The 118,784-nt window shown below is 35.3% G+C and overlaps 7 protein-coding genes and 2 long non-coding RNA genes across 9 annotated transcripts; 5 read left to right on the forward strand and 4 right to left on the reverse strand.

The window, feature by feature from the left end:
- Positions 1-3,552: 3,552 nt before the first annotated feature.
- LOC127877026 (uncharacterized) lies at positions 3,553-12,131 on the reverse strand. The gene is made up of 4 exons (XM_052422608.1): positions 12,074-12,131; positions 9,927-10,017; positions 6,033-6,184; positions 3,553-4,796 (listed from the first exon to the last, which is right to left on the reverse strand). The coding sequence occupies exons 1-4, from the start codon at positions 12,129-12,131 to the stop codon at positions 4,018-4,020; spliced, it is 1,080 nt and encodes a 359-aa protein (XP_052278568.1). The 3' UTR covers positions 3,553-4,017.
- An 11,447-nt stretch (positions 12,132-23,578) lies between these two features.
- LOC127877027 (protein lin-31-like) lies at positions 23,579-25,134 on the reverse strand. Its single transcript, XM_052422609.1, is given in 3 exon segments — positions 23,579-23,695; positions 23,697-24,542; positions 25,048-25,134. Coding segments are annotated over 3 exon segments (1,050 nt in total).
- A 15,261-nt stretch (positions 25,135-40,395) lies between these two features.
- Positions 40,396-45,338, forward strand: LOC127876616 (uncharacterized). The gene is made up of 2 exons (XR_008047965.1): positions 40,396-40,775; positions 43,399-45,338. It is a non-coding gene; the product is annotated as an uncharacterized LOC127876616 (long non-coding RNA).
- An 8,317-nt stretch (positions 45,339-53,655) lies between these two features.
- On the forward strand, positions 53,656-54,585 carry LOC127876611 (forkhead box protein D5-C-like). The gene has a single exon (XM_052421961.1). The coding sequence runs from the start codon at positions 53,677-53,679 to the stop codon at positions 54,583-54,585; it is 909 nt and encodes a 302-aa protein (XP_052277921.1). The 5' UTR covers positions 53,656-53,676.
- Positions 54,586-68,798: 14,213 nt separating this feature from the next.
- Positions 68,799-74,807, reverse strand: LOC127876612 (caspase-3-like). Its single transcript, XM_052421962.1, has 3 exons — positions 72,872-74,807; positions 72,579-72,656; positions 68,799-70,828 (listed from the first exon to the last, which is right to left on the reverse strand). The coding sequence occupies exons 1-3, from the start codon at positions 73,038-73,040 to the stop codon at positions 70,299-70,301; spliced, it is 777 nt and encodes a 258-aa protein (XP_052277922.1). The 5' UTR covers positions 73,041-74,807; the 3' UTR covers positions 68,799-70,298.
- On the forward strand, positions 72,381-85,263 carry LOC127876618 (uncharacterized). The gene is made up of 3 exons (XR_008047967.1): positions 72,381-72,728; positions 79,893-80,030; positions 81,386-85,263. It is a non-coding gene; the product is annotated as an uncharacterized LOC127876618 (long non-coding RNA).
- Positions 85,264-89,765: 4,502 nt separating this feature from the next.
- On the forward strand, positions 89,766-90,788 carry LOC127877030 (uncharacterized). Its single transcript, XM_052422614.1, has one exon. The coding sequence runs from the start codon at positions 89,766-89,768 to the stop codon at positions 90,786-90,788; it is 1,023 nt and encodes a 340-aa protein (XP_052278574.1).
- A 6,171-nt stretch (positions 90,789-96,959) lies between these two features.
- LOC127877031 (forkhead box protein D1-like) lies at positions 96,960-98,397 on the forward strand. The gene is made up of 3 exons (XM_052422615.1): positions 96,960-97,178; positions 97,364-97,643; positions 97,925-98,397. Exons 1-3 carry the CDS (start codon positions 96,960-96,962, stop codon positions 98,395-98,397), a joined length of 972 nt encoding a protein of 323 aa, XP_052278575.1.
- Positions 98,398-98,490: 93 nt separating this feature from the next.
- LOC127877032 (forkhead box protein L1-like) lies at positions 98,491-104,468 on the reverse strand. The gene is given in 5 exon segments (XM_052422616.1): positions 98,491-98,527; positions 103,331-103,544; positions 103,822-104,023; positions 104,026-104,077; positions 104,305-104,468. Coding segments are annotated over 5 exon segments (669 nt in total).
- Positions 104,469-118,784: the final 14,316 nt, after the last annotated feature.

A 118,784-nucleotide genomic window follows, 5' to 3' on the forward strand; every position in this document is an offset into this window, starting at 1 on the left:
AGCGATGCGTTTCTATTTTAACATCTGATGAACACTCAATGCACAGCAGTGCATTTAAATTGTAACCATCTGACGAACACCTAATGCACAGCTATGCATTTCTAATTTAAACATCTGACGAACACCCAATGCACAGCTGTGCATTTCTTTTTTAATTATCTGATGAACACCCAATGCACAGCTGTGCATTTTTATTTTTAAGATCCGACGAACATCCAATGCACATCTGTACATTTCTATTTTAAACATCAGATTAACACCCAATGCACAGCTGTGCATTTCTAAACATCTGATTAACACCCTATGCATAGCTGTGCATTTCTATTTTAAACATATGACAAACACCTAATGCACAGCTATGCATTTATATATTAAAAATATGACGAACACACAATGCACAGCTATGTATTTTTATATATTCAACATCTGATGAACAACCAATGCACAGCTGTGCATTTAAATTGTGAACATCTGACGAACACCCAATGCACAGCTATGCATTTCTAATTTAAACATCTGACGAACACCCAATGCACACCTGTGCATTTCTTTTTTAAATATCTGATTAACACCCAATCCACAGCTGTGCATTTGTATTTTAAACATCCGACGAACATCCAATGCACAGCAGTACATTTCTATTTTAAACATCTGATTAAAACCCAATGCACAGCTGTGCATTTCTACTTTAAACTTCTGCCGTACACCCGATGTGCAGCTATGCATTTATATATTAAACATCTGATAAACACCCAATGCATAGCTGTGCATTAAAATTGTAAACATCTTAAGGACACCCAATGCACAGCTATGCATTTCTAATTTAAACATCTGACGAACACCCAATGCACAGCTGTGCATTTCTTTTTTAAACATCTGATGAACACCCAATGCACAGCTGTGCATTTGTATTTTAACATCTGACGAACATCCAATGCACAGCTGTGCATTTGTATTTTAACATCTGACGAACATCCAACGCACAGTTGTGCATTTCTATTTTAAACATCTGATTAACACCCAATGCACAGCTGTGCATTTCTATTTAAACATCTGCCGAATACCCGATGTGCAGCTTAAAATTTCTATTTTAAACATTTGATGAACACCCAATGCTAAGCTGTGAATTTTAATTTCAAACATATTACGAACATCTAATGCAGAGCGTTGCGTTTCTTTTTTAACATCTGACGGACACCCAATACACAGCTATGCATTTATATATTAAACATCTGATGAACACCCAATGCACAGCTGTGCATTTGTATTTTAAACATCTGATTAAAACCCAACGCACTGCTGTGCATTTCTATTTTAAACATCTGCCGAATACCCTATTGATAGCTGTGCATTTCTGTTTTAATCATCTGACGAACACCTAATGCACAGCTATGCATTTATATATTAAGCATCTGACGAACACCCAATGCACAGCTATGTATTTATATATTGAACATCTGATGAACACTCAATGCACAGCTGTACATTTAAATTGTAAACATCTGACGAACACCTTATGCACAACTATGCATTTCAAATTTAAACATCTGACGAACACCAAATGCACAGTTGTGCATTTCTTTTTTTAAACATCTGATGAACAGCCAATGCACAGCTGTGCATTTGTATTTTTTAAACATCTGACGAACATCCAATGCACAGCTGTGCATTTCAATTTTAACATCTGATTAACACCAATGTACAGCTGTGCATTTCTGATTTAAACATCTGATGAACACTCAATGCACAGCTGTGCATTTAAATTGTAAACATCTGACGAACACCCAATGCACAGCTATGCATTTCTATTTTAAACGTCTGACGAACACCCAATGCACAGCTGTGCATTTCTATTTTAAAAATCTGATTAACACCCAATGCACAGCTGTACATTTCAATTTAAAACTTCTGCCGAACACCCGATGCGCAGCTATGCATTTCTATTTTAAACATCTGATGAACACCCAAAGCACAGCTGTGTTTTTCTATTTTTAAAAACTGATTATCACCCAATGCACGGCTATGCGTTTCTATTTTAACAACTGACGAACACACAATGAACAGCTATGCATTTGTATTTCAAAAATCTTACGAACACCCAATGCACAGCTTTGCGTTTCTATTTTAACATCTGACGAACACCCAATGCACAGCTATGCATTTATTTATTAAACATCTGATGAACACCCAATGAACAGCTGTGCATTTAAATGGTAAACATCTGACGAACACCTTATGCTCAGCTATGCATTTCTATATATTAAACTTCTGCCGAACAACCGATGCGCAGCTATACATTTCTATTTTAAACATCTAAAGTACAAATGCACAGCTGTGCATATCTGTTTAAAACATCTGACGAACACCCAATGCACAGCTGTGCATTTAAATTTTAAACATCTGACGAACACCCAATGCACAACTTTGCGTTTCTATTTTAACATCTGACGGACACCCAATGCACAGCTATGTATTTCTGTTTTAAACATCTGATAAACACCCAATGAATAGCTATGCATTTATATATTAAACATCTGACGGACATCCAATGCACAGCTATTCATTTATATATTAAACCTCTGATGGACACCCAATGCAGAGCTGTGCAATTGTGTTTTGAACATCTGACGAACATCCAATGCACAGCTGTGCATTTGTATTTTAAACATCTGACGAACACCCAATGCACAGCTGTGCATTTCTATTTTAACATCTGATTAACACCCTATGCACCGCTGTGCATTTCTGTTTTAAACATCTGATAAACACCCAATGCACAGCTGTGCATTTGTATTTTAAACATATGACGAATACCCAATGCACAGCTTTGCGTTTCTATTTTAACATCTGACGAACACCCAATGCACAGCTATTCATTTATATATTAAACATCTGATGAACAACCAATGCACAGCTGTGCATTTAAATTGTAAACATCTGACGAACACCTAATGCACCGCTATGCATTTCTAATTTAAAAATCTGACGAACACCCAATGCGCAGCTGTGAATTTCTTTTTTAAATATCTGATGAACACCCAATGCACAGCGGTGCATTTGTATTTTAAACATCCGATGAACATTCAATGCACATCTGTACATTTCTATTTTAAACATCTGATTAACACCCAATGCACAGCTGTGCATTTCTGTTTTAAACATCTGATTAACACCCAATGCACAGCTGTGCATTTCTGTTTTAAACATCTGATGAACAGCTAACATCTAACAGCCAACTTCACATACCTCTTTCGAAGAACGAGGCCCATGCCATCTTTGTTTGGCGTACATCAGTTCAACTTAGAATACATGTATCCGAACATGCATAGATTATTGAGATGGTTACAATAGATACATTTATGCATATGCATATATATGGCACAATTATAAACGTAAATACATGTATTTATTGATAAATTGTATAAGCAATTAGTAATTTAAACAACCTAAGCAATAATTATTGCAATCGTTAAATGTTATGCTTCAACACATACAAAAAAAGAACAACAACGTAGCCACCATTTCCCAGCAATGGTGATAGGTTCAATCAAAGACTTATTGTTCACGAGCTTCCTTTTGTATTTTCATTTTGGAACAAAACAGACTGGAAATAATAAATATTCCTTCTTGCTTTGGCATTAGCCTCACGGCGAGATTGATAATTTCCAGACACACTGGACAAATGAGTCGCGTTCTGAGAAAACTGGGCATAATACTTGTGCGTAAAGTGTCGTCCCAGATAAGCCTGTGCAGTCTGCACAGGCTAATCAGGGACGACACTTTCTGCTTTTATGGTATATTCAGTTTAAAGAAAGTCCCTCCTTACCGAAAATCAAGTTTAGGCGGAAAGTATCGTCCCCGATTAGCCTGTGCGGACTGCTCAGGATAATCTGGGATGACACTTTACGCACATGCATTAAGCCCAGTTTTCTCAGAAGAAGTCTAAAATAAATAAGACACGCACGGGTTCTGAGATCAAACTTGCAATAAGAAATCATCTTAATTACATAGGCATGTTTAAACAATGTCCAGATGTTCGATGTCATCATCCTCTTCAATACTTCCGACACGTGCCAGGAGGAAGCCGGGTGGGCCCAGAGTGCGGCTCTGCCTGGACTCTGTACCCAAAGTACGTGATTGCGCAGTGGCATCTCTTCGATAATTCGCCGGGGGCATCCCTTCAATGCGCGTCGGAATGCGCGACGGTCGCAGTATCCTCAGCACAGTCTCCGCTCGAGATTCTACGCGTGGCTCGATTTCGTGCGTGCTCTCACTGCTCTGTGAATCACTGGGTGCTGTGGCAATGGCTGCAGCGTGGTCCTCGCGGGCACTTCCATGTCGGCCATTATTAATTACCATGTTAATGTCTGATAATGTTCCTTGATTCGTTTCGTTCCGGGATTCTTCGGATTCTTCGGCAGGCGGTGTTCTGATAAACCGCCGATGGTTTCGCCTATTCGACGGAATCTGGCCTAGCACAAACTCCGAATACGGCGGAGGCATGTCAACATTCGTTATTCCGGCGTTTCCATTGCGTCTGCTGCGGTGTTGTCTGGACTCGTATGAGCTTGGGTGTTGGCCGGACTGATATGTAATTGCTACCTCGCCGGGTACCATACCTTCATTATAGTCGGCCGCGCGGCTTGGGAATGGCGTAGCGCGGAAACGTCTATTGGCGGGAGCACGACCGGAAACGGTAGGTGGTCGGAAGTGAGATTCGGGCATTTCTTCGCTATACTCAGGGGGAGACAGTACGTACTCTGGTGGTTTAGGTGGTTCAAACACTCGACGGATGACTACAAAAAATAGTATGATGTCACAAATATCATCCATTTTGTAAGTCATTTTGCGAAAACGTACATTTAAAAAAAGTTTAAAGTCATGTTTCAATATAGTCACATATTATTATATCGGAAACAAAATAACCATGCTCTGTATAAATACTTATACATGAAATACATATGAGAATACTATGTGACGCCTCGTCTTCCGTTGACTATTGATATATTGGCTGTTTCATTTAAGTGATGTGGGTTGAAATCATATTATATGTGCTTATAATAGTATGTTTTGTGATTGTCATAGTATGCTGTGTGTTCGTTTAAGTATGCGTGTGTTTGTTGTACCATCCTGTGAGTTTATCTAACCTGATGTCCTTTTCCTTCGCATTGATGTAAGTTGGCGCTATTTTCATTCGGAACACTCGGTTCTTGTCAAAGGTCTGGTTACGTCATACGTATGGACCACCGTTCGTATATCCGTATTTCCGTGTGTCCGTGCGTCTGTCTGTGTGTCTTTATGTGTGTGTGCCTGGTTTGTTTGTCTGCCCGTCCGCCCATCACAAACGCACAGCATACCATGACAAACACACAGCATACCATCACAAACACACAGCAAACCATCACAAACACACAGCATACCATCACAAACACACAGCATGCCATCACAAACACACAACATGCCATCACTTACACACAGCATACTAAATCAAGCACACATAATACTATTTAAAGTACATATCCTCTGATTAAACCCACACCATTTTAATGAAACAGCCGGTATAACAATACCTGTACTAACTTAATATAACACAATCTTTCGCATTTGTTGACCGGTCCATTCGTAATGCAATGATATTTGGGACCGCTTTTAACTGGGAACTGTTTAAATTGGATCGGTTTCGAAAATGTACAATTTGAACTGGTTCTGCAAGTGGTTAAAACGGGCGCTGGTTTTACCTAGGAATTGTTTAAACTCACGCGATTAGACTCAGAACATTTGTGTCCAAAGGCTGGTTTAGGGGGTCATTTTTATGAAAACCTTTTTACGAGCCTCGTCCCGATAAAACTGGGCTAAATACCTGTCCAAACAGGCTAATCAGGGATGTCACTTTCCGCATAGGCTGGATTTCCGTTCAAAGAGTCTCATTTTAAACGAAAACTTCCGTAAAGCGGAATGTTTCGTCCCTGATGAGCTTGTACGGACTTTACGCACATGCATGAAGCCCACTTTTCACAGAACGCGACTTGTACCATTTTCTTGCTCCTGCAGTCTCAGCTGGCGCACTCTCGTCTGCTCCTTGTCCTTGCAGTGCTTGTAGATGCAGATCACGAGGGCAGCGATGACGGCGATTAGCACCAGCGCGCTTACAACGCACGCGACCACCAACACGCTCGTGGAGATTCTGAAAATACGTTCGGAATACACTAACATTACCCTCGTCGATTATTTGTATTTTTTATGTATATGAATCTTTTCCAATGTCGGAAACTCAAAAAGTGTCAACTTGAAACATGAAGTAAGGAGATCTCATTCGTGGAAGGGTCATGGCATAAGAATTATTACTTTAATAACATCACAGTAATTTGATCGAATAGAGATAACTAAAGAGGTATGATTTTGGAAAAGTCTTAGCTTCTGAATGCTGTGTCTTTGACATATTTTTTTCTAAATAGAATAGGCAGGTGTTGTAGATAACATGATTGCCTCCTCAAAATTATTTGCGAAAATTATTGACTTTAAGGTACTTGACCGTTTAGAGTCTGATCATTTTCCGGTGAACTGTCAAATAAACTTGGAACACATCAATAACCATCGCAAAGATATGAATAATCATAAAGAAGTAGCACGCGCAAATAAATATCAATCGTAACAACGATTTGCTTTCGCGTTCGTATAAATACGTTCTTCAATGAACATCCTTATATAGTTATGAATTTCATTTATACAAATAGAGTTGCTATTGACAAAATTAACGTTGTCAACTGCGAGGCAGGCAAAAATATGCTAGTATTACAACATTACAAACGATAATAACAGCAACTTTGGTCGGATTAACAATGTGATATTCTTAAAAAATACACATATGTACTTAAATTTCGAACTTCAAATTTATTATCTGATTTGAAGGAGTATAAGGATCGAATATATGAGTCGTGTTTTGAGAAAACTGGACATAATGCATGTGCGTAAAGTGTCGTCCCATATTAGCCTTTGCAGTCCGCACAGGCTTATCAGGGAAGACATTTTTCGCTTTTATGGTGTTTTTCGTTTAAAAAACGATAACACAGATACCATAAACGCTCATTTGCTTTCGTTAAATGCGCCTCTTACACTCGCAGAAGTCGAATTTCACTTTCGTACATTAAAAAATTATAAAAGCAATGGCATAGATGGAAAACCAGCAAAGTTTAAAATAAAAAAAAAATCTTTAAACAATATTAAACCTTTTTAGAATTAATTTTTAATCGATTTTTAATTTTGGTTATATTCATGAAACTTGGGTCCAATTTATAATTCTGGACCTATACATATTCTTGGAAACTATCTCTGTATCTCTTGTACTAATAAAATGTACAAAATAGTTATATGTATATTAAATAAACGATAACGTGAAGGGGCGGAATAAAAAAAATCAATTTGATGAATCCCCTGCAGGGATTTGGGCCGGCTATTCACCTACAGATATATGTGTTTTGCCTTCAGCCGATGGCTCAAAATATTTGTTAAGAAAGGCGGATAGATTATATTGCTTATATATTTATATGTAATGTTCCGAGCACTTCAAAGAAGGGGAACTAAAGGTAACTTAATTAACGTCCAAACAAAAAAATATGTACAGCTCATTCTATTCCTGTGTTTAAGTACATAGTACAGCTAATACTGCCGCGAAATATAGAAACACTTTTCAAATTACTGTACCTGAGGTTGTTGTTTTTTGTTGTTTTTGCCCTGTAAAATACGTACCCACCAGGTGGACAAGACCAGTTCTAATATATTTTCTCTATTTATAGATGTATTATCAGCAATGCTACGTGAAACGTGTGGATCTGGAAATTTTGTTTCAAATGAAATACCTTACATTGTATGCCTCATGTTTTCGGATGATATTCATGGCTGTGCTGAAACGGCCTTCAAAGTTCAACAACAATTAAACGTAAGTAATCAATTAAGCATTGATACGGTAGTAGATATTAATTCAGGTAAAATAAAACTTCAATAATTTTTTTTTAAACGGCGGACCTTTAATAAATTACGAGCTGTGGATATATCGTGGTACGAAAATTACACCAGATACACAGACATACAAACAGACAAACAGACAGACATATTCCTATTGGAGACTTTGGCGTGTGCGCCTAGCTACGGTGCAGAATGAAGCAGACATACTGTGAAATCCCCATCCCCCAAAAAAGATGTTTCATTCAGAGTTATATACCCCATACTTTCTTCTCACATCTTCCAATCATGGAACAGTTCACATACACAGAAGGGACAGCTACATGAACATTTATTACAAACATGAAACCATAGTTGTATTTGGGCAGGATCCGATAAGGATTCATTAACTACCCTAACACTATGTTAGACACAGCGGAATATATATATATATATATATATATATATGGGGTTTATTGTTTACACACAATTATCGTGGAACGCGGCGCACGATTAACTAAGCCCACACGCCCCAAAAAGCAATAATCTTAATCTATAGGTATAAAACGACTTTTTGAAACTTTCCTATTAAAGAGTTATCATAACAAATAGTGTGTACCGGCTCACAGGTATGGGGCTACGTATATGTAAATACATGTACCATTGAAACTGTCCAAAATAAATTTTATAAACGCCATTGCATGCTAGTAAAAATACAAATACAAATGTTGCCCGGCCGCCTGCCTTAATCTGTGATATATTTTGTAAATTCCATAACCTATTGGTGTAACCTGTTAATGATGCTTATAACTGATTAAACATACAATAATTGTTATGCAATGTGTTAATATCAATAGATAACCTGGGCGTTATTACTTGAAAACGAATGTAAAATACTTAATATTTATGTATGGTTTCGGGGTCGTTTGGATCTCCCAGGATGTTGACAACGTAGATTTATTTGCATACCACTTTCGTTTGCGTATAAATTGAATGAGTCACCCACAATTGGAACAATGACATAACAAATGTGTCTAGAGGTAACCATTATAAGAACTATCAGTCTCTACTTAACACCGAAAGGTATTTGTAGTTGGAAATTCCACTAAAATATTAGACAACCTTTGCCAAGTGTAGGTGCTCCAACCTCAAATTAAATATTGAAGTTGGTATGCAGTTGCATGTTGCATATAATTTGAGAATATGTAAATTTTGTTTTAACGAAAATAATACATATATTATTGATTGTGATTAACATGCATTCTTTCAATTTAGTTAATTGATGTTGACCTTAGGGAAGTTCTATATAACTGGTATATGGGTGGAAATACTGTACGTGACTTTGATAGTCTGATGAGCACAACAGATAATGGTTCACTATTGAAAGTATGTACGTAATTTCATCATCTTGAAAATAAACAATTTCACGTTTATATATTTTAAATTTAAGATGATGTGTTCGCAACTACAAACATATGTTATGTTTTGTTCAAAATGCTGTGTAATTTTGGCCAAAGGCATTTACTTACTTAATAAACTGAGTTGAGTTGAGTAATATTCCTTGTGATTAATGCTTAAAAGGTATGTCATGATTATAATATGCGGTACCAAGATGGCATTTGTATATATTTTTGAAACAAGCTCTTTAAATTGAACTACCAATGCCTTCTAACAAACTGGCATGATGGGCATTTCATGCACGAAAGTGAGGATTCTAGGTCATGCAGACTCAAGCTTTGGGTAACTAGAATGGCAAGTTTCAAACACAAATTTCACGATGATTGACGATTTAGTGGCAATATATAAAAATGGACTTTTTATCAACTTTTGGACAAGTGTGTGCATGTAAAAGAAAGGCAAAACTTAACATCGCGTGGTTAAAGAAAATAACACTTTTGCTTATGACATCAAAGTATGAAATTGTTGTGTCTCTTTTTGTATACCTCAAAATAAAACACTATTGAATGCGGTAGTAGCTGTATACTTACGCGCAGCAGTACGTGCCTAAGTCACTCCCGCAGCACCCATACTCGCACTGTATTGTCTGTAAACCCTTTGAACAAGTGGAACTCGTACATACTGAAAACAAAACACAAAAACACTGAGCAGTGTTCTGGGAAAAGCAGACTTCATTAATTAATCGGATATTCTCTAGGAAGAGACTTCCTTGAAACGATATATGCAATTAAAGCGGGAAGTAATATCCCTGATTAGCCAACAGTGTGCTCATTGTGTGGGATACACACGGAAAACAAACTACTTCATTCAGTGTGTTTTTGTTCGAAAAGGGAACTGTTACGTGAATCACTTTGGGATGCTGTCATTTACCAAAAGGGGTTTCAGTGTTTTATAAAATTAACACGAAAGACACCATTAGAACAAATCGTAACGTTGTTTGAAATGACGCTATCAACTACAGATGACAATCGCCTGAATAATCAATAAACAATCCTATTGCTGAGACTAGTTTGTTAGTTTGTGAGTGTGCTAATTATAAAATCGTCTCTCTATTGTTGTTTATATGCATGTACATATATTAATATACATATATTACTATCTATTGTATACATTAATGATGTAAATACTTGTTGTAAATGTGTTAAGCTCTCCATGAATGGAGGAAATAAAGAATCTATCTATCTGTGCGGACTTCAGAGCCTACGCTGGGACGACATTTTACGCAATTTGCATTAAGTCCCGTTGTTTTCAGAGCGCGGCTCAACAATACCTTTTAAAGTGAATCCGTTCTGGGCTTGATGAATTGTATAATGGTCTTCAAAAGTTTATTATGTCTTGACGAAACTCTATTGTATGAGTAATCAGACATGCGTTACAGCACTTTAAACGACCGATCATAAAGCACATACACTCTTAACTAGCATTGTTATATGCCGACAATGGCCCATTTAGGTAAGGCCGACACACATATTAGTTTGTAAATGATAGCCTTTGTGTACATGAGCTACTATACAATATAAACATTATGTCTTATTTTAACGGTGTTCCGTTAGGTCGATGCACTCGTTGTTTCGCATTATCGACCTCTGGATAACAAGGAACAGGACCGAAATCAAGATAAGATAACGAAAGTTCTATATACTTAAGATCGTAATAGTGAGCCTGATATAGCACTCTCGCATCCTAGTTTTTTACTTCCGAATAACAAGGGCGAGAACGCGACAACACTGTGCGAAGGCACGATATTGCCATGCGAGGTAAAATCAAGATGCGAGATTGCGAAACAACGAAGAGATATAACGAAATATATATTAAATTCTCACATCGTGTTATCGTGATCTCGCCGGAGCATAGGTCGGGTGCGGGGCATCGCGATATTAATTTTGCGATCCAGCCCTCCGGTTGTGCAGACGAGTCAGTTCAGATATGTCTATTTTATATAGCTATTATATTTTTATTATGTTAAGATCATACCATCCCTTATTTATATACATGATTTGTATGGGCTGCAACGGCCGTTACAAATACATGTAGACATAATGTCTTGTGCAGCCATTTCATAGAGCCACCCTTATCCGAGAAAAACAATGCATTTATTAAATTTAACAGCACATTAAATTTAACAGCGTTGAATGGCCTCGAACAATGTGAAACTATTGAGGATGTACGATGGAAATGAATTTCGAAAATGTTTTATACATTGTTGGCTCATCAATCTTTATGAAAACGAAATTATGCCGGCTAGTTACACTGCGGTCTATGCTGTAGTGACAACAGATAATGTACCTTCATTTCCGACGATGGGAACCACGACGCGATTTTAAAATCCTGATTAAGTATTGTTGTTTCTCACACCGCGAGGTTGCGAAATTATTGTGCGATATGGCGATATCACGATTCGAGCTTGCGATGATATCATTCGAGATTGCTATAGTAATACCGTTTTCTGAAATAGTGTCTTCGCAACTTTGAGCTTTGGAAAACAAGGGCGATTTCTTGAGATCGAGATGCGAAGACACGATATTACGATGCTTTATCGCGATCTCACATCGAGATATCGGGTTTTCGCATTGCGTCCTGGTGTTCTCGCATCGTGATTTGCTCCGCCGTATCGTTGCCTCGCGCTCTTGCCTCGTAATCAAAAGGGCGAAAATGCAGCCTTTATAGCGCCACTTACGGCACACCGTACTATTAGGAATAGTGAACTTGTTTCCCGTAAGTAGAGCGGGTGGCATTAATTGAACTGTTTTCTCTATGTCCTACCAAGATATATAAAGGAAGAAGTGTAACACTAAATTAAAACGTATAAATACATTTAATGTTCGTGTACAACAACTTTCCATTTGACCTGTGTATAAATGCATTGCATATATTTTATTTAGACACATATGACTGTTGTGGTAGAATCAATGTTTACACTCTATAAGTGTGATCATTAAAGTATCGCGCGGTCTAGAGTTATGGCGGAAAACTTGCTAAACAACTCTGGGGATGACCTTTTTATCGGGTTAGATGCCCAACAAAAATACAGACGTCGGGACATGGAATTGAATTGAATTTACCCGTTTGTAATCTGAGTGTTGATCATCGCTCTAGCCGGACATGCTATATGTTTCCAGACAATGACCTATAGGCACTAATGTATTGATTTTCATATTTAGCACACTTCAATCCATGAGTGAGAACCAGCCTAAAATACTAGCATGTTGTTTAAGTCTTATTTAAAGTTCCCTTTAACACATTTTATTAAAAGGAAAAATGGTATAATGTAAGCATTGGAAAACATTATTATAAAAAAAAAACATAATTTCTTTTATACGTAATAATAAAATATGACATTTATGCAGTGAAAAACAGCAGTGAAAATAAACAAATTGTTATTTTCACCGGTAAAAGTAACACATTTTCGGAATAACTTTTTCTATCTTCAGATTATCATGTAAAGATTTATTATGTATTTATATATATTTTTATAATCACGAGTGAATTAAAATCGGTATTCCACCGAATCCAACATTTTTTTAATGCTTTTTTTCACCGTTTATTTACATTGTAAAAGAGTTTAACTAGATAATTTCGCTGGAATAATGACGTCATTTTGTGTATTGAAATGAATTGAGGCACGCCACGGGAGAAAGGGTAACTTTTCAGCGAAAGGGAAACAGCTGCTAATTATTTTCTTGAAAAAGGGGCATAAAAGGAAAAGAAAGTTTGTTCATGTCAGTGTAAGATCCTTTGTTATTTCTCTCGTGATCATTGAAAAATAATATTGTCTATGATCACTCGTGAAATAACAAACGATATTACACTGACATGATAAAATATCCTCTATATATTTAAACTATTCATGCAAACAATGAAAAATGATAGCGACCCACTGATTATAAATACTTTTTAGCCTCGTCAGTGAAAACCGGGGTAATGCTTGTACGTAAAGTGTCGACCCAGCTTAGCCTGTGCAGTCTACACAGGCTAGCCAGGTCGACGCTTTCCTATTCCATGGTAGTTTTTCGTTTAATGGAGTTTCTTCTTAGCGAAAATCCAGTTTAAGCGGAAAGTGTCGCACCTGATTTACATGTGACTACTTGGAAGATAAATATGGTAAATACACTTAGCGCACATGCATTAAACCCCGTTTTCCAAAAGCGAGGCTCATATGTCATGTCGTTTATTATAGAATTCTTCGGTAATCTTGTAATAATAATTCATAAAACTTAATTGTGTGATGTCCATGAAACATTTAATGCTTTCTACACATTAAAAATAACACATTCATTGCATTCATTTATACTTAAAATATTCATTTTAAGCCACACATTGTAAAATAAAAATATTTACCTTTAAATAAAGGAAATAATATTACACATATATTGCAAATATATTTTAACTCCATCTCAATCAGATAGAATCCATTTAGTTATAACATTTATTTGCATAATTGTATCCTTCTTAATATTTTTGTTTATATTTTGACGCCATTTATAACAAGAGTTGGCTCATCAACGTTTTCTTATAACTTAATAATTGGCAGTGATTAACTTTGTTCTACGAGGTTTAAAATAACATTAAACGCATCAGTGGTTTTCTTAAATCTTTTGAACTAAAACAAAAGAAATGGTCGTCACAAAACAATTATATCGACATTTGATACTACTTTATGACGCGGAATGATATAAACGGGTTTGCATATATCGATTGACCGACCAACGATCCTTCAAAACAAACAAACAAATAATGCAACGGTCGATTATCGTTTCGGCCGATTTTGAGCACGGCAATAATAATTATTATGTCTGTTTTAAAGCAAAGCTTATTTTCACCCGTTTTTCTAAGTCGAAACTGACAATAACAGATATAAGTTGTTCAATGCATACCTTCAAGCACCGATCGACCAGGGACTTTTATTTGGCTTTAAAGGGACCGTCAACCAGATTGACGAAAAAAAGAAAAGTTCTAAGATACCGTATTTTTTTACAATTATTAGTTTATATTGATTAAAATATCACGACTGGTTTATGACATTACTTAAAAAAAGTTCTTATTTTCAGCATATTCGGTAATAAAATTTCGCGATGTGAAATCGAAAGTACATCGCGAAAATAGGTGATTTACCGATAAACACACTATAAATAACGCAAGTAGACTGATCATTATAATTATATATATATATATATATATATATATATATATATATATATATATATATATATATATATATAATATACAATTCATTACGCATGCACAATTTGCATTCCTAGGTTTACCACGTTAAGATGATGATCAATCTATTTGCGTTATTTATAGTTAACTGGTAGTTTCCTGGTACACATACCCAGTACAATTTTATTACCGAATACACTAAAAAATGAAAATTTAACAACTTGTTCAAATAACATAATATACCAGTTGTGATATTTTAATCAATATAAACTATGGTGGCACTAAGGTGACAGTACCTGTCTAAAAAAGACAAGAAAACAGAAATTGTGTTTTCCGTTCCGAAAAAAAGACAGAAAAACAGATATTGTGTTTTTTGCTCCAAAAATAAAAAAGACAGGAAAACAGATATTGTGTTTTTCGCTCAAAAAAAGACAGGAAAACAGAAATTGTGTTTTCCGTTCCCAAAAAAAAGCAGAAAACACAATTTCTGTTTTCCTGTCTTTTTATATAAATAAATAAAAAAATAATATATATATATATATATATATATATATATATATATATATATATATATATATATATATATATATATATATATATATATATTGTAGGGCCCAGCTCTATAGGGCTTGTAATTGTTATTTCATATCGTCAATATAAATGAAAAACAAGTCTGTTTGACGCTTTACTTTTTATTTCTCTGCCATTTAATGGCTTGTTATATAGCGTCAAAATTCAACTGTTACAGTTCTTGGCATAAAATGTTAACAAATAAACAGTGTGTCTTAACGATTTGAGTGTCCACGTCGTCTTTTAAAAAGGTTGCAGTCCACTAATAAATTAAGTGCAATGACACAGGCTTATTCAATATAAAATAGTAGCAAAAAGCGTAAAACAATTTACAATTAAATTAAATATGTTTCTTATTCTTACTCAGATTTATCAATAAAACGTACTTTAACAATGATCGTTTCCGTTACTTTAATATTTCGCTTAAGATGTTATGCGACAAGTGTTTAAAGTTATGAACATTTTAAGTGTGTATTGAAAAGTGAAAACCGCTCCTTTTATACCCATGGATGGGCAAAATCCCCAAACTGGACTAAGACCAAATTAAACCCACTTAAAACCCGTTTTTGTCCCATCCCCAAAATGCCCAAATAATGACGAACAAAAAGAACGCTCAGTCCCAAAAATAACCCATTTATGGAACGCGCTCCATGGATACCAGAAGGAAACGGGCAGAAACAGTCGCCATATTGGAAAATATTACACCTCAGAGATATTGGTCCTTCTATATCTTTATGACCGGTTTCAGTCTGTAAAATGCGATAGAGAAACCTAAGAGTATATGGACCGGTCACTATTTTTTGTATATGGACCGTTCGGGGTTACACACCACTAAATGTGCACTGTTTTACTGTAAAATGACGTCATTTTTTAACGAAATGACGTCATTATTCCTTCGAAATTCTTCAGTTTATCTCTTTTAAGGTAGCGCACCCCTAATGATTTCCCGCGATTTATTTTACGATCATTGCCGATCTTCAATGATCGGTTATTTCCGAGAGTTCGATATTTGCCCTATAGGGGTGCGCTACCTTAAACCATAAACAATCGTACAACACTGTACAATGGTAAAGGGGAAACTCTTCGGTGTTATATAAGAAATAGTAAACTCCACTTCGGTCCCAATGACATTATAGCCTACGGCTTCGGTCCATATACGGTTTGTGGCTGCCTGGCTGGTCACTATAATGCCATAGGGACCTCAGTGGGGTTTACTATTTCTTAATTGATAACAATCTATCAAAATTACTTAAACAATCAATATTTGACAGTGAAACCTACCGAATTCATAATAGAGAATGATCTTTTCATGTTTTCTCCGCAAGTTACAATAGACCAGACGATGCAAATAAGGTAGACTTTAACCTACGTCCCAGCATTCAAGACAAAATGGTGGAACACATGTTTGCAAACATGAAATTACGGACAATAACATTGGATTTAAAGGGTAAAATACAGTGCTTCACAATAAACACTGAGCAGTTATCTGTATAATTATTAGTTTTATGGAAAACTTGAGCGAATAGCGTCGTATATTTAAAACACACGAAGAATCTTTAACAAACAACAAGTGTAAAATAATATGAAACGACAAAATCATTGGCAGGGGTGGCGAAATCAAATGTCCGAGTTGCCCGAGTCGTACATTTGCTTGTCTGGGCAAGTGATTTTTTTTCAATTAAGTTGTCCGTGGACAACAAATTTATTTAAAAGTCGCGTCCAGGTATACAAACATACATTGTATTAAAGTCGTAATTAAGTTTTACAAAACCGGATGTTGACACTCGATTACATTGTCAGTGCTATTTGCGGAGCAATCAAGCTAAAATACGTGCACTTTCCTGAGCAGTGATCTCCCTTATTCTAAAAGAGACCGGGAGCATGCCGCATTTTCAACATTCGGCCCGACTGTTAGACAGTGTACAGACTGGTTTCTTTAGTTTTACAATCAAACGGAAATAAAAAGTAGCAATCTAAGATAATCAAAACACGGTCTTCCTTGTTATTTAAGATGACTTTAATGGTAAAGATGAAACTTTTTTTTAAATCTTCAACAACGGACCAGAAACCCGAAGCTTTGAGCAGCCCACCTCCCAAAAAACTAAGAAAGATTATGATAAAAAATATGATCTAAGTAAACGCACCAGAACTTTTAAAGAAACTTGGCTAACAGATTTTCAATGGTTACCAGTTAATATAATCAAATTGCTACCAGTAGCGGAGCCTCAGTCTGATAAGGTCCACATATTGGACTAGTTTAACTTGTTAAGATTACAATGTATAACACTAGCTTCGCAAGATTTAAAGTTTGAGAAAGTCTTTATATTGTTTATATTATACTGCTATAATGAATGTACCATTGAAATACAATTATAAACAAAACAAGCAAATCATACTCATTTTGATATATTCCACATTATTTAACATTAATCAATAAATGCGTTTATAATTTATATAAATATTAACGGACAAGTGTAGTTTAGCAACGGACAAGTTACATTTCCTAAGTGGTTGTCCGTGGACAAGTATAGATTTTTGAGATTTCGCCACCCCTGATTGGAAAAGTTAACACAATTCACTCTACATTTTGCCTAAATGATTGATTATACAATATGCTCATGAGGTAAAAATGTATTTGTGAGTTGTTACTATCAACAAAACAATGGAGCTGTGGACACTCAGATAAATTGGATAATGTGTAGCTCAGGAAATAAAGTAAACAGGTAAGTACATTAAACGAATAATGAATGTTACATGAAAATGATATACATATGGTAAACTTTTGAAGAACAACGATGTGCGGGGCACATCAATATATATATATATATATATATATATATATATATATATATATATATATATATATATATATATATAGAAATGGGCATCGAAAAGAAATGGGCACGGATTTCGCAAAAGAAACGCTCACAAACCGCACGAAGGCGTAAGTAAAATTTGAACATTTTGCCAAATTATAAATTTCATTTATCTATACTTAACATCAGATAAATGAGTTCCATAAAGATGGCTTGGTACTTGGATTTCGGCATTCGAACCACAGCGAATACAAGCCATGGACGTATAGCCATTACCTAGCCAACTTCATGGACCTTTTACTAGTGAAGACATACAAAGAATCAAGCGAGTTTTTCAGGTTATTTTACTCTAAAAATGCTGAAATAAGTAAGTGTAATTTAACCAGAATAAGGTTACTTCATGTTATTCCAATAAGGCGGACAATAACACATTCGTTTATGTGCCCCAATTTCGGGGGAATGCATTTAGCTATGCAGTTGTCCTTCCGTCCGACCTTCCCTGTTGCCGTGTTCCCGTCGGGTGTTTGTCTGGTTTGCATCCCCTTTCACAAATGCTTTGATATAGGCAAAGTTCCGGAGCAAGACCATGTGCAAATAAAAACCTCGGTAATATTATTTCTAAGTGGCGGTGCACCCAGAATCGATAATGATCTTTGAGTTGCCATCAAATCCCTTGAGATCTATCAAGATTGAATAACCTGGACTAAGATGTTACAAGATCGATTTTGGATGGCAGTGTACTTTCCTCTTGGTAAATACGCTTGATCGGTTTAACATTAACCTTGAGGTTTTACATCACAGCTTGAAAAATACCTAGGCGTTTGAAAACTTTATGAGTTAGAGTAATATTGTCTCATTATGTGTCATTCTGAATACCACGCAAGTCTTCTTTGTACAGGTGTTTTTATCAAGGCATGTAAGCCGCGTGTTCATAAGCGATATCATAATGGTTTGGATGTCCCAACATCATGATCCTAAGTAGAAACACCTAAGCTGTTGAATGTCAAGGGGATTAACTGCAACTGCATTATAGTTATTGACTTTGCGCTAACTTCCCTTTATCCTCAATAATTTAGGTCATACTACACTAATTCCGATCCCCATAGGGTCCCATTATAAAACTAGCAACTTTCAACCCATTTTTCTTGCATTTCAAATGCATTATTTTTCCGAACCTGGTATCATTTTAAAGATGGATCTGTTCTCTTCCAATAATTGCATCAAAAATATACCGGCTCGCAACTTCTAAAAAAGTAAATCGTTGTCGAATGCACTCACCGTAGAAAAACGTGTTTCAGAAGCCTAAATCGACAAAAGCCACACACAATAAAAAAAAAACTCCCAAAAGTTCATCTTTTAAGTTAGCTTTCAATCAATGCATCAAATTACTTCAGACACATACAAGATACCTAGTATTAGAAATAACCAGGAAAGACATGTCTCACATTCTTAAATGGCGTTTATTCAAAAAAGAAAGATAAGGAACTCTTTTAAAATATGCACCACGGAGGGATACACAATGATTTAGTGAAATGTAACCTTTACTTCAACAAAATAGTTTCTTTTATTCCAACCTACATAGATTTATAAACAAAAAAGGTTACAGCCGGCAAGGCTTTACGCATGCTGTGTCTTTAGAAAATGGAACACAAAATCTTGTTAAAAAAAAACACGGTTCTACTTTTATTTTTTTACATTCAAGTCTTTTATTGCAACTTGCAATATTCAAATTATTTTGTTCCGTGTTAAAATGGCCGTCAGTGTATGATTACGTTTTGCCTTATTGATAAATTATTTTTAAAATGAGATCGTCAAGAAATACACGTTTTTAAATCATTTTCAGGCAAATGATAATTAGATGGTTCCCTTCGACACTTCCCGCTTTTATGATATTTATCGTTTCATGAAAGTCTCTTCTTTGCAAAAACCAGTGTAGGCGGAAAGTGTCTTCCCTGATTAGCCTGTGCGCATTGCCGCGGATGTTATATATGAACACCGATTTGGTTAAACGGGCTTTAATGTTAATGGGCAGCGTATCGTCCCAGATAAGCCTGTGGTGTCCGTACCTGCTAATCAGGGACGACAACTTTCGCTTTCGTGGAATTGTTTGTAAATCGGAAATCTCCAGCTTATGCTATAAGTGTCGTGATTGATAGATACCATAAGTTGTCGTGATTGATAGATACCATAAGTTGTCGTGATTGATAGATATCATAAGTTTCATCTCGCCATCGGTTAATCGTTTAATGTTGTAATATGCAACAATTCAAAAATACTATTTGTCTAAAGAAGCCATGCATAACTCCGTCCATATTGAACTGAGCCTCTCTGCACAGTTAACTCAGGCTGATCAGGGACGACACTTGCCACAAAAATTTAATTTTCGCTTAGAAGAGACTTCATACAAACGAAAAATACCATAGACGGCGGAAAGAGTCATTCCTCATTTGTCTGCTTGGACTGCATGATGCCGTAATTAATTATCGTCCATGAAGTTGGCAAGGTAATAGATGGTCGCCTCTGGCTCTATATTCGTTGTAGTTAAACAAATACCAAGCTTCACACATTGGCTCGGTCTTGAAATCCCAATACCCTATTTTCCCACCGTGCAATCGACTAACGCATCGTCTGAGGTTCATCCATCGGCTGCGGTTCTGTATACATGTCGGCTAAAAGTATTTCCCTATTCTTTATATTTTACGTATGGAATTTAGCAGATTTGCGTGTGTTCTTTGAGAGCCTAAGTAAGAATGACTTTGTGAACGTAATCCTTACCTTCCTAGCTGCTTACTTTTAAAGAAATCCGTTTGAATGTAGTCAAAAAGCAAACAAAATTCACCACTCTCTCTGTCAAACTCTAATTACACAGGATTTAGACCAAAGATATATATGAACAACATTTTTTGGAAATAATGGAAATATTTAATAATTTCTCTTCGGTTATTCCAAATAACAGCATCCCACATGAACACACAACATTTTTATCAACATTTAAGTTCGAGTGGGGTTGCAAAAACGGCTCAATACAACAGCCGTGGTTACTGATTAGATGATCATGACATCGGCTGCGAAAATAAAATTATGCTCAAGCCATCGGCTGAGGCATACTGAGATGTGGACGTTACTCATTGACCATATTCGATAGAACTATCAGATATTTTGATCACAAAAACGGTTTTAAGATTTTCGTTCGTATTTTGAAATAAAATGGGATGGGTGAGTGGATTTCTTTTAAAATAATTAATACTTTGACATTATTGAAACAAGTCATTTACACGCAATTTACGAAACTACGACGATTGCTTATATAACGTATAAAATACTTAAACAGTGTATACCCGGCGGAATAGCCGGGAATGCTAATACGTTTTTATTTCAGACTAACTCCAGGACTCCGGGGGTCACTGGTTCAAGCCTTGGTACCGGCTACATTTTTTTCCTTTTTTAAATTTTATTCTTGATTTTTTACTGGAGCTTTTAAGATCCAATGTTTACATTTATCAATATAAAGCATTTAATGACAAACTTCAAAATATGCCAAAATCTGTGAAAAGGCCCCTTTAACAATCTGGAACTCCTGGGGTAAACTCGGGGGGTAGGGTCCCGGGGGGGGGCAGATTTATGATACTGCTGCCTGTGATTATAACAGCTCATCGAATCTTTGTAACTAAACAACCAGTTTCTTTACATCGTAAAACAAAACGGAATGATCGCTAAAATAGTTTAAACAATTGAGTCGTGTTCTGAGAAAACTGGGCATAATGCATGTGCGTAAAGTGTCGTCCCAGTGTTCTGAGAAAACTGGGCATAATGCATGTGCGTAAAGTGTCGTCCCAGATTAGCCTGTCCAGTCCGCACAGGCTAATCAGGGACGACACTTTCCGCCTTAACTGTATTTTTTTGTGTAGAAGAGACTCCCTTTAAACTAAAAATACCATTAAAGCGGAAACTGTCGTCCCTGATTAGCCTGTGCAGTCCTCTGGGACGACACTTTACGCACATGCATTATGCCTAGTTTTCTCAGAACGCGACTCAATTCATGTTGATACAGTGCACCCAAACTTTTCCTGGATGATTTTTACTTGAAGATTCGCATATTACACGAGGCTGTGGAATTTGGCTGTTTTCAAATAAATGCATAGCGTTTTAGCAGTTACATTTACACAGTACGTATTTCCATTATACAAAAACAAATACGGACCGCTGACGCATCCAGTGTCGTCGAGCGCTTGTTACCGTGACACCTACCTCGAGCAGCTACTTCGGTATGTGTCCTACCTGTGAACTTTTGGGATAATAATTATTTATTTATTATTCTCTGTTCACAGAACAACTATTTGTCCTTTAAAATAATATTTAACATATTAATTAATTTACAAAATAGCTCTTTCAATTGATTTATACAATATTAAACTGTACCTACTACTTTGCTCTTTATATGTATTGCAATAAAATCGTTTTCGATGTATACAAATAAATCAAAATACATATATTTGCTTTACTTTAACCAGTAAAATAAAGTCAATATTTTACTGTTGCTATTCATTTCATAAGTTGTTGATACAAACGAAATTATTCTGAACGTTTGTAAATATTTTCATTAAATTTGTGCCAAACTAACGTATTTTATTTATTTAAAAATATTCAACCGCATGCGAATCGCTTAAAGTTAAGCAACTAACACGGAAATGCGCCAATGTCAACTAAATACCAACGAACCAAAGACTCTAGATGTCAATATACGCTCCGTGAACGAACGAATGACGATCTTCTGTTTCCTTTACACTCTAGAAGATTAAATCTAGTGTTCGCTGGTGTTTTCATTTTTGTCACAAAGACATGACCACTCATTGGGAAATTAATCATTAACTATTTTGAACTTGTCCGGTGCGGGCTGTTTCGTCAAATACAACGCGGTTAAATAATCGATGATTTTTGTATTACTGAATAAGGATGATTTTATATCTTTAACATGTAGCAAATAAAAAAATGTATACATTCTTCACTTGTCACAAAGATATCGTACATAGTTACACAAGATAAGTAAGCTGTGTTTTGTTTTGGACAAGTGGTCATCCAACGAGAATTAAAAATATAATTAACTGGGGCTCATACAATAATACGACATAAACTTTTTTCTTTTATTCTTATTGCACTGGCATTGCCCGATTGCATTCAGACACAAATATTATGCAAATTGTAACAAGTTCATTTATGTAAACTACAATATTATTTGTACATATCTAAAAAATGATGTGCATAAAATACAAAAGAATGTAACACAATAAATTAGCACTAAACATGTACATATAAACACGACACATTTCTATTCAAGCGTTTTTATCTAACGGAATTTACATATTGTCAAAACGCCTTAGAAATTAATCAAAAAATATATTTATTCAAACAATCATAAAATGAAATTACTTAAGCCTCAAATTAAGTTTTCTAAAAATGTGTTGACATTCATGAAACAATTTTATATAAATATCTATATCAAACAAATGTTCATTCCTATTTACAAATTGCGTGGAAATGCACAGACGTGTTAACAAGACATCAAATACACAGAAACAAAAAAGGACAAACACTAAAATTGCGAGCTTATAAATATCACATATCACAGACGGCGGAAGTCACTGGGAATGTAGGGGTCGGGACAGATTGCCCGGGTACTGCGGCTGGTAGTAGGGGTTCTGTTGGAACGAGGGATAGGAGCTCAGCCCGCCGGAAGAGGTCGGCGGCAGAGACGGACGGGTTGGAAACCGGAAGATACGAGCCTCCGAGGGAGCTTCCTAAACCGGAGCCGAAGCTGTTACCAAATCCATTGCTTAAACTGTTCGTTAGGCTGTTGCTCAGACCGTTACTTAAACTGTTCGTGAGGCCGTTCGTCATCGATCCGCCAGTGTAATATGGAGAGTAGGACGATGTCGTCTGCGTCCCCCAGGGCTCCTGCTTCGGAAGGCTGTATTGTTGTGACTGACCGATACTCTGTGATGGGAAGGACGGGAGACCTAGCGGGTTTAGCGCCGGATATGGTTTGTAGCCTGGCGGTGGATAAAGACTGAAGTGTCCGTAAGAGTTCACATGCTGAACGTGGGCATCCGAGTGAAGTTTCTGTCTGTGTAACTTGAATCGCTTGGCTCTTCTCAAGAAACTCCCATTACCGAACATATCGCCACAGCCCGGATGCAGCGCCCAGTAGTTTCCCTTTCCGGGTCTGCCTGGTGCTCTCGGAACCTTTACGAAGCAGTCATTGAGCGACAGATTGTGCCTGATTGAGTTCTGCCAGCGTTGTTGGTTCTCCTTGAAGTACGGGAACCTGTTCATGATAAAGGCGTATATCTCATTCAATGTCATCATGCCGTTTGTAGAGCTTTCGATCGCCATGGTGATGAGTGCGATGTACGAGTATGGCGGTTTGACGTCAGCGAAACGGCGCTTTTGTTGGGAAAGCGTAGACGTTCCCGAGAACGTGCTTCCGGTGTCGTCGCCGTCGTCGTCCCCAATGATACCCGAGTCTGAATGGTCCTGGTCGTCGCCGTCACCGTAGTCATCGTCGGCGTCCGCATTGTGTGACGAAGAGGCGATGTTCATATCCTGGAGGGGAAATGCGTTATTTATTACTATGGTTGAATTGTTTTATTGAATGTAAAATAACGAAACAAAATCATAGGAATTTTTAATTATATTTTAATATAAATATTGAAATTATGAATATAATCAATTACAAATTATAGTTAAATAGTTTTTCGTTTACTTTAATAAAAAATAATAATAGTATTTAAGTATAGACTATTAATTATTATTTTTTTAAATTGATATGTTTTATTATAAATAAGATAAGATCTAATAGAGTATTGGTCCATTAAATTTGTTGATAGAAATTATAATTGTAATTACCCAAATACTCAATGTAAATAAATAAATTAACGTAAATTAATTTCATATAATGTAGTTAGATAGATGGGCAGTCTATTACATTTTATTACGAATACAATCTAATTTTAATAGCCACACAAGTTCATTCAAACATTATATGCGACCATTAAAACAAAACAAAACCAAATATAATATTTAATTAGATCTTTCTGCCATTGCCTACCTGGTGTTGCATCCCGTGGTGCATCATGCCGCCCGCTCCCATCAGGCAGGCGGGGTTGGTCTCGTGGTCAACATCCGGTGTCATCATGTTGGTTGCTTCACTCAAAATCATGCTACGATCCAGAATCCGAATTTGATTTACACTTTTTATGCTTTTTTTATTATTTACTCATCTAATAGATTTTCAACAAATTAAATAAAAGTTCGTTTTATATACCGTTGTTTTACGAACAGTGCTGTACAAATATATTTTTAAAAATATATATTAGAACACTTTATTTTCTGCAACTGCTACTTGAAATATGATACCGAAATTTGGTCAAGTGTTGCCTTTTATTGCCTTGTTAAAATTCGATCATGTTCGTAATTGGTCAATCAGAAAGCGATTCGGCAGTTGACACCTGTTGACAATACCTTATCATTACCATTTCAATTATCTACCTGATTGACAGCCATTCAGTCGACACCGTTAAGGGCGGGCGTAAAGTAACAAAGCTCCGCCTTCTATGCTAAACTTTGAAGGGGCGTGGCTAAAGACCTCGCACAGATTATCGATTGTTGGAAATTTAAAAAAAAACGCTTCCATTTTTTGATACAAAAATGTCGATGACCATTTGGTTTAAACTTTTAATCAAATATGTAAAAACCAGACCATATGTGTTGACAATGACTGTTGAACCCATGGTGAGAATTGAGTACCCAAATATAATGTATTTCAGAAGTACTTGAGAAAGAATTTAGCGGCCCCAAAAATCTGAAGTGACATTAAATCATATAAACAAATATAGGATTTGTTATTGTTGGGGTTATTTTCAGTTTAAAACATGATTTATATCATTCTCATTGGAATGTTGGCCAATAAAATAAACAAACACGTGCGCCTTTCAAAAACAAGAAATTATAAGAAATAGTGTTGGTAATAATCCTTCAAAGATGTTTTAATAAACTGCCAAACCCTTTCATCTAAATATATCAGTATTAAAAAAAATAAACCAATATTAAAATCGCGGAAAGCTTTACATCTCATAACATTCACAAAGAATAAACACATTTTCAATAAATTGTGCAACATTTCATTGAAAAATATAACACAATAACCAGAGTTAAACGAAAATATTATATAAATTGAAAAAAACACATTGCAAAATGTGTTTATTTTCAGATTTTAACAAATCATTGCACAAATACAATTCAAGAAATTGACAGACAAAAAAATAAGTTGCTGAGTGCCATACACCGGTTGGAACTCCAGCGCTATGTTTTACAACAATTTGATTTAATATACACATATATATGCAGACATCACATCAAGCTGAATAGACTTGATACATGATTACAAAATAATATTGTTCAAGCGAGTTCTACAAATCTATACACGATTTCTCATTCTAAACACCTTGTCTGGCTTATATTTCTTTTGAAAAGACACCATTTAACAAAATGATCGAAAAAGTAAGTATAATATAAATACTAATTCAATAATTGAATCCTATCGGGGAATGGAACGTCGCCATTTTCGGGATCAAGTGTTTTGATTTTAGAATGCAGTAATCCAATTGACGAACAATTGTGTTTTCATACTTTAAAACAAGATAAACGTAAATTAAAATAGAGTTTTAACAAGATTATAATTATCCCATTTCACGCATTGTCGGGTCAATTAGGGTCTCCTTTTGAACTTAATACACACCCATTAGTGATCCTTTCGGCGCCAATTATGTGGGTTTAAAGTGTTCCGTATGTCAATCGAATTTCAACGTTTCCCATAATACTATGGGGTACTTGGGGCCGACGAGCGACCGGCAATTATTGCTCAAAGGGGCCGAACATTAGCCGTGGATTCATTACTAAAAAGGGGGATAATTCCTAATGGAGACATTTTACACGTTTCGTAATCCGGGCACTAGATGTCTTTTGTGGGACCTTGTAAAAACATGGCACCTTAAAAATACTACTAGAGTAATACAACAATGGTCAAAAAGCGAACACGGGCCTTTGATGTGTGTTAAGTTGGATTTTGTCTTTACTGAAATAAAATCGGTCTAAATTTAAAAAAAGAAGAAATTTAACAAAATAGCTAACAAAGTTTCAATGAAATTTATCTGCAGGCCCAAACGTCGGATTGTCTGAACATCAATTGTAGGAATTAGAGTATTATATTATCTATGAGAACATAATTGCACCATTCTGTTTGTCTACAAGCGATGTGTGTAACACGGCTATTCTTAATTTTATATTGCTGTTGTAATTTTGCAGTGAATTTCAATTAACGCATTTGTTTTGGGCTTATGTTTCTCAACTTTAATATGACTGAACAGTGAAAATGAAATATATAATCGTAATGCAACCCATAAACTCAACGAGTACGTTAACAATATAAAATATGTAATTATTGTATGAGACGATAACTGTATCAACCAGCGACGCTGATTTCATAGGTAATACACAACTAATTGTGACCCGCCGATGACTTCTGATTAAAGGTGTCAAAAGCTGTAAAACTATATGGCACATTCCGATGGAGGTTGAAATTCCATCGATAGTGTATTAAAATCGGCTACAGATTTACAACGTTAAAAATAGATCCTTAACAGCTTCTCCCTGGCACGTGACACCAAAAGGTGGCGCAATTCGCGCAGTTCCTTCTTCTGCTGCGTAGTGTCACGCTGACAGGGTAGCAATTATTATAATTATCGGTAATTAGTTGTATGGAACTGCCCAAGGGCCAATTATAACCAATCATCACCGAAAAAATAACAGAGTTTCATAAAAGTGTACGTGTTAGTAGCAATTTTGCGCTAAATTTTTAAATAAAAAACATAAAAAAGTTATGATAAAAAAAGTAGACCAGTTTCAAGATGGCGATGCACATAACTTGAAAGAAAAACTGGTAGCTCGGATTGATGAAGCACATATTAAACTGCGTTTATACAGATTACACACTTATTTTGAAAGTTCAATGCCAAATTGCTTTTATATTAAGAATGTACATTTAAATGGACTGTTAAATAGTTTATGGCTTTCATGTCAGAAATCATTCTCGATATGTCGTACTTTAGAGGGGCCTTTTCACAGATTTTGGCGTGTTTTGAAGTTTGTCATTAAATGCTTTATATTGATAAAGGTAAACATTAAATTTTAAAAGCTCCAGTTAAAAATCAAAAATAAAATTTTAAAAAAGGAAAAAAAAGTAGCCCGCAGCAGGGCTCGAACCAGTGACCCCGGAATCCTGAAGTAAAAACGCATTAGCCAACTGAGCTATCCTGCCAAGCATACATAAGATGCGTATTTTATACCATATATAAGCAATCTTCGTAGTTTCACAAATTTCAACGAAAACAGAAAAACTCTCCAAATTATTCAATCGTTTCGCGTTGCAACGCTTTATAGTTTTTAGGTTTTTAAATCGTCAAAAGATGCATATAATGGCTATATTAGACCATTGCAAATGTTCAGTAATACTTTTTCCTCACAAATATCATAACTAAACCGAAAATTTGCGAATCTGAAACAACTTTTTTCAATTTTGTCAATTTACCAAACCGTGAAAAGATCCCTTTAACCGCCGATAGTAAATATAACGACTGTGAGTTCTGATGCACAGGCAGTAGACCACGAGGGCCTTCAAATACGCATGTTTATATTGTTCATAACATTATTTAAATTTCGGAAAACACATTTTTTGAACAGTGTTTAACCCTTGAAGATAGGTTATTTTGTTATGTTTACGAGAACGCGATTCCTCTCTGAAAGCCTACCATGTTTTTGACGTGTCCTGTGAAAACGGGCCTTTATGCATGTGAGTGAAGTGTCGCACTGGCTTATCAGGGATGACACTTTCCGCATTGTCTGGATTTTCGTTCAGGAGAGACATCCTTTAAACGGAAAATTTAATGAAAGCAGAAAGTGTCGCACTGTGCGTGTTAGCATATGCAGAGACTGCACAGGACCAATCTGGGACGACACTTAAAGCAAATGCATCAAGGGCCGTTTTCTCAGAGCACGTCTCATTTGTAGATTACTAAAATATAAGCCTATATAATATACAGTGATCTCTTAACAGTTCAAATGCAGCTTAATATTCACACATTACCATCTTATACTTTTTTGTTCTAAATATTTAGAAATATTATTTAAAAAAATAATTGCAATTACCATTTGGTATCGAAATGTTGCAATATTGAAGCACTGATCTTATCAAGTGAGCATCTTTTAATTGCTGATGGCATATCGTGTCGGGGCGTGTCGATGTGGTACATGATACTGGCCAATAAATATATCAGAGCAAATCTTGCTGGCAACAATAAATTAATTCTTTAAATTTCAGTCATTATCCTTGCCTTGATATACCATTTCAATTTGACGTAATACTTGTCGTTTCTTTAAACTTGTAGAAAAGGAACGTAACTCATGCGATATCAATTGCGATTTACAGCACTTGTTTATTCTTGATAGCAATTTCTTAAATAATTGCTATGATCACGAAGAAATGTTTTCGAGAGGCACCGTGTGTTGCCGGAAGCAATACTTAGTGACATTTTGCACCAGTAAGTCACAATTTCTACAATACTGTCTGTCAGAACAAATAAAAAAACCTTAGAATAATATTTGCATATTTGCATACGGGGTTTAGGGGCAGAATCAGATTACACGTCTCACAAAAATGACCGTTGACATTTGTCGCCGCGGCGTGAACAAACAATTGCGCAAATATGAAAACATTGCTTCAGTGGCACACAATACATAAAACATATTTATAAAACAAATAAAGAAAATCATCTTAGATAGATGTTGTCGAAACCCAATCTGTTGACATACCTTGTTAGGGAAAATATTTTATCAAAAGCTGTAGTCTTAATTAAAATATTTTCTTCGCGATAATTTTTCCTCTTAAAACGACTTAGATTAGGTAGAGAAATATTTTTGCCCGTGTATCAATAATTTCATTTTTGTTTTGAAAATATTAATATTTGCTAGCAATATATTTTTATACAATGTACATTGGGTATATTAATATTTTGACTGATTACAGTATCAATTGATTCATATTTACACTTATTTAGTCAATATTGGGCCCGCTTAACGTGAATGTTTATGTAAAAACGATTTGTTAATTATGCAAATTTATTTGTAAAAAGATAAATATTAGTTGAATTTGAACGATTAATTAAATCACAAATATAAATTAACATGAATAATAATAATAATAATAATAATAATAATAATAATAATAATAATAATAATGATAATAATAATGATAATAATGATTATAATAATAATAGTAGTAATTGTAGTAATAATAATAATAAGAATAATAATAATAAATAAAAAAAAATAATAATGATAATAGTAATAATAATAAGTAGTACTGGAAGTAGAAGTAGTAGTAGTAGTAGTAGCAGTAGTGATGGTGGTGGTGGTTGTTATAGTAGTAGTAGTAGTAGTAGTGGTGGTGGTGGTGGTGGTGGTGGTGGTGGTGGTGGTGGTGGTGGTGGTGGTGGTGGTGGTGGTGGTGGTGGTAGTAGTAGTATTAGTAGTAGTAATAGTAGTTATAGCAGTAGTAGTAGTAGAAATAGTAGTAGTAGTAGTAGTAGTAGTAGTAGTAGTAGTAGTAGTAGTAGTAGTAGTAGTAGTAGTAGTAGTAGTAGTAGTAGGAGTAGTGGTGGTAGTAGTAGTAGTAGTAGTCTTGTCATCGCCCGTTCCTTATTGTACGTTAATAGATTATGTGCTAACATTACAATAGCTCGTGGTCATCTCAGACACTCCCTATTCCACAGACAAATTGGCATCTTTATTGCAATTAAGCCCCCAATCTTCCAGTTCTTTCAATTGCTTAAACGTATTTATGAGAACTTCTACTCAAATCGCAGATTGGGGAAATAAAAATGACATTGCACATTCTTTGAGTAACTTGCGAAAATTCCATTAAAGCTAGCGATTGTTGAAACATTCGAATCGTACAATTGATTACTTAACAGGGGCAAAATCACAATCGCTTGATATTTGCTTAGTTTCCAATAAATCTGTCAGTCAAACACAACCGAAGCTCGAAGTGGACGATTGTGCCGTCCATGTATTTGCAAATCGCATTGGCAAACATATATTAACATCGCTAAAGAGCTAAATGGGTATTTGTAAGTAAGCCAGATGGGCAACTGGTCATCGGGGCGAGAAGGCCATTGTGGATCCGTTTGATAAGTGGTGATTTTAATTTTGGACAAATAATCGAGCCACCGTGTATCTTTTAATTGCCCACTTTAGGTCCGGCAATAGAAGAATTGAAGCGAATGTATCAGTCATTGTGCAAGTCTTTGCGACTTTGTCGGACCCTGTGTAATTGTGAATTATCAACTCGACCGATGACTTGAATTCCATATTTCAACGATGAGTCATGTAACGCACCTGTACGTATGACCAGCCTAAATAGCAACATCTATAAATAATTATATGAGTCTCGCTCTGTCAAAAACGCATGTGCGTCAAATGTCGCCCCATATAACGCTGTGCAGCCTGCATAGGCTAATCAGGGACAACACTTTCCGCCTTAACTGGATTTGCGTAAAAAACAGTCTGCCTTTAACCGAAAAATACAATTAAAGCGGAAAGTGCCGTCCATGATGCGGACTGCACATGTTATCTGAGACGACACTTTACGCACATGGATTAAACCCCCTATTCAAAAAGCGCTGCCAAAATATATCCAGTTTATAAAGCCACACACACATAACCATCGAATATAGCCATATTTATATAACCAGCCAATATAGCCAAATATACTTGAACCGCGCTCTGTAAAAAGTTTTTTGAGGCTAATCAGGAACGACACTTTCCACTTTTACGATATTTTTTATTTCAAGAAAGTCTCCCCTTAGCAAAAATCAAATAAAGGCGTAAAGTGTCGTCCCTGATAAGCCTGTGCGGACTTCACGGGCTAATCTGGGACGTCACTTTACGCACATGCATTCAATCCCCTTTTCACAGAGCACGGCTCGCTTGTCTTAAACAGTCTCATGCATATACGCAAAATATGCAGCACGGTTGTTGCATGTAATTTTATTTAATGCTTCAAAATTTGAAACAGATGTATTGATTACGTTAACACCAACTTTTGCAACAACATAAATTTGTAACGAGACAGAAATATGTATGCGCTTTTAGACCATGATTCGTAAATACAGTCAAAATGGTCTTATTTTCTATGTTTGTTTTGAAAATATCACAGCCTACTTATGCCAAAAGGTAGTCTGGAGATGAAAGTTTAAAGTCGCGCCCCACTTGAACTCGCCGTAAGTCGCGCCCCACTTTAACTCGCCGTCTGAAATCGCTGAAGACGTGAGCCTCGCCCTGGAAAAACAGTGCTTAATTCATGTGCGTAAAGTGTCGTCCCAGATTAGCCTGTGAGGTCCGCACAGGCTAATTAGGGCCAACACTTTACGCGTTTATTATCGAATGCATTAGTGCCGAATTATAAACTTATAAATAGCGCACATTTGATGCTTTTATCAAGGACTTTCATGTGTATATTGAAACCGTGGTATATTTATTTTTAACTAGACCTTCTAACAACAGCATTATCCCGTAATTGTAAGCGTATGTATGAAACAATAAACATATCAAATATAAAAAATAATGTAAGTTTATCTCAAATACAAAGCTTGTCTATTTACATATATACGTGAGTATATTTAAATTTACGGAAAACGTGAAGAAAACCCTATTTATTTATCTACTATGAAAAGTATAAAATAAAAGATCTTCAACTTATTTATTTTGTTAAAATAATAATAAAAACATCGAATCAAGATTATGATATCTATTTAAATAAATAGTTCACTCAAGATATGAAGTCCAATCAAATTCATCAGCATATTTGAGTAAACATCTATTTTTTGTATTTGAACGATTAAAATAACTATCTGACAGTCACACTCGCTTTCATTAGTACCATACATTTATTGAAAACTCTTCTTCGTTAGTCGGCTTGCAAAAGCGTCTTTAAGGGTTAATCAGATAATATCTTGGGAAATTGAATTTCGAATAAGGTCTTAATAAAAAAACTTATTCTAAAATATCCTTGTGAATATGTTAGAGACGTGTGTTTTGTGCTGATAAAACAATATAACATATCAAGAAAAGCTACATTAGACAATATGGAACCACACTTTGTCTTAATACATTTAATGAATATACAGTATACCATAACGCAAACCCTCACTAGTTTATTACTGATTTATTTATATAAATGTAATACTTATTAAGAAATATTCTTTTATTAAGAAATCGTCCCACTTGACATAGTTCCATTTTGTGGAACGGCGCTTTAATAAATGCAATATCACGAATAAAAATCGTCGTGACCATGTGAATACCTATAGGACGCCAAAATTACATTAACACTTTGGTATAAATCAATCAAACAACTCTCTGAATAAACATTCAGTCCTAAAAGAAAAGTGTCTTTATTACCGAACTATACTTCGCTACATTTCGACTCAAGTATTTGCGGCATTGTATGTTGCCTAAGCCATGTATATCCAATTATAACCCGCAAAGTAACTATTACCTTCTTCATTATTTTTGACGCTCTTTTCGCATTACTATAATCCCTTCGTTTTCATTCTGTCAAATCTCATTGCGCAACGTAATCTTTGCGGAATAATTGAACGTTTCAGCTATGCGGCCAAAGTGTGAACATCAAATTCAAAGCGACCAAGAGAACACTTGTTGTAAACTTAAAACTTGTAAAATTTGAGATGAAAGATCACATTGTTTATATAATAGAATTGTTAATAATGAGAAAAAATATATACGGAATCGCACTAAATCTTTCATGTATCGTGGTGTGTACTATGAGGCTAAAGTTTTTCTTCCTTCCAAAACAATGCCGGTATATGAGCCCTGCCACGTTTAACAAGGCCAGACCAGATAATCTCCGTCCAGCAGTGCGCCAATCATTTTCACACGAAGCGGCACATATACATGGCTTATATACATATATATATATTGAAAAAAGCAGCAACAACAATGCCAGAGCTTTGTTCTGTTTCAAAGATCTCTGCGTCTTGTTGAGGATACGACTGAGTTTTCTAGTTTAAATAAAGTTTATTACCAGAATAATCATAAAATAATCGATACTAATGATCCAAAATGAACAAATTAACCGAAATTAGTTAACCATCGATGTTGGTTCCCGACCTTTGAGCTTTGCCTCTGTTTGTGTTTAATATATATAATAATAATAATAATAATAATAATAATAATAATAATAGTAATAATAATAATAATAATAATAATAATAATAATAATAATAATAATAATAACTATATTTCATGAAGAATTCACATTAAGAAATAATTTCTTTTTTACAATGTGGTCTTCAGTAACAAACCATAAGTATACATATTGAAACATGCATACGAACATACATGGGAAAAAAGAAAATAAACTATACAGTTAAATGTTGTAATAACTTCCTTATCAATTCCGACGACGTCGACGACGACGGAGACGACGACGACTTTGATAATGATGACGATGATGATTATGATAATACAAAATATGCAAAATCTGATACAAAAATCAATCTTTCAAAAATCAATCTTTCAAAATAAATCACATCAGACACATCACAACAAAGTATTTACATAGAAAAATTAAAAAATGAGCATACATATATCTCAATGATTTGTTTGTAGGTATTCTTTAAATTCTATTTTGAATGTAGTATTCGAAGACACTTGTCGGATGGTTATTGGAATTGAATTCCATATGGTTCGTGACCGAAACGAAAACGTTCGTTTTTCATAATTTGTTTTAAACGGAATAGATGATATATCATTGTGTGTGATGGATCAAAGAGCGTACACATTGTTATTTGAAATATGAATAACATTATTGAAATAAGAAGGCATTGCGCCTATTACAAACTTATGAACAATAGATCCAATTATGAAAGTACATCTGTTATTGAATGTCAACCAACCAAGTTCTTTGAATAAGGGAGCTGAAGGAGTTGAATATGGTTTATTCAGTATTATTTTAGCAGCTCGTTTTTGTATTGAATGTATTTTACGTAAGTGTGACTGTGTTGCTGAACACCATAATGCGCAACAATAATCCATAGTCGTTAATATATATGAGTTGTAAAATAGTTTTTTTTTGTTTCATAGTTAATAAAATAGTTTATTTGTTTTAATAAGGCCAGTTTAAAGTGAAGTTTACGGCACACACTGTTTATGTATCAAATGTCACAATAAGGTCTTATATCGAAAACCACAATCACGTCTGAAATTGAAATTGTGTATACCTCTCAATTAATATTGCTATATATTTCCTTGTACGAGACGTTAAATAAATGACGTATTTATATATAATGCTATATGAGGTACCCCTATATACCTTAATTCGTGTTAATATCGGATAAATAATGGTATGGAGATACATGTATTTAAAGTGGGAACCCCATGACCTATTTCTAAATCAGAGACCCCGTAACTGGCGATATGTGTGAATATGTGAATATATATATATATGAATACATTTTATGATTATTCAGGTAATAAACATTATTTAAACTTGAAAACTCAGTCGTAACCTCAACAAGATACAAGGATCTTTGATAAAAGAGAACAAAGCTCTGGTGTTTTTGTTGCTGCTTTTGTGCACTCCATTTTCAGCATTATGAATTCGTGTCGTTGCTCGTCCGCATCCAGATAAGGTACATACATTATATGAGATGCGAGCTGGAAAAAACGGGCAAATGCAAGTGCGTGAAGTGTCGTCCCAGATAAAACTGTGCAGTCCGCGCAGGTTTATCAGGCACACTTTCCGCTTGTATGGAATTTTTCGTTTAAAGGAACTCTGTTCCAAACGAAAATTCAGTTTAGGCGTAAAGTGTCGTCCCTGATTAGCCTGTGCGGAATGCACAGGCTTATTTGCGATGACACTGAACGCACATACAATAAGCCCACTTTTCCCAGAACCAGACTCATATTTGTATGCTTTGACATATGTGCTCCAAACAAAGATTTGACGCCCACAGGTATAGATGATTCGAACATCAGTCAACGTTAAGATTTCCATATTATTGTGATGTTAAACTTCGAATTGGACAACTATAGTCATCTTTGACTAAGACTGTTTGTCGACCGGTCACATTTTTTGAGTGTTCATACCCTCTACTCAAGACGAAACGAGATGTTTTGATTTCGACAGTAGCAAATTCACAAATGTATACATTTAGATATATATTCTGGCTGTGGTTGTTTTTTCATGATGATGTTCAAAGCATTAACGAAAACATGTTCAAAGCATTAACGAATACAAAAGCATATCGCGCCCACGTGATTCGTTTTATGATTTTGAATGGTATTCTGAATTTCAAGATTCTATGGTATTTTGTTATGGATTTAGGGTATTTTAAGGAAAAGCGATACAGACAAATACACTTTGCATCAAAGAAATATACACGAATTTAGTACGCAAATATCTTGATTTTGGACAAAGCGATGGGAAAATATTTCTCGTAGACTAATACTGTAATGACCAGATGCAATTCTATTGACCGATTGGACCTCGCAGTAATGTTCGCAAAATATTTTCACCATAACGAAAGAACAACACACTCAATTCAATGAAATGTACAGTAAAGTGATTAGTCGATTGATAATGGTTGCCTTCCCATTTAAGAATTAGTCCTCTTTTCCAACAATAAATACATTAGCGTTGATAAAGATATACTATTGTGGTGAATTAGTAATTCTCCCATTTCGACTTCTGCATGAAAAGCACAAGTCGGGAGCTTAGGAAAATATTGATGCAGGGAATTTAAGTAACACTTTGTTGACATAACTAGTTACGTTTGCCCATAATGGTCTTGAAAAAACAAATTCTTCAGTCGAAGAATGGAAAGCTTTCAGTCGACTAATCCCGGTATGGTCTAAAACAAACACACCGTGGCATGGATGAGACTGCATACCGGAATTCGATCGGACAATCGAATGATTTTGTAATCGGACAACCATTGTTTGCTGAACTTATTCATTTTGAATTAAATAATAATTTCTGTTGATGTTCACTGTATCAATACCAGTGCTGTCTGTGGAAATATTGATACCAGTTTGTAACTCATACGACATTATCCAAGGAAAAATATATAAACTATCGTGTTGACAATAAAAACCATGTCCTTATATTGATTGCTTAAATAATTACAGAGATAGACATGTGTTAGTTTAACTTATTTGCAAATATTGCTGCAGAATATACAAATATTTTACATATATTTAAGAAATTAAGAAACTTATCTTAAATATTTACTCACAATTTGTTTGAATCTCTTTTAAGACTATATACATTTATTGAAATAATGTTGTTGTCGTGTATTTACCTATTCGGATGATTAACTATTTATATGACTTTACGCACACATAGTCCCGAAAAACGAGTATTATAGTCCGCATGCGTTACACGAGGTCTACAATTTTGAAAGCTTCTATGTACCAAAACGACCTATTTTTAACGGTGTATGCATGAAGGATACATAAGGATATAAAACCGAAAGGTAATAAACTTTAAATCGTATAAGTTTTACCAAGTAACACAAACGTCGCGGAACTATTCATGAAGCCATTAACCGAGTTAATCTTTAAAACAAAAAAATGCTTTTTGTGCACGATTTTACAAAATTGCAAATATACACGTTGGTTTAAGAAAACGCGTCATTGACACAACGTGCTTTGAAAATAACATTGTGTGAATTAAAGTTCGGTGTTTTTTCTCGTTTAAGTGATGAACCGAACTCTTTTTCTTTCAAAAAGGATTTGAGACTATTTTATATTTTGACACATACTTTTTTGCGGATTCCATTCAAATTGTTACTGTTTGTACGTAGTATACTCCTCAATATAATAATATTCATAAACAAGTTAGATGCTTTATTCTCCTACACTATAACACAAAGGTGGAAATAACAATTTCAGATTGACCGGCGATTTCGGATCTTTGATCAAGAACTGCGTAACGGTAAAACTACGGGCTTAAGACAGTTAGTGCGCTTGTATGTAGTTCCTGTGAAATAGTTGATATTTCTATGTGATAATAACTTCGCATCACACGAAGACGTAACGAACGAAATGATCACGTTGAGTCTTCCGCATGCGGTGGACTTTAGGGGTTTATTTCCGTCGTGATACTTGAAACATCCCTAAGTTTCAAACACATGCGTTTGTCTTACAATCTTGTACAGCAAGTTTATCTCAATGTGTCCCTGAGTATATCCCAGTTGGTCATTAAACGTTTGTGCTTGATATGAGATCTCAAAATTGTGCGTCGGTTCTGCGGTCTCCGTCAGGCGGTGTGGGTTTTGACCAAGCCTTACGGTCCAGTCGCTCGTCTCACGTAAGTTATTCGCCCGGTGCCCGCAAAAGCATTGTACCTCGTCTGCAATGACAATTTTCGGATGTAATTGTTTACCCCGCCACATTTCCAAGTGCGCAACGTGCGTTTACCATGATTTCGCGCAATATGTTTGCACAGTGCCCTTACGACGGCCTGCACAGTGCCCTTACGACGGCCGCACAGTGTCCTTACGACGGCCTGCACAGTGCCCTTACGACGACCTGCACAGTGCCTTTACGACGGCCTGCACAATGCCCTTACGACGGCATGCACAGTGCCCTAACGACGGCATGCACAGTGCCCTTACGACGGCATGCACAGTGCCCTTACGACGGCCTGCACAATGCCCTTACGACGGCATGCACAGTGCCCTTACGACGGCATACACATTGCCCTTACGACAGCGTGCACAGTGCCCTTACGACGGCATGCACAGTGCCCTTACGACGGCATACACATTGCCCTTACGACAGCGTGCACAGTGCCCTTACGACGGCCTGCACAGTGCCTTTACGACGGCCTGCACAGCGCCCTTACGACGACCTGCACAGTGCCCTTACGACGGCCTGCACAGTGCCCTTACGACGACCTGCACAGTGCCCTTACGACGGCCTGCACAGTGCCCTTACGACGGCCTGCACCGTGCCCTTACGACGACCTGCACAGTGCCCTTACGACAACCTGCACAGTGCCCTTACGACGGCCTGCACAATGGCCTTACGAAGGCCTGCACAGTGCCCTTACGACGGCCTGCACAGTGCCCTTACGACGGCCTGCACAGTGCCCTTACGACGACCTGCACAGTGCCCTTACGACGACCTGCACAGCTCCCTTATGACGGCCTGCACAATGCCCTTACGACGACCTGCACAGTGCCCTTACGACGGCCTGCACAGTGCCCTTACGACGACCTGCACAGTGCCCTTACGACGACCTGCTTAACCGAAGCGCTTGTGTTTTAAACCCACATTTTTCACATAAACCTAGACGAAAACCCATGGTAACAACCTGGATATTTCGACCTTACGTCTAGCTTGCTTCAACTTTTAAAAAAAGTGCCTCGCACCTATGGCGACGTGCGTCTTTCCCCAAAATCAAAAGGTCGACGAAAAACTGACAATTGCGTCGCAGTCACTTAAGTTGATGCCTTCGTAAAACGACCGCCGTACGGGCATTTCGCTCTCATCGTGCATCGATGCGAGTTGTTTTAATCGGATTTGCCCGCCGAGTATCTTTTCGGACGACGCATGACGCCTTTGTGGTCATCTTGCGGTGGACTTGAGTTACTCGCACGGAGATCAAACGTCTGCATCAGAAACATTGCGTTCATCGCAAGAAAACAGCGGAAGATACACGTTTATACTGAGTCAATCGCTTCTACCTGTTCAATAAAAAATTATGTATACACTTGTGTAAATCTCAAAACAATTATGAATGAGTGTGTCATATACTTATGTTATATTACCAACCTTTTATATATGCAAAATTTGCAAATGTAACTTGTGTCTATGTAAATGTCAAAAGGTAAAATATATGATAAAAAAATATGCATGGAAGTGGAAATACATGAACATGTCGAGTTATCAAAAGGAAGAGGAGCAGGAAAGCTCTTGAAAGCTAACAATAATTTTTCGCATTGGCCCAGTAGTTGTCACCATTCAGCCCATGTGCGCAATAGACGCCAAAAACATATATTCGTTTTGAATGGTTTATTTGGTATTGTTTAAAAAACAATTGATAAACATGGATATAAAAAGTACATTTTTTTTCAATTTACGTCGTGACAGAACATGTGACAGCGATCACTGTTAATGGCCGCGAAATTCAACCTCTTGATTATGTATATATACATTCGTAATATTCATATTATTTATTTTGTATTAAGAAAATAAAACATTCTTCAAATTGTTAACTCAAAAGGCAACTCAAAATAAAACATTCAGTACAGAAAACAAGGACTTCAACGTTACGGAAATCAGACAGATGTGCATTTGCCAAATCTGTCCCGGGGGTAATATCTCGGGTCTAACTCGTGGGTTGGGGTGCACTTCAGACCGGGTCCACACGGGCACAGTCCATTATAGTACTCTGTATCAGGCGAGTATTGCTGTCCCAATTCACACCACATTGCGTCTATGCCTTTCCAGGGGAGGCAATAATGTACCATACCGTCCCAGTCAGGCGGGACTTGTCGCCCTTGAGCGGACCTTTTCCCCAAGGCGGGCGTGTAAGAGCAACATAATTGCGTGTTGTTACAGTGTTCGTTGGTGTTGCAGTGATACAAGTTGGACGGCGTGAAGGCACACTGAAAACAATACATCTTTATAAATGGTAAGATTAATGGCAATTGTTGAGCATTAAAACAATGCGATCATGCAACATTTTATGGATCGTCGTTTTCAAGAAGCGCGTTAAGTAAGATTTGCTCCGCTACAATGTTTGAAAAATGTTTGAGTATCTTATTTTATACTTATTTTGATATAATAAATATCTTTTTTTTTCATAGAAAAGCGAGAACTTCATCAGAAACATAGGTTTGTTTGTCATTCGAGTCAAATGTTCGAATTGAATGATGCGCTAGGACGACAAGCACATTTTTATTTTATAAAAACAATACGTCTGTCGTCCATATGCGACACTAACTATTTAAATTATTTATAGATCGGTTTAAGTAAACCGGTTGAGGCATATTTACGAAATACTAGTATATATTCTACATGAACATTTACAATTGACTTGCCTGGCAAGTATGTTTATCATCAGGTAGCGCGATTTTAAGCAAGGACGAAGATTCGTTACCAAAATAATGAAATTTATCATTTTAACTTATTATGTTTTTATTTTTATCCCCACGCTTTTTGAAAAGCGTGGGGATATTGTGGTTATCTCCGCCGTTTGTCCGTCCGTCCGTCCGTCCTGGCCACTATCTCCTCCTACACTATAAGCACTAGAACCTTGAAACTTACACACATGGTAGCTATGAGCATATGTGCAACCCTGCACTATTTGGAATTTTAAAAAGACCCAAGGGTAAAAAATTATTGGGGTTGGGGTGGGGCCAGGTCAGAGATTTTCACTCATTGTTATATGTTTTTTTTACATTAACTTCTTCATGTCTACACCAATTTACTTCCAATTGATACTGAACATCTCTTATGACAATACGGTCAATCTCAACTATGCATGACCCCATTACCAACCCTGGGGCGCCCCCGCCCACATAGAACACGCCCACCCACAATTTATTTTTACTATTACTTCTTCAATTCTACACCGATTTACTTCAAATTGATACTGAACATCTTTTTAGACAATACAGTCAATCTCAACTACTATACATGGCCCCATTACCAACCCTGGGGCGCCCCCTGGGTGAAACATGCGGCGTGGGGATACGCGTCGGCCTCTGCCGCGCCATTTCTAGTTTAAAATTGTTTCTTAATGAACCACATCACACTATATGCGCGCTACTTTCCAATAAAACTATCGTCTCTGTAATCCCACGGTTATACGTGTATAATGCAGTTTTCCACTCAGAGATGTCACTTTGATTTGTTTGTTTCTTTTTCAGAATTATTATTTTAGGTATGTTATGTCAACGATTTAGTTTTCTCTGTGTTCTTTATTCGTTGAAACCCTGGAACTTAATAAAAATAACTGTCATTGTAATATACTTGATTTGGTGTTGATATAACTATAATTTGGCTGTCCGACTAGCACAGCGATTGGTACACGCGCTTCTCGCCTAGGCGACCAGGGTTCAATCCACCGTTCCCGTAATGATGTGAGTTTGGTTGGTGGTAACCATACCGGACAGGTGGGGTTTCCTACGGCTCCCCCTCCCCACACACACGACACGAGATCAAACCATAATTGAAGAACAAAGAGCCATAATTCTTCCTCAAATCGTCGCAGCCCATATTTCATTTTAAGATCATCTACACATTAAGGTCATTCAGCTATGGAAGTTTGAGCGAGATCAATTCGGCACTTAACCCTCTCCCACTGAGATACGTATTTTTACACATTTGCAGTCCCTTAGAAAGTTTAATTTAAAAAAAGTTTCTTACTATATTCACGTTCCTTAAATTGGGAATTGTTCTTAAATGTTTCATTTCATACTGCAATAGTTATGTCAATTTTAGGAATACAAAAAAGCATTCATGTCTTTATTTAGTAAAGAAATACAAAACATTGCAATTTTGAACTTAAGTGAAAATATCTAAGAAATTACTTAAAATGTTTCTGGAATACGACCCCAGGAAATTAAAGGTAAATGTCACATTATAGTTGTTACGTATAACATTTGGATTATATTTGAAGGATACACATACACGCTGCGGTCCTATAGACATAACATACAGTTAAATCTTACGTTGTATTCATATTTAGCCGATTATCTAGAGCAATGCGGCTCGCTCCTATAAAACCGGGCTTAATGCATGTGCATAAATTTGCGTCCCATATAAGCCTGTGCGATTTTATTTTATTTTTTTCTTTAAAAGGTATTGTATTTCAGCGAACGTGCAGTTAAGGCGAAAGGTCTGTCCTATATTAGCATGTTTGGATTGCACAGGCCAATTTGTGACGACACTTCACTCACATGCATCTAGTCCCGTTTTCCGAGAGCGATGTCCATTAATCATTTACCTGATAATATCTCACACATAGCCAGAATGCGATTAAAACGTACACCGTGTTTAGTCCCATGATGAAAAGCAAATCTGAATAGGATAAACACGTAAATTGAAATGTGTGAACACTTCAAGATTCAATAATATTGCTCCAATCGTGGCTTTTGCCAAAAATGCCTTATCAATGGTCATGTAAGAAGTTCCAAAAGTGGCTTTTCAACTATTGACCAACGACGCCTTATCAGCGGTCGTGACATAATGGCACGTGTCTATAAAAAAACACCACAGGACAGCACCAACATTAGTTATTTGTTTTGTAGAAAACTCACCCTCACTTGTCAAGGTCACAATTCAAGATGAAACGTCAAGGGAAAACGGTGCCTATTGCGTATGCGTAAAGAGTCGTCCCACATAAGACTGTGAAGACGCACATGCTGATCCCACGACGATACGTTCTGCCTTGACTGGATTTTCATCAGATGAGACTTCTTTTAAACGAAACCATTCCTAACAGGGGGCTAATCTGAGACGATTCTTTATGCATATTCGTTAATTTCGTTTCTTCCCAGAGCGATGCTCATATTCAACTGCAATATTTGTCAGCAGATGATTGTCTGTCTGTCTGTCTGTCTGTCTGTCTGTCTGTCTGTCTGTCTGTCTGTCTGTCTGTCTGTCTGTCTGTCTGTCTGTCTGTCTGTCTCTGTGTGTGTGTGTGTGTGTGTGTGTGTGTGTGTGTGTGTGTGTGTGTGTGTGTGTGTGTGTGTGTGTGTGTGCGTGCGTGCGTGCGTGCGTGCGTGTGTGTGTGTGTCTGTCTGTCCGTCCGCCTGTCCGTCCGTCCGTCCGCCCGCCCGCCCGCCCGCCCGTCCACCCGTCCGTCCGTCCGTCTGTCTGTCTGTCTGTTTAAAATAAATTTGCACTCTCATAGATACGTCTTTTAGTATTTTTTACAGACTTCAAGTGGTTCTTGTTGAGAATCATATAAATAAGTCTGAGCATAATTAATCATCTCAAAAGTTCTTAACTTCTGCAAGTACTAATAAAATAAAACCCTAAAGCGTGCTGTTATTTCAGAATTCTTGAAGTATACTGTACATATAATTTCTACGACCATTCTTTCTTACTTGTTATTTAAAAGCTCAGTTTTCAATTACTGGTAGAGGTATATGCTTCTAGTACTGGCGACCAGCATCATTGCATCAAGATTTCGTATGTTCGTCGTAAAGTTCTTATTTTCATGGTATTCTGCATTCTGCACTGAACGGTTAAGAGAACTTTTCTAAAAACTTAAAGGGGCCTTTTCACAGATTTTGGCATTTTTTAACTTATTCATTAAATGCTTTATATTGATAAATGTAAACATTGGATCGTAAAATCTCCAGTAAAAAATCAAAAATAAAATTAAAAAAAGGAAAAGAACATTGCCCGGAGCAGGTTTCGAACCAGTGACCCCTGGAGTCCTGCCAGAGTCCTGAAGTAAAAACGCTTTAGCCTACTGAGCTATTCCGCCGAGTACACATACTTGACGTATTTTATACCTTATATAAGCAATCTTCGTAGTTTCACAAAATTTAACGACAAAAACAGAACTCTCAAAATTATTCAATCGTTTCGCGTTGCAACGCTTTATAATTTTTAGGTTTTAAAATCGTCAAAAGATGCATATAATGGCTATATTAGACCATGGTAAATGTTCAGTATTACTGTTTCCTCACAAATATCATAACTAAAACGAAAATGTGCGAATCTGAAACAACTTTTTTCAATTTTGTCAATTTACCAAAGCGTGAAAAGATCCCTTTAAGTATTCCAATACATTCAAAGTTGCAAAACATAAATCTTTTTCCCGACTTCTTTCATAATCATTTGATTTCAGTATTCACTCCTATGAACATAAATTCATACACACATGAATTATATATGCATTTATGATAGTAAATGAAATGTGACAATGATAATCAAAACAATATAAGCACACACGTGTTGTAACCTCCTCTCAGAAAACCAGGAAAAACACTTATTTTCAGTAAGTAGACATTTTCAAATTATTTGGCAGATGGGGAATACAACGTTTCAGCATGGAAATTGTATATGATGTATATGTATCCTTAATCGAATCAAAGAAACTATTTTAGTTTTACTTCAGTAATTTTAAGTTCCAGCTTTATTTGCAAGGGCATCCACATTTTAACCCTTTGCATGCTGGGAAATTTGTCGTCTGCTAAAATGTCGTCTGCTGAATTTCTAAAATTAGCATTTTCGTTGATTTTTTTCAAAAAATACTATCAGAATAGCAAACAGTTTGGATCCTGATGAGACTGCCACGTTCTGTGGCGTCTCATCTGGATCCAAACTGTTTGCAAAGGCCTTCAAAATTCGGTTCCCGCACTGAAAGGGTTAATATGCCAATACCATGCTGCAGCTGAGAAGTTTTAGATGTTGCATCGACTTATGGAGCATATCGTATTTTAATGAAATTATCACAAACTGCGTACAAGTATGACCAATATGTACTATTTTACGTCATTTTTAAAACGGAAAGCAATTGGACCCGGAATATTGCTCAGTTCATATTGCTTACCTATGCTTGAATATTTAGAGTTACATGGTTTTGATACAAAATAGGTCAATTGTGCAAACGTACGTATGTTATGAAAATGATGGGTAGTTCATAATCCAATCAAGTAGTTACAAACAATATGTTTACATGGTGTCTTTAAAGATCAGAAATGAACCATCCGTACTTATCTAAAAGCTTGCAATTTAAAATACATTTTCTACAATTTATAAGACATTTTTATTCGGGAAATAAATTGACTAGTACACGCGTTTGTATATACATATTTTGAATGTCATTAATGGTATTTATTATCAACACTATTTTATTTGGGATAGTCTATAATAATTATAATAACTGTACAAGCTGATAAAAATAGTTTGCCTTTCGCGGGAATCGAACCCCGGGAATCAAACCCGGGACCTCACGATGTACAATGGAGCGAATGTTTAACTTTTGCATCAGAGTCTTTCAATATAATATTTTGCATAGTTCAACCGCTATCTTGTTTTGAGTTTGACCAAACTATCGTAATTTTACGAACAAACTCGGAGACCTTTCGGGGTAACGGAAAATTACCAAATGAGGCGATATTACACGAAGTTCATTACTTGTTCAAAACCTTAACTTAAAACAAAGTGTTGACACAAAACATCTTCAGATGGCTGGTTACAAACATGTTTAATTTTTAATTCTTGGATCAAGACTTTGCACCAAGAGTTGGATAATTTAGATGGGGAAATATGAACGTTGGTTTAGTAAGAGGCCCATCGGGAAAGTACCCCTTGTTTCGAAGGAACATTTCTTCGGAAGACATGGAACGCTCCATATCTAGTGCATCTGCGTCATTTGCGACTGCGCGCGCAGCCAAGGCGGAGGTCATTTTGTTCTTCAAATTAATCAGATTCGTACTCAATCGCCTTCGCTCGTAATTGATTTTACTGATGTTCGTGCTGCATGCTGATCGGAAACCCTCTACACGCTGTTTGAGGGCGAACTCCTCCCGAATGTTTGCTGATCTTGAAGCCCGGACCACACTGGGTTTCCGATTACGAACGTTGTCAACAACCAGACCTTTTAGTACTGGAGCCTGAAAACATGTGAGATCAGAAAAAACACGTTACTAATCAAAACAGCCAACGGTTTTAACTGTGGCGATTTTAGTTTGAAAAAAAAATTGCAAAATTCGAATCGTATGGTCTACTTTTTAGGTTGCATTACACGAATCGATTATGATATTTAAGGGTATTTTATCTAAATAAATCAAGAAAAGCACGTACACGATACATGTTTATTGATATAAACTAGTGCACTTGCGGTAGGCATTGAATTTTCATGTACTACAATTCAAGTTTGTATTGATGTTAGAAGAATAAATAAGGGGTGTTTTCCTTTCTTAAAGTACCAAAAATCGTTATGATAATTGTGCTGAACTTTACTGGATCTATTTACAAGTAAGGATTGTTGGTGAACCTAATATTGCTATTTTCCAGCCATCAGGTGTTGACACCATATCACTGCTATACTATGCAACCTTGACAGATGACGTACACCTTAAAAGTCTCAACTGTTCAGTACATAAATGTTAGACACATGCAAAGATTTATACTTATGTCAACTTTGCATGTTCTGTCCCGTAAATGTACATATTGATTAATTAATCAGATGGTTAAATTTTCTTTTTTTAACCAAAAACAAGCAAACCCTTATTCGTACTTGCGGGTGCATTGTGCCGGCCTTTTCACATCGGTTTTCTTGTTTGCGAATTCCTCGAGCGAGTGTTTTCGTGAACGTGATTTTTCTCGTACGTTTATAGAGAACACGCGCTTCCTGATCAATGCCCGAGTCTGAAAAACAAGTACTGTTGACTAAGAGTCAAAATCGAATATGTCTGTATGGAGAGTCTAAATCTAAAATGTTTCAATGGAGAGTCAAAATCAAACATGTCTCTATGAAGAGTCAAAATCAAACATGTCTCTATGGAGAGTCAATATCAAATATGTCTTTACGGAGAGTCAAAATAAAAAAATATTTCTTTGGAGAGTCAAAATCAAATATACCTCATTATGGTCAAAATTTAATATAATTCTATGGAGAGTCAAAGTCAAATATGTCTCTTTGATTTGTTAAAATTCAATTTGCCTATATGGAGTGTCAAAATTCAAAATGTCTGTGTGGCGAGTCAAAATCGAATGTGTCTTCATAGAGAGTCAAAATCAAATATGACTATGGAGAGACAAAATCCAGTATGTCTCTATGGAGATGTGAAGCCCCAATATGTCTCCGTTTATAGCCACTATGCATTATGCCTCCATTAATAGCCAATATCCGCTATGTTTCTATGGAGAGTTTTGCGGCAATCTTGAGACAAATGTATCAACGAGTGAATGTAAATAAAGTCCGTAAACAAGCAGTCATAGATAGTAAAGAAGAAGTTGCATGTCCCTTGCGCTTGTTTTACAGTTGTAAAAAAACACAAATTACACTCACCATCCATGGTTTGGTGTTTCTGGTCTCCTTTGTTAGTTTTCTGTTCGCAGTTGTTTATCGTTTTACCTATTACAGTTTCGCCCTTTTCTGTTTCAAGCTTATCTACCATCGAATCGGTGGCAGACGTTGTTTTAACCTTGCAATGGCAATACAAATGGGTAAATGAGTCTTGTGTATTGAAAATCACCCGCTCTACTTTTCTTAAACCAGTAGTTCAAAATTCAAACATTTTAGTGACACACATCGTTTTCAGTAGAAAAGGTACATAGTTACGCATGAACCTTGTTAAGGTAGTGCACCTCTAATGATTTCCCGCGATTTCTTCGAAGGTTGAAGAGCCTACTATTAGGTGCCGTAGCCTAGTGGTTAAGGCGATAGACTAGAAATCTTTTGGGATATTCCCGCGCAGGTTCGAATCCTGCCGACGACGTATACTTTTTTGCGACGCGTTTTATTTATTTTCTAACGTAATTTGATTTAATATGGCATATAAGCTATATTTATTGTTAAATATGTTGCAATTTTTATGCACATTTTTCAATTATTAAAATTAAAACAACGTTATGGCGAAATTGGGTGATTTACTGTTGAAAATACAAAACCATGCATGTTGCATTTTTATTTTTATTTCAAAAAGTAAACGGTAAATCTGTCTAGTTCTTGGTATTTTTGCTGTATATAGTGTTTCTATAAAAACTAAGTTTAAAATATGACTTAAATGATACTATTTTGAATTTTATGACACTTTGTTTTTAACCGACCCAATTTTTACTTGGCTGAAATCATTTACATTTCATGGTGCTCTTCCATAGATAAAAATTTGTAAAAAATAAATGTCTGTAAAAGAATACTTATTTCATCTTGTTTAAACTTTAAACACCTTTACAGCATCTGTACACACCAACTGCATGCCCATATTTGGAAATTTGAATGAATTATGGAACTTTTATATACCCCAGGGGTGAAAATAAACTGGACAAAAGCCGAGCGTGGGGGTGGTTTTGAAAAAATCGGTATATTTTTTTAAAAAGCATGGAAAGCCTACCTACAAATTTGCATATAGTTCAGTGAAATGATGCTGATTAAGAAAATAATTAATTAGATTATATTTGGATATGTGCCCATTAGAGGTGCACTACCTTAACATACTCTACAATAAAAGTCACATTTAATATGGCAATACAACCTTGCCGGTAGCGCAAATCACATAAAAGTGGTTTATATGTCAGAGCTTTTTTAACAGACAAATTGGTTTATATGTCAGACCTTTTTGAACAGACAAACATGATTGCAATTAATGTGTGTCTGCCATTGTTTATGGAATACTTTTCCACAATATAAAATAGTTGCTAAGTTGTATGTTCAAGTACCTTACAGCGTCTTGTAACAGCCTCCTGCAGAAAAAGCTTCATGCTCTCTGTTAACGTCAAATGCCCGACTTTTGGCACAATGTGAAGGGCTACATCATTAACGTATGCGTTAACGTCAGCCTCTATAGTCAGCCGTTTTAAACGTCACCCGCCTGCGAACGCGCTTCTCTGCAATAACGTTAAAATCCGACGAAATCTGAGAGTTCGTCTTCAAAATAGTGCTAGGCTTGCCGCGATGGATTTGAGACTTTGTACCTTGAATAACCGCACTGATGGCTGATATCATTTTTGCGTCCCGGGCTTTGCATCTGGTATACGTCGAGTTTGGCTCCCCATTATCTGTCATATTAGTATCCTGGCGTCGTGAAAATAACACGAAACCAGACCTGCAATTTTCCGACGCAGTATCCGGTTGGTCACTGTTGTTTACCCCTTTTTCGTCATCGTTTGGAATACTGTCGAGCCATCTCTTCACCTCTTCAGATTTCATTTTCTTATTTCTTTCAGACAATTCATATTGGTTTACAAGCATCCCTTAATATTTAGCGTCAACACAAGCACATTTACTTAGCTATCTGAAACAGTTGGTTGTTTGAATTTGAATTATCAGTAAAACTAGACTGGCATGCACCGTTAATGAATGGAAGGTGGGGTAAATAGTCAAACAAACTCTAGACCTCTTGAATCGCTCAATGAAGGTTTTTCGCACCTCTTGTGACAGCCAATGCATGATGTTTATGCCGATGTTAACAGGACTAGAAACTTAAGTGAATGCTTAAATGTCGTTTTATATAATACTATGTCAAACTCTTGAACATAAAATATTAATTTAAAAGGTTGATTTGTATTATTGCCGGTAATACCAATTTACGCATTTAAAATATACAAGACACAACTAATATATTTTACTATTCCAATGAAAATGCTTTTATTTCTTAAATGTATACATATATGTATTTATTATTTGTCAAAACATGAGTACACCGAAACAATAAATAAAAATAGGCAAAAAAGTGCATTTAAATAAGCATTTTGTTGTAGCTTGGATCCTACTGTGCCGACCGCTAAATATAGAGTGTCTACGTTTCGCAGAAACATAATTACTATAATTTGTGACGTCTTTAAAAGGACTCGTTCACGGTTTAGTTTAATGACGATTTCTAAAATAATAGTCATAGATTTCAAATAAAGAGAATACATTATGTTTAAACAACGAAATAATACTCATGAAAAAGAAAATTGCTAAGCATATTCATTACTGTAAAAGCGTCAGTTTAAATCGTTATACTTATAAATCGTTTGTAACGCTTTTCTCGATACTACGATACTGACAATACGTGAAGTTCTAACATAGAATTTATAATTCGCTCTAATATAAAAGCCAGAGTGGCGCAGTGGTTGTCATAAGCATTTGGACCTTGCTCTGTGAAAAATGGGTTTAAGCATGTGCGTAAAGTGTCGTCTCAGATTAGCCTGTGTAGTCCGCACAGGCTAATCAGAGACAACGCATTCCGCCTAAATTAGATTTTTGCTACGAAGGGACTTTTATGAAACGAAAAATATCATAATATGGGAAAGTGTCGACCCTGATTAGCCTGTGCGGACGACACTACGCACATGCATCAAACCCCATTTTCACAGAGCACGGCCCATATGTTTTCAGATGACTAAGGTTCGAATCCCGGCGTAGGCATTTTTTTGTCAACTTTTTTACTTGATGCTCTAATTAGTAAAGGCATTATACACGTTTAATAATTTTTTTTCAAAAAGACGAAAATCTGTGCGCAGGTCTCTTTAAATCGTTGAAGCGTATTCCTCATGTCGATAAGCCTTATACATATAGGATCTGGCACGAGTTGTCATATCACACCATATTTTATTAAACGAGTTCAGGAATTTTGTTAGTAAGCGAACGTTTGGCGAGCTTACTAACGAATTTTCTGGACGATTTTAATAAATATGGTATGATATGACAACGAGTGTCAGATCTTTTTTATCACATGCTTTTAAATGAGCAAATTTAATAAATATTTACGCAAACATAATGATGAATCCCGAATGTTGTTTACATTTCGTGACGTCATTGCAGCAAAATAACAAAATGCGATTGGTCAATACACGAAAACTAAGCCAATGAAAACGCTTTAAAATGTTGTATTACACATGTGTAATATAAAAAAATATGTTATGGTTGTTTTACATGGGAAACAGGGTATAGCATGTGATAATTTGTATATTGAGCTCGAGCTGTTGTAAACGAGTCACCATACATATCTGACCGACATGTGTGTTTGCTATATAGCTTGCCGACACATGACGCCATTTTGTTGTATGGACCTTAAAGGGGCCTTTTCACAGATTTTGGCATTTTTTTTAACTTATTCATTAAATGCTTTATATTGATAAATGTAAACATTGGATCGTAAAAGCTCCAGTAAAAAATCAAGAAAAAAAATAAAAAAAGGAAAAGAACATTGCCCGGAGCAGGTTTCGAACCAGTGACCCCTGGAGTCCTGCCAGAGTCCTGAAGTAAAAACGCTTTAGCCTACTGAGCTATTCCGCCGAGTACACATCCTTGATGTATTTTATACCTATAATAAGCAATCTTCGTAGTTTCACAAAATTTAACGACAAAAACAGAACTCTCCAAATTATTCAATCGTTTCGCGTTGCAACGCTTTATAATTTTTAGGTTTTAAAATCGTCAAAAGATGCTTATAATGGCTATATTAGAGCATGGTTAATGTTCAGTATTACTGTTTCCTCACAAATATCATAACTAAAACGAAAACTTACGAATCTGAAACAACTTTTTTCAATTTTGTCAATTTACCAAAGCGTGAAAAGATCCCTTTAATGCAATACATTTCTTTGAAATATGTATATTCATATATCGGCTGTCCTCAATATTCTTAGTCAATCATCTTGCTGATAATTCATTATTATTATTATTATTATTATTATTATTATTATTATCATTATTATTATTATTATTATTATTATTATTATTATTATTATTATTATTATTATTGTTATTATCATCATCATTATTATTAATATTATAAAAATAATAGTAATTATAATAATTATTATTATTTTATTTTTTGTGTGTGTAAAAGTGCAACATTTTCATCCCCCATACAGTTCTATTACATCTAATACATTCTAAATGTCGTGCTTCATGCCCGATGGGATAAGTAAATGGTTCAGTGACATTTCTTAAACAAAATATTTCTCTGTGTAATAATATAAGCAGTTATTTTAAAATTGCGAATCAATAAAAAATTAAATAGCGGTTCTAGGATGAAAATCGACACATTCCCATAGAATTATCGGATGAATACTTAACTAACGTCTAAAATTAATTTAGGATCACAGTATATCGCACCTTGCTCGCAAAACCGTCGTGAAGAAATCTATTGGCATAACGTATTGGCATATCGGTTAGAAAGAAAACTTGGCATATTATTTTCGTAATGATGTAAACAGTCTTTAACTTGTCCGAGCGAATCATTTTCCCCTAATATAAGTAATGGCCTAGTAACTTGTTCAATATCAGTTAATTTGTGACTTTAACTCGTTCATCGGTCAATATTGTAGAGTTGGGTATTGGCAGTATATCTTATTTCAACTTCTGTCAGCAACTTTGTAAAGGTGTATAATTGCAGATTTGGTAAGTGTTTTCTTCTTCTTATTTTTTTTCATAAACATCGTTTATATTCAAACACCTTCTTTAGATTCTCGTTTCTCTTCTAAATAATTGTAATTGTGTGTGCATGTTATACATTAGTTGGTGAGCGTAGCACATTAACCCGTTTAAAGATGTCTCCACATTGTTTTTAGAGTAATGAATGTTCCTATCTGTCTTGCAACGCGTAATGATAGGCAGCTACTTGACCTGAATAGCAATTAAGCTTATACTTTTGTGCAAATACAAATCCAAGATCGAGTGTTCATTGCGAAATGGGATTAAACAAATATAAAAATTCATTTGTCTTGCATGATGCATGTGTATTTACATCCATGATTGCGATGCTTAATATATCGTTTAATAATTTGTTTTATGAATAACAACATTGCTTTAAAATCGTTCCCTCGTTTAGAAGCTTCTGATTTCTGACTGCTTCAGTTGATTGGAGTCCATGGACCAACATACTCTGCAACTTCCCGCATTAGCTGCAGCGATGACGACACCTAATATTGGTGATCACGTGATAACGCCATCACATGAGCTGACGAGAGCAAGCAGCAATCCTATCCCAGAATCACCTGAGTCGAAATGCAAGCCTCCAAAAGATACAAACGGTCAGACGTCAGGACCCGAAGACGAGCAATTGAAAACTCCAGGTTTGTCCTATATAGCTCTAATATCAATGGCGATTCAGTCCTCGAGCGAAAAGAGGATGCTTCTGTCTGAGATATACTCGTGGATTTCTGAGAGATTCCCCTACTATCAGTTAAAAGAAAAAAGTTGGCGGAACAGCATTAGACACAACCTGAGTTTGAACGAGTGCTTTGTAAAAAACGGCCGGAGTGAAAACGGGAAGGGAAACTACTGGTCCATACATCCGGCAAATATCGAAGACTTTGCAAAAGGCGATTACAGACGGCGCCGCGCCCGTCGACGTGTGAGGAAATGTGATGAGGACCTCCAGCGTCTGTGCTCTGAAACACCGGCAGTCGAGGTACCTGTTGCCCCGTGTCAACCTAAGGCTGCATCTCCGGAAGGATATGTTCCCATGGCAACGACATTGGTTCCCGCCAATTTCCTGTCCATCTTCGGTGTTCATCAGAAGAAACCGTACGACTACTGGACGTCGTCTGCTCGATATTCGCAGTACGATTTACCACAGCCCTACAGTTACATAGATTCGCAAGATCTGGCATACATCGCCGGTAGCAAAGACTTTGACGATGGACCTTACAAACGCCAACGCATTGACAATACTACGCTACCTTACGCTCATTTTGATGAACCAAATTTGACGTATTCAATGACGTCATCAACTGACTCAGCACTTTATTTGAACAACAACGTCAACGTTTGTGAAGCGCCTGTGTGTGGCTTATTTTCTCAATCGGAACAAGTTTGACCTGGGGATCAATGAATAAAACAATATAAAATATTCATTTTGAATGTTATACGTCTGAAACTGTTTAAAGATACCATGTTTAATGCATTTGTTGTGTGTGTACTATTTATGCCGTTTCATGATACTATATATTTATTTGAACGTGTTTATGTTTATCAATAAACATCTTTAAAGCTTCGATTGTCCGTTTTACACATTTTTTTTTACATATTTACTAAGGATATATTGAAATAATAATGAAAATCAAATCAAAATCAGACGTAGTGAAACAGTCACAGATAATGTCGCTTAATTCAAAATGTTTAATGATCGTTCATTGGATATTTACCACTCAATGCAAAACACGAAATAGCTTTCCCCATTGACAAACCTTGCTTGGCACCATTGTTTAGATTTCTGAGAACTTGCTTAGATTTTTGTAATAAAATTCATTGTATTAAAAATATGCGGGGTAATTAACTGAAATATATAATAAGAGTAGTATTTTGTATGGATGTGTTCAAGACCATCTGAATGTTTTGTAAAGTTCCCACCCTCTACAAGGGTAACGCAAAACACGTTTTAACATGTCCTGTTATAAATTGAGGCAATTACTCCGATTATTTCGGAAACACTCGAACCAAAATATTGTGTGATGTTAAAGCCCTTTTAAAAGCAATACGTTAATGCATGAGGCAGGTCTCAAGTGTCATTTTTGACTTAAAATAGTAATTACTCAGGTTATTTATAATCCCCAACGGACTGATGACGGATGGACGGATGGATTGAAAACACACACACCTCACTAAAGTGAAAACATAATTAAATTAGAGAACAACATATGTTGAACTGTTAAACCATGTAATTTGCCTAGATATTACTACTAGAAAGGTATTAAAATGGACTGTAGCAGATGTGCAAGCGCATAGCCACTGGGCTCGATTATCCGCTTTGGGTCAAAACTTCAGTAATAACCAAAAAAGGAGACCAAACTGACTTCCTTATGTCGTTTTTCGTTGTACTTATTCTAAAACAAAACGCGAAACTTATTTCCGTTTTGCATTCGAACAATGAATAAGGAAATCCACACATATTAGTTAACTGGTCCTCCGTTGAATATAAATAGGGACCTATACAAACAGTTTGTATAGGTCCCTGATATAACCGTTGACTATATAGAGTATGCGATAGATAAGGGGAGGTAACCAATCTAACATGTTAGTTCATATTCCGATTTCCGATAATTCTGTAGAGAGAAAAAAACGAAACTTATTTATCTGTTCATATTTCATTTCAATCTTCATATTACGAAAATCAATGTTTTAAACTGGAAACAAAGTGTTTGGTCTCGTATTTATTTGTTGGTATATAGAACGGGAAACGAAAACGACAGGCGCTACTTTCTTGGGAATCTATCTAATAAGTTGCTTTTTTGCACGCATTTCTTTTCCTTATATATAAGAATGTACGACATAATTCCGTCAGCGTGGCATCGTACGTGCTTTGTTCAGTGAGTTACAGGCACGCTTTAAGGGAAAAAACGTGGCTATTTTCCAGGAAGTATATTCCAGTATTGTATTTTTCGGCGTTAGCTGAATAAGCCAGCTTTTCACCCTGACTTGACCTTTGTAAGTGTCCAATAATACTCAAATAAAATTTCCCGCGGCTAGGTACGAATGAATACACTTCATTTATTCCATTGGCTGATTTGAGTATAACACCATAACATTGGAAACATATCCGCGTCTTTGTAACACTGTTTTACTGCATGAAACAATTTTATCTCTAATGAAAAGGCTCAATAGATAGAACAGTTTTACAATCAATTTTCGACATAAATACAGTTTGTGCGTTCACCTTTTATTTTCAGAGAATTACCAGCGCAAAAGCGTTTATACTAGTAGCTATGTTGTCATATTTAGTACTTACTTGCATTGCATTTCAACCCGCGAGGTTTCGGGTCAACTCCCGGCCATTTGTGAAAGTCAGAGTTTATATACAGTTCATCACCGGAGTTCGCAGAAGGGGTTGCGATCATTGTGTTACACCGGTCTTACTGACAATAACGTACTGACTGTAATGCATTGCATTCCAATCCGCAAGGTATCAAGGTCAGTTTGCGGTCAGTTGCAGAAATCTTTATATAAACGCCGTCTCGTAAACTTTGTGCACTTGAAGTCTGTTTTGATCAGAAAGATACTAAATAGAGATATTCGGCGATATTATTGTGGTATGTCAATCATCGATTTTTAATATGGTTTTAACATTTGCATGATAAGGACCAATTTTGATAAAAATAATTAGAAATATTTATCCATTTAGACCAGTTTATTAAGCATGAGCATAATAATTCACTATACTATAATTATGCAATTAAATAAGATTCGAGTATTGCCGGCTGACCTATATGCAATCGTTTATTTTCATGTTTCTTGTGTTTTTCTATTCTGTAAATATAGATATCTGAGTAATAATATCACATAAAGCAAAATAAGCCACGAAATCTGGCGCAACACCCCGTAATTGATTTGCTTATGATGTAGCTAAGAACTGCGCAGAAAAAAGGCATCCGCTACTTTTTATCTCATAGAGATAACTTTTGATCGTTCATAAACATCGACCGCAATCAACGCCGTATATCTTTTTAAAAGATATTTCTTGTTTCAAATAGAAATGATGATTATTTTAATGTCTAAAAGTCTCACGTACCGGTATTTCACGTAGATCCGGCCTTGTAGATCTGGAGTCTCTTCGGATAAAGCTCGTTCTTTACCCCTATGATATGTGAATGCAGTGTTCATTTTACACCAAACTCGTTAAAGTACTACCAAGGTTTGTTGCTTTCATTTTTAGAGCTGTTTTAACCACTCCCCTTGAGTCCCGTATTCCTATAATAATTACTACTTTGTTCCGAGTCCCTGCTTATTTTAAAGGTGAAACATTCTTTGCTTCACTTAAAATAAAAAGTAATCGACATTAAGCTTCGAATACATTGAAAAACTATAGCTAGCTCTCATTTTGTACATAAGGCAACACATACATAAACATGGCATCACGTTACGGGGGGGGGGGGGGGTTCTCATGCCTTGATTTTATAGTACCCGTTCTAAATAATTGGCTAATAAATAGAAGCCATGTAAAATACGAACCATCTAATATTATACAATTAATTATACCCAATGGGTAAAAAATAAAAATTCTATTTCTTATATCATTTTTATTTTTTAAAGTTCATGCAGGAATGATGCCTTTTAAGTAAATCTTCCAATATTGCGGAAGGGTGGTAAAATGTACGAGAAATGTCCCTATATGGTAGATTATTGTTGAGTCAAACAGGTGAATATTGCAATTCATGGTAACTCGATGCGTTCTTCAAATATTTCCTCTTTTACGTATTGTTCCTATTGTGTTTACACAAAAGTGTTTATTTATGAGTATTTTCTATACTTCATCGTCTGTTGACATTCATTCACAAGAATTGAACTTCCGCTGCAATGTCAGTTTTAAGGCTTATTATAGCATGCAAATTAGCTTGAAATTGGAACATCCATTCAGAATCCACGGCTCAAGAAGAACCACTGTTTTCAAGATGGCGGCTTGACACTATCAACACAATCGATTATTTTGATGATGACAGACGATGCACATTTGGAAAAAAAGCAACAAAACTCAAAGACCAAAAGTTAATAATTATTTTCATAATAATTCGTGATCATATATTTTAAAAATATGTGTTTATTAAAATTACCCGCGACTCAGGAGGAATATAGTATACATGCAGATTTTTAAGAAAATTTTTGCAAAGTTTCAACATTCACATTTATTCTTAAAGATCATTATAATATAAAACTTTCTATAAAACTTTTTATTATTTAATTCGCACTTACCAACACACGAAAAGGATTATATAAATGCCCCGTGTGGCCAAAATAGACATTTCCCTGGGGTCACTTTTCCGTATCCCGTAAATCATTATTGGTCTATAGACTTATGGTTCCCATGACCCTTTTGTGTGTATATTTCAAATTATAGAACAGAACAGAACAAATATGTATATGCTCTCTTGACAAAAAAAGTGTTTGATGATCCTTCAGGAAAATAAACATTCCATGTTGTCCAGCGATGGGAAAAATAATTATCTGAAGAAATTTATTGCGAACTAAGAAGTATGTTCAACCAATTAAATATATTAATTAGTAAGTCTGGCTTGCTTCTTAACTCAGTGTAATTGTAATTGATTGTTGCAGTAAAAGTGGGCCATTTGATGTTGCTTTAATCATTTGTTCAGTGTACAATAAGATTAGAGATGAATGGCTTTAATACCAATCATAAAAAGAAACGAACTCCCCTATTGTTATAATTTCACAGTTATTCACAATGTACTTTGTGGGATGGGGTCATGAATGACTTATAAAAAACGTGTACGTTCTGTCAAATTTTATAAATATAACTTAATAAATAAAACACAAGTTCATGTTACTTAATTAAACAATAAAAAAGCATTGATATCAACCATTTTTCATTTTGTTTCGTATCCTTTAACCGTTCTCTCAGCCGTAACCCTTCTATAAAATCGTGTTTATTTAGTACACATGCATTTGAAAATTCATTAAGAAATGAAAAAAACACACACGATTATTGCAAAATTGAAATGTTGGTTTTAAATTAGATCAACCAATAATTGCATCAGGTTTAGATTTGATATGAAAAGTATACTGAACGACAGAGACGGTCGACAGGGAGTTGTTTGTACTGGACGAAGGAACAGAATTATAAGTTATGAACATACGTGCAGTTTTCGATAACGTACGCGATTGAAAAGCAAAAACTAATTTACTTGAAACCATCTATATTTGGTCCAGAACATTGCATCATTTTAATTATTTCTTGTTCATTTTGTTCATAAAACATAAAACTGTATTCCTCACCCTAATTGATTAGGAATCTTATTCAAAACGCTACATTAACTAACCAACTAAAAATTTAACTGCAAAACAAGATAAATGAAATATTTTATACGATTGTTAGATAACATATCAAATATCGTCATAACAACATATGATACCATTATAAACAGAACCGAACTGAAGAGAATATTTATTTAACTTAAGCATTAAATGCATCGTTTTACAAATATACAACGACACGATACATTACATACGATATGTTGGATTATAAAACGTAAACATAACTAGTATTAATATATCGATATAGGCACAGCATATTAAGAGTAAGAGCGTTGACTATTTACAAACCGTTCGGTTACTTACATTTTCCAGTTGGTTCCAATATCTTGACATAAATGAACATACAATTTGTTTAAGTGTGGACAAATAAGCGACCGTAATGGTTTATTAAAGATTCCTAATCTGATGTTACATTTCAGTAACTAATATTATCATATGTTACTTTCTAAGTATACAACACGCGAATTTGTATCGATACATTAAAGTGATATTATGGACATTTTTCACTGTGAATTGAGCTGAAACGAATTAATAGGTCAAAAGAGTTAGTTAAAATGTAGTTACTGACCAAATATATTCTTGTTTTATACCGACTTTAACTCTTGCATTTTTGTGTTATGAACATGAACAACTGATTTTCTTTTATGTTTAGCTCTTTAAATGTTCATATCTTGAAAGTACATGTATATGTATATCCATGTTACTAACCGAATAATTAAGATGGATGTTTTTGCGTATACAGACACCATTATTGTACATAACACAACATTTTGATATTAAAGTGATATTATGGGCATCTAGCAGTTTATAGGTGTCTATCGCAACCGTTATTTATTGTTGGTGTTTTCACTTCATACACACTTATATTTGTTAATGCAGCATCAACATACTAAAACAATATTCCGGAAAGAGAAAAATAATGCATTTGAATATCAACCGTACTTTCGTTTGACAACTGATCATGCATGTACGATGTGAACCTAAATTCAGTTTTAGTGCAGATTCGTTCAAACGACACAAAGACACAATTTTGTTTTACGGATCATTTCGGCTTACAGGACTGGGTGAGTCACGTGAGAATATCGAATATAAAATATTTTTATAAACAACTCGTAGCATGATGAGTTGCAGATAATTGGTCAGTAACCACATTTTTACTAACTCTTTTGACCTGTTAATTCTTTTCAGCTTAATTCAACAGTGAAACATGCCCATAATATTACTTTAAGGTTGCATGGTATTATCAGTCGTTGTTGAACAAGTTAATATTTATAAAATTTGGAAAAGCTGATAACGCTAAAGCTTAATGATTCAAATTAATATAATTAAATTCATCTTTCAAATCATTATGGTTTAAAATAAATTAAGTAAAAGGACTTATAATATATATGAATTTGTTTCCTAATGATTGCATAAACTCTATCTTAAATGCCCTCTGGCGGGGTGCAGAAACTTGGCAAAAGGAGGGCTTGAACGGGAAAAATCTTGTTTTAACAAGGCGATTCACGTGCCGTTCAAGCCCTGTTGTGTGTGTTTCATATCCATTAAGTGGTCCACGCGCAGTTACTTCCCTTAGTAATGGCTGACCGGGAAGCATGTCCAGGTTTTTGGCCACAACCTGGCTATTTTTGCAATCTATTGTTCGAAAAAGATGGTGACACATATAAAGTTATTGATATACATGTAGTTAAACTAATAAAACAGTGGCCAGCGCCTATGTATCTCATTCGCTCATTATCGGACGGGCAAACCCGCCAAGTCTGTCGCCACGAATTCGAGCCTGCACAGACTTCCAGGGTGCAGACGACACTTGCAACAGAACAAAGTAAGCACAGTACAAGGTGTTATTTAACTTTAGGTATACTTGTAAAACATGTAACGTATTAAATAAATATTTCGCATACTTATTGAGCATGAGTTAGTTGATCATGTTTGCTGATTAATACTTTGTTTACTATACCCCACCCACTGATTTACCGGCGATTGGTCGTTATAGGGGCATATCGACGGTATTTTCCTATATATACGAAGAAAGAAATTCAAAATAACACAAAGTATATTTTTTTAAGAATAAAAAAATATTGGGATATTAAAATACTTGCCAGTAATTAATAAAATATTAATACCAAATTGAAAAATAAAAAGACCAAACAAATAAAAATACTATTCCTGACATAGTAAACAGTTATTTTATGGATGCGCGGAGAACAGTCAAAACTATTGTCCCAAGGTATCAGGGATGACTTTGGAACAGTTACCCGGACCCGATAGGCATCCGCCAAGCATCAAATTTCAAACATAGAAAGAAGAACAAATTAGAGATTAAGATCACGTAACCGCTTGTTTAGATTTCGGTAATTTCCGTCGCTTTACGCACAACCCTAGTACATATAGTACTTCGGATATTTCCGTACAGACACGAAATTGTCACGGAAAATACCGAATGATGATAACTCAATTTCTAAAAATAGAAATGGGAAACACATGAGTAGTCTGTACGAGCGGGCAACAGTTCAAACTATTGACTGGTCAACAGTTCGAAATATTAACCGGCAACAGTTAAAAACATCGCAACATTACTCTTTCGACGAGGAAAAAGCAAAAAATGATTAATTATCATTCATATAAGGTATCAGGTAATAATGTAACATGTTGACCATGTACAAATATTAAGCTACTTTTTATATTGGCACTATTTTGAGCAGAAATTATCCCCATATAAAAAGTAACTCAAAAAATTTCGCTGGTCTGAACAATAAGAATAAATCCCGACACTGTCCCAGTGTGGTTCGAACAAATGCCCCACATAAATTGTTTGTTTCAATAAATGATTTTAAAAAAAAGTACCGTTTTAAGTCCATTATCATCAGTAAGCATGCACACAGTGAATGTTCATGTACATTTCATTTAAATACTACTACAATTTTCTCGCGCCTGCAAAAAAGTCATGGGGCAACCTTTTTATTATTTATATCCTTTTTTACAGAATATTTTTTAAAACAAGGTCTTTGCTTTATTAAAGTTATAGAAAGCATTAAGTAAATACTTTCTGATCTAAACATTTATTTTTGCGAATTGAATACATTATTAGCCGTCGTTATGCCCCTTTAAGAACCAATAAAATCAGCTGGATGATTCATAATCATAATTATGTCAACATAAGTAGTATACTGTGCAAACGACCAATTTACCAAGTTCAGAATGCTTTAATTATGTTGCAGCAGAGCTTGACCTTCAGAGTGGGACAACAGATATGTCGGAGCTCGGGGAATTTATATTAGGCCAGCTTTTCGCTGATTAAGTCTTGAATGTAAGTTGGAGATATTGTCTTATTTTTCAGGCTTCTTTTTAAGGGAGGCATACAGTTTTGAACCATCTGTCTGGCTGTACGTCTGTCTAAAAATTGTGCATCCTGACCATATGTTTGTTTTTAATGGATGGATTTTAAGATTACTTTGCCCAATTGTGAAGCACAGTGAGATAAAGTGTCGCACACAAGACCCAGTTCCTAAGCTCAAAGGTTGAGGGCACACTTAGACCTTCACTTTTATATTTTAAGATTGTGCATTGATGGACGTGCCGGTCCGTATATTTGTCATAAATAGATGGATTATATAATATGTAGAACTATAGGGATAATTGCGCAACACGAGGGCAGGAACGGATTTTGAGAGTGCCCTCAGATGATCATGTCCGAGAAAATGTGTATTTTCGCTATAATTGCATAAACAAATCGCACATACCAAAATAAATAATACTATTAATATTTCAATTTTGATGCAAGTCAATGACGACCAACACGAAGAAAACCACAACGAGGACCATGGTCCGGCAACAGGGAAAACATCATGCAGCGTTGTAAATTCCACTCCTGCTAGTGAGAACAACTATGTGGGAGTTGACAGACAGGTTCCCATGCCAAAATCATTGATAATGCACTTGGTTGACTCTGCAGACCATCTTCGTTCGGATCCAAAGATCTGCATGTACTATCTGACAGTGGCAGCATGGATGAAGGTAAATATTTGGTTACTAAAATAAACCCCAAACCACAATGGTATTCAACCTGTGACCTCCAAGTTTCTAAGTAAATCTTCCCATCACTTAAAAAGTTACCTCATATAGCAAGACAGTATATTTTAAGTGTCCCTCATATGCCACCCTACTACACACTCCCGCCACTATTAAAATTCTTCCATGAATTTCCTTTTGCCTTCAAATCTGTGGGATATCTTTCAGACAACCGAGAGTTAATTAGGTTGTGTGCTAATGTAACCTGCAAATGTTAACCGAAAAATTCCAAACTCAATGGGATAAGATCCAGGGACCTTCTGGTTTCTAAGCCGCCAGCAAATGCTCTTCAGCGACGCTACACAATGTATAGCAAGGCAGCATATATATATTATATTACCCTACTAAAGTAATCAAGTAATATAAGAAAAAAATTCTTTGAAAAGTTACATTTATTGAACCAATATTGTAATTGTCGTTACATTCTCATACAATTCTATATTTATGACTTATTAACAAATAATCCATTTATGTTAAGTTTAAACATGATACTTTTCAGTTGATGATATAGCTGACAGTGAGATGTCTGAAGAAGAACTTAACCATTTAGATGTAAGTGAGAAATAAATATCCACTAAACAGTCAACAAAATGGGCCATAAAAAATTTTGAGGGTATGTTTGGAAGAATTTTTGCAAAAGATGCTGTAAGGAGGTTCATTGTATGCTTTAAGGTGGTTTATGGGGATATATGTGTGACATATATCGCTTGTGAAATTTAAACGATATGCTACCAAAATCAACAAATATCATATTAATTAACATCAATGATGTTTATTCGAATTTGTGTGTCAACAGAACAGTCCATGGTTGAAATCGATTAAGTAGGAATGAGTTTACGCTTAGCGTGTAGTGCATGTTTATGCCACAGGGATCGTTAGGTAAAAAATACTATATTATACTATATACATATATACAAGGGATACAACTGTCAAATTTCCTGCACAACATCATGGTCTGAACAATAGCAAAAAAATCGCTTCCAAAAGCAATAATTACACCCAAAAAAAATGTATAACAACAGCTCAGACATTTATCTATCAGATAATAACTATGTTTATAGCAGTAAAAGTGTTCATAGTTGTGTTTGAAACGAAAGTTTCATGAAAAACGGTAAAATTTTCGAAATGCGACACAGGTGTGCACACCCACTTTGACACATTTTGTTTCATAATTTAATAATTACAGAGAAGTTGAGCAAATTTTACCTTGTTTTATTATCCATAGACACTTTATTAATCAAAGTAGACACCTTCCATAATTGCATGTAACTGCATATATGCAAAACACCGTAAATATTAAATTTGTTTACATTTCTACTATCTTCAAGGATTTGTATGCAATTTGTCAGGTAATGTTACGTGGAACGTGACTGGTTGGATTTATTACTGCAGTGGAATTTCAACCAATCAAATCGCATGTTTGAAATACGTGTGAACTATCCAAAATGAAAGTAAAACATTGTCATTGTGAAATTGAAGCAGATTGATGTGAATTTCTAGCAAAATATGCTTACTAAATAGTTATTATGTTCTATTTTACTATGAAAAAAAACTATCCAAGGAATATGTACCAGCAAAAGAGCTTTATAACAAAGGAATACGAAAATAACTGCTAGAATTCTAAGTTTTCAGCTGTGCACACCTGTGTCCAAGTAAGGATTTTTGAGCATTTTGAAAAAAACTTTCTCTCTTAGTTCAATGAAAAGCTTGTACTTTATTGCCAAGTGTATTATTTTCTGAAAGATAAATGTCTTGGCTGTTGTAATACAGTTTAATTGGTGTATTTATTGCGTTTGGAAGCAAATTTTTCGCTATTGTTTACACCATGGTTGTGTGCAGGAATTTTCACAGTTGTATCCCTTGTATATATATGTAGTATAATAGAATATTTTTACTTAACGGTCCCTATGGTTTATGCCGATTTTTTTCTGAGGCATCAACAGCTAACTCAGTATGGTTATTTAATTATTAAGAGGTTTCATAATATGTACAATACTATAGAAAATTACCACTTTCTTGTGCATGATCATTTAAATACTAAGGGTGTCACGGTACTCCGTGGGACGGTATATCGTAATAGTCTCCCCTCGGTAGTGTTCACGATACGCCTCCGAGTCCGAACGGTACGTTACGGTACGGCATTTTCTATGACGCATTTCAAAGAAAGTAACTGTAATTCGCCCAAAAAAATGCGGAAGTTGAATTGAAATCACCTCCAGCGAGCTTCTAATGAAAAAATATGGAAACATTTTGTGTTACCAGTAAGAAAGTGGTAGGCGTTTATTTCGTAAAAACATTTGCTTTATATCACGACTTTAGTCGCTACGAATTTCCTAAGCAGGAGCTGTAATTTTGTGATTCCGCTGAGAATTTCGCAAATTCTTTGAAACCATAAAATGAAATTTCAACCACTCAAAAATGTGCTGTGTCGCCTACGTCACGAAACAAGGTGCAATATTTGACTGGTTCTACGAATTGCGCTTGGAGTTTCTTACGGTACAAGCAAAGATAGCCAGTTTGACTAGTTGGTAAACACGTTATATTTTTAACTTAAATAATCTATCGAAGTGAAAGAAACATAAAGCAGTCCGTATTTTTTAAACATATTCATAAATTCGTGTTCATATTTAATCAAAGTTTTAGATTTGTAAATAATAATAACTAATTGTCAATTCGTGTACTTGCATGACATTATATGGTATTTTGTATATTGTATGACACATATGTAGAGGTCTTAAAAAAATTGAAAAATGGTTTTAAATGGTTTGTATGTTGTTTCCATCTGACGATACGTATCGCGATACGTATCGCATCGTACACACTGTACCGCGATACGTATTGTATCGAAAGGTGAGCGTATCGTGACACCCTTATTAAATACCGGGTGTTAAAAAAGACTAGTAACAGATTTTGAGAGTGGCCGCAGTTGATTATTAAAGCGAGATTATACGATTTTTTATATGTGTTAAATTGTAATATATTGATAAAAATATGTTACAGTAACACACAGTAGGCAAGAACAAATATACATTAAGGACGAATTTCATAAAATGCAGCAAAGACAAATTAGTGCCCCGAGCCGATTGTGACGAAGATACTTCGTACATATTTTTCTACAATAACCGAAGCATTCGTCTTTATAGTAATTGTTCGTGTGTCGAATGAATAGATATCGTTGCAGGAATCTCAAATGAACCGTTAAACTAAATTTAGATTCACATCATACATGCATGATTTACATGCTGGCGAATTCGACTGTACAATTAAATATCTAGCTTATTTCGCATTTTTCGACACATGTTCTTCTTAACTTTTATTTTAATTTATATTGAAATATATGTATAATAAGTTGTTTACACCTTTTATATAAATTCATAAATATTTGGAAAAATCGTATAATCTCGCTTTAAATGCAGGACTTTCAGCCACAGAAATCTACATATCTGATCAATCAGAGCAACCAAGTAACAACCAAACGATCAACTCATACAGAAGCACCAAGACGCTGACAATTCCAACCATGGGAAACCACAACCTCAACCTCAGTATAACTGGAGGCACATGGAACTTCCAATTTTTAACAAGTAAAGTAGCAGTTGTGGCAGATTGAAGATATTGTGATTTTGGTCTCATTTTGCAGTTTATTGAAGTGTATTGTTAAAAATGTTTTATCTTACATTAACCCATTCATGCCTAGCGTCCTAAAAAAAGGACATTGCAAACAGCGTCTCATCTGGGTCTGCGCTGTTTGCTTAAAAGAAATTTCTTTATGAAATATTCTAAATATAGAAATAAATATACTTGATATCCCTAATTTTGGAAATAAATTGATCCAATTTAGAAGGATGGGAGAGTCCACTAGGCATAAATGGGTTAAAATTGTATGAGCCATAATAGTGTTAAACAGAACACAAAGAAATGACACGAAGTCATAATGTTTACATGCTTTATTCTAGTTTTCTTAGAACTGATGCTAATATTTTGTGTTAGAAACACGTCTGAAGGTGTTGACTGGGCAAATAATAATTGTTCAGATGATTAAAGTGATATTATGGGCATCTAACAGTATATGCTATGTTTATAGGTGTCTATCGCAACCCTTGTTTATTTTTTGTGTTTTAACTTCATATACACTTATATTTGTTAATGCAGCATCAACATACTAAAACAATATCCCGGAAATATAAAAATAATGCATTTGAATATCAACCGTACTTTCGTTTTGAAAACTGACGACAAAAATGATTCGATGTACGATGTGAATTTTGTTTTACGGATCATTTCGGGTTAGAGGACTAGGTGAGTCATGTAAGATATCGAATATAATATATATATTTTATAAACATCTGGTAGCAAGATGAGTTGAAGATAATTGGTCAGTTACCAAATTTTAACTAACTGTTTTGACTTGTCAATTCTTTTCAGCTCAATTCAACATTGAAAATGCGCATAATATCACTGTGATATTACCGGTTTTTGTTTCTTATGATTGTTGATTTCTGTGATATTTGTTTTTTCCAAATTTTTGATAAATTTTTATCAGTTATGCCAGTCCTGAGCCGTTTCTCAGCAACTGCTGTATACATTAAATTTAATGGAACTTGCATTGAATTTGTATCATCATACTACGGTGGTGCTATTGTAAAGTTTGTCATGATCGATTTAATAATAACTTTAAAATTATAGCCCCTAAATTAATTGAAATTGAGGGATGTTCTCTGACCGCAGCTGTTTCTAAGTTACTTTAGCAAGGAATTTCATCAAATTTAAAAATAATTGTGTGTACGAAAATTGTGTGTGAATCGACTTGGTAACTGTAGTGTTATTGTCCACTTAATTGAGCAATGTTGTCCATTCCGAGCTGTTTCTCAAATACTTGCATGTAATCTCTTGAAGCTGAAAAGTAAAACTACAAGTGCGTATTTATTTTCAACGCTCTTTAAACATTCTTCAATAAAGATTCGCGCACTAAGAAAAACATCATTTTAATGCGATGCATTATAGAATAGATTGCACGATGATTATATCGGTTAATTTTTCATGTATAATGTGACTAATACGGGACGGCAATCGGTCTTATGTAAGATGCATACATAATATTCTCTCCAATATTATTGTACGAATATTTACATATTGTCATGACCTTCACGAACTGAGCTGGAACAAATACTTGCGAACTTGTGAACTAAATGCATATACAGACATATTTAGTTTATTAAAGACTCATCCACAATTCATCATAACAATTATTACAATCAAAGATGCATAGCATGTGGGTATGAATGTAGCCATTCTTAGCGAATAATAAGAGACTATATATCACAATCTCATAAAACTGACATAAAATAAAACATAGCATAATATATTACACTTAATAAACTAAAATGCATCTATTTAAAGTTTAATAATTAACTATGTTGCGATGATCCGATATACTTCCTCAACACACCAATTAATAGTGTAAAACTATTGACCATGAAAACCAGATAAATATGTGTGAGCATATTAAACATTTTTCAAACATATTTGATTTCTTGTGTATTAAATTTTAAAAAGATGAGATTTGTCAGAATAAATAACAGAATCAACAAAATAATGCATATACGCACAACGAAAAACAAAATTAATATAAGTGTACGTATCTTACAAGAGAAACATCGATGTAGTTTGAAACAGAGCACAGCGAAAACAATTAATACGAATACAGCATATGTTCATGTTTTAAGACTGTTGATATATCGTACCCTATTCTGGTAAAAAGCTCATATGACAGAGAAGTATCCCTTTACAGCGAACAAACATATTAAAATATAAATGAAACGTGTGAATATGCAACATAAAATGACTAAATTGTATGATGTCAACAAACGAAAAGATTAACAGGTTCATAATAAAGTATATATATATATTCACACATATCGCCAGGATATATCTCCATACCCTTTTTTATCCGATATTAACACGCATTAAGGTATATAGGGGGTACCTAATATAGTATTATAAATAAATACGTCATTTATTTAACGTCTCATTCAAAGAAATATATTGCAACATTAATTGCGAGGTATACAAAATTTCTTTTTCAGACGTGATTGTGGTTTTCGATATAAGACCTTATTGTGACATTTGATTGCATTACCTCCCCTACACCCCCCCCCCCCTCCCCCATAGTAATTAAAGGTGCATAGAGCGCGGGGTTGTATAAGGACCCCGTTTTTAATATTGACCCCTTAAGTATAGTCTGAAAACTACCGAGACCGCGTAACTGGCACTATGTATTAGTATATATATATATTTCATAACAGTGCGAGCAGTTTATCACCATATGGATCGCATTTTTTTTACCATTTTCATATTCACAAATGTGCGGTTTTTTTTTCAAATCAACATAACTTATACTTTCATAAGCATGTCTCAGCGCTGTCTGTGGTATTTTTTGTAAAGCTCATTTTGCCAGATACAAGTATTGAACGTGAAATACAAACCAACTTTTTGTCGAAATAGGCAAAAGAAAAAAGCTTCCTTGCTCTGTATGCAGCAACTTTTGTTCCATTTGATGTTTTATTGTACAATACGAATTTGAACAAGAATTTTAACAGAATATCAAAATAACTGATTGCTGTTAAAAAAAAAAAGTTCTTATAAAAGAATCTTAAAACATCATCGGGGTTTACAAAAAAAGTTTTATGTAATTTATTATTTCACGAACGGCGGAAAGATTAGGTCCCTAGTAAGTTTGTGCTCTACAACTGATATCGCCTTCTTTTTATTGAGATTTTTATCAGAAGGAGCGTCAGTAGACCTCAAAGACATATTGGCGTTCACTTTTAACAACAATTTTAGCATATTAATTGGCAGCCTCACATCACACTTCTCAATTAGATTGTTAAGATAGTAGAGCATCCAGGAGCCTTCCTTTGTGTTCCGCCACGCCAACATACCCGGGGGTATGGCGTAGAAAACAAGTTGATCGTTTTCGCACTTCAGAGACGGTGTGTCAACGTATGGGAAAGGTTTTAGCTGGGGACTCAACCCAAGAGGCTCACGAACGAGCTTAGTGGGAGTGAACTGATGAACCATTGGTAACGCGGTTGGCTCATTTCCGGTTGTAGCCGGGAGGTCGTCATGGAGGTTTACAGGTTGACCTTGGTTTTCATGGCCACCAGCCCAGCTGTCCTTAGCAAAGCACGCGTCAGAGTCGTCCAGGCAAGGCTGACAACAGGTCTCTGAAATTTGACATGAATTGGAAGAACCGCTAGTTAATTATTACGCTAATAATTTTTCCGCCGTTGTTGTTTTATTTGCCTTAAACAGTCTGAACGGATGATCAATCTTCTTAAGTTGTAAATAAGCCAATAAAACACAAATTTCATTTTGTGAATTTAGCTGTTTTCTTCAGTATTTACGTACACGTTAATATACGTTGCGTTACATATCCGTGAATAATTTGGAGATTCAGCGCGTCCAGATGATTAAAAGAGAAAATCAAATTATCACCCAGCCATTTTATATATTGATAATTTAGAACTATGCATATAACTACGAATTTTGGTGCTTTTCTTTGTTTTACATGTTGATTGTAAATGGAACGGGATCTTATGTACAAAATACCATTTATAAATGTATGTGCTTTATTCGTTTAGTAATATTTGGAAGTAAGGGCTACGGTTTGAACAGTTTCATTTTAGTCAAATAAAATAGACAAAATCGCATGCTGTCAACCAAAATAGTTATCATCTTATATAAGAGCTCTATTCTCAAATTGGTCAGGTTGGTTAAACGTCTTGAATGGGTTTTCGTCTTATTTTTCATGTTCATTTTATATCGACTTAAATGTAAGATAGCTTTCAATGACTACGGTTATCACTTTATGAATAGTCTAGATAAATGCAGGTAACATGTCTGTAAAACGAAGCGCTTTCTTTATATCATGCGCACATTGTGTCCTTTTTCAACAAATAATTCTACGTTATTGACATAATTGTTTACAACTAATTTTTCCTATTTCTTAAATACGCGAATATATGTTGAAGTCGAAAGCTTGTTCTTTAATTTTTCGCATCAATTTGTTTAACCGATTATATGTTAAAATATACGATTTAAACTATTTTACCAACTTGACTGTATTGGCTTAATAAAATACCCCTGCGTTTAACAGTTAGTCGGTATATGTATTATCATAGGCGATGATTGAGTTGTTTGCATAAAAATAAGCTATTTCAACATAGCAAGCCCGTTAAGTTTCCTCGATAAGATAAAATACTGATTGCCTACCTTGTGTAAGAAGTCGATGATCACGCTGATGTGAATCAACGTAAAAACTTGGTCATATTATGTGTGAACCAAATTTAACCCACCATTTAATAGTGTATGCGCCAACTTTAAAATACACGTTCGTCGTTGAAAGGAGAACAAACAACAACATTGTTGTTTTAAACGTTACCGAACGTCAGACAAATTTTACGTTTTAAAGAAGCATAATAAAAAAAAATCAAGTAAAGAAGTAAAATTGACGATGGTTGTCGGTTACAGTAGATTATCGATTATAATTTACGAGCGATCAGAGAAATGTATATTGTAATGGGTGATGCAGGGAGTGAACTAGTTCATATTCTATCATCACGAGTGGATAACAATAATTATTTATAATCTTCATAAAACATCAAGGTTTTTTTGTAACTTAATATAACCCATTTTGTTTACATTGTTTTTAAAGTTCTACTGAAGATAGAAAAACACGCTTAGATAATAACGTCACGAAGTAAAAACGTCATTCAAAAGTAAAATCGATAACTGTCACTGTTTTTGTTCACTGTTTGAAACAGTGAATGCTCGTTTACATAAACCTTTATTATTGGCGCGTTTACCTCTCGTTAGCACCGTGTGTAAATCAGGAAGTTCAGGCAACGTTATATCAGGCAGATATCAATGCGGTGGTATGATAAAATAATATAACCGCATGAGTTGTTCATGTACCTGTGTTACCGCCACAAGTTCGATCAAGTGCGGCCTCTTTTGCCACCGAAAGGTCAGCACCGCTGTCATGTTCTTCACCTAGAACAGAATTTACAATAATTCAAGAACATCTCAATATATAAATGAGGGTTTTACCGACTTAATTAAAACGTGAGTGATTACATTGATTAAATACATTAAAAATGTTTGGCATGCCTACTTAAAATGATTGATAGATTTTGTAATCTATTCATTTAATTATTTTTGTTTAAGTAGATACAATAATAAATCAATAATTAAAGAGATTCACTAACCTCTACAAGCTTGGATTAGGAATAATTTTGGTTTGTCTTTCAGAGTTGGGCAATTTTCGTCGTTGAACATTTCAGTTATTGTGCTGGTGAAAATCAGTCCTGTCGTCTGAGCACACAAGGGCGTGGTCACTCTTTCCTTTAGCTTTTGGGTTCGGCTGTTCCAACCCATGTGTGCTAAATGCTACGGCAAGCATGTCACAGTTCGAATGGTCGAGACATCTCACATCTTCGAGCAATTGTTTCGTTTCTGTAAAGGACATATCTTCATTTTTACCTTCAAAGACGGTTAAACGAAGTTTGTCAGCAATGTTTTTTAAATACACAACATCTTTATGTGCTCCATCCCTAAACGCGTGATGCTTGAACATTTGATTAACAACGATTATCATAAAGCCTCGGTGACCGCGATTGAAATTGTATGGGTCAACAAGTAAAATGCTCTTTCCAGAATATTTGGTATTTGAAATTTGACCAGTTTGTGAGGATTGGGTCACTTTTTCATCGACCTGTGAGGGAAGGAAAAAATGGCACGTTTTTGTCGTGGTTTCAGTAAATTCTGGAGTGAACACGGTAGAGGCTATAGTGCCGCAATCTTCTTGTCTAACCCTGACTTTGTTCTCTTTCTCTTCGCCTTCATGTACAACTGTAGTACATGTGTTATTTCCTGTTTCTTGACCGTGTAAGGGACTATTTACCCACACATAATCACCGTTTTCATCTACCTTTTCTTTATTTGCTTTTTGGAATGATAAACTGTCGTCATCCACTGTCATCCCTTTACTAGAGGAACACGCAATTAACGTTTTAACTTTTTGTTTAACCAATTTTCCGAAACCATCAAACGCATCACATTCATCTTCTGACTCAGCATCACATAATTCTCTTCTGTAGCCATCGTTGTTATCTTTCTCAAAATTACTCCTTACATATAAAGTCTTCGTTTGAGGCGTCATGCCTATTTCGTTCCAATTTTCTGTTATATTTTCTTCGTCAGGGATTGGTTTTCTATATTCTATTGGTCCATAATGTATTTTATTATCCTGATCGATGGCTTGAAGGACCGAAATAAAGTCGGCTGTTTTAATTTCTATATTCTTCGCTGAACGAATGTTTTCTAATGAACTATCCGTGGATGAACGAGTAGTTTGCATGGTGATGTCGACAGTAGCTTTTGTACCACAGTTTTTGTCAGACTTTTCTGTTTCAACATTATTTATACTTGTCTTTCGACTTTCACTTTCGATCACCAACGGGTGGTGTTCACCGTAATTATGCAATGTCGCGTGTACTTTGAACAAATTGGCTTGTTCACAATCACGTGATAGCATGACATTCGGTTTTTCCAGTTGCTTGCTCTACCCGGCAACAATCCTTGTGTTCGTCATCGGTAACCTCCATAACATGGTTATACTAACTGGCGTTTGTCCACAGAAAAAAAACGTATTTAATTAGTTCACAACACTTGTCTCAAATGTCAAATTCAGTTTGCGGCGAACGACCCTTATAGCCCCAATTGTGGTTCAACGATAATGATCTAATTATATTATTCTAAATCTTTCCTGGAGAGATCGTGTAGGTGTATTAGGTTTTTAAATAGATTATGAAGATAATAATATTCATTTATATAAACAACGGATTTTCTAAAATTGTGCGGTACTTAATCAATTCTTCAAAGTAAGCGACAGGTTATGATTTAGTCCGTTTAAACCACTCTTTTGATCAGAATTTTCCCAACATGATTTTTCTATATTTCACATTTATTGTATAGTTCCTAACACTTTATTTGAATCATTTTTGCGAAAAATATTTATATCCATAGATCTTTACTCCGTGTTTATAAACAGCAATCATATTTTTGTATAACTTCCTTATGACAACTCGTGACCGAGGTGCATAATATGAACATAATGAGCGTCGTACGTGTACCTGATAGACGGGTATCAACGGTAAGCAACAGTTCGGTTACAGGACTTATTAAATGTAAGCACAGGAAACTAGATATGCTTACTTATGTGGACATTGTCAACTGATTGATTACTCTGAACGAAAATAAAGTTTTGTTTATCAAAAGAATTAATCTACTCGGTTGAATATTGCTTATGTATAGAAGCAACTAAATCTGCTACATGTACTTGGATCATTTTGGATGTTTTTGATACGTAATGATTTGAACATTCAATATGTAAAAATTATTCCTCTTTAAAAATATATTAATTCGCGTTTGCGATGGTTAATACAACACCTATCTGTCTTACTAAAATGTACTCGTATTTTTTGGAGGGGGGTGGTCTTTAACCGGTTTCTATATACACTAAACAGATGAAAATGAGAACGCTTTCAAAACCAACGTGACTGTATTATTTAAATTCCCGTGTTTGTTTGCACATACATGTAATAAGAATGATGCTACTATTTAAATATACGAATGTCGGAGATATATTTGTTAGATACGTAAAATTGATCATAAATTTCCTTTGTTCATTTTAACAATTGAAGTTGGACTACCGTGTAGTATACACTAGATTCACCTGTAAGAGAATTATATTTGTATGTACATCATGTGTTCCTTCGGTGAATTATTTCTGCCATATCGTTCATGCGTGTATAATTTACAATTTTGCGGCCATAAAAGCCGTCAATACGCAAACACGATGGGGCAAGAAATCATGTTCACCAAAGATGTTTAATCTGCATTGCAACGTAAATTGTATCTGGTATGTTTACATTATACTAATGTTCTATCTTAGTCATGTTTTTGTCTGACGCAATATTTATTTTTGTCACAATGGACATGTAATGAACAAACAATACGATAGTTAAAATCCATAATCTATTATCTATTGCTTCTTAATTGTTTGTGCTATCAGTGTTCATATAATGATTATGTCAACGCATATTCTTTATCTGTTTGGCGCATATTTACATGTCCTGATTTCCAACTAATGATAAATTAATATAATTGGAATTTAAAATGTCGATATCAAATTTAAATATGCGTGCAAGTATTTTCTTGGCCTTTGTCATAGTTGGGTGTTTGAGTGACGGATGTTTAATTTTGTTCTGTCATATCTTGTGGTGCCCGAACTACACGCACAGTGACATTTGAATTTGCTGGAAAGTAATTGCTTTCGCTTTCACTGTTCGCCCAGCCACTGGCATCAGAATCGCCATTTGTTGAATACTTTCCTATGCAAGAATTTCATACGTTTTTCTCTGTGTTTTATTATGTCATTTTGTCATCAAAACTAACTATTAACTGTTATATATCTATCGTACTGTACTTATTGTTATGAATAATAAAATAAATATAATGATAGAAATATGCAACCATAAAAAATGGATAACAGCGTTAAGAAAACGTCGATGACATTTTGTCGTTATCTTTGATTCTGTTTTACATTACAGAGTGCAAAACCGAAATTGTGATAAGAGTTGCGCTCGATATTATAGTGTAATATTGCATAAACTCTATCTTGACAACTTGGCAGAAGGAGGGCTTGAACAGGAGAAATCGTGTATTAACAAGGCGATTCACGTGCCGTTCAATCCCTGTTATGTGTTTTTCATATCCATAAACTGGTCCACGCGCAATAACTTCCCTTAGTAATGGCTGACCGGGAAGCGTGTCCAGGTTATTGGCCACAACCTGGCTTTTTGGCAATCTATTGTTCGAAAAGGATGGTGACACATATAAAGTTATTGATATAGTTAAACAGTGGCCAGTGCCACTTCCAGGGTGCAGATGACACTTGCAACAGAACAAAGTAAGCACAGTAGAAGGTGTTATTTAACTTTTGATAACCTTGTAAAACATGTAACGTATTAAATTAATATTTCGCATACTTGCTGCGCAAAAGTTAGTTCATCATGTTTGCTGATTAATACTTTGTTTACTATACACCACCCACTGAGTTGCCGGCGATTGGTCGTTATAGGGGCATATCGACGGTATTTCCCTATATACGAAGAAAGAAATTCAAAATAACACAAAGTTTATTTTTTAAGAATATAACATTATTGGGATAAATACTTACCAATATTAATATTAATACCAAATTGATAAATAAAAATACAAAAAAAATAAAAATATTATTCCTGGCATAGTGAACAGTTATGTCATGGATGCTTGGTGAACAGTCAAAACTGTTGTCCCAATGTATCAGGGATGACTTTGGAACTGTTGCCTGAGGCCGATATGCACCTAGAAACTCTTAAATACCTTCAGTTCCATTTGAAGCCTTCAATAAGATATTGTTGCTTGAACTTCCTCTCTCGTTCCCAGCGAAACTCGCTGTTACTAAAACATGTTTTGTATATGAGGAAAAATATACAGTTATTTCATGGATGCGCGTTGAACAGTCAAAACTGTTGTCCCAATGTATCAGGGATGACTTTGGAACTGTTGCCCGAGGCCGATAGGCATCCACCAAGCATCTATGAAATAACTGTCTTATTACCTGATCAAATTTCAAACATAGAAAGAAGAACACATTAGAGATTAAAGTGGCCTTTTCACTGATGTTGGCATGTATTGAAGTTTGTCATTAAATGCTTTTTATTGATAAATTTAAACATTGGACCTAAAAATCTCCAGTACAAAAAAACAAAACTACAATTAAAAAAAAAAGAAAAGTAACCTTCAACTGGGCTCGAACCACTGACACCTGGAGTCCTGGTGTAAAAAGCCTTCCGCTGAGACCACTCGACAATCCGTGCTCATGATATGAGAGGATGATTTTTTCTTAATATAAGCAATCCTCGTAGTTTCACATAATATGACGACAACAACAGAACTTTCCAAATTATTCAATCGTTTCGCGTTGCAACGCTTTATAATTTTCAGGTTTTCAAATCGTCAAAAGATGCATATAATGGATATTTTAGAGCATGGCAAAGGTTCAGTATTACCATTTCCTTACAAATATTATAACTAAAACGAAAATTTTTGAATCTGAAACAAATTTGTTTTAATTTGTCAATTTACCAAAACGTGAAAAGGACCCTTTAAGATAACGTAACCGCTTGTTTTGATTTCGGTCGCTTTACGCTGAACCCTAGTACATATAGTACTTCGGACATTTCCGTACATATGCGGAATTGAAACGGAAAATACTGAATGATTATAACGTTATTTCTACAAATAGAAATGGGATACACAGAGGTAGTCTGCACGAGCGGGCAACAGTTCACACTATTCAACGGTCAACAGTTCGAAAAATTCACCGGTAGCAGTTTAAAACATCGCAACATTACTTTTCGACGAGGAAATAATTCGTTTTATATGATGCGAAAATAAAAAGTAATAATTGAAAACCTGACAACATACTGTTATAGATTAATAGACAAAGTAATGAATATTGTTAAAAAATTATACAATCGGGCGCGTTTACGTGCATGTGAATTGGTAAATTATGATACAATTTCGCTGGTCTTAAAAATAAGAATAAATACCGACACTCTCCAATTCTGGTTCGAAAAAATGCCCCACAGAGAATTGTTTGTTTCAATGAATGATTTAAAAAAACAACGTTATAAGTCCATTATCATCAGTAAGCATGCACATAGTGAAAGTTCATGTACATTTCATTTTACTACTTCTTCAATTTTCTCGCGCCTGCAAAAAGTGTCCTGGGGCAACCTTTTTATTATTTATATCCTTTTTTACAGAATATTTTTTAAAACAAGGTATTTGCTTCATTTGAGTTAAAGCAAGCATTAAAGGGGCCTTTTCACAGATTTTGGCATGTTTTGAAGTTTGTCATTAAATGCTTTATATTGATAAAGGTAAGCATTGGATCTAAAAAGCTTCAGTAAAAAAAAAGATTAAAATTTAAAAAAATATAAAAATGTAGCCCGCCGCAGGGCTCAAACCAGTGACCCCCGGAGTCCTGGAGTAAAAACCACTTAAGACCGCTCGGCCATCCTGCCAAGTATGAATTACAGACGTATTTTATACTTCATATAAGCAATCTTCGTAGTTTCACAAAATTAAACGATAACAACAGAACTCTCCAAATTATTCAATCATTTCGCGTTGCAACGCTTTATAATTTTCAGGTTTTTAAATCGTCACAATATGCATATACCGTCTATATTAGACCATGGTAAATGTTCAGTATTACTGTTTCCTCACAAATATCATAACTAAAACGAAAATTTGCGAATCTGAAACAACTTTTTTCAATTTTGTCAATTCACCAAAACGTGAAAAGATCCCTTTAAGTCAATACTTTCTTAACTAAACATTTATTTTTGAAAATTGATTACATTATTAGCCGTCGATATGCCCCTTTAAGAACCAATTAAATCAGCTGGATGATTCATAATCATAATTTTTCATGTCAACATAAGTAGTATACTGTGCAAACGACCAATTTACCAAGTTCAGAATGCTTTAATTGTGTTGCAGCAGAGCTTGACTTTCAGAGTGGGACAATAGATATGTCGGAGCTCGGGGAATTTATATTAGACCAGCTTTTCGCTGATGAAGACTTTGGTGTAAATAGGACCTAGTGTCTTATTCATAAGGCTTCTTTTTCTATGCCCCTAAGGGAGGCATACAGTTTTGAACCATCTGTCGGGCTGTACGTCTGTCTCAAAATTGTGCATCCTGACCATATGTTTGTTTTTAATGTATGGATTTTAAGATTACTTTGCCCAAATGTGAAGCACAGTGAGACAAAGTGTCGCATACACAATACCCAGTTCCCAAGCTCAAAGGTTGAGGACACACTCAGACCTTCAATTTTACATTTCAAGATTGTGCATTGATGGACGTGCCGGTCTATATATTTGTCATAAATGAATGGATTATATAATATGTTGAACTATAGGAATAATACAAATTTTCGAGGGCATGATCATCGGCGGGCGCTCGAAAAATCGTTCCTGCTCGAGTGCGCTTTTTGAGAGTGCCCTCAGATGATCATGTCCGAGAAAGTGTGTATTTTCGCTATTATTGCATAAACAAATCGCACATACCAAACTAAATAAGAATATTAAGATTTCAATTTTGATGCAGGTCAATGACAACCAACAAGAAGAAAACCACAATGAGGACCATCGTACGGCAGCAGGGAAAACATCATGCAGCGTTGTGAATTCTACTCGGAGCCAATTGATTCGCATGTACTATCTGACAGTGGCAGCATGGGTGAAGGTAAATACTTGATTACAAAAATAAACTCAAAACCACAATGGTCATTCAACCTGTGACCACCAAGTTTCTAAGTAAATCTTCCCATCACTTAAAAAGTTACCTCATATAGCAAGGCAGTATATTTTAAGTGTCCCTCATATGCCCCCCTACTACACACTTAGTCATCCGCCACTATTAAAAGTCTTCCATGAATTACCTTTTGCCGTCAAATATGTGGGATATCTTTCAGACAACAGTGAGTTAATTAGGTTGTGTGCTAATGTAACCTGCTAATGTTAACTGAAAAATTCCAAACTCAATGGGATTAGAACCAGGGACCTTCTGGTTTTCTTAGCCGCCATCAAATACTCTTCAGCGTCGCTACAAAATGTATAGCGAGGCGGTGTAAGTGTCCCTTATATATAACCCCACTACAGTAGTAAAGTAATATAAGAATAAAAATCATTAAAAAATTCATTTATTGAACCAATATTGTAATTGCCGTTACATTCTCATACAATTCTATATTTATGACTTATTAACAAATAATCAACTTATGTTAAGTTTAAACATTATACTTTTCAATTGATGATATAGCTGACAGTGAGATGTCCGAAGAAGAACTTAACCAGTTTACGCTGAGTTTACGCTAAACGTGTAGTAAATGTTTATGTCGATTTACTTCAGAGGCATCAACAGCTAACTCATTATGGTTATTTAATTATTAAGCGGCTTCATAATATGGATAATAATAAAGAAAATTACCAATTTCTTGTGAATGATCATTTAAATACCGGGTGTTTGAAAAGACTAGTAACATATTTTGAGAGTGGCCGCAGTTGATTATTAAGCAATTTTGCATTCATATTATTTAACTTAAACTTTGAAGAAAACTGTCATTTTAAGAAAAATAAGTATGTTGTAAAGCAATATTGTCAATGGTTTAGCAACCAAGCCATCAAGATGGTTGATAACACTCTTTATACACATACAAAGTGTGATTATTGAAAAGAAAGTTGAAGTTTGAAAAAATTCATTTGAATTTTGAACTGAATATGTTTATGTCCCCAAATGAATGCATATAGTAGTTAAACCATCTGTCGGTTTGTACGTCTGTCCATTGGTGTTCCATTCCATAACTGTCAGATATCAAGATTATGCATTAATAGGCGTGTCGAATGATCCATATCTGTATAGGGATATTACACGTTTGCGAGGGCATAAACATCTACGGGCGCTCGAAAAATCCGTACATGCTCGAGTGCGCAGTACGAGGGCGAGAACGGATTTTGAGAGCTCCCGCAGATGTTCATGTCCGAGAAAATGAGTATTTTTCTATTATTGACCTTTGAATTACGATTTCGTCTTTAATTCAGACTGGCTGCAGAAACGGAATATCTAGGTGGACCTGGAGAGTGTGCCTGATGATGAGCTAGCGCAAATACTTCGAAATTTCTATGCGGAGATTCGCACGAATGATGGCAAAATGTATTCTCCGGGAACCCTGCGTGGTATAAAGGCAGGCATTCAAAGGACCATTGCTGGAAACCCATACAGCAGGGCAGTTAACATTCTAACAGGAACGGCATCCATGCAATCAAAATAAAACAAACCAATCAGCATACCGAAAATATCACTCTACAGAAACCGCATTGATGAAGATTCAAAACGACATTCTAAGATCTTTGGATAAGCACGATGTCACAATTCTTGTCATGCTTGAATTATCCGCAGCGGTTGACATCATCGATCATGATACTTTAGTAACCCTTTTTAAACCACTGTTCAACATAGGTGGAAACCGTTAGAATTGATAACATCATGCCTAAGTGATAGATACCAAACAGTTACAATTGATGGAAATTTGTCAGAACCAGTGCTAATGGAATCCAGTGTACCGCAAGGGTCTGTGTTGGGTCCGAAATTCTTCACAATGTTTACCAAACCAGTAGGTCAGATATGCAAGAAACATGGTCTGAAATATCATTGCCGACGATGGACAATAATATATGTTGTTTGAACCAAGTGACCATATGTCAAAAGCGGAAATCTTAAATCTTGCTGAACTTGGTCTGACGGATATTGTATGCTGGTCCATGCTGGATGAACCAACATATGCTGAAGATAAATGCAGATAAGACCGAAGTCATTATATTCTCCTCCAAACAAAATTAAACACACATCCAAGATATAACTGTACAAAATGGAAGCGGAGAAATTAAAACATCTGGCTGTGTTAGAAACCTTGGTGCATTTATGGACTCTGAATTAAATATGGTAAAACATGTCAACTCAATTTCAATATCATGTTTCTCACAAATACGACAGAGCAGCCACATCAGAAATATATGTCAAAAGACGCAACAAAGTCCCTGGTCAACTCCCTTGTCACATCACGCATGGACTACTGCAACTCCCTCCTCTATGGGTTACCAACGACAACACTAATCAAACTTAAGAAGGTGCAAAACACAGCAGCACATATTATATCAAGAACTCGTGATCATAAAAAATAATATTTTTTACTCGTGGCTTCGCCACTCGTGAACATATATTGTCTATGATCACTCGTGAAATAACAAACGATCACTGACATGAGCAAATATCCTCTATGTGATATTACCGGTAGTTTGTTTTTTATGAGTGTTGATTTCTGTGATTTTTTTTTCCAAATGTTTGATATTTTTTTTTAGTTATGCCAGTCCTAAGCCGTTTCTGAGCAACTGTTGTATTTTAAATTTCATGGAACTTGCATTTAATCTGTATCATCGTATTACGGTGGTACAATTGTAAATTTTGTCATGATCGACTTAATAATAACTTTAAAATTATAGCCCCTACATTAATTGAAATTAATTAGGGATGTTATCTGACCGGAGCTGTTTCTAAGTTACTTTAGCAAGGAATTTCACCAAATTTAAAAATAATTGTATATACAAAATTTGTGTGTGAATCGACTTGGTAACTGTAGTGTTATTGTCCCCTTAATTGAGCAATTTTGTCCATCCTGAGCTGTTTCTCAATAACTTGCATGTAATCACTGGAAGCTGAAAAGTACATTTGTATTATAATATAACTGCAGTAGCGCATGATGATTTATTAGGATCAACAAAGTAACTCCCGAGTTGTGACACCCTCCACTTGTAAACATGTAGATTTGTTATCCCCCGCCATTGGCATAGACATATTGTCTGTTATTTGAACAACTAAGTTTTCTTTGTAGATTTATTATCCCCCGCCATTGGCATAGACATATTGTCTGTTATTTGAACGACTAAGTTTTCTTTGTGTATTCGAGGACCTATGCTATCTATCTTTGGTCACTAGATGCGCTTTTTAGATAGAATTTTCTTCTGTGTCTTCTCACCGATGAATAAAATCGAATACACCAGGATTAAACGAGTTTTTAAGCAAACACGAGAAACTGGATAAGCATCAGTTATTTAATACATTCATAGATAAATGAAATAGGTAAATACCTGTATATCAATCAAGTTTTGAAATAAGTATTATATGTTACCCATTGAGACTTCTGTCCTCTTTGAGTTCTTCTTAGTGGATTCAATGAAGTTATTATGAGCTTTGTTGATAACTCCATTCTTCGACGACTTTCCAAGCATAAATGGGGAACTGAATAAGCAGCAGTTTTCTCATGCATGCAGTGATAAAGGCAATGAATATTTCAATCCACTTTTCAAATTATACCATCTGTACTCTCTTGCCAACAGCTTTATTGTATTGGCAACGTCAATAAAATTAAGGTTATTTACTCAACACTTTCAAAAGACTATGCTGTAAATGTAAGTGTTTATGTACCTTCAACGTTCCTGCTGTATGCTTGAAATACTTCAGTAACAAATGTTGCAAGTATTAATATTTAGAAAATTTAGTTTGAACGAAATAAGATAGACCTGTACGTAAGAATTATCTATGAAAACAATGACTTATTCTGACGGTATATTTATCCGTCACGACCAGTAAATTCCAAAATAATTCCTCATTTCTTACTTCGTGCAGCTGCATTTCAAGTTTGCATTAATCCACTGTTTAAACACAATTTCAATCGAAAACTGCCTATACTCGTCTTTCCAATAGACCAGAATGCCGTGAAACTGATGACTTTCGCAACGTAATTCCGTTACTGTCGTTGTAAAACGAATTGTCAATCCATCATTTTAGGTAAGTCTATCAATTATCGTTTAAAAATATTCAAAATAACTGTTGGATGTGTTTGCATTTTGTTTTCAATATATTTAATATTGATGTTTATGTGTTGTAAACCGTATGAACAAGTTTTTGAAATACACATTAAACACTTGTTACGGTGGTTTGGGTAAAGTGTATTGATGTAGATTAGTTGAAAAATAGAATTGTGTGGAGATATTAACTATTTTAGCAATACGGCCGTAAGATCCATTTATAAATATTGGATGATATTTTAGGAATTTATCACATTTTACATGCTGGGTTATATTGTATGGTCAACAACACTGTCATGTAATGCTACTGGGTATACAATGTAATTATTGTCGCTGTCAAGCTAATCTTGTTATTTCCATGCACTTAAAGACACTTGTGTAGTAAGATAATGATACCAAATATTACAGTTCATATGACTACACTGTCAAAAGTAAAGTTTTTATTTATATAATAGAATTTTCAATTTCAAGATATTAGATGCCATATGAACTATTATTTGAGTGGCTACTATTTCACCTGAGAAGATTCAACATGTCAGACAGGCCTTCTCGTGTGCACCACAACTTAGGACATCGAATGGCTAAACGAGTCCGATAACCATGGTATTAATATGTTCATATACTCCGAAGAAATACGTAGCCTAGAAAACGCCTTTTCTTGGACATGATTTTACATGATGTTATAAAGAGTGTGCCTTTCCTTCCAAAGCTTAGTTCATTAGGCTGCTCAGCATATTTTGTTTGCAGTACTTACTCATTCTCTTTTTGTTTGTTTACACAGGCTTATCTATCTCATAATCTTGAATTTTGTAACAATCTTTATTATTTTAATATATATGATTATGCAAATTATCTGTGCAACAAGGAAGCAATTTTAACCAGAAATATAATTATAGTCATTTAAATTCAAATTGGATGTTTTGCTTTATTTAGCATTAAATAATTCTATGGTTGTACATCATATACATTAATTCTTTATGTAACAATTATTTGCTTGGTTGTCAGTATTAATGTGTTGTGAAATGTGTATTTACTTATTTTTTTTTTTTTTATGTTTTACAGTTGATTTCAACTGTATTTTGTTCTTTTCGGGGAGATAAAAGTATTTTTGGGAGACCTTTTAGGGACTTAGTGATATCTTGATCAATAGACAGTTGTCAACTATAGTAAATGTTCAAAAGTTTCACTCTTTAAAATTGACAAGTCTTTAAAAAACTGTTTGTTTAATTTCCAGATGGTGCAAGTAGAGCAGTGAAAGAAAAACATCAAAGTAAACATTTTAAAAAATTTACAATTCAACAAATAGAACAACGTTTAATGTTTATTACTTAGTACAGTGGTACCTCGTGCCATCCCTTTTTATGACCGTGGCGAATGTGTATTTTCATTAAGCATTGGAACTTAATTCAGTTACATGAATTTAGTTCCACCCATTTTAACGCAAGTGTTTTATCTAAAATTTGTGTTCAGTTAAAAATAACTTGTTTAAACAATACACAATTAATTCAGTATTCCATCATGTAACATTTGGTTAATTTGAAATATTGTCAGTATATATATTCTTAAGGACCACCATCAACATGCTAATCTGCCATGTCAATATGGCATATTTGACGGGAAAAAAATTAAATATCTCGAAATTTTAAAATACTCATGAAATGTAACATTCAAGTTTGTTACTTAACCCCACCCACGGCACTAGTTACACATCAAAATCGACTGAAGGCCCGATTAAAGAAAATTAATGGCGATTAAATATACAAAATTTGTGATAATTTAGGTAACATTTACTACAGATTCCGATTCAAAACATTTTTAATACATACTTTATTCACCGAAGTTGATAACTTATGTTATTGCATCAGAAGAATCGATGTTTACATTAAACGCGAAGCCATCAATGCCGAAATGATTCATGGGTAACTGGAATATAGCGAATCCGAAGGTAAAGCCTCGGCATTTCTGATGATGGCCGAGTGAGCCATATGTAAAACACAATCTTGTACTGTATGACGTCATATGAAAAAAAAATCGAATTATTTTGTCGATGTCGAACGAACAAGACATATTGTTTTCAATGTTATTTAAATTTATTTTGGTACGTGTGATTTGTTTATGCAATAATAGCGAAAATACACATTTCCTCGAACGGATTTTTCAAGCGTTCGCAGATGATCATGCCCTCGAAAACGTGTATTCTCCTTATAGTGACGATAACACTTTAGGGTTACATCGTTGTGTTCTATGTTAATTATAGTATGCGATGTGTTTATAAATAAAACTTCAATTTGAACACTCAAAACATGTCCGCCAGCTGGATTATCCAAAATAATACAATATCTTGGCCACATTGAATTCATCGTCCCACAAGTTGATATTGTTATTTGCCCGGCGTTAAAAATGCCTTGACATGAGAAAACATGCACCATCTGTGATCTAGATGATATTGCGAAATTTACGTAAGCCACTTTGTTCTCAAGTAACCCTTACGCTTCCGTATTCGAAAATGATATTCATTAACTAAAACAAACTGTACTATACACACACGAATCTTCTTAAAAAACTCGTTTTATGAGATGCGAAAACAAAAAGTAATAATTGAAAACATGACAATATACTTGCATAGATTAATAGACAAAGTAATGAATATTGTTCAAAAATTATACAATCGGGCGCGTTACGTTTATGTGAATTGGTCAAATATGATAATCTTGTTGAATGATTATGATATTATGTATGTTAATGTTCTTTACCAAATTTTACTTATAAATACTAGTAAAGATGGAGATTTTACATTAAACTATAGATAGTATTGTCTAAATCATGCGATATTATCATGTATATTGTACCCATTCGTTTGGAAACACTGTATACCATAATAAATCTTTCAAAGCAAATCGCACATACAAAACGCTCTGAATTAAAATTCAATACACGGATAAAAAAATGTCAGGATTTATTGAAAATTGTAAATATGTCAAACTCAAAAAAAAAAACGCCGACGTTGAAAGATCATTTGTGAAATGCTATAAAACAATTTTAAGTTCCGTCCTTTATTTGTTTCTTGAAAAACAGTATCGAAAGCGAACTGCCGACAATTCCAACAACAGTAATGAAGGCAACGTAAATTATTAATCCAAGATATTCATTTAGCTTTTTGTCATTGAAATATTGCAATATGGCTCCGACGTTCATGGTTAGATGTATTTATTATGCTTGTGATTGTGAAAACCATCTATATTTGTTATTATTTTTTCACTAAATTCTAGTAAATATAAATATGCTCTGTTTTCTTCCATTTCACATTTAACCAACCGTCGTATTGCAAGAAAACTCAATATTAGAACAGCTATGAAAAAACATGAACATCACAATTAGATTTTTAAAATATAATGTCTTTAAATCGAGAAGTTTCCAATTTGAAATATCAATTTATCGATAGTGATTAAATTCACATAAAGTTTCTTTCTTAAAAGTATTTAATTAATATAGCGATCACCATTAAAGAAGAAATGGAACAGACAGCTGACGCTGAACATTTTGTAATTTATGTTGTTTCTTTGTAAATTATGGTACCTTACTGCGTCGATAGCTTTCTGCAGTCATACGACAACACGGCTAGTGTCGGTGAAGTCCTTCAACAACACGGCCAGTGCCTGTGCAGTCATACGTTAACACGGCCGGTGCTTGTGCAGTCATAGGCCATCACGAGTAGTGACTGTGCATGTGCAGTCATACGTTTACACGGCCAGTGTCTGTGCAGTCCCACTACAACAAGACTAGTGCCTGTGCAGTCCCACGACAGCACGACCAGTGCCTGTGCAGTCATACGTTAACACGGCTAGTGTCTGTGCAGTCCTACGACAACACGACCAGTGCTTGTGCAGTCCTGCAACAGCACGACCAGTGTCTGTGCTGTCATACGTTAACACGACCAGTGCCTGTGCAGTCCCACGACAACACGGCCAGTGTATGTGAAGTCCCACGACAACACGGTCAGTGTCTGTGCAGTCATACGACAACACGACCAGTGCTTGTGCAGTCATAGGCCATCACGGCCAGTGTCTGTGCAGTCATACGACAACACGACACAGTGTCTGTGCAGTCCCACGACAACACGACCAGCGCATATACAGTTCTCGCTCACAGTCTCTACGTGATAGACAGCACAGTAAATTCGTTCATCATTTGGGTTCTTCAGCACGGAATGTTGAAGCCTAATTGTATACATGTACCCTGTTATGTGTTGTGGGTAATTTCTGCTTAATAAATCATTTTCAAAAATGCCAGTTTGCATTCATAAATTGGTCAATATAGTTTTCGTGAGCATAGTGATATTTTTGGATTGTGATGTTCCAAAACAAACAAATGAACCATTAACACGATTGCCATATGTATATCTTCTAAATAAATTAAATAAATTAAAAACAAGTGAATCGTTTGAAATGTAAGTTGCCTTAAAAGTTGAATGTTAATGCAAACCATTATCTTGAAAAAGTGCCTTGGTCGTTGCTTCCCTGTTATTCAGTACTATTTTTGCAATTCTATGTATTGAATGCAATTTTTACACATCCTCTTCAATAATCTTTGTTCGTTTAGTCTTAAATATCACATTTTACCGCCAGTGCGCTAATTTACAAAATATAATGGTGAAAAGATATGGTCATTACCATTTGAAACTAAAACTGAAGCCTTCAAGGACACGGGTGATACCAATATATGTTATCGGACAGAGGCACACGTCGGTTTGTGCCACACATTATATGAATAGTTAGTTAAGCGTGTATGTGCCAGTCCTGTGTAACTGTCGCTACATATAAGGCCTATTTAACATATGTGGCATTGACATTTAAGGATATACCAGAGTAGGTGCATACAGCAAGTCGTCTTGAAACGACGTAAAGGTTTGCCAATGATGTATACAGATGTAGAACTGACTGTCAAACACACATCTCCTATTATTTATAGCTTGTGCATAAACTTTCAGAGTAAAATGTGACTCGAACCTTAACTTCCTCGACACAGCATCCAGATATTTTGCTTATGTATGTCAATATATTTTTTAATTCCATTATACCCGACACAGATATATGTAACGTAGAAAATGTACCAACTCCATGTTAAGTTGAACTTGAAGCGAGCGACATGGTTGTAGCATGCTACTTTTCATCTTGATATCAAGATCATATGTGCAAATTTATTTTGAAATCCCATCAAGCACAACAAACTTCTAGGCCGGACACGAAAATGCTCTTCACTAGTTGTCCTGTTTGTGATGGGCATGAACCTCATAATCAACCCTGCAAACAAAGAAACCCGCGGGCCAAAGACATCTACAGGGTTACACCTGCCAACAAACAGAGGCTTCATGGACGATCTGACAGTTACAACACAGACACACATACAAGCAAGATGGGTACTGAAGGCATTGGAGGAGGCAGCCACCTGGGCTAGAATGAATTTCGAACCCAAGAAGTCCAGAAGTCTGGTAATCAAGCGCGGATCAGTCACAAAACGGTTTACCCTACAAGTCTAAGGCGAAGACATACCATCAATTATGGACAGTCCCATAAAGTGCCTGGGCAAGTGGTTTGATTCGAGCCTTAGTGACAAAGCAAACGTAGTGCGCATCAGATCACAGCTCCAGGAAGGGCTGAAACAAATCGACAAATCCGCTTTACCAGGAAAGTTCAAGGCATGGCTCTTCCAGAATGCACTTCTCCCCAGACTGATGTGGCCCCTTATGCTATATGAAATACCTACATCCTCTGTCGAATGCTTGGAGAGAACGATCAGCAGACACCTGCGCCGATGGCTGGGAGTACCACCAAGCTTAACCAGCATCGGATTGTATGGGCGACCCAACAAGCTACAACTCCCGCTATCATCACTAGTGGAGGAGTTCAAAGTTGCAAAGACACGACTGGTAGTGACGCTCAAGCAATCGCAGGACAGTTCAATCCGAAATGCTGGGATTGAAACTAGGACAGGGAGAAAGTGGTCAGCAAGCCAAGCAGTCGAACAGGCCGAGAAAAGACTCCAGCAAAAAGACATTGTCGGCATCACAGCTGTAGGCAGACAGGGGCTAGGCAGCTTCAAGATAACATTATGGAGTTCTGTTGGAAACATGGCAAGGAGGAGAATGGTGCAAGATGAAGTCAGAGCAGCACAAGAAGAAGGCAGAAGAGCGAAAACTGTGGCTATGGGTGCCCAAGGTGCGTGGATGAAGTGGACAACGACAGAAAAAAATCTGACCTGGGCTGATATTTGGAGCTACGAACCTCTGAGGATAGCGTTCCTGCTCAGATCAGTCTATGACCTGCTACCGTCACTCTCAAACCTGCACAGATGGGGTCTACAGGACCACCCCAAGTGCCAATTGTGTGAAAAGACAGGAACCATGGAACATATTCTGTCATCGTGTACCACAGCCCTCACCCAAGGACGCTACAGGTGGAGACACGAGAGTGTTCTTCAGGAACTCGCTGACAAGTTGGAACGCGAGAGGACCAAGAAAAGGCCCAGACAGAAACCCCAAATGATTCAGTTCGTGAAGGAAGGACAAAAGGCGCCTAAATAACTGCAGCCTACCAGTTCTGTATTAGATGAATCTGATCAGTGGGAAATGTCTGTTGACCTGAAGAAAAAGCTAGTGTTCCCGAACATTATCCAGACAACATTAAGGCCTGACATTGTGTTGTGGTCCACTAAAGATAAGTGTCTGATCATGGTTGAACTGACAGTCCTTTTGGAATCTCGTTGTGAAGAGGCCTTCGAACGGAAAAAGGCCAAGTATACATTCCTGCAAGAACAGTGCAGAGAGAAGGGATGGCGAGTGTGGCTCTACCCTGTGGAAATCGGCACTAGAGGATTCCCAGCACAGTCGCTATGGAGAATTTTCAGTGCCTTAGGCATCAAAGGAGCAAACATGAAGAGAGCAGTGGGCAAACTGAGCCTAGCAGCAGAAAGGGCATCCAGTTGGTTGTGGATGAAGAGAGAGGAGAGGAGCTTGAAGCCTTCCACCAACACGTAGTGTCTAATCAACACTGCGGGCCCGCCGCCTGGAGAGTGTCCTGTGATTAAAAGGCCGAAACACTTGTTGATAGGCGGTTCTCAGCTGATGATGTTGGTGGTTCTAGCAGTACAGAACTGTATCTCTCTCATTTGAGATTTCAGCGACTATTTGCCTTCACATCTTTTATGAAGCTCTGTATAAATGTATGACACCCGAAGCTAGTCAACTCGTACCTAAGTCAACACGTACCTTCGGTCAACTCGTACTCGATTCGGTTAACTCGTACCCGATTTTGGTCAACCCGTACCCCCACTAGTCAACTCGTACCCGATTTGGTCAACATGTACCCTCCTTAAAATTATTTATATCAATAAAAGACGGGAAATATGTTTTTCATATGTTTTTGATATGAAAATAGAGATCTAGGTCATAATTTGTTCTTGCTTTTTTGAGATTTTTTTTATAAGTAGACAAGTTCATTATTTTTCACAGGTGTATAAACGACGTGTTTGTTGTGCCTGTAACTGACACGTGCCGTAGTTATCGGCGTTTTGTTTGATAAATTGTTTGACTAATGACACTTTTAGTGCAACCGGACGTCGGCAAGTTGTAAAACAAATTGTGTGTCGTGCATCTAAAATGACACTCGCGGTAGTTGTCGGCATTTTCTTTGATGACATGTTTGATTGAAAACACCGCATCAGGGCTCAACTTAAACCTACAAACCAACTTGCCCTGCCGGGCAAGTACTTAGAAAATCTACTTACCCTGAACCTAAAGTCACTTGTCCGAACATGAAATATCATATTAACTGTAAACCTCATATTTTTTTTAATGAAGATCAAAATGATACACCACAAAACATTTTTTTATTTTTGCTCATTTAACAGTATGATTACAGCAATTATAGTCTAATTAAAGTCTAAATTTAATGCTCTTTGTTCTTTTTTGCACTTGTCTGAGTGGACAACTAGATTATAAAATAACTTGCCCGGACCCAACTTTTACTTGCTAGGTAATGTTAATGTTGAGCCATGCGCATGTAGACAAAGTATAAGCCAGCTGTTGAACTGCGTGAACAAGTTCATGTTGTATGCTAAAAATCTGTAATATATGTGTGCAATAAAATCTTATTAAAACATCTAAATACTCATTAAATCCTTTTTGTTTTTACTCAATAATCTCCAGTATTCTCGAGTAATGGAACAATTTGTTTGTTTAACTGTGTAAACATATATATGTTTTTAGATAAAAATGTTTAATATATGTGTCCAATAAAAATCTTATTAAAACATCTAAATACTCATTAAACCCGTTTGTTTTTACTCAATAATCTGAAGTATTCTTGAGTAATGGAACAATTTGTTTGTTGAACTGTGTGAACAAGTTTATGTTGTTAGATAAAAATGTGTCATATATGTGTCCAATAAAATCTTATTAAAAAATCTAAATACTCATTACACCCGTTTGTTTTTACTCAATAATCCTAATCTTTTTAAATTGATTGGTTAATTTGTATAGATTCAAAGATGCAGATTAGGTAAATTACGATATTAACGACCCGTGTCACGTAGGTGTTAAGAAGTTGTTTAGGTGTTGATTAATTGATTAATTCATGGACTACCCAAGTTTCGGACGAACCATAATTCGATGCAAAACGTGAGCATATATAAGTATTTTGTATGTATGTTGTGTTTAATGCTTTACTTTAATTTCATTATAAAATTAATCATAACGTTACTGTCGGTTTTTGTTTTCATTTTAGTTAATGCCATCTTACTTAATCCTAAAGACAATCAGTTATGTTAGTCTATGCCAAAATATAACTTTATTTGGTCAACTTGTACCTGCAACAAACATAAAAACATCTAATGTATGCAAACACCTATCGCAGTTTTTTTTCATAAAGAATACAAAATTAAAAAGGTACGAGTTGACCAATCGAAAAAATTACTAAAGTACGCGTTAACTAAATCGGGTACGAGTTGACTAAGGTACGTGTTGACTTAGGTACGAGTTGACTGGCAACCATGACACCATTTGTTATTTTTTATTTTTCATTAATTATTTAGCTGTTAACCATGAATAAAATGAGAAGTTTTATAGTAATCTGGAATGATTTACATGTATTGAGAAATGGTAACCAACCAAAAATCGTTCAGATCGAAAATAATTTCACCTACGATTGCAGTGGATATCGCGAGGGACAAGTGGATATCGCCACAGGAAGTATCCGCGAAAAGCAGTTTGAAAGAACGATATCGCACTTACAAGTAAACATTTATATTGCCCGACTAGCATGTGTTGTCAAACAGATTAAGATGTTAAAAGTGTATGTTTTTTTTTATATGAATGGCACAGTCACTGCATAGCTACAATAAGTAATTTTTTAAATAGCTTAATACATGTATAATGCATACGTTCCAGTGAAGTGTTTTGAGTGGACAAGTCATATCGTTTTTTAAAACTATAAAAAAAATATTCTCCAAACTAAATAGTAAAAATTAATGTGAATCTGTCCGTATTCAACCTTGATCGACGGACTTTGTTAATCTCGCGTTGTAAATTGAAAGTCATCTGCTATGGCCGACGTGTCGCCTGGCGGGAGTCCTGTCCATGAGATACAGGTCAAGTAGGTGCCCGGGCATTGGGTCACTCTGCGCCAATAGTTGTAAACCCACGAAATTCATAAACGAAAACACCGGGGTTGAAAAAGATAGGCGAGCTTTTGTTCGAGATAGCGATATCGCGATTGAGCTTTATATCAGATCCATCCAAATTGACGGATAAGCCAATATCCCTTAGCCTGTATGTTCGAATCTCACTCTACGCACAAATGTAACGTGTTTTTGCACAAGACGTAAAACTCATATATGGTTTGCGGCGGGTTATGTAAGTTAAAACATAAATTTCGTTAAAAATCAGACTTAGCCACATACACGAAGAGAAACTCAAACTTTAACAAATTTAACAAAACATAAATGCCAAGATTATACAGTATTACATCTCAATAAAATTCAAACATGTGTGTTTTTCTTTACATACGTACCTTCGTCTGTTCCAATATAAAATGTTAGGTTACCGAAATAGTGTGTACATACATACTGCTTGGCTGATTTCGCTTGGGGGCTTAACTTCACAAAATATGGCTGCAACTACTTTTGGCAAAATTATTTCCCATTCGTATTTTTCCATTTTTGAATATATTATAATAATTATACTGCATAAATTTTAAAAACTCACACGCTACAACTGCTAAGTGGATTTCTCTAAATGTTTCGCAGCTGATGAACTAGTCGATGATTAACGAAGGAATAAACATTTATATTACAATGGAATGGAGTTTTACAACAGTAGTAATGTATAAAACGGAAGTTAATTTTACACGAATGTATACAGATGTAATCAAATAATACAATAAAAATAACGTAGGTATGTTGTACGTATACCTAATAATTATAATAATATTTCTTCTCTAGGTATACCTTGTTCAATTTAACATTTTAAAACGCAAACGTATTCTTTTAATTAAAGTTTGAATATAGCATAAGCCATTGAATAATGCATTCTTAATATGCTCTCTTTGCCGTATCATGTATAGCTGGGTGCCATTAAATATTGTACCGTTCCGTTTTGTACTTATTCATATTATCGTACAAAAGGGTATTCCAAAGCAATACAATTCTTTATTACTTGTTTGTACCGTGTCGTTAAGGGATGAAAGACTTTAATAAAAACCGCGCCAAACAACTGATTGGCTTCAATGCGTTCCATTGTTAAGCTATTCTCTGTTATGGCGTATCATAATTTGTTTGCAGTGGCGAGAACGCGTTGTGGACGAACAATGATGTCCGAAAATTGGGTAGTGACATCTTCGGTAATGGCTGAGAACAAGCTTTCACAGTTTGCATTGTAATGAATCTAATATCCAATATGTCAAAATGTATCGAGCCTACTATGAATACGCAATATTGGAATCTTGTTTACCGATGACCATGCATGCACACAAAATGCATAATGTCAATAAAAATGCAAAATTTTAGCTTAATGTTTTTTTAAATGAATTGCGCTGCTTTCTTACAATGAAAAAGAAATTAAGACTTCGTTTCGTAAAGAAAATATTACACGCCAGATTTCGAAATAAAATTGCCATTTTAAACACCAAGTGCCTCAGATTCTTCAATAACACTATAGGGGTGAACACATTTATTGATAGCCGTTCAAGCGTAAATACATTTTTTCACTGGTGATTTTGCAATATCATTATCATGTGGATCTAACCTTCCGCCCCCTCCCTTTCCCTCTGGTCTGGTTTAAAGCCACACACCTTGCCTCGGACTTTGAAATGAAATACATGTTAATCAATTCATATAGATGCAATTTGAAAATGTGAAAAATTGTCATTAAATGTATAGCCTAGTTAGCAAGTCATTTATTATTTCTCAAACGGTACCGCTTCAAAAACCGAAAGTATGATTTCTGGACGTATACGTCCATTCATTTCGACAAACGCGATTATTTTAAAGTTTTAAAGCGCAAAAAAGACGGATTTCTACCTTGTAACTACCAGATATATTCTACTTGGCATAGATAAAAATAAATCTATAGCCTAGGTAGCATGTAATTAATTATTTTTCAAACGGAAGCGCTTTTAAAACCGCAAGTAGGATTTCTAGACGTATACGTCCATTTCGACAAACGCGATTATTTTTAAGTTTTAAAGCGCAAAAAAAGACTGATTTATACCTTGTAACCACCAGATTTATTCTAATTGGCATAGGCAAAATATGTTTCTTATTTATACTTAAATTTGCTATGCCAAATAAGGTGTGTGACTTTAATGGTAAGTAAACACACATATTTCTTTCGATTTAACAAACTTCCAAAACACCAAACCAAAAACTATAATGCAAAACATGTGTATTCTTAATCCTGCTTTTTTCATTAAACTGCATTGATGTTGCCTTTCTTTAAATACTTTTAAGAAAATTATAGTTTGATGATTTTTTTGCAAATACGATACATACAAATCATAGCTGGAAGGATTGGTCTATGTTTTCTGTTGAATCCGCAGTATACTAGACATAAGGTCGTCAAATTCTGATCGAATCAATGACAACGTAATATCCCATCAAAACATATTTCCGTTCGATCAAACAAACAAATCAAACTTTAAATATGTCAAATTCGAAAACAAAAGTGACGTGATTTCATGTATTGTATCCCAATGACAGTGTTTTTTCCAGTGTTTTCCGTATGTCTCACAACGCAGATCTCTTGTACGCAACTTGACATCTTCTAAGATTTAACCCTTGAGCAATTAACAGATCTGTCAGAGCCGTAGACCCGTGAACAACACCCGCCATAGAGCGAACAGCGCCGGGAGATGCCTCGCACCATATAAACCTTTCCGCGGCTGGTTCGAGCATCAATAATGTGAGAAAGTTGTTTCAGTTAACATAGAAAGAGATCCTATAATAAAAAATATATGTGTACATATTTCAATATATACATAATTATATCAATATTCTAAACACATGAAAAAAGGATATCGGGTAAAGGAATAGATTGTGTTTTGAGACTATAATGAACTAAACGTCACTGGAATAAGAACATTGTCACCGACGGAGATATATAATTATTATTTAGAAACAGAGCTTTGTGTCTCCTTAAGAATAAAACATTAGGATCAGTGTTTTAAAAAGGTAATTTGTAAAAGTAAAGCTGAAAATAAAGATGACCTCGTTCGCTATCAAGTATCTGAAGAAGGAAATGGCGACCGGATGTGCCGATACAATCTACATGAGCGACAAAGGCGTCTCCGATAACGGCTACCACAGTTCCAACGTGTCGCCCGGAAGTGTCAACCGACAGACGCCGTCGCCGATCGACAGTGGTCTGGAATCGGATAATTCCCCGGGAAGAGCGACCAAAGAGAGAAGTCTGATCGATGGCGTAAGTATTACAGTTATTGCATTAAATAAATAAAATAATAACATGATAAAAAGTAATAAAAAAAAGAAACAATAGAATTTTAATAAATAAATCTATAAAATATGATTTACTTATACAATTTAATATTTATATTAGAGTACCAAACAACTGAACGATGTTCTTTAATTTTCGTGTTATAATTGCAGGTTCTTGCCGAGCTTGACAATCTCAAAGCCAGCACCTCGTTGTCGCACGAAGGCGGCGACGGTGTCGGAGCCGACGGGAAGCCGACGCACTCATACATCGCGCTCATTTCCATGGCGATCCTGAGCGTTCCGGAGCGCAAGATGCTCCTCTGCGACATCTACCAGTACATCATGGACACGTTCGAGTACTACAACAACGAGGAGAAGCCCTGGAGAAACAGCATCCGCCACAACCTATCTCTGAACGAGTGCTTCATCAAGGCAGGCCGCTCAGATAATGGTACGCGGAATTCTTTGTTGTTGTTTTTTTTCCCATATTTTATAACAAATGTTGAACTGTGTGCGGTGTTAATTAATAGTTTATCGGTGGATTTTCATAAAATGAATTGCATTGAAAGTAACATATATTGGATATTGTAATACAATTAACCGTTACAAAAAGCGTTAAATCTTGTAATAAAGATATGCACAATAACAGTTAACTCATTTCCATATTGCCTTTGATTAAGACGTAGTCATTTTTAATTGATATTTGATTAACGAATTTTGCTTTTTCTGTAGGAAAGGGTAACTTCTGGACCATTCATCCCGCCTGTATCGACGATTTCGCACGTGGAGACTTCAGAAGACGCCAAGCTAGGCGTCGAGCAAAGAAGTGCACGAAGATGGTTTCCGGTCATCAGATGGATCGCTCTGCATGCAGCCTAAACGTCGGCTACGTTCCAATGACGTCATCACACATCGCCTACCACCCATACAGCAACGCCGCATCCATGTACTACAAGCAGCAGTCGACAGCGTTTAGCCCGGTCAGCCCAGCGCATTCTTCGATTACGTCACGATCGCCGCCGTTGACGTCACATAGCAATCATATAACAGACCAGTCCGCGTACTGGCCGGAATACTCATACATGTCCAGCCCGGCGATGTCGGCTGCAGCGCAGCGGTTCCTATCGGATCATACGGGAGTGGCCGCCTACACGATGCAGGCATACGCACAACAGGCTGCCCTGGCGTCCTCGTTACATTACTGAAATATGTGAAAACGCCTCTTGTAACAGTTAAGAGCGTTATTCGTGCTGAGTTTTTGACTTGTAGACTTTTGGGTACGTCCATTAATGAACAATTTATTTGTCACTCATGATGGGATTTTCCGACACGCTCCTACAAGATGCAGAGTTCCGGTGGAGCGTTTATGAAAGTGTACCCAGTTAGTAAACAGTGCACAGTTTGATGAACTGTGTGTGAGCACGGACATTTCGTCGCTTATACAAGTAGTGTGGACACCACTATGCTGGAACGATATACATGTATGCAGATTTATGTGCTATGAATTTGTATAAATACAAAATGTGCGAGTTGTTTTACTGATATATATATATTTTATTTATGATGGGTGTCTAATGAATAATGTGTGGCGAATAATTGTGATTTTAGTGAAATTGTAAATATATTGCCTTGCACATGTCAAACGTTTCATTCGCATAATCGTATGTAAAATATGTATATATATTTTTTTTAATACATATACTTTTTGTTATGTAGTGTATTTCATGCACAAAAATACAAACAAACACATATAGAAGCATTTTTTTATTTGAATTAATGAACGGATAAACGGACTAATGGATGAACGAACGAATTAATGAACGAACGAAATAGCGAACGAACGAACAAACGAAGGAACGAGTGAACGAACGAACGAACGAATTAATGAATGTACAGTAGATCAAAAAAGTGCAATATAGAATCAAGAAGATTAATGATGGTTATATATTGAATTGGTAGCAAACGTTTGAATAATCAAGTTGATATACTGTAAATTCTTGGACAGCGCACCGTCATCTGGCACTGGGAAATACCTTAAAACAAATATTGATCTATCAATTAGCATAATGGAACATAACGACAAATGGGGTGCGTTTTACGATTTCGGTTGATTTATGTCATACAAATGAGCTGTATAGTAGGCAAACACATATATTTCGATTTCATTTATGAACAAACGTTGAAGCATGTCATATGTTAACAGTGTAAATCATCTTTTTAAGAACAAACATTTCCGGTCCTTCCTGCTTTACGTCAATTTTTGCAACATCCGCGCGGATGATGACTGGTTTCGAGCTTAGCACGCATCCTTCCGCCATTAAACACCATGCGATAACGGTAAATTCCAATATTGTTCTCAAATTCTTGTTGAAAAAATCTTTATTTGGATTTCAGTTACATGGCCGACTGCTTACGTTCACTCGCGTGTTGTGATAACCACTTTTGACATTTTAAGCAAATACCGAAAATGTGAATCGACACATTTCTTGAAAGTGATAATTTCACTAACAAATAATCGGTCGATTCACATTTTCATTAATCTTATGAACAACATGTTTCTCGTTATCGAACCAGTTTGGCTGAATAGTGATCCTTAAACCGGTTTAATGTTTATAAGCTAGTGAATACATCGCCTGTGTTTTGACTTTTTTTGCACGAAAGCTGTTGTCTTCCAGAGTCATGAAAAGTCTAGAACCCAACATAGGATCGGTAAGCTGTTATCTATCAATAAAATACAATGTATGAGGCTAACACGTTAACGTCCGAGTATGTCTGCTTGAAGTGTTGTTGATATATAAAATAGCTTCAATTAGACGCGATCATTGACCTCCTGAAGTAATTTTAAAGGAGCTAGTGCCTCCACTATGCTTACCCGGCACTGCAAACTGAGGTACATTGCACAGGCATGTTAATGTAACACTGTTTCCACTGTCGAGTCGTATGAGTTGAAATATCGAGGAATACACTGAAAAGTCCGTGTGATGACGTTTCTCACGAGAGGCGGATGCGAGATAGCGCAAGCCATGAGACTGATACAAACACGTGCAACAATTTACTTGCGTTTTATTTTAGTTTGAACATATTTTATTTCCAAAATAATCACAAAAGTACAAAATATACACAGAAATACAACTATTTTGAAAAAATGGTAAGACCTAAAGTTCAAACAACATTATACGTGGTCTTTCCTTGTTTTGTTATTTACATTACATGTTCGTGACAATAGCGTGATTTTGTAAAGCTCTATGTAACATGGTCAAAAGTACATTTGTCATAAGAAAAAAAGTACATTTGTCATAAGAAAACAAAAAAGTGCGCAAGTAAAAAGAAAGAAAATCATGATTTGTAAAGAATTGGAAAAATTACTTGCGTAATATTCCTTTTATTATATACAAATCTGAATCATTGAAGTTAAAAAAATAAGTTTAAGCGTTCATAATTAACCAAGAAAGCTCTTATAATTTTCTGCATTCAAAGTGACGTCATTAAAAGAAGTCCGGCTAGTATGGTAATACGTATTGGAAAACTAGCGCGTAGCATAATACGGGAATTATTTCTGTGCAGTTGTATTTTACCGATTGATACAACTTGTATTTTTGGGAACATACAGCAGGTATAAAATTAAATTACCGACAACATCATGTATGGAAAAAAAATACAAAGATCGGGGATGAAATTGTTATCATTGAATGTTGAACAAAAAAATATTTCGATCGTAATAATCAATTTGTCATTAATTATTTAAAATATATACTTTTGCAATATTGAACGAACATAAAATTTAACTTTTAAAAAATAATCGTAAGCAGAATTTTTGAATAATGCCACATTTGGCTTGTATTAAATAATAACTTTTATATTGATCCTTTAACATGCTGCTCGACAGCCTCCAACTAACCGCCAATAATCATCACGATCTTTATAATTTCGGAGTAAATTTCGCTTATGTATAAAACAGAAATTTTGTTCGCTACCCTATATGTAATATATAAAACGCCAATTTAAGCTAGAATCTATACAATTAAATTATTGCTATTATTTTATTGCGTTTCAACTCTTTAAAGTGTTCATTTTATCAAAAACAAGTAAAGTATATAAATCTAAATAAATAAATGAAGACGTATGAATTCGAATTTTATTGTTTAAATATATCTGATGGAAAAAAGCAAGGCGGCTTGATCGCACAATTGTTCTGACTTTCCGCTATAATGGAATACAACAATTTCGTAATAAAGTGCTTCCTTTAACCCGTTCTATCTTTGTGCCGACGCAAATATATACATGTATGAGCCGCGCTCTGTGAAAAGGAAGTTTAATGCATGTGCGTGAATTGTCGTCCCATGTTAGCCTATGAAGTCCGAACACACTTTCTGCTTTTATGATATTTTTCGTTTAAAGAAAGTATCTTTCTAGCAAAAAAAAAACAACAGTTAAGTCGGAAAGTGTCGTCCCTGATAAGCCTGTGTGGACTGCAGGCTAATTTTGGACGCCACTTTACGCAGATGTATTTAACTCCCTTTACACACAGTAAAGCAAATATATTTTGTTTTTGTATTCCAGTTAGATTGCTTGCTGTATTCAAAAAATGAATATAACTGTTCAGATTTTGAAATTGCTATCGGTTATGCTACATTCGAACGTATTCAATAAATAAACTTAAAATAACTAAGGAAAGATTTTAAAATAGATTTGGATGATTTATGCACTTCATTTGATATTCATATTAAATATCAGAATCGGTTAAACAGCGAAGACAGGCAAGCTTACCTACCTACTCTATTTTTTTCGATGTTTGTATAACTTCGGGTTACAATCAGCTTACTGTTGAGTATTCAATTGATATTTGAGTCTTGTGGTCTTAATAACTACTTTTTGATGGTCGAGTTATTTTACAAGCATCCGAAGATTTGCTATGAGCTCTCTGAATTAAATCTTTGCTTAATAAATTGGCCTTCATCAATTGATCGCCAATATAAGATAATGCATAATCACTCCCTCGCTCACACATATACTCACACACTAACTCGTACATCTACTAACAATTACACCCACCAACCCAAAACCCATAACCCCAACCAAATTCCACCCAAATGCTACCATCAATGCAAATGTTTTGCTGGGTTAAGTGTTTCTTGGACCGGTGACTTTTAACTGCAGTAATACTTATCCATTTAAATAAAACAAAACCTTTTTATATTTGTCTCTGTATTTAATTGCAAAAAACAAATATTGCATAACAAAAATGTACCTGTATTTCTAACAGAAATATACATTTATTATACCCATTTCACTAACGATTAAAAATGTATAATTCTTCCCTATTATTCATCTCTACTTTACATAATTTTACGAGATGTAAATACTAAAAAAAATAATTTGCGTGAGTAAAAGTAATCACTCATATATCCATATGTATTTTAATATATGACTGGTCACTTTTACGCATACACATTATTTTAGTACAATTTATATATATGTTAGCACATACATGTAATAAACAAAGTCTGCACAATATATGATATTATCACCCCAACATAACTGAGCCCATCGTCCTTGTAGCTACGAGTCCATGCTCAAACCCTGAATGTACACATAGCCATGCACACTTTCGATCTCTCACCACGAAAACGCGTCTTTGTGTCAGTTGTCGTATTCTTCTCTGCCTAAAACTAACGAATTGCCCATCGTGACATTTTGTTCATTGGCGGAATTTACCGCTGGCCGCAGTCTCAGCACTTTTGCAAGAATGACACTCTTTTCGTTTGAGGGGAACCTATTTGCGTGGTCTCGACATGCAACGAGGAGGCCAGAGCAGCCTATAACTCGTTACCCTGCATGGCATAAACCGTCGCTCCCGTCCGATCCACCAGAAACATTTTCGAGGCAGCCGACGCCGACGGGTTTGACATGTACGAGTACTCCGGGTAATACGCGGACTGATGAGAACGAGAAAAAGGATTGCTATGTGACGTTATTTGTGACGTCATCGAAGAATGTCCTTGGTAAACCGGGCTGAACGCGGTCTGATCAGTACCCGTACTATGATTACTATGTGACGTCAACGGTGGCGTAAGTGACGCAATCGAAGAATGCGCTTGGCTGACCGGGCTTAACGCGGTCGACTGATGCTTGTAGTACATTGACGCCGCGTTGCTGTAAGGGTGGTAGGCAATGCGCGATGACGTCATTGGAACGTAGCCGACGTTAATGTTGTAAGCCGAGCGTCCCATCTGATGACCAGATACGATCTTCATGCACTTCTTTGCTCGACGCCTTGCCTGGCGCCTTCTGAAGTCTCCGCGTGCGAAATCGTCGATACAGGCGGGATGAATGGTCCAGAAGTTACCCTTTCCTACAGAAGAAAAACACAATTTGTAAATACAATATTAGGTATAAAAGACGAGCCTTAATCAAGGGGCGATTTGAAATCTATTTAACTGTTATGTTGAATATACGAGCAAACAATTACTTTATCACACGTTTCAATATATACTATCAACTCGATTATATTCCATTTTATGACAATTATTATTTTATCCGCTATTTAAAACTATTAATTAACACCGCTAACAGTTCAACATTTGTTATAAAAAAGGAACACCAAATAAACAACAAAGAATTCCGTGTACCATTATCTGATCGGCCTGCTTTGATGAAGCACTCGTTAAGGGACAGGTTGTGGCGGATGCTGTTCCTCCAGGGCTTCTCCTCGTTGTTGTAGTACTCGAACGTGTCCATGATGTACTGGTAGATGTCGCAGAGGAGCATCTTGCGCTCCGGGACGCTCAGGATCGCCATGGAAATGAGCGCGATGTAGGAGTGCGTCGGCTTCCCGTCGGCTCCGACACCGTCGCCGGATTTAGAATTGTCGTGCTCGGTAAAATCCTGAAATTATAACATATACATTTATAAACATATTAACATAGAAAACGCGCTAACATATAATAATGCTTTCGTGTTTTTCATATCATTACTTAACGGTGTTTATTATAAGCTGGCATAGTATGTCATTTATTCAACTAAAATAGTGATATTTTATTGCAGCCTATAAAAAACGTACGTCGTCCATTCGTCCGATGCCTTGATTGGCTCTTCCGGGGGAATCGTCTGACTCTAGACCACTGTCGACCGGCGACGGTGTCTGTCGGTGGACACATCCGGGCGACGCATTGGTACTATTGTAGCAGTTATCGGAGACGCCACTGTCGTTGAAGCGATTATATATCATCTCGGCCGTCATGTCCTTCATGAGGTACTCGATTTTGAATATGTTCATCTTTAATTACTTATTTCTGCTTTAACGAAAGCCGTTTGAAATTCAGAACCGAGTTTTAGCACACAACGAGTAACAACTTTGCTTCAAAATTATTACACCCTTCCCCTCTTCTGACAATTGTAATTTCAAATCGCAAACCGTCACTTTACGCGTTTTTTAAAGATGTGTTTAATGTAATTTTAAATATTATTTATATATTTATATTCTCTTGTCATGCCTCCATGCTAAACGTTTTCTCAGTAGTGATGCTCGAACCAGACGCGTAAGGCAATATATGGTGCTGTTCCCTCTACGGTGGGTGTTTTTCGCACGTCCTCGGCTGTGACAGATCTGTTAATTGCTCGTTTAGTTGAATCTTAGAAGATGTCAAGTTACGGAAAAGTGATCTGTGTTGTGAGACATACGGAAAACACTGGAAAACATTAGTATTGTGACACAATTCAAGAAATCAAGTCACTTTTGTTTTCAAATTTGACATATTTAAGGTTTGATACGTTTGTTTGATTAAACGGGAATATTTTTGATAGACTGTTTAGATTGATTGATGCTTCCAGAGTTTAGGTACTTCATGTCTAGTATATCAGGCGCGGATACATGATTTTGGGTTAAAGAGGACGGATTGCATAACCATAATCAAACGTTAAACACCAACAAATAAGGCACACAACATTTAATAGCGTGTTATTGGCACATGCTCACATCAATTAATATCGCAAAATGTGTATTTAATGCAAATAAATTGAGTATATACACTGTAGAATTTAGTCGTGATATATGGGCCGTCCTCTGTGAAAATGGGGTTTAATGAATGTGCGTTAAGTGTCGTCCGCGTTGTTTGACCTACGGAAAACTCTAAAAAAAACATTGCCATTGGGAGACAATTAAATCATCACTTTTGTTTTCGAATTTGACATACAGTATTAAAGGTTTGATGTGTTTGATTGAGTGAACGGGATATGTTTTGATGAGATATTATGTTCTATTTGATGTTATCAGAGTTATACGTCCGTGCGTCTATAACTCGGCGGGCATTAAAAGAAACAATAGAACAATCCTTAATGCTATGATTTTTGTGTTTATCTTATTTGCAAAAAGACAAACTACAATCGATCAATTTAGGGAGAGGCTATATGAATGCCGTGTTATACAAATGCATATAATTAAGAATATGATTATTAATATTAAGACAGACATGAAGATGTTAACCATGTTCATATTTTAGTCTGGTTGTGATTGCGTTTTTGTTTTATAAAATTTTATTGGATGCGGAGGGATAGCTTAATGATTTTGATCGATGCTCTGATAGTGTAGATTCCTAATGTTTATTGTACTACCCCCATAAACAATAAACACAATGCAAAGAGGTGTTTATATAATATAATAAACCGCACACGACATTTGTAACTGCGTGATTGCGTTTAATTGACATATTTATCATACTGACACAATACTTGCAACAACCTACATATAGATGCAATGGATGGTTAATTGTTTAAAACGTTTCATTGCGCTGACAGATTTCTTGATTTTAATTCCACGCGACATAAAAAATTGACTTAGCCGACATAAATTGGTACATCGGAATGATACTGGGCTAACATCGGCCCAAGATCGGATGCACTACATGGATCGATATCGATATCGATTTGACATGTTAGGCTATGGGCAGCAGTTTTCAGACAATACTTTAGAGTGATAAACATGCCAAAAACAAGAAAGAATAAATTGTTTTTTGTGGTCAAAAAATGCTTAAGTTATAAATAGTCATTTTAGATTCAAAAAATGTCACCAAAATATTAATTGAATTGAATTGTTGAATCTTGCTAGTGGCAACTCTAAACCTGTTATTAACTACATTGAAGATAAATTGTTTGATGTTGAAAAGTTGAAATGGAAAGCATTGTTAGATAGAAATACCTCTATCAGAGGAAATGGTGGAAACAAGCTAAGAACTTACAGAATTTTTAAATCTGATTTTTGTACAGAGAATTATTTGAAAATCAATATACCTTTTAATTACCGTTCAGCTTTTACAAAATTAAGATGCGGTGTTGCACCATTACGAGTTGAGACGGGAAGATATGAGAATTTAGCAATAGAAAATAGATGCTGTCTTGATTGCCAGAATGTTGTAGAAGATGAAAAGCACGTACTATACCATTGCCCATTATACAATAAGTGTAGAACAGAACTTATTTCTGTAATAAACAAGATAAGTATTGATGCAAAGCATCAAAGGGCGTCGGGAATTTCAGTGAAAAGGGCACTCAATGGTGTTACATGAAACGATTTTTTTCTACTGTAAATATTAATATATTGGCCGATTATTTTAAACAAAATAGAAAAAGATTCTGGTATAACCATTATCTATGATTTTGTGTTATAACCCCAAATAACCATTATTTATGATGTTGTGTTATAACCCCCAAATAACCATTATCTATGATTTTGTGTTGTAACTCCCAAATATTTCATAGTTCATTTTATTTACATTGGTTTCCTTTTTTACCGGTATCCGTGTGCAGTTTTCATTTATGGAACAGAACTGTGTAGGTTTTAAAAATCTGCTTTATCTTGTAAGCGTAATTTCATATTGTTCTTAACGTCAAGGGGAGATGATTCTGAACTTATTCTTAAGTTGCTCATTTACGATAGGGGTTGAGTACTCATTGATATGGAAACACTGTAAAAGTTTGAAAAAAAATTGAATGAAAACTGTAAATTGTATAAAGAAGCTGCATTTCACAATATTTTGAAATTCAGTAAAAGATCATAATACATATTTATATTTATTGTTCCGATATTCATCAATTTCAAAAGGGTTCGAGTAATTCTGATATTAAAACACTTAACAAGTTTCGAAAGATTCAGACGAAAGTTGTGAAATCTTTTAAACAAGTGGAAATTGTTTATTTTGTCAAATTTAATAGAAAAACATTCTGGACTTATTTCCCCGATGTTTCTCATTTTAAATGAGGTAAAATGCTCATTGATATGAAGACACCGTAAGTTTGGAAAGAATCTGATGAAAAATGTTGACATAATCACCTAACCAAGCAGTTTTTCACTTTTATTTTTAAATTCAAAGAGACATAATTCTGGACTTATGGTCCGATATTACTCATATAGAGTTTGGGTTGGGTCCTCATTGATAAATATACCTGTGAAAGTTTGGGAACAATCGGATGAAAATTTTGGACTTCGAACAAGGATTTCAAAATTTTTCAACTTCTAAGGAAGATGACAATGGACGTAATGGTCGGATAATGCTAAAGGGCCCATACCACCTGGAAAGTAATACGTGTCGCGATTCGCGCTCTATATGTGGTTCTTAAAAAAGCATTCCGAGGAGTGCTTGACTCTAGGGAAACGGGTTGCTGGGTCACAGCTCCTCCTTGATAAGCGGCTGCTTCCTTTATCGCAACTCATTGTTATAATCAATAATACGTGTCGCGCTTCGCGCTCTATATGTGGTAGGGATAGGCCTTTGATAGACAACCATAAACATACATGGATTATAGATGTGTAATTAATATAAAAACACGTGCTATTTTTTATAAGATATTTAAGTGATGTAAGAAATTTTAATTAACGTTGTCACCACGTTGCATCCATTAATTTCAATAAAAATGTCCAATTGTAGTAAAATGGATTTTAAAATGTCTATATAAAATAAAGCTTTATTATATTTATTAACCTGACTGAGAAAATTGTCAGCCGCCGAACTTTTCCGTTCGTGCCGGGACCCGGGATTGAACCGAGGGCCTTAAGATGACTGTTGCGTAAACAACTTCAGTCTAACGCTCTCCCAACTGAGCTATTCCGGCTGATATTCACTTATGTAGTGCTATTTAGTGAAGTTGTGTATAGCGATCGTTATTATATGTCTATTAATAAACTACTACATTGTACGTTTTCGTACCACTACGCCTTCCAATAAACTTGCTTGCGCGATAGGTCGTTATAGATAGTTAATTCTCCACTAAATAAGCAAATTAGAAAAACCACAAAATAAATATATTTTGATTATGTTTTGTTTTTGTTTTTATACAAAACATCATTTATTTTTATACAAAACCTGAAAGTTTTGCGTATTTGCCCAGTCCCTGTGATCTTTCCCCTGTGATCAGTTGTGGATCAGTTATTAATTAACACTATTAGCTTTGAATTATTGGCAATAAATGTTGTAATAAATGTAATAGGCACAAATGCAGTACTCATTTACACACATCTACACAAACAATCACCACTATGCAAGATATTCTTAAAACAAAAATATATACATTGATCCGTAAAATGACTTCTCCTCCCATAAGCGAAAAAAAAATGCATTACATACTAGTCGCCGCCCTCCAGGGCGACGCCAATAATATGCCAAGTGTCAGTTATGAAAATTTGTCAGATGATGAAAAATTACTTGCGACTTTTAAAAATGATAATAACGCATACTATAAATGTTGCTGCCAAAACCTGCTTTAAGATTTTATATGAACGCAAACAATTTTGATACTCTAGGACATAACCATACTATTAATGTATATATGTATATACTGAGTCTTAGTTAGAATATCTTTTAGTATGTTTAATGGTAAAAATGGTTTTAAGTAGAATGTAAACTTGGTTTTTATAAATGTTGCTGTCATGTTAAATGTTAAGTTTTTAAAATATACAGTCTCTAATAAGTCATTTATGACTGGTTGCATGCATGTCATTGTGTTATATTTTATATGTGAATTGTAGCATGAACATGCAATGTGATTGAGACTTAAATTAAATATTTGAATTTTTGACTTGAATATTTGTTCATAATACCTTTAATCCACTATGCAAAATCAGTTGTATTGCTTCCACGACGGCTTTTTACTTTAAATGAGCTTAACGCATGGTTACTTAATTTTTATTTGTTTAACTATTCTAACAAGACAAGCAATCGTATGCATTAAGTGTAAATACATGCATGTTCAAATAAATTTTCACAAGTTTAAGTAAAACGAAAGAACAGACAGATATTAGGGTTTCAAACGCGAGATTCGCCCTGGTCACTTGAATATTGCATCTTTCTTCCCATACATTGCTGCCGAACTAAACTAGCGTTGGGCGTCACAGTCTGGGGTATCTTTCTGTCGCTTCAAAATATTTTTGAAATGATAAAACAAACAATACTTGTGAAATTTATAAAATCAAATGTCCGTCTTATGATGGGCCGATATGACTTATTTCCATTGCAAAACATCGAGTCAACATCGGATCAATATTCAAATGCATGTTCCCAACTTCTACTTTTAAATACCTTCTTAGATATGAAACGATAGGGTATTATTGATCACGAATGGCAAAAACACATTAGCTCATAACAAAAACATGCTCCAAAATCGGGCCGACTTTAGCCCTTAATGTGCAAAAACTTCGGTTAATGCCGTCATCGGAAAAATATAGAAACAGTCCTGTTCTTAAACTGTACCGACCAAGGACATAAATGGACAATGCATATACAGTTTTCAGAAAATACCGACCACAGCAATTGGTTGATTAAACAAACCAAGATTTCAGACCATACTGACCACAAAAATTGGTAGACTATACATACAATGATCCAGTTTTCAACTGTATAGACCACTGTCCTTTATTGTGGATGTATGGAACATTTAATGACAGTTACACTTATTTCGGAATACTTAACATAAAAAGCTTAAACAAGTTATTTATATATTACACTGTCAGATTAATATATTGCTTTTTGTTTTTGCTAAGCATGGTATCATGCAGAAGCAATGCAAACGACGTAAACTATCATTAAACAATTAGTTGTATTATAAACTGATGTTTTCATTTCTGACAAAACACTGCCTGCATTAATTGCTGATGCCCCAGGTGGATGCATTGTCAGCATTTTTTTTTGCCAATTTGAATTGGATCAGTGTCAAGGTCGAAATGAGGTCATGTGATGTTGGTGTCTTGACAGTTTTCTTGAAAACATCTATGTAAGTATTAACGTTGTGAAGGAAACATTGTTAATGTTAGAAGCATTATTTTGGAATAACATAGACTTTGGACCTTCTGAATGAGTCCAAAAGTAGGGCAAAGCAATGGTCATAATGATGTATCACCTATATGTGTATAATAATTCGCATAGTGATATAGATAGAGTTGAACTATGTAGATTAAAATGTCTGTATAAAACCATTGTTTTAAAAAAAACGCAGAGCTTTTAAATTCAAACGTTGTAAGGAATTTGAAAATTTGAAACATAGTAGACCAAAAGATTTTTGGAAATATTTTCGGTCACAAAAAACAAATAATAACGATAGTAATATACATCTAGAAGATTTCAAGAACCATTTTGAACAAATGTTTGCTGATATAAACCAGGCTTCAAATATTGAAGCTGAGGATTTTAATAGTAATTACGATTTTAATGATTTTTCGAATACATTTGGAGAGCTAGATAATCCAATCACATATGACGAAGTTTGTAAAGCTATTAAATTAGTTAAAACAAGGAAATCGCCAGGTACAGATAAATTATTAAATGAATATTTCATAGAAGCTTGTGATATTTTAGCTGGTCATATTACAGTAATATGCAATTTTATTTTGAACACGGGAAATTTCCCAATTGCATGGACCAAGGGTATTATTGTTCCGTTACATAAAAAGGGCGACAAGTCTGATATAAAAAATTATAGAGGTATAACACTATTAAGTAATTTTGCTAAGTTGTTTACATGTGTACTAAACCAACGTATATCAAAATGGTGCGAAGAAAATAACACCATTTCAGATGCACAATTTGGATTCAGAAAGGGTAGATCGACAGTAGACGCAGTATTTGTACTGCACTCAATTATTGAAAATTATGTTAATTCGAATAAACGTTTGTATTGCTGTTTCGTGGACATGAAGCGTTGTTTTGATTCGATTTATCTCAATGCCCTATGGTTAAAATTGTATAAAGCTAACGTGGATGGTAAAGTGTTGCGTATAATACGCAGCATGTATCAATCTGTTAAGTCATGTGCTAGACATTGCGAAAACTATTCTGATTACTTTAATATAGCAGTTGGCTTGAGGCAAGGGGAGATAATCTCCCCGATCTTGTTTTCTCTTTTCGTAGAAGATATAGAAATGTATTTGCAATATAGAAATAGCAAAGGTATAGTTATACAGGATATGTGTTTGATTCTTTTGTTATTCGCAGATGATATGGTTGTTATTGGTGAAACCCCAGAAGATTTACAATTGTCAATAGATCATTTGCATAATTACTGTGAAACATGGGGATTAGAAGTGAACACTGCGAAGACAAAAGTTGTAGTATTTCGCAAACGAGGTGGTTTAAAACATAATGAAAAATGGATATATGCTGATGAATACTTGGATGTTGTTAATGACTTTAACTATTTAGGTGTTACATTGAACTACACGGGTAATTTTAATCTTAATTCTCAGACGTTATATGGTAAAGGCTTAAAAGCATTGAATAATTTATTGTCAAATCTGAAAAAATACGAATGTAAACCAAGAGTAGCACTGCAGTTATTTGATGCTTTTGTTTCTCCTATTATTACGTATGGGTGTGAAGTATGGGGGTTTACCAAATCATCACAGTTAGAAAGGCTGCATTTAAAATTTTGCAAAGCTACGCTTGGTGTTAGACAATCTACAGCTAATGTAGCTGTATACGGTGAACTGGGTAGATACCCATTGTATATAAACCGATATGTACGTATTATAAAATACTGGTTAAAGTTAAAGGATAGTGATAACATTATTACCAAGTCAGTTGTTAAAGATGCTTTGTGCGATGTTAGTTTAAATAGAACGAATTGGTTTAGTAAAGTTAAGAACCTTCTTACACGTTACGGTTTTTACTATGTTTGGTGTAGTGACATACCTATAAATACTAACCAGTTTATTTGTACATTTCGGCAAAGGCTCATTGATGAATATTTGCAACAATGGCAAGAAAATGTTACAGATAGTGGAGTTTTAACTTTGTATAAAACACTTAACATGTCACATGGATTTGAATCTTATCTAGATCTCATTGTGTCGAGAGATCTCAGAGTTGTATTTACGAAATTACGTATATGTTCCCATAACTTGAGAATACACACTGGTAGATACGAAAAATTAGATAGACATTTACGTATTTGTCAAATCTGCTCTACCAATGAGATCGAGGACGAATTTCATTTGATGTTTAAATGTACAGCATATGCTCATTTAAGACCAATTTATTTAAAACATTATTATAGAAATAGACCTAGTATGTTTAAGTTGATACAACTGTTTAATACAAACAACAAATCAGAATTGTTTATGTTAAGTAAATATATATCTGAAGCTTTTAAAATTCGCAACGTAGCATTGACGGATTTATAACACTGGTCATTGTATACAAGACTCAAGACTATTTATTGAAAGAATACATTACAATAACAGCTAGTTATTTGATTATAAGCTATTTTCGTTCCAACAATACATATTTATTACCATATGAAATTAATCATTGTACCAAATAAGCATGAATATTGTTGTATATAAGTTCATCCTGTTAAATAGATTTGTTAAAAAATGACCCATACTTCACTGTATAATCTTGTTGTATTAATTATTATATGTATGCATATATATATAACACAAAAAACTGTAAAGTTTACGTGAATAAAATATGTTCTGTTCTGTTCTGATGTAAGCGTGATGTGCGTGTATTGATAGTGTAAATACATAGCATCCATGCAGTACCAAAGGTTTTTGGAATACAGAATTTACGTGTCATTTTGAGTTAACCAATATTTTAGATCTATTCAAAAAGTTTGAAGTCCAAAAAGGGGGTAAATGTCAAGGTCGATATGATGTCAAGTTATGTGGGTTTGTTTCGGATGTTCAAATATAACATCCATGAAAGTATAAAAGCTTTGTAAAACAGTATTTTTTCAATATGAAACATGTCACCTATGGTTTATCTTGTACTAACGAACGACTTACGGAAGGATCGACCAACGAACAGACCAATCGCTTGATGCCTCTCGGTATATGTAGATTCTTGGGAGCATAGCAAGCATTTCATAAAATGTATGAATGTGCACTGTGTAAAGGGGGTTTAATGCATGAGCGTAAAGTGTCGTCCAACAGGCTAATCAGGGACGACACTTTCCACTTTTATGATATTGATCGTTTAAAGAAAATCTCCTCTTAGCAAAAATCCAGTTCAAGTGTTATCCCTGATTAGACTGTGTGGACTGCACAGGTTAATATGGGACGACACTGTACGCACAACCCCCTTTTCAGAGAGCGCGAATTATATATATCTCAGAAGGCATAGTTAGTTTCAAGCTCACATAAGTATCCAGTATTCCTTTGTTTAGGAGTAAATTGCACAAAGAATATCAGTAAATAAACAGAAATTTACAAGCAAAGGACAGACGTTTTTAAAGAGGAGAAATTTTCGCTGATTGTCAGGCAACGCTATTTCAACATCCACTATTATATTTGGTAAAGTGATTTCTTATGCAGTTAAATGGCCAACTTTGACCTTTAACCACTAAGGGTGACCGTAATCTTTGAGATAGGGCGTGGTTGTAACACAAAACACATATTATTATGGTTTCTATTTGCGGTAATTATCTATCACCTGTAATTCCATCAATATATTGAAAGGGCATTTAAAATTATGTGTTATACAATTATGGTAACATAACACGTGTTTCTTTCATTTCTTTATTAAAAATTAGTTTCAATTAAAAAGTAAAGCCCCACAAGGAGATTTGTAGTGTGATGCTGATTTTTAAAGGTTGTAGAATTCCATATTTCATGGGAGATATGTTTTATGCATAAATGGTTATGTGCTACGCTTTGGGAAACCAAGCTTAATGCATGTGGGTTAAGAGTAATCCCAGATTAGTCTGCGCGCTGTTTACGCACACGCATGAAGCCCGGTTTTCTCAGGGCGCGGCTTTTATGTATCGGTTGTCCTATTTTTAAATATATTTTCTCCGTGTTAAGAGCATACAATTAGATGAGAGGTGCTGAAAATATTAAAGTTTATAATGAGACTGAAGGTATTTGTGATTTTGGAATGCCAAGTGTACCAAACAACAACAACATTTGCAATCGTAATCGAATACCTTAGTAATACTAACAGATAAACGATGGACCGAAGAAAATAGAACCAAAAAGAATGCATGTTATACACCTAGAAAGCTTATATAACACAATGTACATGTTGAACAAACTATGAAAACAATCCTTAGAAACAATTAAGCATACCATCTCCTGCAAACAAATGGTCACACATTGGTTATCATAGACAATCTGTTGGCATAGTCATTGAATGACTCACAACATCAGCAGCGATCACTTGAAGGGTAACGGACTGGCCACCTGCTTACTAAATGATCCATACTGCAAACAAACAAAAATCCCTCGCATCTCCTTTATGTGAAACAAGACATATCTTTAAAAAGATATACGGCGTTGATTGTGGTTGGATTTGATGAAAGGTAATGAGTTCAATGAATGAGATCAAAGATAGCGAATGTTTTTTTCTGTGCAGTTCTTAGCTGCATCACACGCATTACGGGATGTTACGCGGAGTTTTCGCGCCTTATTTTACATGCTTACATATTGCTGGTCATAAACCTATAGATACAAAACAGAAAACCAAAAGAAGAACGGAAGTGAAATTAAAACATTAAGTCAACCGGCCACACGCGAAGTATCTGTTTATATTTTAAATATTCATACGCGCGTTCTTCGAACAAACCTGTTTTAGTGGTTTGTCGATTATTAACAGTATCGAGAATCATCGCGCTCATGCTTAATACATTAGTCGATATGGTGGAATAATTCTTGTTAAATTAATCAAAAATATTATTTATCATGGTATTTTTGAAAACACATTTAGAATCTGATATTGACATACCATAATTATGTCGTTGAATATTTTCATTTAACATAATTCTGGTCTTAAGAAAATTCCACCGTCCAGGGTATATGCCAGATTCTTGAGTCAGATAGACTTCAGCCCATATCAGCAATACAATAATGGTCTGTAGCTGTTAATGAGATAACATGCTGAGATTGACCCTTTGAGTAGGTTAACCCGAGAAAGTGATTTATTGCTGCTGACCACAAGTCTTCAAGATAACCCAGACCACAAGATAACCTAAACACTTCGACTAGTTCACGCGATAGGTCTATATATTATATAACGATTATTTCACTGGCCGCGAAGTGACCCTGAAACTGGCGCTGGCAATTGACCAGTCGCCAACTCCGCCCACATTTTGTCGATCAGCCAATCAGATATCGATTTTTCACACACCCCTCAGAAACGCTTATCTGGCCGCCATTTTGTCCGACAAACAAAGCGTGTTGTACATATGGAATGGACGTAATTTTTAAGAGTTTACACAGATTTTATATCAAATGCATGATCATTACTGTTCGATCATTATTCAAAATTGTAGGTGCTATACATACTTTATAAAAGGTTATTATTTTATTCTTTATTTCTTGAACATATGAACGAGTAATGAGAAAACAAACACAATAAATAGTTTAACCACACCAGGTGTGTGTTCTATAAAAGGTGTTATACCGTTTGATGCACAATATTATTAAGCAGTTTGGGCAACATAATAATTGCCACACGTGCTTATTAATCTCAGCGTAATTGTCGATGGTTAATATATAACAGCATGTTGCGTGGATCTCAGAATGAACATTAGGGCATTGGTAGGTACTGTACACAAGAAAAGAAAACTATTTAATTACTTAAATGATTTCAAATTATATATTTATTTTCTGTGGATCATAAACAAGGGAAACCATTATAAATTGTTAACTTAAATATTGTTTTAACTAGTAAAAACAACACAAAGGTGATTTCAACGCGGCTTAGCCAGCTTAAAGTGACTTCAAGTGTAAAATGTACGGCTTATAATACAACAACAACATTTCTAATACAACATATATTGATACGGGGAGAAATGTGAAAATTGCAATTAACATATAAGGGCCATCTTGTTATAAATAAGCAAATGCATAATATGCTAAATGTATTCAATTCGAATGTTCGTGAACAGCACCGTAATACCAACATTTTATTTTTTGATAGTGAAATGTAACAGGTTCGCATTAAACATAAATGAAATAAAATGCATATTAGACTATCTGTTAATGAAGCCACGAAATTAGGCCTGTATTAAATTATGGTTACAATCAAAATTTAATTTATATCCAAATAAAAAAAATCGGTGTCTTTTTAAAAATAACACAATAAAACGAAGATCTAAACATTTTTAATAAACAAAAAACCCATCATGATATGGATATGTCATTTGCATTTAATAAAAATATTTTCAAAATTATATATGAATAGCCACCGGGTTCACTGTCAGACGGTTGAATACAAGTTCAAAATCAATATGAAATAAATGCTCATTTTTACAACGGATTTTTCATCAACTCCCTATATAATATGCATAAGAAACGTTTCTGATAGTCAGTCTCCCGTTAACTCATTTATTTTGATTACGCCATTTCTCTCTAAAGTATTTATGATTGTATTAACGTTTTACAAAGCAGTTTAGGTAAGTGTGCGCCTTCAATAATTTATTTTATAGAAAAGAGCATAATACATCATTACAAATATAGAATTTCCCTCACGTAATCCGCTAAAATTGCGATCTGCTTGTCGGAGTTTTCTAATCACTAGACCACGTGACTATGTGGGCGGAGGGATCGATAATTTGGCGACTGGTAAATTGATTAATTGCAATTTTCACATTTCTCCCCGTAAGCCGCGTTGAAATCACCTTTGTGTTGTTTTTACTTTAGTTAAAACAATATTTAAGTTAACAATTTATAATGATTTCCCTTGTTTATGACCCACAGAAAATAAATATATAATTGGAAATCATTTAAGTAATTAAATAGTTATCTTTTCTTGTTTACAGTACCTAACAATGCCTTAATGTTCCTTCATTCTGATATCCACGCAACATACTGTTATTTATTAATCATCGACAATTACGCACAGGTGGAAGTAACGTACCCTGGATAGTATTTTTTGTTATTTATTTTTTTAAGAGCCCAATATATTCAAATAAATACATAAAATCATGTTTAATGAGAAAAAAATTGACAAAGAGCCGTGAAAAAAATCCCCACCCTCTGATATTGGAATCATAACAAGGTCATTAACTAGAATTTATCATAGACCTGTCTTCGCGGGCCGCAAAAATGTCAAAAGTAGCTTTAATCAAAAGCATCCATTGATCTTCCTATGGGCAATTGGACAACCTTTCAAAAAAAGTTCACTTTAAAAAAATCTGTCCAGCCGTTAACTCACAGTCGGTCGAAAACCGAGCAATATTTCGAGTCCGTTTGTCAACCCGAATAAATCTTCTACAGACTTTCAAACAATATTTTTGAGTTTTTGCCCCTTAATCGATAGCTCGCGTCCTATTCCTTTAAAACAACGAGGCGTGTCAAATAATGCATGCACATGCAACTACTTACCCCTAAAAACTTATTCCAATACAATCAGAATTATAAGTATTTTTCATTTATTTACATTTATTTAAACATCGTTGTTGTTGTTGATTGGATATTTATGTGCCTGGCTCTGTCAGTGTAATTCACTGCTAAGCCGGGTTCAAGAGCGATGGCTACTTTCGTTTTCAAGTAAATCAAATTTAGAGTTATAACAGTTGTTGCAAAGAAAATATAACATTTTGGAATAAGTTTTTAGGGGTAAGTGGTTGCATATGCATGCATTATTTGACACGCTTCGTTGTTTCAAAGGAATAGGACGCGAGCTATCGATTAAGGGGCAAAAACTCAAAAATATTGTTTGGAAGTCTGTAGAAGATTTATTCGGGTTGACAAACGGACTCGAAATATTGCTCGGTTTTCGACCGACTGTGAGTTAACGGCTGGACAGATATTTTTGAAGTTAACTTTTTTTGAAAGGTTGTCCAATGGCCCATAGGAGGATCAAGGGATGCTTTGGATTAAAGCTATTTTTGACATTTTGCGGCCCGCGAAGACAGGTCTATAATAAAGTCTAGTTAATGACCTTGTTATGATTCCAATATCAGAGGGTGGGGATTTTTTTTCATGGCTCTTTGTCATTTTTTTTCTCATTAAACATGATTTTATATATTTATTTGAATATATTGTGCTCCTAAAAAATATATATATGAAAAATACTATCCTGGGTACGTTACTTCCACCTGTGCAATTACGTTGAGATTAATAAGCACGTGTGGCAATTATTATGTTGCCCAAACTGCTTAATAATAT

This window comes from Dreissena polymorpha, chromosome 4, assembly GCF_020536995.1.
Source record: "Dreissena polymorpha isolate Duluth1 chromosome 4, UMN_Dpol_1.0, whole genome shotgun sequence".
NCBI classification, from domain to species: Eukaryota; Metazoa; Mollusca; class Bivalvia; order Myida; family Dreissenidae; genus Dreissena; species Dreissena polymorpha.

Coding starts and splice junctions, on each gene's coding strand:
- LOC127877026 (XM_052422608.1), bottom strand. CDS start 12,131: ATGCCACCCGCTCTACTTACGGGAAACAAGTTCACTATTCCTAATAGT. Junction 10,018..12,073: donor TCCTAATAGTACGGTGTGCC/GTAAGTGGCGCT, acceptor TTTTGTTTTCAG/TATGTACGAGTTCCACTTGT. Junction 4,797..6,032: donor ACTGCAGGAGCAAGAAAATG/GTACAAGTCGCG, acceptor TATTTTTTGTAG/TCATCCGTCGAGTGTTTGAA.
- LOC127876611 (XM_052421961.1), top strand. CDS start 53,677: ATGACGACACCTAATATTGGTGATCACGTGATAACGCCATCACATGAG.
- LOC127876612 (XM_052421962.1), bottom strand. CDS start 73,040: ATGGGTTGGAACAGCCGAACCCAAAAGCTAAAGGAAAGAGTGACCACG. Junction 72,657..72,871: donor CCTAATCCAAGCTTGTAGAG/GTTAGTGAATCT, acceptor ATTCTGTTCTAG/GTGAAGAACATGACAGCGGT. Junction 70,829..72,578: donor AACTTGTGGCGGTAACACAG/GTACATGAACAA, acceptor GTCAAATTTCAG/AGACCTGTTGTCAGCCTTGC.
- LOC127877030 (XM_052422614.1), top strand. CDS start 89,766: ATGGACAGTCCCATAAAGTGCCTGGGCAAGTGGTTTGATTCGAGCCTT.
- LOC127877031 (XM_052422615.1), top strand. CDS start 96,960: ATGACCTCGTTCGCTATCAAGTATCTGAAGAAGGAAATGGCGACCGGA. Junction 97,179..97,363: donor AGAGAAGTCTGATCGATGGC/GTAAGTATTACA, acceptor TTATAATTGCAG/GTTCTTGCCGAGCTTGACAA. Junction 97,644..97,924: donor GGCAGGCCGCTCAGATAATG/GTACGCGGAATT, acceptor CTTTTTCTGTAG/GAAAGGGTAACTTCTGGACC.